Source organism: Anabrus simplex, chromosome 5 (genome assembly GCF_040414725.1).
Source record: "Anabrus simplex isolate iqAnaSimp1 chromosome 5, ASM4041472v1, whole genome shotgun sequence".
NCBI classification, from domain to species: domain Eukaryota; kingdom Metazoa; phylum Arthropoda; class Insecta; order Orthoptera; family Tettigoniidae; genus Anabrus; species Anabrus simplex.
In genome coordinates, this window is record NC_090269.1 from 140,991,134 (window position 1) to 141,135,312 (window position 144,179).

Here is a 144,179-nt window from a genome sequence, read left to right on the forward strand (position 1 = left end):
AATAAAAACTACGGCAATATAAAACCAGATATAAGAAGCTAAATCAAATTATAATTGAGAATTCCGTAGACATATTAGTAGTCTGCCAGACATTAGCTGGATTTAGTTGAAAGAGACATTCTTTGCAATACGTTTATGAATATTAGAAGGCTTTTACTAAGATGACGAAACTGACCATATTCATCAGCATTTTTGTGCTAAATGCGCAAGAGATGGCCAGCATCATGCACTAAGAAGACCAAGACCGACTGTCTGGAGATGGTGACCCGAAGTCGACGGAGAGATCCCGAGATGAACGGAGAAGGATGGATGACTTGCACATATGTTCCCAGAGATCGGCCCAATGTAGGAGACATAGCAGAATAGATGTCCTAAACATCTGGACACAACATCGAGGGAATACATGGAAGAAAATATAAGTCGATTTATATATATTATCATAGTAAATAGCTTGTTTTGAAATGTGTCATTTTCTGATTGCGTGTAATATAATTGTGAAGTGTTGTTAGTGACTTAATTCAAGAAGAATGAATTCATATGTGGAAATAGCATAGATATAACGACGTAGGAGGATAATAGGTAGTCATCTAACTATAAATGACAATCCTTTGGTTAGGATGTATTTGATCAGTGATAATCAAGTTATGCGTTCGTAATGCTGTCTATTATTAATATTATACCGACATTGTGGTTAATGTTATGATTGAGTTAGGGTGTCATATCACAAAATGAAGTTGATACGGTACGATATACAGGTTATAGTTGGATCATCAAAGGACATATGTGCAATATGAAATGAATCTGAAGAAAATTGAGAAGGAACGTATAAGCGGATAAATGATAGTTATGAATTCACATACGACAAGTTAAGATATATAGGGATTATTGACATGAAGGAAGAGGCATGGTGCGAATAATATGAAACAGATGTTATATATATATTTGTCCCCTTCTCCGGGGTCGCTCAGTCGGCGGAGCGAGAGTCCCAAAGGGTGGAACGTTCGCAGGGCCAACTTTACTGTTTTGGGACAGACTTTCAGAATATTTGTATTTACAGGGCCATAGGTGACTGGATAGGTGATATAACATGAAAAAAATCGGAACAAAACAACAATAACATTTATTAAAATATAAAATGGTCTGGACAGTGCATAAGAAAAAGGAACAAAAAATATTTACATACATACAACTCAAATCGACTGCTTCAGGTTTGCAATATGAATATAAGTCCACAGCATGGTCATGGGTTCCATTTGATTCAACCTGTCTTCAATTAAACACCATCCGAAGTCATACTCTAGTTCAAATCCTCCATTCATGGAATTGTAACATTGGACTACTCATAAAGTTAGTGACAATGTCGTTATGACCAATAGTGCTACATTCGATCATGAAATTACAATATTCCCTTGTGGGATAAATTTCTACAAATTATTTCTACCTCCTCATAAAAGTTTGGGTAAACTCCCATCAATTAATTCTCATTAAATTAACATGTCCTTTCTCTCTGAAAATATTAATTATTTATTTTTCTAGAAATTTCCTTTACCTGTTTTTAGAGAATTCAGTAATATTTTTACTTCAAATTATTTTCAATACTCAGAAAATCCACTTAAAAATACTTGGAAAATCCTTTAGAATACCATTGGAAATTATTTGACAAATTTCTTTGGAAATTCTTCGGCAAATATCCCCTCTTAATAGATTACGTTCGACTGTATTCCTTTTATAAACCACATTACACGATTTTTCACCGACTAATATTCTGTGAATGGATAGAGTGTCACGTAGCGAAACGCGTAATCAACGTAAACTAAAATTCCGTTGGACAATAAACCACATAAGAAAAATCATTAAAAGAATTGACACTTATTGAAGCACATGGATAAGCTGTCACACAATAACACAATCACCCCCAATCATTTATCAGCACATTATATTGTATTACCAAGGTTATTATTATTATTATTATTATTATTATTATTATTATTATTATTATAATTATTATTATTATTTTACTATGTCTCCCTCCTGAATTAAGTTGAAGACCCTCGCATTATTTGCAGATAATAGTAATGACTCACCATGACCTGTGATGAATGACAAAAATGGGATGAATAAAAAATCGAAGAAATAATCATCACCTCCATCAGTTAGGGATACATAGAACAATGCACTCATAAACTCAGGGAAAGAGACAATAATTATCGAGTCATACTTTACATAATATAAGTTATTGAGCGAAAGTTTATTATTATTCCCTGAATAATTAACTATATCACCGTAAATCACCATATCTTCACGACTAACATGTACCCTAGCGGTCCCATGTTGTCTAATATCATAATAAAAATTTATCATTTATCATCACAATCGTCGCTCACGTTTAATTGTCAACAACCAGTTTAAATTATTCCGACTCATTATTATTATTATTATTATTATTATTATTATTATTATTCCTAAAAGCATTTTCTTGATGAGCTGCCTACTGTCCACAGCTTTCACCTTCCCTTCTAAGATCAGTCTTACTTCACAAATCATTTCTTTATCAAAGCTTCGATTTAATTATTATTTTAACGTAATCCAATTAATTACATCCTTACCGTCATTATTTTTATGAAGTCACACATTATTCTTATTATTATTATGCTTATTATTAGGCTTCATTCCCCCGTAATACATTTCGAAGACCTTAATTACTCGTAACCTCGTGAAATTCACGAACAACTGTGGTTATCAATCACTGAATCAACACAGCAATATTCCAAGAAAATGCAAAAAATTGTAACTAATGAATCAATGAATCCATGACTACCCTACCATCACCACCACTTAAATATTATACCTCTAACTAATCTACATTTCATTATATAAGAATACAATCCAACTAGCAATCTACTGATTGAGAAGAAAATGTAAAAAGAGTACTTAATATTCCGATGTAAATCTCCGGCGTCTTGAATGTAGCTTCAGATGTCGGTTCCTCCTCTGGATTATGGTGGATTGTAGATGAACAAATGCATCGTGCTGGCTCACACACGTCCGCTTAACACATCAGGATTCTTGTGAAGTCAAATAGCGTAGAGTTCCCCAGGATTTCCTTCTTGGTTGCTCCATGATGATAGTTGGTCTTCGTAGGTGTTGCTGAAACTAAAATTCATTATTAAAATTTGATCCACACTCGTTGTAGATGAACAGTTTGCCCTACAGTACTTAACTGGCGCAATGATGTACACTTTGTTTCAACCCTACAGAAAACTTCAAATCTTGAGCTCATTTCTCAGTTTACGGCACATCGTTGAGTTGTCGGAATCTCGAATAATCTACTGTATTACTGATGAAACTATGTTCCTTGGCCAGGTTTGTTCTCGAATATTCTATTTCGGTGATAATCTTCCCTCGTAATTCATACTAGAACATTCCACAATTTTCTGCGGCAACGCATGGCGTAATGTGTGTACTGACTGTCCGTGGTTTGGAAAGTTCCACCCAGGAAAAATGTGCGGCAATAATATATCGCACTAGGCTGAGTCGTCTACACGGAAAATTAAATTAGCACTCTTAAATATCATAGTCGTCGTGCAGTATTAGATTGTAGTCAGTTAAAACCATACTGTTCGCTTACTCCACTGGAACTGTACTGTTCGTCGTCTCTTCTAGAACTCTACTGTCCACTGCCTCTCTTCTGAAACCAAACTGCTCGACGTCTTTCTAGAATGATTCTCCAACCACCCAACATCTTCAAGTCTCATTGGTCGTCAGCTATTCTGCAACGTGATTCGTTCTTCAAAATTTGGAGCAGATCTTTCTGGAATGTCACTCCCCTTGGCTTCCGGCTCGCTAGGTGACGTAAACCCTGTGACATACGGTGAACTTCATCGCCTGACTCAGTTCTCTCTCGTCCGCAGCGGAACGGCACGGTAATCAGCTGGTGCTTGCTCACGCGTAGACGCGTATTGCATTACGAAATTTAAACCAACGTCTCTAACTCCAATGAAACACCATTTGGACGGGTACATAAATCCCCCTTGATTGATATATGATTTAATTGGAAGGTTAAATCATAACATCTTGGTTTTCCTCCCAGAATATACACGTTCAATATACACTCATATTCTCACATTACGTGTTCAAACGTCGTACTCTGATTACTCTACCTTCTTCATCACCTTATTCTCCAGTAATTCCTGAAGTTGTGTGAGGCCATGTTCACCTGAATAATTTCAAATCTGATCTCTTGCCAATACGTCAGCATTCTCTTTAATTAAAAATTAACATTTTTTCTTCTAACTCCCTGACTCATTTAGAATTTGCGGGCTTTCTCCTCTTCTTCTTTCTGCCTTTTTTCTTTCCTCCTGGAAAGCAAGTGATTCTGCGCGCGTCACATCAGGATCCGTATTCTGATTTAGGATGGCTCGTATCCATCTTTCTAGTTCTTCTGCTTTCCTTCTCAATTCCTTAACGTATTCTTTGTTTTCTTCATCGTTTTCTTGATCTTTCCCCCTTGGTTGATGAAACCGGTAATAATTCCTCCAATTCACGGCGACATATCTCGCTCTTCGTGAATTTCGGTCGAAATAGTGACCTCTTCCTCTTGTTTTGCCGAATATGGCTGGTATCCACGGAAACTTGAGTCTAGGGTATGTCGAGGAGCAGCCATCATCGGCTTTGCTCGTGACTGCTCGAGAAACCTCGGCGTTTAGCACCTCCTACCTATCATGGCGATTTCGCGCCACGTGTGGAGCAGGAGAAGGAGGAGAAGAAGAAGCTTTGTTTTGCTGTCAGGCATTGTCGAGGTACAGCTGATGCACCTTTTCGTGAAGCCAGCACTGTGTCTCGTGAGCGCAGCGCGTGGAGCCGCTCCCACGTTTTAAAATATGAATTTCCAGACGCCGTACATGTTTGTATAACTTTAAAGCCTAGAGTTTTAACTACGGTACTTAACTATATTTTTAAAGCGTTTTCAAGTCCCTAAAAAATAATCAGGCGGCAAGATTGAACAACGAACGTTACCGGTACGTGTTTAAAATTGATAAACTAAATAATGATTTTTGCTTCTTTCTATTATAATAGTTGAATGTTAATACTGATAGTAATACTAATAAAACTCAATAAGGATTTCACTTTGTTCGAATCCTTGGCTGTGACCGTCATTTCAGAAGGTCCCGGATTTGTTTTCCATCCGGATCGAAGATTTTAATCACGCCTAATTACTTCTGGCTCATAGACTGGGTGTTAGTGTTTGTTCCACCACTTTTCTCTTAATATTCCGACAACACACTGAGCCTCCCTGTCACAGACGACAGCGCGTCGGCCTCTCACCGCTGGAAAACGTGGTTCAAATCCCGGTCACCCCATGAGGGATTTGTGCTGGACAAAGCAGAGGCAGGACAGGTTTTTCTCCGGGTACTTACGCTTTTTTCCTGTCATCTTTCATTCCAGCAACACTCTCCATTCTCATTTCGTAGTACCTATTAGTCATTAATAAATCACCTTGGGAGTGGCGATCCCATCGTACTAATAGCCTAAATATGCTTAATTCATTTCATCCTTGATCCGGTCAACGAAAACAGAAGGTAGCTTTTAAAATTTAGACAACACACACTGCACTCCCAACCACAACAGAAACATGCAATAGTGATTACTAGACTTCGGATATTTAGGTGTTAAAAGGTCATTTTAGCTGCCTAAAAGACTGTCAAGTAGTTTCTAAAATACTTTTAGGCAGCTTCAATTGTACGTATTTTGATAGGCATTAAGTTAATTAAAATACCATACTTATTTTGCTAAATTGATAATCAATCACTACTGATCTGCATTTAGAGCAATCATCCAGGTGGCAGATTCCCTACCTGTTGATTTCCTAGCCTTTTCTTAAAGGATTGCAAAGAAATTGGATATTTATTGAACATCTCCCTTGGTAAGTTATTCCAATCCCTAACTCCCCTTCCTATAAACGAATATTTGCCCCAATTTGTCCTTTTGAATTCCAACTTTATCTTCATACTGTGATCCTTCCTTAAACACACTACTCGAACTTATTCGTCTACTGATGTCCTCCCACGCCATCTCTCCCCTGACAGCTCGGGACATACCATTTAGTCGAGCAGCTCGTCCGTCTCCTTTCTCCCAAGTCTTCCCAGCTCAAATTTTGCAACATTCTTGCAACGCTACTCTTTTGTTGGAAATTGCCCAGAACAGATCGAGCTGCTTTTCTTTGGATTCTAGCCAGTTCTTGAATCAAGTAATCCTGTCGAGAGTCCCATACACTGGAACCATACTCTAGTTGCAGCCTTACCAGAGACTTCGTGGGCTGAATGGTCAGCGTAATGGCCTTCGGTTCAGAGGGCCCCGGGTTCGATTCCCGGCCGGGCTGGGGATTTTAACATTCACTGGTTAATTTCAATGGCCCAGGGACTGGGTGTTTGTGCTGTCCCCAACATCCCTGCAAATCACACATAACACTATCCTCCGCCATAACTACACGCAGTCACCTACTGTCCGCACACTTTATCTTGATGCATTTGTGTACGGGGTGAGGAGTAAGGAGGGAGCTGTCCCGGTATCGATAGTGCTGCCTGGTGCTGCCAACTGAATGAAAATGAAATCTGAATTGAATCGAGAAGATGATCGATCGATATGAAATTCTAAACCGTTATCATCTTAAAGCCAACAACTATGTCACATACACATTATATAACATTATACAACATATCTCTCGATGCGAATCTTGTTCCTAGCATGAATTCTATACTTTGACTTTGATGTGTAAACAACAACAGTACCAGTACGTAAAGTTTACGCCAGATGTCGCACAACGATGCTTAAGCGATTCATAGTTTGTGTTTCAGAGGTTGCCAGTATGAATCTCGAAGATCGCCGAGGTCGACCGATTCAGCACTAGGATGTAAATGCACCAAGATAAAGTGTGCGGATAGTACACATGGCAGATGCCGCCCACGCACATCGGAGGGTCTGCCTTTCATGGGCTGCACTCGGCTAGAAATAGCAAACACGAAATTAAAAAAAAACAGAGACTTATATGCCATCTCCTTTTACATCCTTACTACAACCACTAAATACCTTCATAACCAAGTGGAGAGATGGGTACCCTTTAGTTACAATCATATTTATGTGATTACCCCAATGAAGATATTTCCTTAATTTAAGACCTAGGTATTTACAATGATCCCCAATGGGAACTTTCATCCCAACAACCCAGTAATTGAAAAGGAGTACTTTTCCTATTTTTGAAAGTCACAACCTGGCTTTTAACCCCGTTTATCACCATACCATTGCCTACTGTCCATCTCACAACATTATCGAGGTCATTTTGCAGTTGCCCACAATCTTGTAACTTATTTATTACTCTGTACAGAATAACATCACCTGCAAAAAGCCTCATCTTTGATTCCACTTCTTTACACATATCACATAAGAAACCGTAAAAGTCTAATATTACTGCCTTGAGGAATTCCCCTCTTAATTATTACAGACACAGATAAAGCTCCGCCTACTGTAATTCTCTGAGTCCTATTTTCTAGAAACAGAGCCACCCATTCAGTCACTCTTTTCTCAAGTCCAATTGCACTCATTTTTGCCAGTAGTCTCCCATGATCCACCCTATCAAATGCCCACCATAGGTCAATCGTGATACAGTCCAACTGACCGCCTGAATCCAGGATATCTGCTATATTTTGCTGGAATCCTACAAGCTGAGCTTCAGTGGAACAACCTTTCCTAAACCCAAACTGCCTTCTATCAAACCAGTTATTAATTTTTCAAACATGTATTTTATCATTAGAAACATTGCTTTCCCAACCTTTACATGCAATGCATGTCAAACTGAATGGACTGTAATTTTTAGCTTTATGACTATCACCCTATCACCCTTTCCTTTATACACAGGGGCTACTATAGCGACTCTCCATTCATTTGGTATAGCTCCTAAATGCAAACAATAATCAAATAAGTACTTCAGACATGGTACTATATCCAACCCATTGTCTTTAGCATATCCCCTGAAACCTTATGAATTCTAGCTGCTTTTCTAGTTTTCAACTTTTGTATCTTACTGTAAATGTCATTCTTGTCCTAGGTAAATTTTAACACTTCTTTAGTATCACTTACCTCCTCTGTCTGCACATTATCCTTGGAACCAACAATCTTTACATACTGCTGACAGAATACTTCTGCCTTTTGAAGATCCTCGCATACACACTCTCCTTGTTCATTAATGATTCCTGGAACCTGTTTCTGCCTTAAAGTACCTATACATACTCTTCCATTTTTCACTAAAATTGTATGGCTGTCAATTATGCTGACTTCTTTGCTAGATTCAATTTCCTAGTAAGTTCCTTCAATTTCTCCTTACTTCCAGAGCCATTTCTAACTCAATCTCTTTCCAACTTGCATCTCCTTCCTAGTCTCTTTACTTCTTTGTTATACCGTAATATAGTGGATCTTTACCATTCCTTACCACTTTTAAAGGTACTAACCTACTTTCACATTCCTCAACAATTGCTTTAAACCCATCCCAGAGTTTGTTTACATTCTTATTTACCGTTTCCCACCAATCATAGTTACTTATTAAAAACTCCCTCATGCCTGTTTTATCAGCCATATGGTACTGCTTAATAGTCCTAATTTTTATATCTTCCTTTCTTACACATTTATTTTTAACTAGCTGACCCGACAAATGTTGTTCTGTCAAAAATAAATTACAATGGAACGAACTCGAATTCAGTCTGTACTGCACGCAAAAATCAGAATAATGCAAATGATTACGTTATCAACATCGAATGAGTTAATTTTCTACTGCTACCAAAAGTTAATAACAAACTACTGGAAAAATGTATTTTCATTACCTGCAATATGAATATCTTGATTGTGAATAAGGAAATGCTGAAATAGGTCACAGCATATCACTACCTAGAAATTACCCTGATAGACTAACATAGATGTGAACTGTTCAGCAGGTCTATATTTTTTGGATATTTGTAAGGAAATATATGGAATCTGTTCTTGTTCCTGAAACTAATGAGTACAATGGATCTGGTGGTGGAATCAATGGCACTAATTTCATTTTGCCATTTGCGCAACAAATTCCAGTGGCTTCATTTTTGTATTTCATTGCCTTACAATATTGGCACACTGAGTTCATAGATACAATAGCAACGCACTGGTAGGCACTGTAGTCAATCGAAACGTCGTAACTGAAAGCAGCTCGATTAAAACTTGCAAGATTATTAGCTGAACGACGCGCTGCACGGGTTTGTAATATCCCAATCCTTTCAGTTTCATTTCACTCTTCACGTTGTTGTGCAGTTCGATTAAACTGAAAATTAGCTTGGCTTGTAGCATGTGGAGTTCTTCGACCAAAGTTGCTCCGCCCGCGTCTTATAGGCGGCATGAGTCTTGAAATGAGTATACTGTATATGGAAGCACACACAAAATAAACCACTCAACCGAAGAAATAGATGAACTTGTTTGTTGAGAATCAAAGATTTAAAAACAATCAGGATAGACAAAGGTCTCCAACTATAACAAAACACAACACTGCATGCGACTATCTGGAGAGCGTATGTTTGGGAGATCCGTACCAGCAGTCGAGCCAGCCAGCGGATAATATAGTGGATCTTTACCATTCCTTACTACCTTTAAAGGTACAAACCTATTTTTACATTCCTCAACAATTGTTTTATATATATATTATTGGCACCGTTGGCGACGGGGGCCGGGCTCGCTACTGCGGGCACCGCTGACGTTGGCCCGGCTGGCGACGGGCTGCGCTAACGTTAGCCTTGCTCGCAGACGGATTTCAGTTGTACTATAAGGGAGGGGAAATTGGGCAGAGTTAAAAGGTCGCTTCTAGAAAGCTTTCTTGCATAATTTAAAGAGTATTAATACCCCGCGTAGGTATATAAGGACATCAGACTCTCCTCTGCTTCATTATGTCTGCATTAACACCACCTTTGAGCTGGTTCGTTCAAAGTGCCGAGTTGGTGGAGCTGCCGATTGACTGATGTGAAAATGGGAAACTACGGAAAACCATCTTCACGGCTGCTGACAGTGGGGTTCAAACCCACTATCTCTCGGATGCGAGCTCACAGCTGCGCGCTCCTAACCGCATGGCCAACTCGCCCGTTAATAAGTTAATTAATATAGGCTACTACTATACTACTTATTTGTGTGATTTTTTAAATTCCTACAACACCCTAACAGGATGAAAATTGCTGGTTATTACTGCAAACAGAATAACGCACAAGAATTAAACAATTCTTAACTGCAGTTAATAACTCGTTACGGGGAAATAAACAACTTTATTCACCTCTTTGCTGCAAACGTCACAGGAGCAACTCCTGTAACCACTTTTTAATTAAAGACGAGTTGTAACCTAACACTTTCAGCATAATTCATACACTGAACAAACGGGAACACCAAAATATTCTCACAGAATGAAATGCAGTTCTTTTCCCCAGAAGTCAACGGATACTGTGTAATCTTCTGCCTTGTGACAAACTACGGGAGTGTTCACTGCAGGAGGTTCTTAAGGCATTTCGGAGAGAGTGGTTTATAGCTTTCCGATTTTAAAATTTTCGTAAAGACTGAACATAAGCCAGCAAATATTTTATTTTCTCGAAATATACTGAAAGGCATTTTTAACCGATTTAAGGATAAAAATAAGAATTATATAGGTTTTAACGTCAATTCAGACATTTTTAAGCACAATAGGAGTACAGTTTCTAACTTAATAAATACATGAAACGTGTATATACAACTTCATTTTTAGTCATTTCTTCAAGAACAAAATACACACAGCAGCACGATTTAAAAGCAATACTGGCTTCGCGAAAAGCTGCAACCAACAACAAACAAAACAGAGCTTCTTCTCCTTGCCCCACACGTGGCGCGCAATAGCTAGGTAGGCGGTACTAAACGCCGAGGTTTCTCGAGCAGTCACGAGCAAAGCCGATGATGGCTGCTCCTCGACATTCCCTAGACTCAAGTTCCACGGAAGTTCCTCGATACTCTCCGTTCTTCCCTTGTTTCATTCCTTTCTTGTCTTCCTTGGGCCTGGACTTCCTTATTTTGGAATAACCGTTCTTTCCATCTCGGCATATGCCGAATGAACTTCGTGACTTAAAGCTCGAGGACTTGGGGCATGATCTTTGGATGTCATATCCAACTGTCTCAGTACCTTTTCAAGTTCGATAGCTGTCCGAATATTTGACGCTATCAGTATTCTCTGGACGTCTGGAGGTAGTTGACGAATAATAACTCGACATAATTCCTCCTCTGGGAGTGGATCATCTAGCTCTCGGATCTTCCGAAGCTGATTCCAAAAAACTCTGAGAATTTCGTCGGCAGTGACGAAGCATATTTGCGAGCGTACCATTCTGTCTTCAAATTATGCTGAAATTCAGAATTCCAATATTTATCCAGAAATGCGGCTTTAAATCCGTCGAAGTAGTCAAAACTATACCGAAACGCCATAAACCACGTATGAGCTGAAGAATTTAAATATTTCTCCGTTATTCGTAATTGACGTTCTGGTGGTATTTCATTATCCCTGAAATATTCCTGCAGAACTTTTATATATGTTTTAGGGGTCGGTCCGTTCTGATTATTAAACTTCTGAGGTTGATTTTCCTGCAAGCGTATGATGCGTATCTGCTGCCTATTCCCCCTGTTGTCCGCCTGAATTTCAGACACAGTATTGCTTCTGGCTTGACCTTGAACTTCTTTCTCCTCTACGGTTTTAGGAGTAGAACAAACTAATCCTGCATTAGTTTGCTGTTCCAATCTTGATTGTATTTCTATCACGGAAACAGTTACAACTCGTGTATCATCGTTGTGTATCCGTAACGTTTCTATTTCTTTCGTCATGTTCGATATTTCGTCCGACATCTCCTTCATCTTATCTTCCTTTTGTCCTACAAATCCACGGGATGTCAGAAGTTCGTAATCCACCTTGGTCACTAGTTCTTCGATTGATTTCTTATTTTCATTTACAATTGTTTTTAGGTCGTCCATTTCGCTAGTAATGGTTTCCTGACTCATTTGAATTCCTTGCCGGACTCCTTTATCCACCTGAATTATGCTATCGCACATTTCTTTGAATCGTTGTGTCCATCTTAATTGAGCGTCAGTCATGTGATCTTTGTGCGTTCTTATTTAGTCACTAAGTCCCGTAATCTTCGCTTCGACCTCATTCTTATGTTAATCATGTTATCAACGATCGTTTTCTTGAACGTGCCTAGCCTTTCATTAAACTCTTGAGCTATGCTAGCTACTGAATTGGTAATCGTCCTTTCGATTTCCTGTTTAAGCTTAGTCTGATTGTCTTTAAATTCACGAGACATCACTTTCATTTCTTGCGCTAACCTAGACTGTTTTTCCCTGCACCCAGTCCTGAAAGAGTCTATACTGGTTTTACACTCAGCTCCTAGTTTTTCAACACTGGCTCTACTTGAATCCATATTAGCTCTGCACTCAGCTCTCATCTGTGATTGATTATGTTCAAGTCTTTCAATACTGGCCTTATTTTCAGCTCTCACAGAGTCTATACTAGTTTTAGTTTCAGTCCTCATCTCCGTCAACATCGTAGCTATAGTTTCTAAATCCATAACAACTCAAAAATATTGTGCACGCCAGCAATGATGAACCTGTACATCTTTGCCCCATTCGCACGGATGTACATCGGAAATTGCCAAAGAATTTGCCAAAACAAAAATATGAAATCAATAAGCATGCTTTCCTTAACACAACAAACAGACCTATACCATCGCAATGTTCAGCTGTGTTATGTTATCACCAAACATGTTATATCTATCCATTCAATCATCACCAGTGAATTAAGTGCAAATCAAAATCTTCTTGCCTTTGCGCCATGATAATGATCGCCTAAGCAACAAGATCGTAGGTATTAAACGAAAAAGGCCTGAAAATGATTTACCAAAAAGATCAATGCCTAAGCAATGAGGTTGTTGGTATGGCCCTGAAAGCTGGGCGCCACCGAGGTCGTATATCCGTTCCTCCGGTGTAGCTCAGTCGACGGAGCGAGAGCCCCAAAGGGTGGAACGTTCGCAGGGCCAACATTACTGTTTCGGGACAGACTTTCAGAATATTTTTTTTTTGCAGGGCCGTAGGTGACTGGATAGGTGACATAACATCAAAAAATCGGAACAAAATAACAACAACATTTATTAAAATATAAAATGGTCTGGACAGCACATAAAAAAAAGGAACAAAAACTATTTACATAAATATAACTCCAACCAACTGCTTCAGGTTTGCAACATGAATATTAGTCCATAGCATGTTCATGGGTTCCATTTGATTCAACCTGTCTTTAATTAAACACCATCCGAAGTCATACTCTAGGTCAAATCCTCCATTCATGGAACTGTAACATTGCACCAGTCATAATGTTAGCGACATTGTCGTTATGGCCAATAGTGCTACATTAGATCAAGAAATTACAATATTCCCTTGTGGGATAAATTTTTACAAATTATTTCTACCTCCTCATAAAAGTTTGGGTAAATTCCCATCAATTAATACTCATTAAATTAACATGTCCTTTCTCTCTGAAAATATTCATTATTTATTTTTCTAGAAATTTCCTTTACCTGGTTTTAGAGAATTCAGTAATATTTTTAAAAATGTTTTTGCAACACTCTGAAAATCCACTTACAAAATACTTGGACATTCCTTTACAATACCATTGAAAATTCCCTGTCAAATTTCTTTGGAAATTCTTTGGCGTATTTCCCCTCCTTCATAGATTACGTTAGACTGTATTCCTTTTATAAACCACATTACACGATTTTTCACTGACTAATATTCTGTGAATGGATAGAGTGTCACGTAGCGAAACGCGCAATCAACGTAAACTAAAATTCCGTTGGACAATAAACCACGTAAGAAAAATCATTACAAGAATTGACACTTATGGAAACACATGGACAAGCTGTCACACAATAACACAATCACCCCCAATCAATTATCAGCAGATTACATTATACTACCAAGATTATTATTATTATTATTATTATTATTATTATTATTATTATTATTATTATTATTATTATTATTATTATTATGTTGTTGTTGTTGCTTGAGTCATCAGTCCATAGACTGGTTCTATGCAGCTCTCCATGCCACCCTATCCTGTACTAACCTTTTCATTTCTACGTAACTATTGCATCCTACACCTGCTCTAATCTGCTTGTCATATTCATACCTTGGTCTACCCCTACCGTTCTTACCACCTACACTGCCTTCAAAAACCAGCTGAACAAGTCCTGGGTGTCTTAAGATGTGTCCTATCATTCTATCTCTTCTTCTCGTCAAATTTAGCCAAATCAATCTCCTCTCACCAATTCGATTCTGTATCCCTTCATTCGTGATTCGATCTATCCATCTCACCTTCAGCATTCTTCTGTAACACCACATTTCAAAAGCTTCTATTCTCCTTCTTTCTGAGCTAGTTATCGTCCATGTTTCACTACCGTACAATGCCACGCTCCACACGAAATTCTTCAAAAACATCTTTCTAATTCCGATATCAATGTTTGAAGTGAGCAAATTTCTTTTCTTAAGAATGCTCTTCTTTGCTGGTGCTAGTCTGCATTTTATGTCCTCTTCACATCTGCCATCGTTAGTTATTTTACTACCCAAGTAACAATATTCATCTACTTCCTTTAAGACTTCATTTCCTAATCTAATATTTAATATATCACCTGCCTTCGTTCGACTGCACTCCATTACTTTTGTTTTGGACTTATTTATTTTCATCTTGTACTCCTTACCCAAGATTTCATCCATACCATTCAGCAACTTCTCGAGATCTTCTGCAGTCTCAGATAAAATAACAATATCATCGGCAAATCTCAAGGTTTTGATTTCCTCTCCTTGGACTGTGATTCCCTTTCCAAATTCCTCTTTGATTTCCTTTACTGTAAACATTGAAAAGGAGAGGGGACAAACTGCAGCCTTGCCTCACTCCTTTCTGGATTGCTGCTTCCTTTTCAAAGCCCTCGATTCTTATCACTGCGGACTGATTTTTATACAGATTGTAGATAATTCTTCGTTCTCGGTATCTGACACCTATCATCTTCAGAATCATAAATAGCTTGGTCCAATCAACATTATCGAATGCCTTTTCTAGTTCTACGAATGCCATGTACGTGGGCTTGTCCTTCTTGATTCGATCCTCTAAGATCAGACGTAAAGTCAGGATTGCTTCACGTGTTCCTACATTTCTTCTGAAGCCAAATTGATCTTCTCCCAACTCAGCTTAAACTTGTTTTTCCATTCTTCTTAAACAATACGTGTTAAAATTTTGCACGCATGAGACACTAAACTAATGGTGCGGTAGTTTTCACACCTGTCAACACCGGCTTTCTTGGGAATAGGTATAACAACATTCTTCCGAAAATCGGATGGGACTTCTCCTGTCTCATACATCTTGCACACTAAACGAAATAACCTTGCCGTGCTGGTTTCTCCTAAGGCAGTCAGTAATTCAGAGGGATTGTCATCAATTCCAGGTGCCTTGTTCCTATTTAGGTCACTCATAGCTCTGTCAAACTCTGACCTCAAAATTGGGTCTCCCATTTAATCAGCGTCAACAGCCTCTTCATGTTCCAGAACCAAATTATCTATATCTTTGCCTTCATATAACTGTTGGATATGCTCCTGCCATCTTTCTGCTTTGTATTCTTTCCCAAGAAGTGGCTTTCCACCTAAGCTCTTAATATTCATACACCTAGATTTCCTTTACTCCAAAGCTTTCCCTGATTTTCCTGTATGCAGCATCTACATTTCCCAGGACCATACAGCCTTCAACATCCTTGCACTTCTCCTTCAGCCATTCTTCCTTAGCTACCTTGCACTTTCTATCCACTTGATTCTTTAATCGCCTGTATTCTTTTCTGTCCTCTTCATTTCTAGCGTTCTTGTATTTTTGTCGCTCATCAATCAGGTCTAGTATCTCCTGAGGTATCCACTGATTCTTAGTTGATCTTTTCTTCCTTCCTAACATTTCTTCAGCAGCACTACTGACTTCATTTTTCATTACTCTCTACACTTCCTCTATAGTGTTTCCTTCAGCCTTTTCATTTGGTCCTTGTGCAACATGTTCCTTGAAACAATCCCTCACATTCTTTTCTTTCAACTTGTCTACATCCCATCTTTTTGCATTCCTTCCTTTCTTCTATTTCTTCAACTTCAGATGGCATTTCATGACCAACAAGTTGTGGTCAGAGTCCACGACTGCTCCTGGGAAAGTTTTGCAATCCAACACCTGGTTTCTGAATCTCCGCCTAATCATAATGAAGTCTATATGATACCTTCCAGTGTCTCCAGGTCTCGTCCACGTATACAGCCATCGTTTGTGGTGTTTGAACCAAGTATTGGCAAGGACAAAATTATGATCAGTGCAGAATTCAACTAGCCGACTTCCTCTTTCGTTCCTTTGTCCCGATCCAAATTCTCCTCCTGTACTACCTTCTCTTCCTTGGCCTACCACTGCATTCCAGTCTCCCATCACAATTAGATTCTAATCACCTTTTACATATTGTATTAAATCTTCTATCTCCTCATATATTCTTTCGATTTCTTCATCATCCGCTGAACTAGTAGGCATATAGACTTGCACTATTGTAGTGGGCATTGGTTTTGTGTCTGTCTTGACGACAATAATTCTTTCACTATTCTGGTTGTAGTAGCTTACCCGCTGCCCTATTTTCTTATTCATTATTACACCAATTCCTGCATTTCCCCTGTTTGATTTTGTGTTGATAATTCGGTAGTCGCCTGACCAAAAATCTTTTTCTTCCTGCCAACGTACTTCACTTATACCAACTACATCTGACTTTAGCCTATCCATCTCTCTTTTCAGACTCTCTAACCTACCACAACGATTCAAACTTCGGACATTCCACGTTCCGACTCGCAGAATGTCAATATCCATCTTCCTGATGATCGCCCCCTCTCGTGTAGTCCCCACCTGGAGATCCGAATGGGGGACTAGTTTAGCTCTGGAATATTTTACCTGGGAGGAAGCCATCATCAGTACATCATTCATACAGAGAGAGCTGTATGTCCTCGGAAGGTAGTTATGGCTGTAGTTTCCCGTTGCTTTCAGCCGTGTAGCAGTATCAACACAGCTAAGCCATGTTGAGTAGTATTACAAGGCCGTATCAGTCAATCATCTAGACTGCCGCTATTGCAACTACCGAAAGGCTGCTACCCCCCTTTCTATCCCTGATTATTACTCCTAAAAGCATCTTCTCGATTAACTGCCTACTGTCCACAGCTATCACCTTCCCTTCTAAGATCAGTCTTACTTCACAAATCATTTCTTTATCAAAGCTTCGATTTAATTATTATTTTAACGTAATCCAATTAATTACGTCCTTACCGTCATTATTTTTATGAAGTCACACATTATTCTTATTATTATTACGCTTATTATTAGGTTGCATTCACCCGTAATTCATTTCGAAGACCTTAATTACTCGTACCTCGTGAATTTCACTAACAACTGGGGGTATCAATAACTGAATAAACACAGCAATATTCCAAGAAAATCCCAGAAAAATGTAACTAAAGAATCAATGAATTCATGACTACACTACCATCACCTCCACTTAAATACTATATCTCTAATTAATCTACATTCCATTATATAAGAATACAATCCAACTAGCAATCTGTTGAAAGAGAAGAAAATGTAAAAAGAGTACTTAATATTCCGATGTAAATCTCCGGCGTCTTGAATGTAGCTGCAGATGTCGGTTCCTCCTCTGGATTATGGTGGATTGTAGATGAACAAATTCATCGTGCTGGCTCACACACGTCCGCTTAACACATCAGGATTCTTGTGAAGTCAAATAGCGTAGAATCACTCCATCGGTGTTTTAAGGTTTCCCAGGATTTCCTTCTTGGTCGCTCCATGATGACGGCTGGTCTTCGTAGGTGTTGCTGAAACTAAAATTTATTATTAAAATTTGATCCACACTCGTTGTAGATGAACAGTTTGTCCTACAGTACTTAACTGGCGCAATGATGTACACTTTGTTTCAACCCTACAGAAAACTTCATATCTTGACCTCATTTCTCAGTCTACGGCACATCGTTGAGTTGTCGGAATCTCGAATAATCTACTGTATTACTGATGAAACTATGTTCCTTGGCCAGGTTTGTTCTCGAAGATTCTATTTCGGTGATAATCTTCCCTCGTAATTCATACTAGAACATTCCACAAATTTCTGCGGCAACGCTTGCCGTGTGTACTGACTGTCCGTGGTTTGGAAAGTTCCACCAATAATACACTGACTGACAGAGCAAATGCAACACCAAGAAGGAGTGGTTCGAAAGGGATGAAAGTTGGAGAAAAAACAGAGACGGCACGGACGAATAATTCATGTTTATTTCAAACCGATATGCAGGTTACACAATGCGCACGGCATCGACTCAGTAGGATGTAGGACCACCGCGAGCGGCGATGCACGCAGAAACACGTCGAGGTACAGAGTCAATAAGAGTGCGGATGGTGTTCTGAGGGATGGTTCTCCATTCTCTGTCAACCATTTGCCACAGTTGGTCGTCCGTACGAGGCTGGGGCAGAGTTTGCAAACGGCGTCCAATGAGATCCCACACGTGTTCGATTGGTGAGAGATCCGGAGAGTACGCTGGCCACGGAAGCATCTGTACACCTCGTAGAGCCTGTTGGGAGATGCGAGCAGTGTGTGGGCGGGCATTATCCTGCTGAAACAGAGCATTGGGCAGCCCCTGAAGGTACGGGAGTGCCCCCGGCCGCAGCACATGCTGCACGTAGCGGTGGGCATTTAACGTGCCTTGAATACGCTCTAGAGGTGACGTGGAATCATACGCAATAGCGCCCCAAACCATGATGCCGCGTTGTCTAGCGGTAGGGCGCTCCACAGTTACTGCCGGATTTGACCTTTCTCCACGCCGACGCCACACTCGTCTGCGGTGACTATCACTGACAGAACAGAAGCGTGACTCATCGGAGAACACGATGTTCCGCCATTCCCTCATCCAAGTCGCTCTAGCCCGGCACCATGCCAGGCGTGCACGTCTATGCTGTGGAGTCAATGGTAGTCTTCTGAGCGGACGCCGGGAGTGCAGGCCTCCTTCAACCAATCGACGGGAAATTGTTCTGGTCGATATTGGAACAGCCAGGGTGTCTTGCACATGCTGAAGAATGGCGGTTGACGTGGCGTGCGGGGCTACCACCGCTTGGCGGCGGATGCGCCGATCCTCGCGTGCTGACGTCACTCGGGGTGCGCCTGGACCCCTCGCACGTGCCACATGTCCCTGCGCCAACCATCTTCGCCACAGGCGCTGCACCGTGGACACATCCCTATGGGTATCGGCTGCGATTTGACGAAGCGACCAACCTGCCCTTCTCAGCCCGATCACCATACCCCTCGTAAAGTCGTCTGTCTGCTGGAAATGCCTCCGTTGACGGCGGCCTGGCATTCTTAGCTATACACGTGTCCTGTGGCACACGACAACACGTTCTACAATGACTGTCGGCTGAGAAATCACGGTACGAAGTGGGCCATTCGCCAACGCCGTGTCCAATTTATCGTTCGCTACGTGCGCAGCACAGCGGCGCATTTCACATCATGAGCATACCTCAGTGACGTCAGTCTACCCTGCAATTGGCATAAAGTTCTGACCACTCCTTCTTGGTGTTGCATTCGCTCTGTCAGACAGTGTATATCGCACTAGGCTGAGTCGTCTACACGGAAAATTAAATTAGCACTCTTAAATATCATAGTCGTCGTGCAGTATTAGATTGTAGTCAGTTAAAACCACACTGTTCGCTTTCTCCACTGGAACTGTACTAATCGTCGTCTCTTCTAGAACTCTACTGTCCGCTGTCTCTCTTCTGAAACCACACTGTTCGACGTCTTTCTAGAATGATTTTCCGACCATCCAACATCTTCAATAATAGGGATGTATAGAACTAGCACCGATAGAGCGCACTGCTGTTGTACTGGGTAAGCGCAATGCGCTCTTCATTTGTCTCCTCTGTACTCATGCTGCTAAATATCCACGAATTAAGTTGCTTAAATTGTTATTTTTCGTGACTATGCCGAGCTGTTGCAGTGTTCCTCTTTAAAAAATCAGGGAAGCTCATTCTTTTTCGTTTCACAAGTTTCCACAAAATAAAGAAATCAGGACGAAATGATTACATGCTATTAGAAGGAAAAATTTAGGTGAGAAGAATCTGACCGAAAATATTCAAGTGTGTTCCCATTATTTTAAACCCGGTGATTTCACGAAAATTTTGTAGGGTAAGTGCGATTTAAGAAGGGAAATAGTTCCTATTTTCAACCCATAAACTGATTAGGCATTTTGATAACCAGCGAATTTATACGTTTGTATTTAAAGGTGAGAGAGCAAGATTAAAACCGGGCGCTGTTCCATCGCTTTTTCCGTGGACCACGAACACAACAAAAACAAGGAAGAGGTCATACACCAGAAAATTGCCGGATTACCACGATAAACCTACAATATCGGAATATGCACAAATAACCTCCTTTGAAGTACGGGAAGAAATCGTGCATATACCCGAAGAAGTGAATGTTACATTTGTGACTCCCTTTTTTCAAAGACATCAGCAATCAAAAAATACTACAGGTAATTTGTTTTTTGAGCAAACAATGCGTAATCGTGATGCCATATTGCTTTATACAGGGTTTGTAGACGTCCAACATTGTAAGCTGGTGTTGGCTGTTCTGGGAGAAAACAGATACAATTTACAGATATTCCCTCTTGAACCCAGACTTTGTTTCTTCTTGACAGTTATGAAGCTGAGGAGCAACAAATCTGACAAGGAACCAGGCCTTAACTTCGGAATCCGTAAAACTATTACTGGGAGAATATTTAATGTTTGGATTAATTTCATGTACTGCAAATTTAAAGAGTTGCTTTTAGACAGAAATACCCCTCGACTAGAGTTATAACTGGTGCAACTGTGATTATACATAGCAAAACTTGTTCCAAGGGCATACATTCCACTTTCATAGGGCTAACTGGCCTCAACCGTTTGGTAGAGGGATGCTGAAAAGTTTATACATTTTGGCTGCATGTTTCTGAACACTGAATAATACCAGTCTTGGGGAAGTGCTCTAATGCGTAGCTTACAGCAGCAATATGCTTACTACATGCCTTCGGGCCTGCTCCAGCAAAACGTTCACATTCCCCTCCTATAATGTCAACAGGTAATCCTAAAATAAGCTTCACATTATAGGTCTTATGTTTTGTGTACTCGGATTTCACAGCACTGCATTTTAGAATTTCACCCGATTGAAATTAACCTTTTATAAACAAAACACTTTTCACTGAAAAGTCTGTATCTAGCATAACACAATGTTTTTAGTTGGAAACAGGTGCTCCATCAATTTCCGATTTTTTAAATACGAAGTAATCCATCAGATGCAAATTTGTGATAGTGATCTTCACCTTATGGCTGATGGTCAAATATTAAGGTAACCGGCACTGGGAAATTCAAGAATATTCACATGCCTTTGGTGGTAGACAAAGGCTGTATCTGCAGTTTCATGTAAGCCATCAACCTAAAAAAATCGAAGTCTACAAGCAAGAGGAGCAAGTGCGTGTTTAAATCTCTATTTATGATTTGTCTTGTGGAGGTACATTTATATATTTATCAATGTACAATGCTCAAGTAATTGTAATCTTCAGGAAAAGGCATGCTGAAACCTATTCATTATTTGGATAATAAAGCATGTAATAATTTTCTAATTACCGCTGTACTAATTCTTCCTTCCTCCCGCTAGTTTTAGCGTTTCTGGTCCGTAGCTCATTTTGCAGCTGTTTAAGGCTTAAACGCTGAAAATCGTACGTAATATACTAGGGGATATACCTATGCAATTAATTAATATAGTCTTGGAGTAAAATTAGAGAAGATACAATCGGCTTTAGCTCAGAAAACTCGGTCACATTCTATACATTACTCGCAAGTGACTGGGGGAAACATGAGACGATCGCCTTGCGCTTACCCAGTAGTACACGAGCGCTATCTGGTGCGAACTTTCTCTGCCTACATCCCTATTCTCATTGGTCGTCAGCTATTCTGCGACGTGATATGTTCTTCAAAGTTTGGAGCAGATCTTCCTGGAATGTCACTCCCCTTGGCTTCCGGCTCGCTAGGTGACGTAAACCCTGTGATCGCCTGACCAAGTTCTCTCTCGTCCGCAGAGGAACGGCACGGTAATCAGCTGGTGCTTGCTCACGCGTAGACCCGTATTGCATTACGATAATTAAACCTACTTCTCTAAATCCAATAAAAAACCCTTTGGACGGCTAAAATATGATGAATGATTGCGTAATAACAAAAATGATGATGGTGATGGTTACTATTTCGTCGAGAGAGAAAAGATGGATGTATTTTAATGGTAATATTAACTTAATTGACGCGATTTATGGTTAAGAATGCATGTATTTAATTCTATAATATATATTAATCCTTCAGTATTCCACATATAGTATTGAATATGATCCATATAGTTTATAAATGGCGGATAGGTACTGGTAGATCATCAAAAGGAATCCATATAGGGAAGATTGAGTGGAATTAGCCCACATTAACCAGAATTCTTTACCACAGTCATGTTTATTTTAATAAATAGTGTTAGAATGCTTACTTGCTCATTTGATAATATCATTGAAGAGGTTCTCCATAATGAGTTGATAAAGATACAGGTTATTAAAGTCTTCTCAGATGACAGACCACATATTTTCCTGAAAGGATGTTGAATAAGGTGTCGTGAGTCATTGGTAACACGTTATTAGGTCGCACATCATATGAATAATTGGCACTTAACTTGATTTTGAAATTTATTTTATTTTAGTTAAATAATCTACATGAATGATTGATAATGGTAATTTTTGGTTATTCTGAAATGAAACAATGTTAATTGACTTATCGTTTATCTTCTCTTCCTTGTAATTTCGAACATGAAAGCCACTAAATTTGAAATACTCGAAAAATGAATAAGAAGACTAGTGTTTTCCTTGTACTAACGATTAATGATGGTGATATAGAGCCTGATTATAAAATATTGATAGCTACAGGCAGGCATATGGACTGATAATTTCTGAACAGATCTGCAATAAGTTACATAATTATAAGAGAATTTAAGGAATGTTTTTGTGTTCAAGCAGATAAAAATGAATAACGTGAATGTGATTTTAATTTTAAAATACCATAATGATGAACCATCTCTGGACTATTTTCTACTTTTCAACAGAAGCAATGTATATAGTCAAGATTTATCATGTCGAAAATTTTAAACATTTTTCTATATTAATTAACTTAGGTGAGGAAATAATCAAATTTCAACGAACTATTCAACTTTATTGTATTTCAAGATTACTGAATTTAATAAAGTGATATTAGATAAATTTATTCATTCTTTTAATGTTACCCTAGAATGTAATTACTTATAAACATACGTAGATTAAGTATGAGAGATATTTATGGAGCGTTATAGATCAATTCGTGTGATGGCGACGTCCAACGAACTGATTTTATCCTAATTTAGCCGTTTCGCTCACCCGGTGACTTTACTCTCAGAGCCTACGACCCGAAAAATATACTTGAAAGATAATTCATGATTAAATGAGCTAGTCAGGATTTGACCGACCTGGCCGTGGGAACGGCGCAGAGAAAAATTGGCTCCCAACAGTGGGGCAAGGTTGGTGGAGCAAGAAGGAGATAAACATGAGGCAGAGAACAGAGATAAATGATGCCCAACGTTTCAACGAAAAAAAATTGATGCTACAAAGAGGAAAAGAAGAAGACGGTAAGAATGAATGAAAAGTCGGATGGCTAAAGTAGGAAGAAAATTGCTGCTTCAATATGAAAGCAAGAATGAGAAGATAGCCAGAGATAGAAAATCGATGATTAACATCAAAATAAGGTGTTGACATACGAAGAGGAAAACTTAATTTAATAATGGAAAGCAAGGATGATTTAAAATAACTTAGTTATGACACTAATTATAAGTAATATTGTGATTGCTAGAATTAATGTAAATATAAGAATTAGATATTAATAAATCGCAGGATATAAAAATTTTTTAAAAATATTTATATAAAAATTTGGGAACTAGATTAAATTGACATCACGTTAAAAATCGAGTATTTCAGTGATCAGTTGGCAAAATGGGATAAGGTCGTTCGGGAAATCTGATCCGGACAGTCAGGCCAATTCCTAGAGAATACATATATAAAGCAAAAAGTAACTAATAGTTTTATCACAAGAGATATTCCTGTGCATATTAAGCAATTTAGAAAAATTAGGGCATTTTTAGGTCAAATCTATAGTAATCAAAGGAAGTGTTTGTCTTTGTGTCCGTCCGTCGTTGCGCGATGCCCAGCAAAATCTACAGCACGCAGAGATCTGAAATTTTAAACATGGGTAGATGGAAGGGGGTCCGAATGCACCTCGAAGCCGGAATTTTCATTTTCGCTTTCGTTGGAGAGTTTAAGAACGAAGAATCATCAGAAAACGTGTATTGGGATACGACAATCCAACGTGCTGTCACCAAGATTAAATGCATAGAGCCAATGTCGCTAGGCGATGTACATAAGGTAGGTAGAGAACACAATATTCAAGGAACCATTTTACATCCAGGGCGTAGGAAGCTGCTATGGTCTTATATGGTGTGAGGGCATATGACGCTGTTGATGGTGATTCGTCCGTCGGATCGGGACGTAAAGTCTTGAGCTATTCGAGAGGAGTGGGCTATGTGCCGGCGCCGGGTTTCATTCTCTTCATTCTTACTATCATATATCATGTCATTCATTTCATCTCATTAACTCATCTGATTAGGTTGACGTCATGAAATTCATCCGGTCGTAAAATGGTGGTGGTGGTGGTGATTACTGTTTTAAGAGGAAGTACAACTACGCAACCATCCTCTATATAATAGTAACCTGAGGGAAATTACTGAAGGGATTCGACACTTCGAAAAATGAAGGTATCGGCCAAAGGAAAAGAAGGGCCACGAAGAGCGTGAAAATGAAAGGCTCCCTAGGCCTCGAGAACCTAATACCGTCGGGGTCGGAAAAGAATAAGAGTTGACCAAGGGAGGTCGCATAGGATAGATGAAAGTAAGTGGAAGCAATTCCAGGACTCAGCTAAGGGCCTGGTGGTCGCCAACCCACGCTCCAAAGTTCATATACCCTGTGGCCCCTTTTAGTTGCCTCTGACGACAGACAGGAGTTACCATGGGTGTTATTCTATCGCCCCCACCCACAGGGGTACCGGTCGTAAAAGCTCGCTACGAAGATTCATCTCACTTCGTACCCAAACCCCGTAGGTAAAGGGGACAAGGATTGGACACGTATACATTTAGAGGAAACATATATGGCACAAGATAAACGATAATAATAAACAAGGAATAATACATATCAGTCGTCATATTAAGTCCGTGGAATAGGAGGCCATTTTCCTTCAATCCATGATGTCTGGTTTGGCATAGATGGCCAAATATTTTCAGCTAAGACGCATGGCTGTGTCTAAGAGTAATTCTTGCACCAACACATGAAGCTGTTAACGTCATCAACAAGCTACACTCACAAGATTTATCCGGTTTTCTATAAATTGAGAAGTCTATCAACACGACATGTAATACAGATGAGGCTGTCAACTACACGACAGAGATTTTGAAAAATTTGGAGTCACCTGGACTACCCTCGAACATCTTGGGGTGGGCGATTGTGGCACCGATTATCCTTCTCAGGAATATGAATCCTTCCCTCTGCAATGAACACGGCTCTGAAACTGATGACGAAAATTACTGAAGCCACCATCATGACTGAGCATGCCGCGGGCGAAGTAGTATTCCTCGGACTGTAAGTCCATTGAGTAGGAAGCCATTTTCGGCCTGTGACACGAGGAGCCATCAGCCCGTAATATTCGGAAGTGTTTGTGTGTATGTGTGTGAAGCCCAGTCAAATTTACGACACACAGAGACCTCAAATTTTGACATAGGACAATCGCTTAAAATTGTAGGACTCCACCTTCGAAAACGGTGCTTTCGCCATTGTCAACTGTACGTGGATTGTTCAAGAGTTCGAAAGGCAAACACAATACAGTAGACATCTTACCTCCAAATGGAAGGTCAATAATATAGTTTATCCCGAAGTTCTATAGGGGAACAATATGTTTTGCATTATATAACATGGTCTTTTACATTGTTTTAATATTATTTCTACCATCCATCAACCCGGTATCTTAAGCATTGAAAGTAACAATATAATAAAAATAAAATAATGTATTTCATGCAATTTACGTCAAAACGATGTGAGTTAATACATATAATGTTTTGATTTGTTTCGAAATAAATACTTTAGAAACATCTAACAGCTGAATTAATAAACGCGGGCATAGCCGCGGTTACATGCGAGTAAAGAAGGATAGAAACTATAAAAATGACGACTCTAAGCCACATTAAGGTGCAATTCAAGGAATATCAGACAGAGCGAGAAGAATAATCGCAAAGAACAGAAGAAGCAATAAGAATTAACCAAGAAGAGATACAGAAAACGAAAGAAGAGCAAAAGGGGATGTTGGAAATCTTGAGAGTAATGATGGATGAAATAAGTAGGAAACAAGAAGAGAAACAAAGGCAATGACGAAAAATGAATAGGAAACAAGAGGAGAGACAACAAGAGATGAAGGAAGAGATGAAGAGAGAACATCAGAAACAAATGGAAGAAGTAAGTAAGACACGGAAGGAAGAAATAAATAAAAGACAGGAAGAAATGTGCAGAAATATTCAAGGAAGTCAACAAAAATGGAAGAAACCAAAAGCATGAAAAAATACAGAATGAAGTAATGAAAACGGAAAATGGGAAAATAGGGTCAAAAATGATCAAAATCAAGAATAACATAGTCAATTTGAGAGGCGAAATGGTTGAGATAATGGAAATTGAGAACAAGGAAATTCATGAAGAAGTGAATAAACTTAGAGAAGAACGGACAGAAAGCAGAAATTATCTTCAACATTTAAAAGAGGACGAGATCAAAAGATTAACCGAAAACATGAAAGGTCTGAGCGTTGAATATCAGGAGAAATGGGAAGGATGTCAGGAAAAGATCAATAAAATGAATGAAGGAATCGAAATAGCAAACAGAACTATGGAAGTGAATTTCATAATAGCTAGGTATCAAATTGATGATAAATTAGATATCAAGACAGATGACATTGAACGAAATAAGGAAGAAGCCAGCCAAAGAATGAATAAAACTCAAGAAGGGATCAAACAAATTCAAAAAGAAATACAAGAGATCAGAAACGAAACGCAAATGACAAAATCAGCAATGTCCTGCTGCATGGAGAGGCAACGGGCGATATAACTACAGATAATTAAGGGAGAAGCTACGCCCACAATAATAACCCAGTCTAACGAGACTAATGGCAAAGTAATCGTGGAAAATTATAATAACGGAAGTCCTGCTACTATTAACATTATCAAGACATATGATGATAGACCAAAGCATTTTATCTACACAGCTAGTATATCACCTAAGCGATTTTTGAGAGAAATGGAAGACTACTTTAAAGGTAATAAGATTCCTGAAGAGAAAATGTTGAATATAGTAGAGAAACATCTAGATGCAAACCCGAATCTATGGTTTCAAGCATTCAAGTATAGCTTTTATGAGTATGACGACCTCAAAACAGCTTTCCTGAGAAGATTTTGGAATTCAGACGTCCAGCAAAACTTGAGGTTAGTTATACTCAAGATAATATGCGTCGAACAGTCAAACCAGATTTAGCGACTACTTCGCATAACAATTCTATCGTTTTCATGGCTTGGACACAGCTCCTAGCGAGTTCCAGCCAATAAGATAATACAACAACAATTCCCACCTGATGTGCAAAGATTGCTAGCTGCTGCAAATATGGAAACGGCAATACAGATGGAGAATATCCTTAGACAGTTGGACATGACCACTGTGCACCACAACAGTAGACTAATCCGAAACATAAATGGTAAGGAGGCATTAAATGTCTTAACTCAGGAAGATTCGAATAGAAATATGACTACCAAATAAATGAGAACAGATAAAGAGAGAAGAGAATCGAATGACCGGGAAGAGAGAAGAAAGGAGGAAAAGGGATAAAATTGTAGAAGAAATTCATACAGTCATGAAAGATATGCGGGAAATAGAATATTCAGACCGTATAATCAATATAGAAATCAATTCAGAGAAGGAAGAGGCAGATATAATTGCAGAAGAAGACTGGGATATCAGGGAAGAGAGAACGGAAGCAACCAAGACAAGGAATATTATAATCGGAGAAACATTCAAGATTTAAAGGAAGGAAATAAAGACAAAGATGAGTTGGAAATAGCTATCCGAGACCAAGATATAAACGGAGACGTAGAAGGAACCGAGAGTCTCGAATTGCAGAAATATAAACGAAAAGACCAGGAAGAGCAAGGATTGAACCCAAATGTTCGATCATTTGAACATAGGCTAGAAGAAGGTAGAAACATTAACAAGAAAAGAACGCCAATTTCCGTAAAGACGGAAAAGTGGAAAATATCAGAGTTAAAAAGGATGACAAAATTTTAATTTGGTTAATCGCGCAGATGAATTCCTGGCAGATAGAATCAGACGAGTTAGTGAAGGATATAACAGCGAATCAGAAGAAACACGAGTATAATTTGTGTATCATAATCTCGAGGATAATATGTGGGTACATTATCTCATCGACTCAGGCGCAAGTATTAGCGTAATGTCAAGAGAGCTGTTCCAAGAAATAAATAAGTGAATAAAATTATTAACAATACCTGTGTCGAAAATTAATATCAGGGGAATAATACCGGATAAGAAGTGGAATGTAAAATCCAAACTTATTTAGAAATCAGCAAAGGAAGAATGAATTTCGAACATCCATTCATCGTCATGAATAAAATAAAATATATCATAATTCTGGGAATGGACTTTATGATTGCAACAGGCATGACGATAGACATGGAAAGACAAGAAATAAGATTCCTTATTCATGGACAGGATGCAAATAAAATTCAGGAGAGAATTAAACTGAATGAAGACACCCACATGACTGACAATATGGAAATAGGAAGAGAAAGTAGATAGCCAAGTAAAAGAATATCCTAGGTATAGTGGAAGAAGAATAGATAAATATGTTGCAGAGGGAAATACTGGATAGTATCGAGAGAGTCATGAGTGTGGAAGAAGAAAATGAATTACCAAATATAGGAGAAGCTATTGCCAATAATATTTCACCACTAGAAAAATCAAGGTTACACGAAATTCTTCAAAAATATTCAGATATATTTAGAAAGAAACCGGTACATATTCCAAATTTCAGATATACATTATTAATTAACGACTGGACACCATATAGAGGAAAACTGTATGGTATGCCAGAAAAGCATTTCGAAGAAGTTAAGAAATTAATAAAAGAAATGGAAGATGATGGAGTAATAATAAAAACATCCACTCCATATTTGAATCCGCTTGTAATTGTAAAGAGAGGCAATGGAAAATTGAGTATATGCTTGGATGCCAGACAGATAAACCAGAAGCTGGTACCTGAATGTAATCAAGTACCGAAAATTGAAGACATTATCAAGAAATTTAAAGATATGAGATACTTCACAACCATGATTTTACATCATCATTTCACCATATTGTACTAGAAGAGAAGTCAAGATTACTGACTGGATTTATGTTTGACAATCAAACAAACGCACATTGTAGACTTCCATTTGGTCTCAAAACAGTTGTGCAGTGCTGATAAGAGCATTAGGCAGAAATCTGACACTAGAAGTGAAATAATTCCTAATTTATTACGTGGATGACCTGGTCTTGGCGACCGAAACATTTCTGGAGCACAACGATAAACCGGTAAAACTGTTAGAAAATATAAAAGAAACCTCGAAAAATCTAAATTCTGTCAGAAAGAAATTTTATTTGTTGGACACATGATTGATGGCTAAGGAAGACGACCAAATCCTGTTAAGACAAAGGCGATATGTGAGTATCCACGTCCAAAACGAATTAAGATGTGAGGCAATTTCTTGGGACGACTCAATTCTTCGCAGAACATTGCTAAGGTTATATACGAAGTGCAGCACCATTGCAAGACCTATTGAAGTCAAACAATAGATGGAAATAGGATGAGAAGGCGGAGAAAGCATTCCAGGAAATGAAAATCTTAATGGCAAAGAGCACAAAATTGGGTTATCCGGACTATGAAAAGGAATTCATAATAGAGACGGATGCATCGAATATAGGCATAGGCGCGTGTCTGTACCAAGAAGAGAAAGAAATTCGCCAGAAGCAAGAAACTAAGGAGCCACGAAATAAATTGCACAACCACAGAACAGGAATTACTGCCGGTCATCTATGCATTACAGCAGTGGAGAAAAATTATCTACGGTTACCAAACAATAGTAAGATCAGATCATAAGGCGCTGATATTCGGGTTAAAGGCTGCAATGACTAACGGGAGGATCAATAGATGGATGTTGTTTAATCCACCTTTCCAAATTAAAATAGAATACCGTAGTGAGAAGAATAACATATTAGCGGATGCACTCCGCCGAAGTCCTGTCGAAAAGGAGGAAGAAATCCATTGCATAGAATAAATTTCACAGGACAAATAACTTTGGGGAAAATTAAAACATTAAGAAATTTCAGAAAACAGGTGAAAAATTACGGCGAATAATAGATAGATTGGAAAGTAATAATCCTTGTGATGACGAAAAAATGAAAATAACGCAGACATATTCAATCAAGCAGGGAATGTTGATGTACTCAATGGGAAAGGTGAATCATGTTACCTTACGTAATACAGAAAGAATTCATTTGACATGGACATAGAATAACCGAATGCGGTGGCATAGAAAAAGTCACTCAAGTAATACTAGAGAAATTTCCTTGGAAAGGGACAAGAAAGTCATTAAAGAGCGTAGTAAGAACCTGTATGAATGTCAAAGTGTAAAACACGGAAACTGTTTAGTGAAATATCAACCAAGAGCGATATAACCGGAAAAGGCAAAAACAATATATGCAACAGATATCTTCGGAAAGTTACCAACAGTTAAAAGGGGACATAGGTTTATAGTTGCTATCATGGACATATTTTCGAAGTACGTATCGCTACAGCCAATACAACGAGCTAATTCGAAGCAGGTGCTTCAAAGCTTAAGAAAACGGACATTACCAAGTATGGGGAAACCAAGGAAAATACTATCAGATAGAGGAACGCAATTGACATCAGCACAATTCCAAGAAGCGATGCGGGAATTAGGAATTAAGCATATCCTATGCTAAGTGAGACCCCCAGCTGCTAATCCGGTCGAAAGGTGTATGAAGGACATATCAAACTTTTGTCGTATATACTGTTCCAACTGCGGCTGGAAATGGATAAAGGTAATAAAAATAATCGAAGACAGTATTAACCACACAGTCCACGAATCAACTGGAAAAAACCAAGTGTAACACATCACAACATCCTATATAAGACCGTAGGATGCGATTATTAAACAGGAAAATAATGGAAAACCGAATCCGAAGCAAATAAATCAGCTGGTTAAAGAGAGAATGTATAAACAATCTCAGAGAAGACTAAGGATAGTCCAGAATAAGAAATTCTACCCTAAATTGAAGGAAGATGACCTAATACTAACTATTAAACCAACAGTTTCCAATGTCTCAACTAAAATATTTTCCAAGTTCATACATTTATTTGATGGGCCGTTTGTAATAAGAAAATCATTTGGTAACAACGCATAAGAAATCGTGAGCCTGAACGGTACATACAAAGGCATAAGTAATGCAGCAGACAAGAAGCTGTATTCCAAGGTGAATTAAAAAGGAAAATTTGAGTAACATTCCTAATCAAGCAAGAACATAGAATAGTACATTGCAATAAGGAGAGCGTAACATAAATGCTTTAAAAGGCATGTGAAGAAAAGAGTCAGTGAAAAGTCACATTGTAATAAATGAAAATAGATAAAAATAACGCAAGCAATATATTTCAAGTGATGTGGGAGAAATAATGTGCCATTTTACTGTTAGAAGAGAACATCTGGCAACAAAAATGGACGCTATGTCTCCATAAAATTAAACACGAAACGCAAATATAATCGTAAATGTCGACATGATTGTATTCATATCAGGAGTAAGTCGAGAAATAGTATCAAGAAGGCAGTAAAAAAGAAAGGATTCAGGATTGTTAAAAAATCCAGAATGTTTTAAGCTGCACGGTACGAGGTATTGCTACATAAAGAAGACTTTATTGATAGCAAAAGACTAGAAGAATTTTGAATAACATCAAGAGAAAAGAGCTAGGCTGCAGGAGTATTGCTTAGAATCGCATATTTATAAACTGATAAGCTAAAATGACTTGTTGGGGATCGTTACGTAACTGGCTACGTCACAAGACACCAAGAAATAGCAGTAGACATCATTCAAAGTCGCGGGCAAGGAAATAATAGAAACTACGGCAAATGAAAACCAGATATAAAAAGCTAAATCCAATTATAATTGAGAATTCCGCAGACATATTAGTAGTCTGCAAGACATTAGCTGGATTTAGTCGAAAGAGACATTCTTTGCAATACGTTTATGTGTATCAGAAGGGTTTGAATACTAAGATGACGAAACTGACCATGTTTATCTGTATTTTTGTCCTAAATGCGCAAGAGATGGCCAGCATCATGCACTAAGAAGACCAAGGCGGACTGTCTGGAGATGGTGACCCGAAGTCGACGGAGAGATGCCGAGATGACGGAGAAGGATGGATGACTTGCACGTATGTTCCCAGAGACCGGCCCAATGTAGCAGACATACCTGAATAGATTTCTTAAACATCTGGACACACCATCGAGGGAATATGGGGAAGAAACGATAAGTCGATTGATATATGAGGACATAAAATGCAAAACCCGCCCAGTCCAATTTCTGAGACGTTTGAGCTGTATACGCCATTATGTGCGGAATGAAAAATTCTTTGGTTATAGTCTATTAGCCATAAGCAAAACCCGACATTTCGTGTTATAAGTGCATGTAGAAATTTGCAGTTTCAAGCAATAACCGCCAAGTCATTCGGGTCTTGGCAAGCAAGAACCGCCAAGTCCGCAGGAGCCAATGGAACTGCTCATCCGTCTCACCTGACACAGTTCATGTCTTTATTCTGCATACGTTTCATTTCAGAGCAGTTTGTCAGGTCATAAGATCACAAAAATTTGTTCGAATTATCACAAAATATGTTAATAACATGGAATATTTTTCTGTTAAAATAACTCCATGTGATCCAGGGAGAGGTCGGAAGCGAAAAGCGTATTCTAGCAACCAGAAACGTGAGAAAGAAAAGAAGGTAAGATATGTATGTTTAGATGTTTAGCTGTGACATTTCATACCCTCAGTTAGTACTATTTTGAGTCAAAGCTATAAAATGAAACCACCGTTCTGACAATAATGTTTATTATAGTTACAGATAATCTGCAAAGTCATTGCCGCTTTATCCAACTTGCAATCATGCTGGGAAGCCACGTAAAGCATTCAACTAACCACTATTCTTGAGTTTACATTTTTAAAAGCTTTTTATTAATGAAATATGTCATCGTTAACGCAAAATACTTGATTCCAGAGACATAACTTCTCATTCATCTACATGATAGAATTCTGAATTGATGATTACTACCATGTTCCAACCAAAACCCTCCAAGTCCAAAATAAAATCCACATTTACATCGAAAATAATAGCCTTAAATATATCTTTATTTGCTCATACTATTCCCAAACCCCTTACATATCACATGTCCAATACACGCATGATAACTACAAATAGTAAAGCAGAGGCATGTTTTACTCAATTACTGAAAATTTTGCCAATGTGGACTTTGCGGCTTTTGCATATTATGTCCTCATATTATCATTTTAAGTAGCTTAAAAAGCTTGTTTTGAAAAGGGCCATTTTCTGATTGCGTGTAATATAATTGTGAAGTGTTGTTAGTGATTTAATTCAGGAATAGTGAATTCATGTGTGGAAAACGCATAGATATAATGACGTAAGAGGATAATAGGTAGTCATCTAACTATAAATGACAATCCTTTGGTTAGGATGTACTTGATCAGTATGATCAAGTTATGCATTCGTAGGCTGCCTATTATGAAGTAAGAGGTTAATTTACTTCGGTTATGAATATTATACTGACATTGCGGTTAATGTTATGATTGAGTTAGGTGTTATATCACAAAACGAAGTTGATTCGGTACGATATACAGAGTATATTTGGATAATAATAAGGCATATGTGCAATATGAAATCAATCTGAAGAACATTGAGAAAGAAATGATATATATATATATAAGTGGATAAATCATAGTTATGAATTCACATGCGTCAAGTTACGATATATATAGGGGTTATTGAGATGAAGGAAGAGATATGATGCGAATAATATGAAACAGATGTTACATATATGAAGAATGGTTGCGTAATATGAAGAATAGTGATGGTGATGATTACTATTTCGTCGAGAGAGAAAAGATGGATATATTTTAATGGTGATATTTACTTAATTGACGCGATTTACGGTCAGGAATGCATGTATTTAATTCCATAATTTGTATTAATCCTTCAGTATTCCACATCTAGTACTGAATATGATCCATATTGTTTACATATGACGGATAGGAACTGGTAATCATCAAAATGAATCCACATAGGGAAGATTGAGCGGACTTAGCCCCCATTAACCAGAATTCTTGACCACAGTCATTTTCGAATGCTTACTTGCTCATTTCGATAATATCAGTGAAAAGGTTCTCCATAATGAGTTGATAAAGATACTGCTTATTAAAGTTTTCTCAGAAGACAGACTACATATTTTCCAGAAAGGATGTTGAATAAGATGTTATAAGTCATTTGTAACATGCTATTAGGTCGCACGTAATTAGCACTTAACTTGATTTTGAAATTTATTTTATTTTAGGTCGATAATTTACATGAATGATTGATAATGGTAATTTTTGGTTATTCTGAAATGAAACTATGTTAATTGGCTTATCGTTTATCTTCTCTTCCTTGTAATTCCGAACATGAAAGCCACAAAATCTGAAATACTCGAAAAATGAATAACAAGACTAATGTTTCCTTGTACTAACGATTAATGATGGTGATATAGAGCCTGATAATAAAATATTGATAGCTACAGGCAGGCATATGGACTGATAATTTCTGACCAGATCTGCAATAAGTTATATACTTTTTAGAAAGAGAATTTAAGGAATGGCTTTGTGTTCAAGCAGATAAAAATGAATAACATGAATGTGATTTTAATTTTAAAATATAATAATGATGAAACATCTCCGGATTATTTTCTACTTTTCAACAGAAACAATGTATTGTACCCGTCCAAATGGTGTTTTATTGGATTTAGAGAAGTTGGTTTAATTTTCGTATTGCAATATGGGACTACGCGTGAGCAAGCACTAGCTGATAACCGTGCTGTTCCGCTGCGGACGAGAGAGAGCTGGGTCAGCCGGTGAAGGTCACCACGTCAGAGAGTTTACGTCACCTAGCGAGCCGATAGCCAAGGGGGAGTGACATTCCAGAGAGACCTGCTTCAAAGCATGAAGAACGAATAACGTCGCAGGATAGCTGGCGACCAATGAAAATTAGTGAATATGTTGGATGGTCGGAGAATCATTCTAGAAAGACAGCGAACAGTGTGGTTCCAGAAGTGAGAAGTCGAAAGTATATATTTTTCAGAAAGATAGCGAACAGTATAGTTTCAGGAGAGACAGAAAACAGTGTGGTTTTAACTGTCTACAGTCTGGTTCTGCACGACGACTATTATTAAAGAGTGCTAATTTAATTTTCCGAAAATCAATTCAGTCTAGTCCGATATGTTATTGCCGCACATTTTCTGGGTGAAACGTTCCAAATCACAGACGGTCAGTGCACACATTACGCCGAGCGTTGCTGCAGAAATTTGTGGAATGTTCCAGTAAGAACTATGAGGGAAGATTACCACCGAAGGAGAATATTCGAGAATAAACCTGGCCTAAGAACACCGCTTCGCCAGTAATATAATATATTATTCGAGATTCCGACAACTCAACGATGTGCCGTAGACTAGTAAATGTGCTCGAAATTTGAAGCTTTCGGTAGGATTGAACCCAAGTGTACATCATTGCGCCAGTTAAGTACCGTAAGACAAACTATTAATATACAACGAGTGTGGATCAAATTTTAATAATAAATTTTAGCTTCAGCAACCTCCACGCAGACCAGCCGACATCATGGAGCGAACCAGAAGGAAATCCTGGAAAATTCTAAAACTTCGCTAGAGTGATTCAACGCTATTTGACTTCACCAGGGACATGATGTGTTAAGCCGACGTGTGTGAGCCAGCAGGATGAATTTGTTCGTCCACAATCCACCATAGTGAAGAAGAGGAACCGACATCTACAGGTACTCCAAGACGCCGCAGGTTTACATCGGAATAATAAGTACTCTTTTTATATTTTCTTCTCTTTCAGTAGATTGATAGTTGGATTGTATTCTTATTTAGTGAAATGTAGTTTCTTTAGAGATGTATGTATTTAAGTGGTGGTGATGGTGAGTAGTCCTGGATTCATAGATTCATTAGTTACATTTTGTGCATTTTCTTGGAATATTACTGCGTTGATTCAGTGATTGATAACCCCAGTTGTTGGTGAATTTCACGAGGTACGAGTAATTAAGGACATCGAAATGAATTACGGGGGAATGGAGCCTAATAATAAGCATAGTAATAATAATAAGAATAAAATGTGACTTCATAAAAATCATGATGACAAGGATGTAATTAATTGGATAAGATTAAAACTATAATTAAATCGAAGCTTTAATGAATAACTGATTTGTGAAATAAGATTGATCTTAGAAGGGAAGGTGTTTGCTGTGGACAGTAGACAGCTCATCAAGAAGTTGCTTTTAGGAGTGATAATCAGGGAAATAATGATAATAATAATGAGTCGGAATAATTTTAAGTGGTTGTTGAGAATTAAATGAGAGCGATGATTGTGACGATGAATTTTTATGATGATATTAGACGACATGGACCGCTAGGGTACATGTTAGTCGTGAGGAAATTGTGATTTTTGCTGATATAATTAATTGTTCAGGGAATAATAATATACTTTCGCTCAATAACTTATATTATGTGAAGTATGACTCGATAATTATTTTTCTTTTTTCCTGAGGGTTATGTGTTCCTCGAAGTTCCCTAACTAATGGTGGTTATGATTATTTCTTCGATGTTATTTTTTATCCATCCTATTTTTGTCATTTATCACAGGTCATGGTGAGTCTTTACTATTATCTGCCAATAATGCGAGGGTCTTCAAAATAAATCTGAAGGGAGACGTAATAATAAAGAAGAAATAATAAAAATAATATCCTCGACAGTGTGATAAAATCTGCTGATAAATAATAGGGGGAGACAGTGTTATTATGTGACAGCTTATTCCTGTGTTTCCATGAGTATCTATTCTTTTAGTGATTTTCTTGTGTGATTTATTGTCTAATGAAATTGTAGTTTACGTTGATTGCGCGTTTCCCTACGTGATACTGTATCTATTGCACACATAAGCGAATTTACGTAATTAATTTACAAATTAAAAGTTGAATATTTCGCATATTGGGATACTACAGTAGGCTGTGAATCTAGCAGTCACAAAGGAACTTTCTGGCGCCAGTCAGTCGGCAAGGAAAATCCTCGAAACACTTCTTAGAGCACGAGCGACTTGTAAACCGCCCTGAGTACTGCATCCAATAAATTTTATGGTACCGCCTAGGAGTGACAACTTTCTACTTGGTTCTCACGAAAATCACGCGGTGAGGCCTGACCTACTTAGCAGGACAAAGGAGACAACGATAGCACCCACCAACCCTTGGGAGGAAATGGAAGCGTCCATGCTGCGAAGAGCGCGAAAGTCTCAGCCAATCACAAAATTCTAAATTTGAATGAACTGTCATAGCGGGAATCTACAGTCAGTATTTCGCTATTTGAAGCCCGGTGTAGTGGTGAAAAACAGTGTCCTGACTTCTTAATAATATTTGAAAATTTATCAGTGCGAAGGTGTGGTCAATTATTGGCTAATTAATAAAATTTTACCTTCACACGGAAGAGTAGTATCGCCCAGGAAACGAACTGTCATGGCGGGAAGGAACCATTCGCTGGAAGAAAATAACGCCGGTGACGCGCGCCGTCGTGTGGATTATCCTGTGATCGTTTCCCACGGCGCAATATAACAAGTAAGTCAGACCGAAATTAGGAAGATTTTGTACATAAATTTTGAAACTTTAACCTACGGATGTATGATAAAGCGCTCCCGAGTGCTGGATTACTACGCCACATCCCTTCCGCAGAACTATTTTCAAGGTGGGGGGAGAACTCATTACAAAAACCAGCGAGCAGGGTGCTGAATCTTCAGAATGACAGTGTGACAGTGTGTGACGGTGTGACTGTGTGTTTCACTGTGTATCTTGTGTTCGTGGGTTTAGAGTGTGTCAGCTAATTCAGTTAGTCAGCTTTGAAATTTACTTTTGTCTGGTAAGAAAGCGATCAGAGACACTTGTTGGCATCCGAGTGAGCCATGTATTTTTACTTGGGAGAGTAACATTTCAGAAATAAACACTTTAACAAACTTTCCTTTACTTTGAATTTATGCAGTGATAAAAGGCAATAGCTACACTTTCAACACTTGGCTTAAATGAACTCACATTACGAATCGAGAGGGACAAATCCATGTTCAGCGTAGCTGCATAAAACCTTTCTAATCCAAGTGTAGTTTGACATTTGTTGGAAAGCTATTTTATTCTTCATTTTTGGAGGACGATCAGCATAAATTTCTCCGTATCATTGGAAACCGTACTTTAGCTTGCTTTACCACTTACAATAAACTGTTTTCGCAAGCGAGATGTTTGCGGGGAGAAACTAGTTAAAGCAGGCAGGGAGCAGAATGTCTTTTCATTAATGAAAGGCCACTGTGTTAAAGACCTTGACCAAACTGTTATGTTCCGAAGGGGTGAACGATCGGCAAGCCACTAGGTAAACAAAAGCTGAGAGAGCGGTGTGGGGATCAGCAGGTGTTCTTCCAGCCAGGTAGCGGAGAGGAGAACTTCGACTTCACGTCAGGAGTCTATGCAGTGCTATCGTCTAATCTTCACTGGAGTGCGAGAAATGCGAGTGTTTATGTTAATGTAAGCGTGTGTAACGCCATGATAAAAATGTATCAAATTTGCGTGTGTGAAAATTTGGAATACCACATCAGCTTCAAGATGGAATTCTAATTCACCATGACGGAGCCCGGAGAGTGAACCAACATGCCTCCATCACCCAGGTATGAGCATCAATAAATAATGTAAATAAATATGTAGGACCGTGCCTAATCGATGATCAAATATAGCTTAGACTGTTAGGTAGGATTGTAAATAATTCACATTTTAATAACCATAATAATAATAATAATAATAATAACCCCAAACATGAATGAAGATCAGGCCATGAACAGCAGATGCATCAAATTGGAAAATGCCTACCACCTATGTAAGAGTATGTACAAATCCAAATCCCTCTCCCTTAACCTCAAAATCAGGCATTACACTACTGTAGTGAGACCGTCAGTACTATATGCCTCAGAATGCCTAAACATGGTAAGAAAAGGGCAACTTAGAAAACTGGAGCTGAAGGAAAGGAAGATCCTGAGAAAAATCATGGGCCCCATTAAAGAAGAAGGCAAGTACAGAATCAGGCACAACAACGAACTGTACCAACAATTGGAGAGCATTACAACATCTATGAGGAAGAGGAGATTGAACTTCTACGGTCATGTCATGAGAATGGACAATCAGAGGCTCACCTCCAGAATCTTTCACACCATCTCTAGAGGGAAAGCGACTAATGCCAAGTGGGCAAGACTCGTCAGAAAAGACCTTCAAGAATTGGACATTGCTCCCAGTGAAATTTATGACAGGAATAGGTACAGAACGTTGATCAGAACGTCAAACTCTCTCCAGTCACTAACAGAAAAAACAGTACGTCCGGGAGGAGGTGTGAAATGGACTCAGGAGCGAAAAGACATTCACAGTGCAAGAATGAAGGAGTACTGGTCAAAGAAGAAAGCTGCTAGAGATAAGAACCACGTGGTCCATAGCAGGCCCAAACGGAACTAAAAATAATAATAATAATAATAATAATAATAATATTTTTGCGCTTTCAGCTAGGGTTATTTGCGCACTTCCTTTATGTAGATGTGTTTGCGTATTGTTATGGATTATTCTGTAGTATGTCACTTTGACAATTTTGGATGCTATATTATTTGATCTCAATGAGTGTAATGCCGATGTACAATAATTATAATCATCATGTTATTATTAACTTTAGTTTTGAGCGATATTTTCTGCTGGAGTTGTGATCTTGTAGACGCCGCCTTGTTGATTTTAATGCTTATTTTGCTATTTTGCGCATTCAGCTTGTTTTATGTTGTGGAATCATCCTTCAGATGACCGTTTCCGGTAGTTCTTATACCGTGTATTTTGCGACGATTTTTGGTGGACGCGAGTATTTATTTCTGTGTATGTTGCGGTTACACATTCTTCAATAGCTGTGTTTTGAGGGGCAATCTCGTCTTTTAGTAAACAGTTAGTGACAGGAAGCCATTGATGAGTCAGCTCTGATATTTTGTGATATGTGAAGCAGAGAATGATCTAGAGATCGAGCTAAATGAACAATATCCCTGATGATCTACGTTGATAATGGAAGTGTGGTATTTGGGCCATGTCATGAACTGTCGTAAGAAATAGTGATGTGCACGACAGATATTTCGCCCGCCAGATACGAGCGAGGCCGTATTATGAAGTACTACGTCGAGATTAATGAGTAAATAGAATTGAGAGATGAATAATTTAACCAAGAGTGTTAAATATGTTACGACATGGGTTAAGATTGTAGGCAGAAGCCTGTATTTTGTTTCAAATAATTCCAGGGAAAGTAGATGCTCGGCAAATAATACTAGCCGTGGTACATGTGAGCAGGGCGACGAGTCAATGTGTATTTTGATAGTCATGTAGTGTCATGGATGACATGGAATAGCAGTGATTATTGCCCATAAAGGTTAATTAGTGTCATGGCCAGACATTTGTCGTCTGAGGTTAGAGATTGCCGTCAAATTCACAATATTTTGCTACTCGTAGAGGGGTAAAATTCTTTCTGTAGACTCCGATATTTTGCGCATTTCGTCCTTATTAATTTCCAGTAGGCAGCGATGTTGGGATCTAGTTTTGTTTATTTGTTATTCTTTCTGAGTGTACCTTTTAATACCGTTTATTTGTAGGATGTGATCGTATGTGAATTATTTATATTTGGTTTGGTGTAAATAGATAGGTGTAGTTAGGCTAGTTTTGATTTATGTACTTCTTTTTTTGGAGCAGTGTTTCTCCATTAACAGATTTAATTATGTAAATAAGATTTCATGTGTTAGGATAACGGATCATCGATTAGGTCAAGTCAAAACCATAGTAGTGGTATGCTCATACCAGGCATTCAGTAATTACCAAACCTTTTAAAAATCCACTACATTTTATTTAAGAAATGAAGCGATCTTTAATAAACCAGTTGTATATAAAAACTGCCGCAATGAATGAGGTAAATAAGATGGGGTCTGCCATCATCTAGTGGTGGTACCACAAATATGAGTTCATAATGAAATGCAGTCAGCGGCAAATTAAGTAAATTTTAATGTACAAGGATCGCTTTCATTTGTAATGTAAACATGAGGCACTTGGCCTAATCATTATTGAAATTTTAAAGAGGTCCAGGCTATCACAGTCATGCAGGTGAAATTTAAATAATTACATGAGTGGTTGTAACACTCAGGTTCATGTGTCAATAATTTCCTTTTCAACCACGAGTAGTTTGAATGTGATAGTGGTTACGTGGTAAATGAAGTACGATGTCCATGGCTGTTTTCTTTGAATTATTCCTTATTTGTTACACATGGTTAGCGCAATCCACGATTATTTTAAAGCTGGGTGTTTCCCAACTAAGCCACATGTGTTAAAGATTTTATAAACACCTCTGAGTCAGTGTTGATTTGATGACGTAACTAATTAATTAATTAATTATTCGAGTACATTAATTTTATTTTGAGTGACATTTTCTACGTAATACAGTCTGTACTTCAAATGAGATGGTATTTTTCTGACCAGAGTTTTGAATTTATTCACGTTATCAACTTGAAGACAGTGTCAACATAATCTGGAACATAATTATTTTTGATCGACTTTCAGTCGATTTTAGTAGCCAGACATTTGAGTTATTGTAAGGCAGATTCTCAATCTTTAATTTTCTTAGTCTCATTTATTTCACCTTGTTTACATTTTTCACCAGTTTATTTTAATTTTGACACTTTGCACTTTATTCAATAAATCAGTTTGTTATTTAAATTTTAATTCAGTCTTTGGGTACCGTCATTTATAGTTAGTTTACCCCATCTTTTCATTTCCTCACTCCCTGATCGACGGGTGGCCTATCTTTGGGGATAGCATCGGACGGTCCGCGACTGAGGAAGAAGAGTCTACATGCAGCGGTGAGTGTCATTTATTACAGGAGCAGCCGGCGTACAGAAGAAGGAAGTCACCGCAGTTGTTGCCTTGAAAAGGGCACACTATCCACAGTGTATTAGTTAATGAAAAATCGTTTAATGTGGTCTATAAAAGGAATACAGTCGAACGAAATCTATGAAGGAGGGGAAATATGCCAAAGAATTTCCAAGGAAATATGTCAAAGAATTTCCAAAGAAATATGTTAAAGAATCTCCAAATATGTCAAAGAATTTGTAAAGAAATTTGTCAAAGTATTTTCTAACGAAAATGTTTTGAGATTTCCAAGCGTTTTGCAAATGGATTTTCTGAGTAGGGGAAAATAATTGCTTAAGAATAAAAATAGTACTGAATTCTCTAAAGCAAGTTAAAGGAAACTTCTAGAAAGAAAAATAAATAGTTAATATTTTCAGAGAAAAGACATGGTAATTTAGAAAGAAAATTGATGGGAATTTACCCAAACCCTTATGAGGTAAAATAATTGGTAAAAATGTCTCCCACAAGGGAATATCGTAATTTCATGATTTAATGTAGCATTTGTGGTCATAACGACATTATCGCTAATGCTGTGATTGGTCAAATGTTACAGTTCCTTAAATGGAGGATTTGACCTAGAGTATGACTTCGGATGGTGTTTCCTTGAAAACAGGTCGAATCAAATAGAACCCATGAGCATTCTGTGGACTTATATTCATTTTCCAAACCAGAAGCAATCGATTTGAGTTTTTGTAAATAATTTTTTTCTCTTCTGCACTGTCCAGACTGTTCTTTATATTTTAATTAATATTGCTTTTTTTTTGTTCCGATTTTTCTTCCTCCATGTTAAGTCACCTATAGCCCTGAAAATATAAATTTTCTGAGTTCTGTCCCGAAACAGCAAATTTGGCCCTGCGAACGGTCTACCCTTTGGGACTCTCGCTCCGCCGACTGAGCGACCCCGGAGAAGGGGACATACGACCTCGGTGGCGCCCAGCTTTCAGGGCCATACCGAAAACCTCATTGCTTAGGCATTGATATTTTTGGTAAGTAATTTTCAGGGCTTTTTTTCTTTGTTTAATACCTACGATCTTGTTGCTTAGGCGATCACTATCGTGGCGCAAAGGCAAGAAGATTGTGATTTGCAGTTAATTCACTGGTGACGATTGAATGGATAGAGATAACAAGTTTGGTGATAACATAACACAGCTGGACATTGCGATGGTATAGGTCTGTTTGTTGTGTTAAGGAAAGCATGCTTATTGATTTCATGTTTTCTGCTTTGGCAAATTCTTTGCCAATTTCCGATGTAAATCCGAGCGAATATGCTGGCGAGCACAATATTTATGAGTTGTTTTGGATTTAGAAACTCTAGCTAGGATGTTGACGGAGATGAGAGCCGAGAGTTTTTTTTTTTTTTTTTTTTTTTTTTTTGCTAGGGGCTTTACGTCGCACCGACACAGATAGGTCTTATGGCGACGATGGGATAGGAAAGGCCTAGGAGTTGGAAGGAAGCGGCCGTGGCCTTATTTAAGGTACAGCCCCAGCATTTGCCTGGTGTGAAAATGGGAAACCACGGAAAACCATCTTCAGGGCTGCCGATAGTGGGATTCGAACCTACTATCTCCCGGATGCAAGCTCACAGCCGCGCGCCTCTACGCGCACGGCCAACTCGCCCGGTAGAGCCGAGAGTAGGGCCAGTGTTGAAATGATGGGAGCTGAAACTAAAGCTAGTATGGATTCGAGTAGGGCCAGTATAGACTGTATGAGAGCTGAATGTAAAGCAAATATGGATTCAACGAAGGCCAGTGTTGGAAAACTGGGAGCTGAGAGTAGGGCCAGTATCGAAAGACTTGAACATAATCACGGATGTCACGTGAGTTTAAGGAGAATCAGACTAGGTTAGCGCAAGTTATGAAAGTGATGTCTCGTGAATTTAAAGACAATCAGACTAAGCTTAAACAGGAAATCGAAAGGACGGTATCTAGCATAGCTCAAGAGTTTAATTAAAGGCTAGGCACGTTCAGGAAAACGATCGCTGATAACATGAGTAAACATAAGAATGAGGTCGAAGCGAAAATTACGGGACTTAGTGACCAGATAAAAACACACAAAGAGCACATGACTGACGCTCAATTACGATGGACAACGCGATTCAAGGAAATGTGCGACAGTATAATTCAGGGGGATAAAGGAGTCCGGCAAGGAATTCAAATGAGTCAGGAAACCATTACTAGCGAAGTAGACGATCTAAAAAAAATGTATATGAAAATAAGAAATAAATCGAGGAAGTAGTGACCAAGGTGGATCACGAACTTCTTACATCCCGTGGACTTGTGGGACAAATGGAAGATAAGATTAAGGAGATGTCGGACGAAATATCGAACATAACGAAAGAAATAGAAACGTTGCGGATGCATAACGATGGTACACGAGTTGTAACTGCTTCAGTGATAGAAAGACAATCAAGAATGGAACAGCAAATTAATGCAGGGTTAGTTTGTTCTACTCCTAAAACCGTAGAGGAGAGAGAAGTTCAAGTTCAAGCCGAAAGCAACACTGTGTCTCCAATTCAGACGGACAACAGGAGGAACAGGCCGCAGATAGTAAACATCATACGCTTGCAGGAAAATCAACCTCGGAAGTTTAATAATCAGAACGGACCGACCCCTAAAACATTTATAAAAGATCTGCAGGAATATTTCAGGGATAATGAAATACCACCAGAACGTCAATTACGAGTAACGGAGAAATATTTAGACTCTTCAGCTCATACGTGGTTTATGGCGTTCCGGTATAGCTTTGACGATTTTGACGGATTTAAAGCTGCATTTCTGGATAAATGTTGGAATTCTGATATTCAACATCATTTGAAGACAGAATGGTACGCTCGCAAATATGCTTCGTCGCTGCCGACGAAATTCTCAGAGTTTTTTGGAATCAGCTTCGGAAGATCCGAGAGCTAGATGATCCACTCCCAGAGGAGGAATTATGTCGAGTTATTATTCGTCAACTACCTCCAGACGTCCAGAGAATACTGATAGCGTCAAATATTCGGACAGCTATCGAACTTGAAAAGGTATTGAGACAGTTGGATATGACATCCAAAGATCATGCCCCAAGTCCTCGAGCTTTAAGTCACGAAGTTCATTCGGCATATGCCGAGATGGAAAGAACGGTTATTCCACAGAAAAATAAGGAAGTCCAGGCCCAAGGAAGACAAGAAAGGAATGAAACAAGGGAAGAACGGATAGTATCGAGGAACTTCCGTGGATACCAGCCGTATTCGATGAGAACAAGAGGAAAAGGTCGCTATTGCGACCGAAATTCTCGAGGAGCGAGATATTCCGCCGAGAACTGGAGGAATTATTACCGGTTTCATCAACCAAGGGGGACAGATCAAGAAAACGATGAAGAAAACAAAGGATACGTTAAGGAATTGAGAAGGAAAGCAGAAGAACGAGAGAGATGGATACGAGCCATCTTAAATCAGAATACAGATCCTGATGTGATGGGCGCGGAATCACTTGCTTTCCAGGAAGAAAGAAGAAGGCAGAAAGAAGAGGAGGAGAAAGCCCGCAAATTCGAAATGAGTCAGGGTGTGAAAAAAACGTCAATTTTTTATTCAAGATAAGACCAATGTATTGGCAAGAATTGAACAAGGGAACAGTTTTGAAATTATTCTGGTGGACACATGCCTCACACAACCTCAGGATTTACTGGAGGAAAGATGTCAAGACAACATTCCGGATAAAGGAAAATTACCCGTCATTACAGCGCGAATATTAGACAGAACGATATCCTGCTTGATTGACACAGGAACTACTGTGAGCATTATCTCTAAAACTTTATTAAAGGAGCTACAAGAGAAAGGTGAAATCCCGTCAATTCCGGTGTCCTACACGAAGATTAAGGGTATCATACCGGATAAGTCCGTTGAATGTAAAATGCAGGTTTTCCTTACCCTACGGATAGGAACTTCAGATTTTCCCCATATTTTCATGGTAATGTCACGGATCCAGCATAATATGATTCTAGGAGTCGATTTCTTGGAGTACTACCAGGCTCAAATTAAGTTTGAAACAAATCAGGTCATTTTTCCTGAAATAGGACCGCTCCGACTCCAACCTTTGAAGCGTCCGTTTTGACGATGAAAGGTCGTTCGTAATCAGGATAACTGAGTTCAACGTTGTTTCTCAGCATTTCTTTGGTTTGGATTAAAGCCTGTTCTTCTGTCGCTTCGGAGAAATTTTATCGCCTTTGTGAGCAGAAAGTTGCGATCTAACGAGAGAGGATACACAATAAATGAGCTTGAAATGTTAGCAATAGTCTACGCACTAACACAATGGAAAAAATAATTTATGTTTTTCCCATAATAATCCGGACGGATCATCATGCTCTGACGATTATGACGCGCACAACCATGAGCAGGGAGAGAGTGATGAGATGGACACTTTTCGTCCAACAGTTTGATATTAAAGTCGAGCATTGTCCTGGCAAATTGAATGTGTTAGCGGACTATTTAAGTCGAAATCAATCAGATCGAGCTAATTCCGGACGACTTGGAACTCCCACGTAAGTATTTCCCTCAGATGCAGAACAGATACTCAGCTTTAAGACCTCTAATAGATTATCTGTCTGGGAAGGTCGAACCAGGTGATCCCGGTTACAAGTCGCTGAAAAGAAAGGCTAGACGGCACCTCAATCAAGGGGGCATTTTATATAAATTTGTGGATCCCATGAGAATCAGATTAAGAGCAGTGGTACCCATAAAAATTCGGGAAGATTTAGTATGGCATGTACACAGAATTACGGGTCATGCAGGACTCGATAAGACGGTAGCAACTATTAAGGAAACCTTTACTTGGGATAAACTCCGTCAGTCCGTAAGGGATGTTCCTCGCTCCTGTGACACGTGCCAGAGGACTAAAACCAGTCCGCATCTTGCTAAGCAGAAACCTATTCCTATTATTCCTGAAGAACCACTAAGGTTATTCGCCATGGATCTATTCGGACCAATCCCAGCCAGTAGATTCAAGCGCAGGTTCGTAGTTGTGACTATGGATGTATTTTCGAAATTCCTTACTCTATTTCCGATACAGAAGGCGAATGCGAAATCGATTCTATGGAGATTAAGAAAGTGCATAATACCTATGATAGGAAAACCCAAGGTCCTACTAATTGATCGTGGATCGCAATTTACTGCTGAAGAGTCCAAACGAGGCCTGTCGGAGCTGGAAATCAAGCACACCATGAATTCGATCCGGAATCAAGCAAGCAATCCCGCTGAGCGAGTAATGCAGGAAATTTCGAAATTCTGTAGAATCTATTGTAAAGATCGACATGACTTACGGATCACCGTGCTGCCGATAATGATGGAAATAGTAAATAATACAGTACACGAAGCAACGAAACTGATCCCGTCGGTAGTCCACTTTAATAGATATCCAGCCCGACCTTGGGATGGTTTAATCCCACATCTATATCAGGGACGTCCTACTCACGCTGAGGCTATTCTACAGGCGAGAGAAAATCTTGTTGAACATGCCAAAAGGAGACAGAGAAGGGTCCGATGAAGAGGTTTCATCGTCCTTTGAATGTCGGCGAATATGTGTTAATTCGGAAACCAGCGATCTCAAATCCCGTTGAGAAGTTCTATGCAAAGTTCGCGCCCTTATATATTGGACCATACAGAGTGATCGAGAATCTGGGCAATAATGCATACACGGTGGAGAGCCTAGACGGATGTTTTAAGGCGACCTATAACGCTGGAAATTTACGTGTCTATCACAAACACTGAAGTGCTACTAGAAATCGACCTAGAGAATAAGGTGATGATGAAGGTAGAGTAATCAGCGTACGACGTGTGAACACGTAATGTGACAATATGAGTGTATATTGAACATGTACATTTTGAGAGGTAAACCAAGGTGTTATGATTTAACCTTCCAATTAAATCATAAATCAACCAATGGGGATTTATGTACCCGTCCAAATGGTGTTTTATTGGATTTAGAGAAGTTGGTTTAATTTTCGTAATGCAATATGGGTGTACGCGTGAGCAAGCACCGGCTGATTACCGTGCTGTTCTGCTGCGGACGAGAGAGAACTGGGTCAGCCGGTGAAGGTCAACACGTCACAGAGTTTACGTCACCTAGCGAGCTGATAGCCAAGGGGGAGTGACATTCCAGAGAGACCTGCTTCAAAGCATGAAGAACGAATCACGTCGCAGGATAGCTGACGACCAAAGAAAATTAGTGAATATGTTGGATGGTCGGAGAATCATTCTAGAAAGACAGCGAACAGTGTGGTTCCAGAAGTGAGAAGTCGAAAGTATTTTTTTTTCAGAAAGATAGCGAACGGTATGGTTTCAGGAGAGACAGCGAACAGTGTGGTTTTAACTGTCTACAATCTGGTTCTGCACGACGACTATTATTAAAGAGTGCTAATATAATTTTCCGTAAAATCAATTCAGTATAGTGCGATGTATTATTGCCGCACATTTCCCTGGGTGGAACTTTCCAAACCACGGACAGTCAGTGCACACATTACGCTGAGCGTTGCTGCAGAAATTTGTGGAATGTTCCAGTAAGAAACACGAGGGAAGATTACCACCGAAGGAGAATATTCGAGAATAAACCTGGCCTAAGAACACCGTTTCGCCAGTAATATAATATATTATTCGAGATTCCGACAACTCAACGATGTGCCGTAGACTGGTAAATGTGTTCGAAATTTGAAGCTTTCGGTAGGATGGAACCCAAGTGTACATCATTGCGCCAGTTAAGTACCGTAAGACAAACTATTAATATACAACGAGTGTGGATCAAATTTTAATAATAAATTTTAGTTTCAGCAACCTCCACGCAGACTAGCCGTCATCACGGAGCGAAACAGAAGGAAATCCTGGAAAATTCTAAAACTTCGCTAGAGTGATTCAACGCTATTTGACTTCACCAGGGACATGATGTGTTAAGCCGACGTGTGTGAGCCAGCAGGATGAATTTGTTCGTCCACAATCCACCATAGTGAAGAAGAGGAACCGACATCTACAGGTACTCCAAGACGCCGCAGGTTTACATCGGAATAATAAGTACTCTTTTTATATTTTCTTCTCTTTCAGTAGATTGATAGTTGGATTGTATTCTTATTTAGTGAAATGTAGTTTCTTTAGAGATGTATGTAATTAAGTGGTGGTGATGGTGAGTAGTCCTGGATTCATAGATTCATTAGTTACATTTTGTGCATTTTCTTGGAATATTACTGCTTTGATTCAGTGATTGATAACCGCAGTTGTTGGTGAATTTCACGAGGTACGAGTAATTAAGGTCATCGAAATGAATTACGGGGTAATGGAGCCTAATAATAAGCATAGTAATAATAATAAGAATAAAATGTGACTTCATAAAAAATCATGACGACAAGGATGTAATTAATTGGACAAGATTAAAACTATAATTAAATCGAAGCTTTAATGAATAACTGATTTGTGAAATAAGATTGATCTTAGAAGGGAAGGTGATTGCTGTGGACAGTAGGCAGCTCATCAAGAAGATGCTTTTAGGAGTGATAATCAGGGAAATAATTGTTATAATAATAATGAGTCGGAATAATTTTAAATGGTTGTTGAGAATTAAATGTGAGCGATGATTGTGACGATGAATTTTTGATAATATTAGATGACATGGGACCGCTAGGGTACATGTTAGTCGTGAGGATATTGTGATTTTTGGTGATTGCACAGGGAATAAAAATAGACTTTCACTCAACAACTTGTATTATAGAGTATGACTCGATAATTATTTTTCTTTTTTCCTGAGGGTTATGAGTGCATTCCTCGAAGTTCCCTAACTGATGGTGGTTATGATTATTTCTTCGATGTTATTTTTTATCCATCCTATTTTCGTCACTTATCACAGGTCATTGTGGGTCTTTACTATTATCTGCCAATAATGCGAGGGTCTTCAACCTAATTCTGAAGGGAGACGTAATAATAAAAATAATATCCTCGACAGTGTGATAAAATCTGCTGATAAATAATTGGGGGAGATAGTGTTATTGTGCCCATGCGTTTCCATGAGTGTCTATTCTTTTAGTGATTTTCTTGTGTGATTTATTGTCCAATGAAATTGTAGTTTACGTTGATTGCGCGTTTCGCTACGTGATACTCTATCTATCCACAGTGTATTAGTTAATGAAAAATCGTTTAATGTGGTCTATAAAAGGAATACAGTCGAACGAAATCTATGAAGGAGGGGAAATATGCCAAAGAAATATGTCAAAGAATTTCCAAAGAAATATGTTAAAGAATCTTCAAATGTGTCAAAGAATTCGTAAAGAAAGTTGTCAAAGTATTTTCTAACGATAATGTTTTGAGATTTCCAAGTGTTTTGCAAGTTGATTTTCTGAGTAGGGGAAAATATTTCTTTAAGAATAAAAATAGTACTGAATTCTCTAAAGCAAGATAAAGGAAACTTCTAGAAAGAAAAATAAATAGTTAATATTTTCAGAGAAAAGATAAGGTAATTTAGAAAGAAAATTGATGAGAATTCACCCAAACTCTTACGAGGAGGTAAAATAATTGGTAAAAATGTCTCCCACAAGGAAATATCGTAATTTCATGATTTAATGTAGCATTTGTGGTCATAACGACATAATCGCTAACTGTGATTGGTCAAATGTTACAGTTCCTTAAATGGAGGATTTGACCTAGAGTATGACTTCGGATTGTGTTTCATTGAAGGCAGGTCGAGTCAAATGGAACCCATGAGCATGCTGTGGACTTATATTCATTTCCCAAACCAGAAGTAATCGATTTGAGTTATGTTTATATAAATATGTTTTTCTCTTCTGCACTGTCCTGACTGTTTTTTATATTTTAATAAATATTGTTTTTTTCCGATTTTTCTTCCTCCATGTTAAGTCATCTATCCAGTCACCTATGGCCCTGCAAATATAAATATTCTGAGGTCTGTCTCGAAACAGCAAAGTTAGCCCTGCGAACGGTTCACCCTTTGGGAGTCTCGCTCCGCCGACTGAGCGACCTCGGAGAAGGGGACAGTATATAGTCAAGATTTATTCATGTCGAAGATTTTAAATATTTTTCTATATTAATTAACTTAGGTGAGGAAATATTCAAATTTCAACTAACTATTCAACTTCATTGTATTTCAAGATTATTAAATTTAACAAAGTGATATTAGATAAATTTATTCATTCTTTTAATGTTATCCTAGACTAAGTAAGTACTTATAAACATACGTAGATTAAGTATGAAATATATTTATGGAGCGTTCTGGATCAATTCGTGAGATGGAGACGTCCAACGAACTGATTCTATCCGAATTCAGCCGTTTAGCTCACCCCGTGACCTTACTCTCAGAACCTACGAGCCGAAAAAGATACTTGAAGGATAATTAGTGATTAAATGAGCTAGTCAGGAATTCTTTGCGGCCCGACCTGGACGCGGGAACGGTGCAATAAGAATACAAAATATATCCTTCAAACTAAAAATGAATGAACCCATTAATATTTCTTCGTAGAAGATGAAAATATTTCCGATTAATACAGGCTGGAAGGACTTGTCACACGATGTTTCCATGTAGTAAGTTGCTTACATTTCAGTTCACAGGAAAATGTTAGAGATGGTGTAAGACATCGGTGGTTGACCATCGACTCAATTAGGATAGAAATCCGCAGTTGAGGGAACAAAAAAGACCAAATATTATAGCCACACAGAGATTGTTTCATTAGTAATTTATTCAAATATCGAGAATTGACAGGAGAAAATGCTGAATTGTAAACCAGACACCAAATTTGTAAATACATAATAATAATAATAATAATAATAATAATAATAATAATAATAATACAGGAATATGGAGTATTAACAAAAGACATAGGTTCAGGTATTTATAAAGAAATCGTTCGAGAACGATAGTGTTACTAATCATCGTTTAAATAATATTGAGCGAGAAATAGTACGTATGCCGTATTCAGCGAGATATTTAAAGAATGAAGCTTCTGGTTTTGTTACTATATTCAGAGCGATTTTAAACCCCAACTTGTATTATCGATTATCATAATCCCATGAAAGGTATATATAATTTAAAAACATTCCATTTTTTATATTTGTACTCTCAAATCGAACCCACAAGACAGTTAATACCGGATGAACAATCTAAACCGTGTACATCTAAAAAGTGAACGATACGTGAAACGTTTTACATGTGGCCATTTTACTGGAAAAGACATTGTGACCGCATGCAGTGGTTGAACAAACTACTTAGATAAACCCGAATTAATGCCTATCAATTTTCGTAAGTTAGCTGGATATGATCCTCGCCTGTTTGAAACATTTGATTCCAAATAATGAGCAGAAATACTTCAGGTTTGAAAAACAAACAATAATATAAAACATCGATTTATACGTACATTCGAATATATTGCATCGGTTTCATAAATCTATGAACAAATAACTTGAAAGGTGAAGGAATTAACTTTCAAAAATTCCTACCAGAAGATAAAGGGGTCGGATTATACGAAAAGGTGTGAAGATTGTTAAGAGTATGTGGACATTTGGAATAAATTTGAAGAAACCCAGATGACATCCCAGAAGGAATTCCACAGCAGATTAAATGTAAAAAATATAAGCGATGACAATTATGAATATGCAGGGTGAATACTGAACGCATTCGATATTAACAGTGTACGTAATTATCACAATTCACACCTGAATAATAATGATCTACTTCGAGCTGATATATTGGAGAATTATCTTGAAACATAAATCAAGGCATATTATATAGATCCGGCATGACATTTCTCTGTTTTAGGATTAGCTTGGTATGTCGTGCTAAAGATGAGCAAATCAGAGTTAGACCTACTATGAAGTCACAATATGATTTTGATCATTGTGAAAAGCATTCCGGTTGGAATATCTCAATGCTGTAAAGGCATGTAGAGGAGAATTTTACACCTAAAGCACTATAATCCAAATAAGGAATCTAGCTATCTCATGTACTTTAATGAAAATAACATCCATGGTTAGACAGGTTTCAATATCTACCTTCTTGAATCAGAGAATTATGACAAGACCGTGAACAGCATTCCCGATATTTCTACTAACAGCTACGCCTTAGAAGTTGACTTGGCAGATCAGAAAGAATGAGATGAGCTACAAAAATATGTTCTACTACCACCAGTGATTATGCTCAAACCAAGAACTAAAGAATCTAAATTACTAACAATGCTGTGTGATAAGCTCAAGCATGTGATTTCTTACAGGAACCTGAAACATTACGAAATATCGAGTTCAACTAATCCTATTGGCTAAAGGAATATAACATATTGTTTTTGAGGCCTGTCCGAGAGCCAAAGCAACTGCCGATTTTGAAAAGAACTTATACAAGTTGGTTGATAAGAGTATATTTGGGAAATGTATGGAGAATATTAACCTAGTATCTCACGCGATAAAATGACAATTTAAAACAAAAAATGTACAGACTATGGCATAGATGCAATGATAGAATTAAAATAAAAACTGTATATCACTAATTACTCATGAACTTTAGAATTCACACATATGCAATATGGTAAAATGTATCACTCACCTGGAACTGTTAATTTACAACATCCGCCTAACTAAACAAATCCGAAAACATAAAATGCATGTAAATTCACGGTTGATCCGCCTTTACGATACCAATATAGTAAGAACACTACAAATTCCTGAAAAACTCTTACCACTCACTGGACTCATAGAATTACTCAGTAGATCATGATTGATCTGAAGCGAGCAGTATCGAAACAATCGATGTACATCGCAACTCCACTTACAACTCTCTCCCATTCCATTATACTCAATAGTCTTTAAATATATTCTGAATAATTCTGGTTGCATATAAAATAATAGTGTAAGGTTCTGTGATGAATGTTCAGAAGTCCTTAATAATTTTCTGTTCTAGAATCACCTCTCCAGTTTACTTGCTAAGGATAGCAAGAATCACCCAGAAAACTATAAAGATGTCCTTGGTACAATACGATTCGAGAGTTTACACATACAACTGGAAATTTCCCGATCTCTTGGAACACACAAAATATTACTTACAACTGAAAAGCATGACATATGCTCAATCTACGTCTTTCGACTTAAAACACATCTTACTAGAATTTTCCTGTGAAACTTAGAACACATGGAAGATTATTTACAAGTAGTTAACCTAACCTGTAAAAACATGGTTATACCTAAAGACATATCCTGGCCTATAACATAAACATTACTTTCAGCTACAAACACACACATGACCTAAATTTCGTCAAGTAGAGCAATATAAAACGATAACCTAGCAGGAATTCACATGCTTTCAGGGAGATGGGATTGACATGTTACCACCATGTGGGACTAATGACATAAACCATTAACTTAGTATTTACCAGTATAAATAGAAAAAAGGGGGAACGACCTTGGTTCAATACAGTAGGATGTGAACAGAACGAATTAAAAGCCTGGAATATGTCAACAGTATCCGTAAAAAAGAGTTATAACGAAACTTGATGTACAACATCAGGAATTCAGATTATCGAAACTGTTCACGAGTCAAAAGTTATGGTAATTCTTGACGTGCATAAATTCACAGATGTGTGAGGACATTTTTATGAGAATGTAGTTGCAGGCCCTTACTAGTACAAAAAAGTATAAACAAATGATTTCGCTAAACTAAGGGGATGGCACAAGAAACCTAAGTGCCACAAAATGTTTAAATCTGTTCAGATTTAGCTGAGATATACGCAATAGTTACGGACAAGAAGTTTGGAACCAACTTGCACAGTGTAATTTGAACTGAGTTCTCTGCTCAGATTCGAAACAGGGGCTTCTTGTAAAAAAGAACCCGTCCCCGCTGCTAGTGACAAAAGAGCGTGATCTCTCTTGTAGTATTACATGCAGCAGAAAACAACATAAATGGCATAAAGAAGAATAATGCAAAGTTATCTTCTACAACTAATTCTCCACCACCAAACCTACACATTGCACTTTGGACGTTTAAGAACCGGGGATATCATTCGGGCTTGACCTGACCCATCAGACTCAATTACAGAGAACTATGATGCTTTCTTCGTGGGTTTTTCAGAAGATTAAAGATGGCGGACCGTCATGCTACTCCGCTCTACATTAATTAATCATTTGAAAGAATACTATGTTATGTGTTGATCCATTATTTCTGGCCAATTGTTTTCTGTTTTATTACAACAAATTATTTATTTTGGCCCCTTTCCATACGACTAATAACAGACGTCAATATATCATATGTACTGTTATTAATTTTGCCAGTTAGTAATTTGCTACTTTAGGTTCCCATGATCTGCTAATATGTTATCACCGGCTTCATCTGATATTATCTCTCTGCTGCTGCTATTTTAATTTATCTCTTTTCTATTTTGTCTCCTATTCACAGCTGTAATCTGTCAATAAGCACGATGTGAAGCCAGCAATTCCCCCAAAATAATTATAACAATCACGCTTATTCATTTATCTACAACATGAGTGTTGTTCTCTCTTACGTTTGTTATGCTTCCAGGCCGTCCTCATTACATTCGTATAACAAACTGATTATTAAAAAAACGTGTGGCCCGAAAAATCATAATGCAGGTTTTTCAAGCTGTTGCCGTATAGGCGCAACTTGCACGTCTCAGAATGATGCCTTATCTATGGTGAATTTTAATACGGAATACGGCACTAACACCCTAACTTCTGCTCTCTATGGTATTTTGTACCAATACGATTACCTATTTAATATTTTCGTAACGAATGATTTGTGCCTTATTGATAATGAAATTAAATTGAAAATAAAGAAGTATTCAGAATTACAATTAAATCTCCTGTTTGCCCAGATTCTTACATCTGCCATGTTTTGTGCCTCACTCAGATGTTTTAGGTTATGGCGTTACTCTCCATTGTGTAATGACGGTCATTAATGTGCCATGATAATTTTTTGCTGATTTGTCGATTTTGCTCCAGATAGCAGCTGACACATTTTATCCTGACGTCCTCACGTTGTTGTCCAGTTAATTATTTCATGTTTATTCTGTACAGTGATTTTCGGGTTCGATTAATTTCTTTGAGTCCCCTTTCCCTTTATGAGGATACAAAAAGTTTGTTGAATCAAAAGTGGGCTCGATTTGTATTTATCACTGGAATTAATCTCTTATCATACCAATAATTACATTGTTTCCAAATAAATTATCCTTATTATTGAAAATTACGTTTTCTGAAATTCTTTATAAACATTATCATTTTTCCTTACGTGCTTAGAAATATGGATTCAGTATTTGCTCTGATATGCTATGCTAGAATTAAATATAATTTAATTTAGACACTATATAAATTTTAATTTGGTAATAGATTCAATGTCTTAACGTAAATAATCCACGTATTAAATATTACACTGATATTTCTAGAAAGGGTCGTCTTATTCAGATTTATTTATGCTTGGTGATATTTATTCAACAATCAATAACATGTATTATTATCACTATACTTCCTATTTATGATGATAAATTTTGCCTCGAAAGAGGCTGGTGAAATATTTTGAAGTGATATCGTACAGGCAACCCGGCCGCCTCCGAGGATAGGGTAGTGTTTATGATGAACTCAAATGTTGACGATGGAATTAGCGAATAAATGTTAAAATCCCCGACACAGATCGGAACTGAACCAGGGACCCCTCAGTACATATACCAGCACGCTAACCACTTGAACATCAGCCGGAGGAGAGAGGGTTGACTTGTGTGTTCGCAGATAACCCGGACAGGCAAATGTACACATGCAAACTTTGTCGAGTTTGATTTTGGACGTGCGTTAGGACATCACTACAACCTCCTAAGTCTTTCTGTATTGCCTCCATCGCGTATGCGCTACCATATGCTTGCGTAAAGTAGTTCGGTGACTGAACGTAACATTGCATTCTGTGCATTCGTAAGATTTCTCCCGAGTGTGAACAACCATGTGAGATCGAAGATATTTCTTGAGGGTAAAAGTCTTACTGCATTCATGACATTCAAATGGCTTTATGCCGCCGTGTGTAGCCATGTGGTCGCGAAGATTATTTTCGTGATTAAACTTCTTTTCGCATAGTCCACATTGAAAAGGCCTCTCACCAGTATGAGTTCTGGTGTGGATTAAGAGGCTACTTTTACGAGCAAAGGTACGATTGCATTCAACACAGGAGTGAAGTTTTTGTGAGGCATGAACTTCTATGTGCCTTCGAAGGTTACTTCGTTCAGTAAATGTATTACCGCATTCCTCACACCGGTACGGCCGTATTCCTATATGAAACTTTTTATGAGCTCGGAGCGCACTTCGGTCCACGAATGTCCTTTTGCATTCTTCACAAGAGAATGGTCGTACTACACTATGAATTGTGAGATGTGCTAGCAGCGTACTTCGGGACGTAAATGTCTTACTGCATTCTGCGCACCGGAAAGGCATGTGTTCTATGTGCTTCTCCAAATGCCTTTGTAAGTTACTCTTACAGGGAAAGCTGACATTGCATTGTGTGCTAAGGAATGGACTATCTTTAATGTGAAGTAACATGTGGGTTCGGAGGTCGTCTTTTCGTCTGAAGGTGCTTTTGCATTCCTTGCACCAGTACAGGTCCATACTTGGCTCATGTACTTTGAGAGAGGATTTCCCAGAAAACAAAGAATTGTCATCAGTACCAAATTTTTGTGGCTTTTCTTCAGAGTGAGTTAAATGTTCTGCTAGCTGAAACCTGTGAACAAATACCATAGTGCAAACTGTACATTGATGAGCCCCTTCTCCAGTCTGCACAGTACATACCGCATTCTCCACTGAAATACAGAAGAAAAAAATCCCACAATTTCAGAGAAACACCCACATTCAGAAAGGACTTTAAGAACAGAAGAAGACTGTGATCTGTCATATCAAATGCTCTAAATAAATAAATAAATCAATGTAAGTCCTGAAGGGGCAAACATCAGACTCATTGAAGATGATCGACTCGTAACACAGGTGAGATTATTAACCAATATCCCCATGAGTGTGTGGTTGACCAAAAATTATGAACGCCATTTTGAACATCCTTTGTCATCCATAAATGGCCAGCCCCATTTCACGAACCCCATTGTACAAGCACTACATTCTGTGAATTTTAATAAAGCTGGAGAACTCTGTGCCATTGCCTTCTTCTGACAATTCAGCACTAATGATCTTATCAATTTTGGCAGTTAGTAGCTAAACGTTGGGGCATAACAGTACAGGAAAACCGCATATCTGCCACTCATCCGAGGATATAGAATGAAGAGATTGTCCAAATATTTGATGTTTGTTCAGTATGTCCATGACATCTTTCAGTTTCAAGTGAAATACATGTCACCGTATGTTGCAACTATCATTGGGTAACTTACCACTTCACATTCATTGTAATTGCAATGTAAATGTCAGAAAAGGCATGTTTATTCATGTAACATACTGAGTTCATTCATGTGCTTGTACACATCACGTTCCTCAGATGAGAATACTTGAAAAGGAAGCTCTCCTATCCTGCCTCATGATGTCATTAAGGTGGAGATGTCTCTCAGCCATTTCAGTAAGTTCCTATGTTGTATTTTTGAAAACATGTTTTCCCAGAACAAATCAGACAGCTGATGAAATAACTGCCAACAGTTTATGTCACCTCTCCTTAACATTATTTGATAAGGACGAAAAGAGTGAGATGTCTCCTTTTGAGAGGCCTCAATTGCCACATTTCTTCCATGACAGAAACACGATTACCTCGTTCTTTGGACTGGTTTGAGTGGCCTCAATGACAACCTTGTGGATCCAGCATTGCTTATAGATACCTTCAGATCCATCACTTACAGGACACCAGAGATTTGGTATGTACAATTATAGGGCCTCACAGAGTGAAGGAAATGCTCAAAGTTGGCATGTGTCCATTTTAGAAGATCAAATTTGGAATTCTGGTGAATGACTCTTTTGATCTAATTTATTTTGCCAAAGGAACAAGACAATCCCTTCTGATTCGTGATTCCACTTGAGATCAATTTTCAGGTGCAGAATGTAATCAGTCAATTAGAGATATATTCACATGCAAATAATTACTTTTCACTTCATGGAATCATAGTAAGGTATCTACGTTCCAGTTGAGGTTCAAGTTTTGCTCTATGTGCTCTGAAGTGTTTATGATATTAATCATTGTTCTCTGATCTGCATTGATGAGCTAGCCATTCTTCCTGATTTTATTGAGCATTCTGCATTTTGTCTGACAACATACAGCTGATTAACCACTCTGTTACCTCCTTCAAATATTCCTCACCAGTTGTGTTTCATCATCTCGGTGAAAGGGCTTTTCAACTAAGTTTTCTCAATCCATGTTTAACTTAAATGATACAATTTAATACCCTGAGAGCAGAACCTTTCCACATGATAAGCATGGCACACTGAATACTGGGCAGTGCTCTTCTGAAGTATGTCAGCAGAGAACCTAGGCTCGCACTCTGGTGCATTCTTGCTGTGCTAAATAAGGTTAGATTGTAGACATTGGCTTGCTGTCTTCAAGGTAGTGGATTTTATCCTGTCTCAAATTGGTGGTATGTATGGAGGCCTTCATGCACCAACCTCAGAGATGGTAGATTTCTCTGTGCATAAATGAACATTTGCATCAGAAGATTTCCAGCTCCTTGGCATCTTCAGAAAACTCATATCAGTTAGTGGGGCGTAGAACAACATTATTTAAAGCAGTCTCAGATGCCAGACTTACGAAGGCATTCACTCCACGACCAGAAACTGGCCTGATGTCAGCAATGCTATCCACATCCAAGCATGCCTCACATAGAGAAGCATACCGGTACTCAGAATGCTAAACCTGGACTGGAGATTTTAAGCTATTAAGGGTAGCTTCTTTTTAGTGGACATAACTTTCAAAAGTGTCACAACCCATCCACTGACTAAAATTTCTACTTAACAGTATGTCATGCAACATAATCGGCAAAATGATAAGACTACGAAGGAAGAATTCTCAAAAGAAATAATGCAAAATAACACTCAAAGAAAGGAACGTCTGGGTTTTGGGATTATCACTCCCATACTCATGGAGAAATTAAGATATGGACCTGGAAAGTTGAAAATATAAAGTTAGGATAATATCTGAGGACGGTCAGACAGGATAAATATATGTAAATATCATATGGATGTATTGGAAACCTAGGCCAGGGTTATAAGCACTACCAAGTGGCAATTCCCTCAATACACTTGTATGATATGCGTTATGGGTTTTCAAAAGCAGCAACAGAGGAGAAATGTAAGCATAGGGCTTGTTAAATATTCAGATAAGATGACTGGTTGGGTTAAATTACTTAAGCCTAAAGATGCAATGCAGAGGCAAGAAATTAAGGCAGTAAACTGAAGTAGAAGAGAAGAACCTGAAACAAATTAGAGCAAATCATGAAGACATTATTAATAGAACCTACCGCCACCACCAGGTCGATAACTTCAAAGGCATTTGTAAAGAAGAACAGCAGAACAGCGAATGGACAGCAGAAAGGAGACAGGCTGCCAGAGAGAGAATGCAACAATACTGAGCTGCAAAGAAGAATTCTATACATGTCCAATGTTGGTCTCTAATGAAAAATAAATGTCTAAATAAATTGCTAGTAAACACCTTACAATGTTAGATAATTGGATACACTCCCCAGTGCTGTTCAAATATTAACAACACACTGTTCGATAGACAAGCTACAGGTTGCCTGCCATGTGGTGACTAACAAGATAGGAGCTGTCATTTCTACTTGCTTATTTAACATAGAACATATGGAAGCATTAGCAGGAAGTTAGTCAATATATAACATAACATGTGTCTTATGTTCAAGCCGTATTCTAAAACACTGACTAGAGATTCCTGTACTTGTTTGATACCATACAGTTTGTGAATTGATGGTTGGTAGTGAGTTTGATTCTTTACTTCATGTGAATGAGGTGCGATTCTGATGGTGCTCATTTTTAGTTATTAACATGAAGGAATTATTAATTGCTCTCTCCTCTGTAAGACATGGGATGATCTAGAAAAATGGACTTAGCACCACACACATTTCTCAGTTATACATAAAAATAAAATTATAGGGGGTTTGCTGTCTGTAATTTTGTGTATTTTGCCACATTTTGGGATATTTATCCAGTTTAGGTCAACCTAAGACCGCGTTGTTGCCTTCCAGCTTTTGTGTCCGTTTCACCATCACAGGGAAATGCCTGGAATGATTTCGATCAATTTAATATTTGTGGACGAGTGATACAGGAGCAGATGTTCATTTGCATATGATTTAAAAATCACTGAATAGACCACATGTTTATAGGAATATGTGCAAATACTGCAAATGAAACGCAGATATCAAGGCAGATGAGATCCCTCCAAAATGAGAGACTATTGTTGGTTTACACAACAGGAACATTCATCTTCGCATAAAAGAAAATCCCATAGAAAAAGCTTCCCAACTGCTTCAGGATCCCGAGTCTAAAGGTAATGTACTAGTAAATTCTTCATGTAATGTTTATTTTTTGTATGATAGATGAATGAGAACTTCAAATTTTAAATTTCTGTAATTTGTTCGAATCCTGTGAGGTACATCCAACTAAACACATGATATAATAAAATTAGGGAATGTGTCAAGTCCTACCCGACTAAGGAGCCATTATTTAAGAATATATGAGATACAGAGATCTGATATTTTTACAGGATATTTAATCACGTCACTTTGCTTTGATGTTACAAATTTTATTTTAAAAAATATGTAATTTGTATTGAAGCTCTATAAATTTTAAAAATATTTTGACATTTATAGTAATATGAATAAGCATGATGAAAAAGAAAGGATGACTAATTTTAAATCAGCATGTCTAAGTTACAATAAATCAGGCACTTTCAATCAGTTCCTTAAACTTTTTAAAAAAAATTGTAGAGTTGTGTTACTGTCATCCATTCTTACTGTGAATTCTAAAATGCCATGCATATTCCTTTCAGGGCGTGATTTTGTACAGTATATTTAGCCTTCATTACAGCAAATACCTCTTTTCACCTGAAGTGATTATTCTTTTAGTGTGAGATGCATGGGACATTTGTAATGTCGTAATGTGACACACAGGATACTTCCTCCTTTCAAGAATATTCTGGATGCACATGACTAAATTCCTTGACAAACTTAGTACAAATTTATATGACATTTATGTGGATTTACATGTGATACTCCTAGACCATAGAATTTAGACAATATAGGCCTATACACACAAGTGGTTAAGTACAGTATGTGCCAAAGTACACAGTACTGGAGCAATATACAGTAATGGAGCTGTTATTTATTAAAATGTAAATGTTTAAAATGTATGCCATCGCACTGTGGGCAGTGTCCATAACGGTCACACAGATTTTGAAACATAGCCTGGAACATAGGTTGTTGCAGACTACAGAAAAATGTGGCAATCTTCTCACGTAATGCAGACACAGATCTGGGTGAATCTGTACAGCGGAACACTTTCTTCTTTAACATCTGGCCTCTTGAAACCAAGAAAGTGAGTTGTTTGGCGATTGATGAAACTGTCCACGAATGTGATTTTCGTCAATGAACGACACATTGAGCAAGAAATATGGAACTTCATACACTGTGGAAAAAATCTTGCAAAATACGCAATCCTGGCACTCATATATTGTTCCATCAATCGTTGTCCAACCTGTATTCGGAATGGAAATACACCTATGTCTTTAAACAATTGCCAAGGTGACGTATTGCTTATATTAAATTTCAAGGACATTCGTTTTGGTGACTCCAACACTTGAATGAGAACACGTCTATGATTCTCATTTGTGGACACAGTTACTGGCCTACCAGACCTTCCCTTCAGTTGACACTATACACTACCAGTACGGCAAACTTTCATAACAAGAGACAGCATAACTGCGGTGCTTGGCGCCGCCTTATTAAATTGTTCACGATATTGTTCTGCCACCAACTTCAAACTTAGTCTGCCTTGATAACCATTTCCATACAAGCGAAAATAATACTCCACTATGAAAATTTTTTCCTCCATCATGAGACCCACTTTCAACTCCAAACTCTCAATACAATGTTCTTTGCACTACTGGGAACACATAATACTGATTCAGTGTTACGCCAACGAATGGATATGCGCATGAGAGCTCAGCGAAATTCAGAAATGTTTATTTTGGTGCATGCTGTATTCAGTATTTAAGTATTTGGTTTAATATGGTATAGTAAATTGCCTAAAATGCCCATATGTGATGTCAGAAATTATTTTTAAGTTGTTACAATATATAATATTCACATCTGTCAACTATTTTTCTCAACAGTCAGTTCTGCTTATATTCCTAGATGGATAACTACCTGTTGCCTTTCCAACCTTTGAAAAGACCAGCAATTAGTGAAACAGTAATTAATTATCTAAAGCCCACCCTTTTAATTCACTCCTAGAATTCAAGCCTTCACCAAAATAGCAATGACACATCTCCTCTACAAGAAAAAATAGAAGTTCATCATTTGACTTAAAGGTATTCACAATCAACTGTGAACATAGAACACAATATAAGATCATCAAAAGCCTGGTTAATTCAAAAGTACAATAGCTTACTGAATTTCAATGTTATTCTATGTATGGTAAGATTTTTTCACAATGTGAGTATAACATACACTCTCTTTCAAACTGAATATGTGAAAATTAGTCCAGTTTCTCACAACTGACCAAATTCACATCATATTTACATCATATTTCTAAAATAATAAAAGTCACAAAATGGTAGAGTTAATTAGAACATTTTCAGGTGACTTGTGAAGAAATGAGGCACGGCACACAAGATCCCCATGATGTTGCTCATAAAGCAAATTCAAACCAGAAACAGAGTGAAGCAGAGAGTTTATTTGCTATTTGCTTTACGTCGCACCGACACAGATAGGTCTTATGGCGACGATGGGACGGGAAAGGCCTAGGAGTGGGAAGGGAGCGGCCATGGCCTTAATTAAGGTACAGCCCCAGCATTTGCCTGGTGTGAAAATGGGAAACCACGGAAAACCATTTTCAGGGCTGCTGACAGTGGGGTTCGAACTTACTGTCTCCCGAATACTGGATACTGGCCACACTTAAGCAACTGCAGCTATCGAGCTCGGTAAGCAGACAGTTAGCGTACACTTTGGAAGCTTCATCAGTAAAAGATAGTTTAAAGCTGACTTATGTCACAACATAAAAAAAAAAAAAGAAAGCATTCCATTTAAAACCCAGCAACACAGCTGTCACAACTCAGTCCTATCAGGATATTAAATATTGAGATAGTAGGTTCGAACCCCACTGTTGGCATCACGGAAGACCATTTCCGTTGGTTTCCAACTGCCACAGCAGGCACCCTAATTAAAGACCACTTTGTGTTGGTGCAATGTACAGCAAATTTCAAAAAAAAAAAAGAAGCACATCTCAAAAATGAAATTATGACCCATCAGACTAATAGTAAATCTCAAAAACTTACTAAGTTTTAATGCAAATAAACTTCTCAACAAAATGTTATTCCTGATTAAAATAGCAACAGGATGATTTAAACAGATTAGAAGTGACAAACGAACTAAATAAACAAAAATAACAGGAAGGAAAGGAATATCATCTGAAATCTCCAAAATGCACTAATTTAGTAATAGAAGAACTATTTGAAATTTCAGAAAAAAACTTCTAAAAACAAAACAATTCCATACAAGAAACAGAAGAAAAATAATCAAGCTGTTAAAAACTACCATTAATGTGAACAATAACGAACATATCCATAAACTGCATTGAGAACAATTCCTAACCAACCAATGCTCCAAAGGAATATTTCACTGGAACAGATATGTTGATGATGTAATATGTGTTTAGGATAAAGATGTCACAAATGCACAACATTTACTTGACATACTAAATTCTTTACAGAATGCAATCAAGTCCAAAATGGTACCAGAAACAAGTGGACAACACAATCTGTAGATATGAAGGAAATCCACTGAAACATCACACATGAGAGACAAAAAACCATTCACTAATTAGCAAGAATGAACACAGAGCTATAAACATACCGATAAGCAAAACGTATTTCAACAACGAATAATGAATAATAGTACAAATCCGACTATATGAGAAACAGCAATTAGAACAGGTCGATTAGGATTTCCAGGAAAACAATTCCAGTGACTTCTATCAAACATTCAAGCCCCAGTCCTTGTATAGAGATGAAAATGGAAAGGTGGGCTTCACCAACAAAGAAAACTGTACGATCATGTCTCGGTACTTTGAAAACCTTGTTAATTGTGATGAACTGAAAGAAAGATTCTCTGTGTGTGATCCGATCCACAAACTACCCAACTCACCCTCTCCTTGTAAAGAGGAGATCGAACAGATTATAAATTGCTTAAGAAATAATAAGGCAACTGGTGAAGATTCGATAGTGGCAGAACTACTGAAGCTGGCGAATGATGAAACTCTAAATGTACTAGTCAAGTTTTTTGAAGATATCTGGAAAACTGGGATGATACCAACTGAATGGCTGTCAGCACTAATCCATCTCATGCATATGAAAGGTGATAAAAATCACGTCAACCGCAATAGGGCACATCTCATTAATATCTGTTATCTATAAGATTCTCTCCAAAGCAGTTCAGAACAGAATAGAAGCTCACCTTGACCAACAGGTTGGGGAATGCCAGGCTGGCTTCAGAAAAAGACGTTCGTGCCCAGAACAGATCTTTAACCTGAAGAGCATCATCAGGTACAAGAAAACAGGAGGGCACAGTTACGTGGTTGTGTTTGTTGACTTTCAGAATGCATTTGACTCCACTGACTGAGTCATTAATGAATATTTTGGAAGAGTTTGGAGTAGATGATACGTCAAGAAATTTGACCAAACAAACTCTAACCAACACAGTGTCGAAAGTAAAATTTATGGGTGAGATCTCAGAACTGTTTACAATCAGAACAGGTGTCAGACAGGGAGATGGACTATCTCCACTCCTCTTCAACTGTGTTTTGGAAAAAGTCATTCGAGAGTGGAGGAAGTTGTTAGACCAAGAAGAAACAAAGGAAGATCAGTTCAGACTTGATCCTAAGCACAAAGGGGTGTACGTTGACTTCCTGGCCTTTACGGATGATCTGGCCATTTTTGCTAACAACATAGATTCAGCAGTCAACAAGATCAACAGGCTGTCAGAAGTTGCTGAAAAGGTAGGACTCCAGATTTCTATTCCGAAGACAAATCATATGACAAACATCTGTGATTGACCTGAATGGATGATCACTAATCTTGGAAAAATCGGTTGAATCAAGAATTTCAGATATCTTGACGAAGTCATCCAGTGGAATGGATTAGAAGAGGAAGCAATCAATGTCAGGATGAGGAAGTTAGACCAGGCATAGCAAATGACAAAGAATGTCTATAATAAAAAGTCTATGAGGATAAGGGCCAAGTTCCGACACTATAACACAGTTGTAAAACCTGAGGGATTACATGCGTCTGAAACTTTGACCAAATAAGAAGAGATGGCTACTATTTTATGGTCATCTCTTGAGGATGACCGATGATGGAATTAACAAAAAGAATATAAAATTTTATTCAATCTAAGGCAAAAAGACCGAGATGGTTCCAGGAATGTGAAAAAGATCTAAGGCAGATTGGTATTTCAGAAAAAGAAATTCCTGACAGGAAAGCATTCAGAAGATTGGTGAACAACTATCAAGGTTTCAAAATGGCATCAACTTCCAGAAGACGGAGAGGACTTTTGTCTGAAGAGCATAAACAGGCACTCGTTGCTGGGCTCAGAAGATACTGGCAGGAAGTCAAACCCGGAACAAGACCTAGACGCTAAAGTGAAGCTGGTTGTTTCCACACAGTCATAGAGGCTCAACTCGATGTCTATTAAAAAATAATAATACAAATCGCAATAGAAAACAACCAATCACCCAGCATTATAGACTGGCTATAAACACACATATCTAAATTTAGTGAATAAAAACATGTATAAAATGGTTACTGTACTCAAAAAGAAAGCTTTAAGAATAGTATTCAGAACAAACATTACATTAGTTTAGATCAGATTTCATTAAGTTAGGGTCGGTAATATTAAGTAACAATTATTTGTAATTTCACTGTGTATCACAAAGTATGCTACTATAAGTGGGATGGAAATCCAGTAGCAAGCAATATATTTAATTAAATTACATAAAAATAGTAATTACAATCTAAATGAAAAATACCACTTCTCTAATAAGAAATTTATGAACTCAAATGCCCAAAACCAAATTGTAATGACTCAGGCATAGGCCAAGCGAAATGTAATTTTCATACCAGGAACAAAGAACACTAAAATACATTTAGACACAACAGAAACTCACCCTTTGAAGAAGACATATATGAGAATGCCTACCACTAAAATGCTAAAATATTACACACTGAAAATAAATGTAAAATAATCAATAGAAATTCACTTGTGAAAAAAGCCAACCAGAATAACCTCAACATACACACACACCTAAAAGATTCCCCACATTTTACCCTATTTAATAAAAATCACAGACCATATCTGTAAAGCACATTTCAAACTCTATTAAAAGAATATACAATTTATTAATTCAATAATAATCAGTAAACAGCCTCTAACATAGTTCAGAAACAGCTTAAATATGATGATGATAACAATAACAATAGACTAGTACAAATCTATGAAGATCACTGATGTCACCAGTAAAAGCTGTAAAGGAAAGCAATGGTAAACAAACCAACTGGCACAACAAGGGTATAGTGCAACATTGCACTCCTTGGTGGACCAATCAGGAGAGAAGAACTATATGAGGAGTATTTCATTAATTAAGTTATGACAAATATTAAAAGAATGGAAACAGGTTTTAAGAAAAATGGTCTTACACTTCTTAATAATATTAATCAGTACATGAAAAAGTGTGATCTGATACAATCTGATGATGGTATTTTAGGAACGGAATACACATGGAAATTAACTGCCTCAATTTGTCCTCTTCATTCCAACCCTATCTTCAAATTGTGATCTTTCTTACTTTTGAAACTGCCTCTCAGACTTATTCTTCTACTAATGTAATTATATCTGAATTAAGTTGTTTCATTATCAGGTATAATTTAATCACAAATTAGAGTGAAGAACCTGAGTCAAAACTGAAGGGAGGTAGTTTCCACTATAACACATTAACTGAGAAACTTGAAGCTGACATGAAATTTGAATATTGCCACTATGTTTGATGCAAGATTTGTCGAGTTTGTTCTTTAAGCTACACGAACTTATTACTGAAAATATCGTGACATGAAAAGATGTTGAAGGATGTTCTAATCTCTGATGCATTGCCCTTGATAAATCAAAGAAGAAATAAAGAGCAACTGAAAGCAAATAAACACAATCTACTATGCAGATGACAGATCAGAGCAAAATGTAGTTTCCACCACAGTCCTAGTCTCATCCATGGCTTTCACAATCAGGGAGCTGTTGGGGTAAGGCTAGTGCTGCAGCACCTCTAGTGCATCTGAGTGTAATGAAAGGTGTTTCTCATACCATTAGTCATGCTGCAATACCACTTTATGCCCCAATGAGAAAAGCAATGGTAAACTACCTCATTTCTCATCTTACCTAGCAAACCTAATGTTGCCGTCACTTTCAGTTTTTGCAGGTTTCCTACAACCCCATACTGTCTGAGGATCCACCCAGCCTCTGAGCTGATGACTTAAAGGAGAACACAACACAAAAATCAAGTTGCCTCAGAATCAAAGAGTGTATCGGACAGTGTTCAAAACTATATATCTGTTTTTGCTGTGTGCCGCTCCGTAGGCCAGTGAACTAAGGAAACACGAGTAGCTGTGACGTCACTGCGCTGTAAGCGCTGAGCGAGTCATCCAGTTGATTATTGCAGTACGCACTCAGCCGCTCTTCCGTTTACTTGAAGTGTTGTTTATTATAACAGTGCGGTGACTGTTTGTCGAAATGCCTTCCTGTAGTGTGTACAGCTGTAACAACACAATGAGTAGAAACTGAAAGTGTAGAGAGAAAGAAATACATTTCCATAGGTTTCCAAATCGGAGTAAGTTGCCTCGAAGGTTTAGCAGTTGGGTACAATTTTGCAGGAGGAAACACTTTTCTCCTGGTAAGGGAGCTACTGTGTGCTCAGTGCATTTCAAAAATACAGACTATGATGAAACGCAACTTTTGAAAATGAAGATGATGCCTACGGAAAGGCTGCAAGGTCCAAAATTGAAGCCAGGGTATGTTCCTTCAATAAGATGACTGACGTCGACAGATGGAGATACTTTTCAGGCAGGAATGCTAATTCATATGGAAGCCGCTTCATAAAATACACTGTGGGAGTACTTGTCAGAAACTAAAAAGAGCAGGACAGAAAGGTATGAGGCTAAAAGACGAAGGGAGTTTGTTGACACAGTTTTAAACGGAAGTGATAATGATAATGATGTACACGATGTTCAGAATGATATGCGAGAAAATATTTCACCAGACAGACACGAATGTAGTGTAGAAATACAGTGTGAGTTAGGAAGTGAAATAGCTAGAAAATACTTCGAAGTTGCAACTTCCGGCACAGCCATGAACAATGACATAATGGGAGAACAGTTGAATGACAGTTTCTATGAACCAGATAAAAGTGACAGTGAAAGTTATATTAGTGATACTGATAACGAACACACTCAGGATGATGTACATATTACAGGTTCATATTTCTTTGTAGCGGGGACAAGTTTGCTCACACTCCTTCAAATTTGTTACATTTGTAAAAGTAAAGTGAAAAACATTTCACATTACATTAAAGGGACTATGTTGTGCGTAAAATCACTTCGCGATTGTGGAAATAAAGTCCATTGGTATTCTCAACCTACGGAAGGAAAGAAACCGGAAGCAAATGTCCTAATATCATCAGCATTATTATTGTCAGGCATTCTGTTTGAACCATTTAGGTCATTCTGCAAGTCCATTAACTTACATATGATGTCGAGAACTGTATATGATAGAATTATTCATAAAGTAACTGGTCCAATAGTGGAGGGTGCTTGGGATCAAGAACGGACTAATGTTAATGATTGTTTGAAAAGCAGTGCCAAACCCATTTGGTTAGCCAGAGATGGCCAGTATGATACTCCCGGGTTTTCAGCCAAATATTTAGTGTATTCACTAATGGATATATATACAGGCCACATAGCTCATTTGGAACTTGTTCAGAGAGTGATGGTGAAAGGTGATCTTGAAAGGGCTGCATGTGAAATCGCGGTAAGGAAGATTGTACAGGAAGAAAATTGTAATATAAAACTGTTCCTTTCCGATAGACACAAAGGAGTAAGGTATTTACTGAGAACGCAATATCCTGATATTGAACATGAATTTGATGTTTGGCACATATCAACAAGTCTAATAAAAAATATGAAAGCTCTTGGTAAAAATCATCCAGAAGTTCACGCGTGGAAGGCCAGTATAAATAATCATTTATGGTTCGCAGCACAAGCATGTAATGGAAACAGTTCTGTGTTAATTGATAAATTTTCGTCAATTTTGCACCATGTAAAAAATGAGCATAAGTGGTTAGAAAACGGTGAATGGAACTCCTGTGAGCACGATACATTAACGGAGGAGGAACAGAGAAAGAAAATGTGGATTAAAGGATATTCAAGTTCATATGAAGCCTTGAAGAAAATAGTTTATCTTTTTTAAAAGATGTGGAACATATAAAACACTACGTTCACACCGGAAGCCTAGAAAGTTATCCCAACCTTCGTTTGAAATACGCTCCTAAAAGAGTTCATTTCTCGTACAGAGGCTTAAAGCTCAGGTCAGTGACTGCTGCATTGGACTATAATTGGAACATCACTAAATTGAAAGCTGGTATCAAAACTCAGTACTCAAAATCAACAGGAGCCTGGGTGATAAAACAGAAACAGGAAGCATCAAGTGATGGATGGAAGAAGGCAATAATGAACAAAATAAATCTCTTGCTAACTAACTATAGTAGAGCCTCACCTGAAGATCAAACAATGGATCTGTCACTGCCTAAAAACATCGCTCCAATACCTCGATCTTCCAATGACGACCTGATCAAGAAGCACTTATCACGATTTCACTCGCAGCAATAAATGAGGTACCGTACTTCATGTCAAAATAATACATTACCTATATTTATCATACAAACAAGCTTAGGAAACTCTTACATAATTCCACTGTTTTAATTTCATTTTTTCATTTACAGCTTGAAGCCCACAGAGGTGCCATTGGGTTCTGGAAATCTGTTCCTTATGGTGTTGACAACAAATGATGGTATGACAACTCTGTTCTTTTTACCAATTGCAGTCCATGAATTTACCCACGAAGTGAACTGTTTGTAACAAATAAAACGCCAAGTTCTATTTGATGGATTTAAAGCTGTCAGTAAATGTTTCCTTGCAATGTTCTTTGTTTTTAAGCTCATGTTATGCCTTGTCATTGTCAATACTTCACGGTCTAAAATAAGCCTTGTAAACAAGGGATTTCTTGTTATACACATAAATTTCTCAGATTTCACTGCTTTTACATTGTCTAATTCACAACAGCATACACTTTCTTCATCCGTATCCATGACGGTACACTCATTACGTTTACACCAAATTCACGTGCCGGCACGGCCTGTAGTGTTTAGCATAGCCATGTCAAGATCGCTATCTGAATGGACATCAGTAAACGTCGTTCGTTCTGGCTCGTACTGATATGGACGAATGATACTTACATGCATTATAAATAAAAATAAGCCCACTAACACTGGCAACAGAAGAACACGACAGTAGCAGATGGAGTGCGGGAAAAGACTGCGCGAGTTTACTCCCAGCGTCAAGGCTGCCAGGTAGACTCTACAGTGCAGTGACGTCACGACCAGTTACTACTTCCGCACATAACTTGAGAATGGTTGGACATAGAGGCATCGGATTAACGACAGTGTTATTACATTCCCTTAATACATCTTTAGCAATGAATAACGAAATATGTGTTTTTGTGTTGTGTTCTCCTTTAATAGACAACTACTTTCATGGAAAACAGCAAGCTTGAGTCACATCCACAGGCTGATACAACGGATCAAAGGAAGGAAACAGCACAATTCCTTAACTTCATGGATATTACCTTATTTTCTCGTGTATTAGACCACCTCACATTTTAGAACACGCCCCCTGGCTTTTTGAGACAAAGAAAATGAAAAAAAAAAAAACTCCGCCAGCGTAATGGTTAGCACAATTATTTGCTGTTCTCGGGAGTCTGACTTTGATTCCCGGTACCATACTACCAGAGATTTACGAATGGCAGGAAGGTTGATATGCGGTAAAAGCGGTACATATAACTCCCCTACACTGGGGGTGTGTCTAAAAAGAGCTGTACCACCTCGGGATCAGGAAAGCAGTTTCCTTTAGTTGAGAAATATTCATGGTTGTTGCTATTTATACACCAGGCGAGATCATTAACAAAGTGGTCATTTACTATCTCGCAACTCGGGCCAATATAGGTATATATTTGGAGAGAAGTAAGTTTAAAATGTGATAAAAGCCACCCAATTAAAACGATTGTTTTACTCACCAACGTACTTAACAAATAATAATTTTATGTCCCCATGTACTTTAAACGATTTTCGGAGACGCCAAACAAAACATACTAGGGTATGTGTTAATAAAAAAAGAGACAACGATCATACGAAATTGAACATTATGATAATAAAACAAATTACTGCCACACCTGTAGATATCCATAAATGGGGTATATTTTCCTGTTATTTATTTTTATTCTTTCCGTCGAGGAACTTTTGACAATATCAGGGCGATAATATACTTAACCTAAACAAAGTGGTCTGTTTTATCTCATGGACAGCTGTTTACATAAATCCTGATGTGATAAATGTAGGTTTCCAGTTACTATGTATTACATTCGGAAGTACAACTCTTAAGATATGCTAGTTATCAGCTAATAGTTTGGCATGCCTTCTACACCATGGCTTTATTCAGAAGGAGTGGCTTCTGCTACATATACACCAACTGGAAATATCAGAGACCATCTACAGAAAACATTTGGGAATAGATTCACACTGGTTAGACTCTACAGTCGGGAACGAAATTATTTTTAAAAGGTTCAAAAAGACGGAACCTCGTATGCTCTCAATTGCAGTACATAGCTCAAAGGGAATGAAGCATGGCTGACGTGACTGACGAGATGGTAGTGAAGATGATGTCACTTGGAATGCTGACACGCCGGTAGCAAGGCAATAATTCAAACGAAAACAGTGATCGTGTTTACTGTGTGGTAGGCCTACTGCTGAACTGACAGAGACAAATGACTGGCCATTAAGTTCTTTTGTATCAATATTTAATTTTATGATAAGACAATACCCTTATCCATTTCTTTACGCGGACGAGTATGAAGTGAGACGAATCTTCGAAGCGAGTTTTTACGGCCATATGCCCTTCCTGACGTCAGCCTCACCAGAGGAATTAATGAAACATAACAAATGACGTGATATGAGTAACTAAATTGGACTTTTATATGTACCATTGGCCTAAAAGTCTTGTTCACCATTTATTGTCGTTTTATGTTTAGAAATACTGCCTACCGATGAAAATAGCAAATATAACTTAAATACATTCTATGTTTGTTAAATAATAGTATAGAATGTTTAGATGTACAATTTATAGCATAGAAGTCATGTGTTCGCTGCACAAAATTTTAAGGTTATCGCATATTGGACACCAATTTACTATTTCTGGCTGTAAAAGTGGGTTAAAAAGGGGTCTCATACGAGAGAAAATACTGTATATAAAATAGCACTGCATGTTACACACATTAGATTGAAATAACTGCAAATAAATGCTGACCATTTTACAGTAGTCAAAGGATTGTGGAAACAATGTAACATTGACCCTCCTTTATCACTATGGTATACGCGGGGCACTAACTATAAATCAACCAAAGGATGTCTCATAAACATCAAGGGTTTATGTAGGAAAACAAGAAGCCTAGTGATGTTACCTTTAACCTCCAACTTTGCCAATGACTTTGATTTTCACTTCATAGCTGAGGTACTTATTCAAAATATTTTTTCCTCATCACTAAAAGAAACATGAAAATGTGAAGTTACCCTTGAGGAGTTACCTCATATAGCTCGGAGGATTTCTGTCAGAAAGTCATCACCAACATGAGAAACTGTCAGGCAAACAGAACTTGTTGTTATCCACTGGGGACCTATTTCAATGCAGTTCTGATTACTTTTATATTAGTACGGCAATAATCTTGTCCAAAATAAGTATTACATACAACAAATAACGTGGCATTTTACGCTCCAACCAGTATATGAATATCCCTCAAATTTCAAAGTAAAAGTGCAATCAGAATATTCTATTATAAAATAATCACACCTCAGATAGCACACAATTGCATACAAGTAGGATTTTCACACAAAATTGCATTTTCTCATAACATGATTCTTGTGTTTTGGGACTTTACAGTTCCGAGTAACCCAGGCATTTCCCATCCCAAGCCCATGTTGACTAAGAAGTGAGTTCATATCTTTCACTCCCCCAGCCATGGGTTCAGCTAAATTCGAAATGTCATGATCTCCTCCAACCTCAAGTTTGATATGGCATTTCATCATTTCACTTATTCAACAGGAAGAGGTCTCACTAGTAAATAAACTGTGCAGACAACATTTGAGTAGGAATACCACTGTACATGGTACTATAATTTAGTGCCTTGCATTTAGTTACAACAGCTGTTGTCCTTCTTCGAGCATCGTTGGACGAAAGCGTGAAAAAACGGCATGACAGAAGATGACGGATAACATGTTTTAAGGAATGATCACATATATGAATTTTATGAGGATAGTGAAGATGAGTTTTCACGGAGTGAATCTGTAAAAAATAATCACAGTGTTGCTAAGTTCCATCAAAACAGTAGTTCATACATTTATTTACACAAAGTTAGTTTCGGCAGTCCGAAGAGCCTAACAGTTAAAAAATTAACTGAGTTGAAACTGAAAAGAAATGGCTTCAGATATTACAAAAATAAAAATATGTCAATATGTTGGAGTCTAGAAAGAAAAGGAAAGGAAATACCTAATGTTGGTGGAAAATGAGAAAAGGAGGCTAAAGGAAACAAACTGAGTAAATGATGTACTCCTCGCTGTCCTTCAGCATCCTTCAGCGGCCTCTGTCCTGTCCACACTGTTATGTCATGTTGACATCTGACTGAACAGAAGCGAGCAGCAGTTGAGAGCTGCTGTTATTGGGAGAAGGCAGCTGAGAAGAGGAAGGGAGGGGAAAGGTACGGGAAGGGCGGCTAACTGGAGAGGAAGTAATAGCTTGCCTGTGACATGCTTTGATTATTCTTTCAGTTTTTGATTCTGACATAATATTTATTAAATCATCACAAAGGATGTTGGTTTTTACCAGAGATTTCATTACAACTGAAGTCAGGGTTAAATCTTAGATCAAGATATCTGTGGATATTCTCATGAATACTGAGTTTAATCGCTTTATTGGCTACATGTAAAATGTCCACATCTTGGTTTATGGAAGTAAAGGAGTGATTAAAATCACTCATTTGGACACTCACAGCTGAAAATTAACTGTATTCCTTGGCATTCGCATGTTCTTTATTCTGAGATGAAAAACTCCTCGCTTTTTGAACAATGTAACTGGTGCCACATTGGAAACATTCTAGCTTGTGAACACAAGAAATTGAAAATGTAGTTTTTTTTTACAAGCTGCTTTACGTTGCACCAACACAGATAGGTCTTATGGCGACGATGGGACAGAAGTGGGAAGCTGCCATGGCCTTAATTAAGGTAAAGCCCCATCATTTGCCTGGTAAGAAAATGGGAAACCACCAAAACCATCTTCAGGGCTTCCAGCAGTGGGGTTCGAACCCACTGCCTCCCAAATACTGGATATTGGTCACACTTAAGCGAATACAGCTATCAAGCTTGGCTGAATATTTAGTAATATGGTTGAAGATATGTATATTATAGAAAAGCTTACCACTTGTATTGATAGTTCTGACTGCAATGTTATGACCACGTCTTTAAAAATATTTGTTATCAGTGAATGATAACTATTGTTGAAGAAGGTCTCTTTTTCTTTAGGTCTTTTTTGAGCATGGTGGACAGCTTATTTTCTTTACACTGTTGATGATTTTGTCGATAAAATTTCTGTTGTAGCCATTGTTAGATGCAGTGGTGTTTATGGTGTTTATTTACTTTTTGTAATATTTTAGAAATGTGGGATATTATGAGCTCTGTAGATCATACTATAGAACACGTCTTTCTTATGTGTGCCTCGATGAAGGGTTTCATGTCTGATGTCTGAGACCACTTCCTGAAGATGTATTTTAAATATTTTGAGAGAAATTACACCTTTTCAATACCTTGTTTATTGTATTAAAAAGTTGGAATTTCTCTCAAAAGATTTTAAATCACTGTCAATACAGGCCTTTAAACACAAAATTTGTATCATTCCTGAAGATAACAGAAGTGAGACTGTTATTATTTCTAATGGTTTTGAGATCAAAAATATTAAGGATTTCTTGACTTTGGATTATATGATAAATTTTGTATGGGGATTTAAAGACTTAAGCTTGTCTAATAAAGTTTGGCCGTCAATGATACACTGATCATCTTGCCCAAAGAAAGATCTCATTTATATTGTACATGATGTTTGATTGTTCCAAATTATCGATATAGATCTCAGCTAAAATGTCTAAAGCCAATGAACTCATGGTGAGACTCCTTTGCTGATTAATGATGTCATTGAAAGAGAAATAATTGTTATTCAAAACAAACTTTACAATATGAAAAAATACTTCACTTTCTAATTTACTAAGATTATTATGTCTGTTTGAATGATTGTTGATTAAAATTATGGTTTCATTTATTAGAATATATATTACAAATGTCAAAAGAATGTGTGCTGTGGAGGAGTTGAAACAAGGGTTTTTGTAAGAAATATTGCACGATTTTATTGAATTCTATCTTAGGTAATTAATATATCGGCAGGTAACAGTCATAAAATGAGGTTACATGTAAGAAAATAAGCCATTATAAATATATCAAAGAAATATATCGATCAATTAAGTTTTGGTTTACCATGTCCTGTTCTTAATTATCATTGTTTCAAATAGTTAAATCATTTTAAATATATTCTAAAAAAATCAATGCTGAATTTGTAGATTTACTTGAAATTTATCTCTGTGTATTATTGTACGTACAAAACTCTTTATTTCTGAAAAAACTGAGAATGCTTTGGAAGAAATAGCTGCAGATCAAATTTCAGATGATAAAAATATGATTACAAATACTGCACTGACAGTAAATTAATAAGAAAATTTTGACAGTTGCTCAAAAGTATTAAAAATGAACACAATTACCTTGACTTGCATCAAATACGTTTTGTAAACTGTTTTAAATAAAACTATATGCAGAAATAAATTAAACATGTTCTTAAAGTTCATGACCATTTCACATAATTCTAATCACTAGCTTGTAACATATTAGGGATGAATTGTAACCATGTAAAGAAATAATTACAATGATGAAAATTATCAGCTAACAGAGATAAAAAAACACCCACTACTGAGCATGACAGTGAATAGTTAAACAAGATATTTAATATTGTGTATGTTTAGTTGTGTACTTACTTGTTTTCTTCTGTGATGTTTGGAAACAGTTGATGTTGCTCTACAAACACTTCCTCCTTAATGTCTGCAGAAGGCTATAAATAAGAAATTATAAAAGCAGTATAATGAGATGAAGTAACAAAATGTATAAAAAAACAGCTGGCAGAATACGCTTCATACTGATGCAATAAAATATCATGAATTTATCTTTAATGTACAAATATAAGAAATGGAAAGGAAAAGAAGCAAGTATTAAATTAAGGAAGTTTTAAATCAAGTCATAATTATACAGTGGAATGGACACAAGGAAAGGAACACACAATGATAGGATAGTAGCACAAGTAGCAACAGGAAAGGAGAAGCCTGAATGGATGAGGACAAACTACACATCCTTACACAATTCTCCTACCACAATGGCTAGCTAAATTGGTTGGCTCCCTCATTCATTCTTTCTAGACATGTAACTTTCTTTGTTCCTTTCCATTGCAAAGAAGATTCTAACTGTCAAGCGGACATGTAATGGTCCTCTCCTTGTTATTCAAATCAAAAATCAAAATCTCTTTATTTGCAAATGAGGTGTTTACCTCGGTGGCAAATGGTACACTAAAATACATTATTGTCAAGCACTAAATATTAAATTAACAAGAGAATAAAATTTTCCTATAATACAATATTATATCATTTATGCTAACAATTTTTTCTATTAAACACACAGCTCATCCTTAATAAATTTACATTGTTTACAAAATTCTACTTATAATATCTCCTGTACTACTTACAAATATAGTCATCTGATATACAGTATGTGGAATTACTTCAAATGATACTGTACAACTGGTATAAGATTAAAATTTACATTGCATTTATTTACTTTTTCTTTTCTTTACCCATTCTGGAACCTAAGTAGCATAACGACCTGCTGCGTTTTAACCAGAGCCCCTTTTACCACCACTTTTCAGAGTTCCTGAAGGGCCTTCACAGCTACCGTAGCGGTCCCAGGGCCCTCAAAGCACCACTGTACTTCACCTCTACAGGCAGTCCCCTACTTTGGCTGTCCAAACTCCTTAGACCAGGCGATGGAATTAATTTATTCACACACATTAATTATTTACAAAAACCTGTACTGGTCGAATGCCCTCTAACATTTCATTTATTTTCTCTGTTGCTGTTTATTCTCTTCTTGAATATCTGTACAGATTTTGGAAAAGGATCAAACACTACCCCTGGTAAACTGTTCCACTCCTTCACACCCTTCCCAATGAATGAAAATTTACCCCAATCGCTTCTGCTAAAATTCCTTCTAATTTTATATTTGTGGTCAGTCCTGCCGATATAATTATTTTCCAACTGAAGCCTCTCACGGATATCTCCCCATGCTGCTTCTCCTATATAGGCTCTATATAAACCTCTAAGTCTAGTTTTCTCCCTTCCCATCTCACGTCCCACCCTAGTTTCTGACACACTACTCTTTCTCCTGAAATCCCCTGTTACAAATCTTGCTGCTTTCCACTGCACACTATCTATTTCTTTTATTAGGTATTCTTGGTGAGGATCCCAAACACTGTTTGCATATTCCAATAATGGACGAACCATACTCAAGTAACTTTTTTATTTTAATTCTTTGTTGCATCCTTTAAGTAGCCTCATCATGACATGTAACGATCTGTATGCTTTCCCAACAATGTCATCCACATGACCCTTCCAGTGCAAATTACTTTCAAATCTTACACCTAAGTATTTGCACTTGCCATCTTTTGGGATAACTACCCCCTCCAAAGTATATTCGAATTCAGTTTTAAAACTCCTGTTTGTAAATGTTGTAACAGTTGATTTGCCTCCATTAACCTTCATGTTATTCTCTTTAACCCATTGTTGGATACTCCCAAGGTCCCTTTGTAATTTTGAACAATCCTCAATGGTATTTATTTCCCTATAAACAATTATGTCATCTGCATACAATCTTATTTTTGATGTTATATTGTTCCCTAAATCATTTACGTATATTAAGAAAAGTAACGGACCAATTATACTACCCTGTGCAATTCCCTTCCAAACTTTCTCTTCCTGCGATACGTTAATTCCTACTTTGACTTTCCGAACCCTTGAATTTAGAAATCTTTTTACCCAATGTGTAACCCTTACGTCCAATCCTATTCCCTCCAATTTCTTTAATAATATTCCATTTTCCACTCTATCAAAGGCTTTGTAAAGATCAATGGCTATGCAATCTAACTGGCCTCCTGAATCCAATTGATCTGATATGTCCTGCTGAAATCCCACCAGTTGTGCCTCACAAGAAAATTTCTTTCTAAATCCATACTGGCTCCTCATGAACCAATTTTTATCATCACATATCCCTCTGATGTACTTTGATATTAAACTCTCCAGTATTTTACAAACTTTACTGGTCAGACTGATTGGTCTGTAGTTCTCTGGTTTCCTTTTATCACCCTTTCCTTTATAAATTGGTATTATTATAGATTCCTTCCATTCCTTTGGTATTACACTATTATTTATGACATAGTTAAAGAGAAATCTTAAATAAGGCACTATGTACCACCCCATTGTCTTTATCACCTCCCCAGTAATTTGATCACTTCCTGCTGCTTTTCCTTGCTGAACCAGTTGGATTTCTCTGAAAACATCTTCATTTGTGAACAAGAAGCTTCTTGTTTCCCTCTGTGTCTGTCCCACTGTAACTTCTGTTTTGGTTTCCAACTCCTGACAGTCATCTACTGAATCTCTAAATTCCCTGCTAAAGAGGATTGCTTTCTCAGTATCTGTTAAATAGTGTTCATCCCCTTCTCCCACCATTGTAGGAATTTGGATTCCTTTTACTTTTTGATTCCTGATATATGAATACAGCTTTTTCCATTTCCCTTTGTGGTCATTACGCTCTTGAAGAATGCCATTCATATAATTCTCTTTTGCTTCCTTTTTCACTCTATTCTGTTCCCTCATTAGCTGTTTTCTACTTTCTCTACTCTCCCTACCTTCTTTGATTTTCCTGTTTACTACTCTATATTTTCTTTTTAATTTTCTTATTTGCCTAAACAGGGTCTGAGGTCATTTTACCCTTCTTAACAGGTACAAATCTCTTCTCTCCTTCCCAAACGATTCCTTTGAATTTAGCCCAAAGTGTATCCACATTACTCCCTTCACTTATCCAACAACTGAATTGTGATTTAAGGTAAGTCCCAAATTCATCAACTTTAGTTTTTCTGTACAATTTCTTGTCTTGTGTGACCCTCCTATTAAGCCTTTTTGGTACCAGTCCTACATCCATTATTACAGCCTTATGGTCACCTATTCCTTCAATTACCTCAGTTTTATCAACAATTTCCCATGGTTTAACCAAGAATACATCTAGTAAGTTATTCAGACCAGTCGGTTCTTGTACTACTTGTGTAAATCCTCCCTCCCAAATTAACTTATTTGCCAATTTCTGTTCATGGGCTTCACTTGCAGCTCCATTCCATTCAACCTCAGGCAAGTTTAGATCTCGCCCAATTATTGCCACATCATTATTGTTGTTTTTATGAGTATAATCTATTATTTTCTCAAATATTTCCATGTCTCTTTCCTCTCTTCCAGGCCTGTATGTTCCTATAATTCCCACCTCCTTCATATCATCACAAATTAATTTTATCCCTAATATTTCATCCCTATCATCGGTAAACCATTCATGTGAACAATAAGTTTCCTTCACCAGAATAAACACCCCCCCTCCCTTTTTATCTCCTCGGTCTCTACGATAGACTGTGTACCCTTCTGGAAATACTTGTCTATTACCCACCCCTTCTCTCAACCACGATTCCACTCCTATCACCACATCAGTCTCATAAGATTCCATCAATGTACCGAATTTTAATTCTTTATTTACAACACTCTGACACTTTACCAAGAGCAATCTCAGACCCCCTTCCTCCCTAAAAACTGACTGTTGCAATTGGGTAACTTGAAATTCCTTAATTTCCTGAGTTTCATTTACTAGTTGGCTGAGCCAGCTTGAAGTACAGCTGGCTCTTTCTACTAGTTCTCCTGGTCAGTATTATAACTCAAGGGAGTTGCCTTTTTTACAGTACATATCTTATGATTAATAAAATCTAGAACAATATCTGCTATCTTTCGTTTACCTGAATTGTTTAGATGAAGGCCATGCTTTGTGTAACAGTGTCCCTCGAAACTGCTGCTATCAATTACCTGTGTATTACGAAAATGTTTACAAATTTTAACCATATCTGTATTATCTTTGTCCACTTCAATGTTCACACATGAGTCTCTAATCAAATCATGCCTGTGGGGCACGTTCACTACAAAGATGTTAGTGTGAGTCAGCTTACCTGGTGTACATTTAAGTTCAGAAATAACATTCTTAGCGTCGTCGTGAGCTACGTCGTTCGTCCCGCCGATGATCACTACTGCATCACGACTTCCGAGATTTCTTGCCGCCTGCTCCGTGTTTTCCAATACCTTCTTCATTGGGGCCCCAGGATAGATGACTGCCGATGCTGCAATATCTTCATTGACCATTTTCTCCACAATTCCCCTCGCCTGGCTATCACCAAATATAAGAATGTTCGACACTTTCGCCGGTGCACTGTGTGGGATTTTAGGCCTAACTTTGCCGCTTCTCGTAACGGATTTTGCGCTATACGTTTGACTGCTTCCTATACGGATACCTTGCGTATCACTTACTTCCCTCAGGGCTGAAAATCTATTTTTGGTGTCAATTACAAAGTTGTCCTTATTAAACTGTACACTTTTCCTCCTAGAATCTGAAGCAACTTGACACCATGCGCTAGAATTCTCAGAGCCACCTGTGTTCTGAGTGTTTACTGGTACCGGTACTTTCGATTCCAGTAAATGTACCTTTTCCTTTAAAATCTCATTCTCTGCTTTTAATGCTTGTAAATCCTGTTGCAATAAAGAGAGAATTACAAGTACATTATCATTACCTCTATCCTCCAAGTAATGAGATGCCAGCGATTCGTTGACCGTTGTAGGCCTAGGTTTGCTACCGCTATTCAAATTGCTCTCGCCACAGCTAACACAAGTTCAAGTATCTTCATTTTTAGCAAAACCAGCACTACATATACACTCAAAATGGTACCAAATTAAACACTTTTCACACTGGATACCATTCTTCACTCGCTTCTTGTTTACACCACATTTATTCCCGATTATTTCACAAGAGAACCGGGTGCTATCTTCACTTATATCCTTTGCTGACGCCATCCTGAATTGCCTACCATTACTCCCAGGCAGTATTGCAATCATTTTTTCCAAAGACAATTTTTCCGTTGTGTTTCTTTTCAATGACAAATATTCCCATAGATTTGATTTCCCAATGTCAACAGCCACAGCCGTGTTGAAACACCGGATCCCCTGAGATCTCTGAAGTTAAGCAATATTGGGCGTGGTCAAGATTTGGATGGGTTGCCACATGCTGTTGGTGGGGTGTAAGGGAATGGAGGAGCGGATAGGAACAGGCCACCCTACCGCATGTGAACTCCGGCTCAGGCACACCTCTGCGGAGGTTCGGACCTGTCTTCAGGCAGAATACACCCTTACCTTACCTTATTTCCCAAGACACATTATCATACTACCACTTAATCCCACAGTATTCTTATCCTATCATACCTCTTTCCCAACAAGTTAACAGTGCTTAAATCATAACCACAGAAGTATCACTGAGTGTAATTGGCAGGCATCATCCCTCTCTGTACACCACATTAAAAGAATGCCAAAAGGAATAAAGTGATACTCAGACAGATCTTATGCAATTATCCGTTATACAGCCTATGAAATTTCAACCTCAAACGAAGTGGATTTAATTTCGGGGCAGGATAAAGATAGTTTTGCTGGAATAAAATATACCATACATTCTTGGACCAGAAGTCACTCTGGACCATAGACCGTATGTTGATTTCAGGATGGAAATTTAAAGAAAATACATTTGTATGCATGTATCACCAAAAATGAATGGTCCAGGTGAAGAACATGCTAAGTCACATTTTCCAGAAGAGCATTATTAAAATTCTGTAAAACAATGCTCTTCCCCTGTGCATGGATTTTTTAAAATCGCTCATATCTAGGAACTTAACAGGTTCATTTCCTTCATTGGGCAGAGAACTGAAACTACATTCTTAGAGCCACAATGTGGCAGTAATATCAGAAAAAAAAAAAATGACTTAGCATGTTCTTTTCATGGACCCTTCAAATGTATCAGGGAATGTTAAACTTGAAGCATGGACACAAAATTATACACTGTAAAATGAAACCAGAGGAACTCATTTTACTCCAAAATATATTCATTTTCACAGCCCACATTTTTTTTTACAATTGGTTTTAAATCGCACCGACACAAATAGGTCTTATGGTGACGATGGGACAGTAAATGGCTAAGAGTGGAAGGGAAGTGGTCATGGCCTTAATTAAGGTACAGTCTTCAGTCATCTTCAGGACTGCCGACAGTGGGGTTCAAACCCACTATCTCCCAAATACTGGATACTGGGCGCACTTAAGCGACTGCAGCTATCGAGCTTGGTGCCCACATTTTTACTCCCTTAGACTTAACAGACAACTGTCATCTTTCTGCCACAGAAAAATCAACGTTTTCCTAAATGGTGGTCCAGAGTGTCTTTCTGCTGCCTTATTACCTTGTTGTTTTGTGTATTCCATCACTTCTAATTGAAATGCTCACAATACAAAAAGCTTTTAAAAGGTGGCAATCTATAACTTTTCAAAACACTGATAGTGCTGTTTCCATCTGATTAGATTATTTATGAAGTACAATTTTGTGTGTGTGATATTCTTTATGCATTTGTGCCCATACATTACAATTTAAAATTTCAATGTTATGTTTTCTAATAATCATAAATCGTACCTTCCTCTTTATTTATTATATTTTTAAACCATAAGATGCTCTTTTGTACCCAGGAAATACAGCACAAATTTTCCCTGCATTTTATGGTCTGAATGTCTATGGATATATGTCACTGACATCTAGAAATACAATTGTTATTATACCACTGTTTTGGGTAAGTACCTAGCATTAAATTGCAGTAGGGAAAGTGGCCAGCAAAGAGGGTGGGAGAGAACAGAGTGCTTGTTGTCTTAACTGTGTTTCAGGGTAGAGATGAAAACAGTGCTATCCTTTGTATTGTTTTGAAAAGTTACAGATTGCTTTCCAAGTTTAGATTCACAAAATTAACTGGCCATCCTTCCCACGACTTCCCACCATTATTATAAGAGTGTGATACACTTCTAATGAAAGTTTACTTTCATGAACCAAGGAGGTATCATCAATCTAAATTTTACTAACAAATACAATTCATTGTTTGCTCAGATTCACTGAACTTAGATGCGGTATTTGATTCAGTGAAATTTTCCCCTAAACAATTCTCCCTTAGTTGAATTTTTGCCCATTGAAAATATTCCCATTAAACATTTTCCCAATACCTTTCCTCTTCCCAATACCTTTCCTCCACTATTTTTTCTTACAATGTATTTATTTTTGCAGCAGGTTGATTCTAATGATGTCAGATTAATTATTAACCAGCTTACTAAAACAAAAACTGGAAGAAATATAATGGGGAAATCTACATAGGGTTTAATTTTGAAGTCATACAGAGCAAATTATATCAAAAATGATATTTTGACACCACAAATGTGATTTCTAAAAACTTACTTACCTAATTTATAATCTATTACTGATATATCATACTATCAGAGTTTAATAATAATAATAATAATAATAATAATAATAATAATAATAACAAATACAAATGGTATTAGGCTAATCAGTTTGTGTCAAAGCTATCACCTGAAACTAATGTCAACCTTCTTTAGAAAACTCCCCAGAAAAGCTAAAACATGGATATCTCCAAACCCCATGTTAGGAGAATTTCAGTTAGATCATGTGGTTGTTTCAAAAAAAAAGTACAAAAGATATTATGAATGTGAAAGTAGTAAGGAATGGTGAATTTGATTCTGACCATTATCTCCCTAAAATTAAAGCCAAATTCCTACCTAATAAAGAACAAAGAAAGCCACAGAGGTTAATAAAATATATTGTAGACAGACTTACTATAACAAAAGAATCAATTAAAAACTACCAAGACGAAATTAAAGTGGCTAAACAAGGCAACTGGCAAGAAATATCCAAAGCAATTAATTATGCAGCACAGAAAACATTTGGGCCAATAAAAAATAAAAGTTAAATATGGTAGAATGAAATATGTGAAGAAGCTTTAGCAGAGAGGGCTAAAACATGGAAAAAATGGAAATGCTCAAAGAAAATTGAAGATTTTGATCAGTTTAAACAACAAAGGAAGGAAACAGCAAGGATAATCAGAAGTACTAAACGAGCCTTTCAAAAGGAGAAACTTATAGAAATGGACAAAAACTTTATAAAAAATAACACCCGTGACTTTTATCAGACTTTTAAGAATGAATTAAAGGGGTACCAAACTACAAATGTTAGTTTCAAGGATGAAAATGGCAGAATTGGACTAAGCAATACTGAAAATTGTGAGATATTAGCAAAATATTTTGATCAACTTTTGAACTGTCCTGAACCAAGTCATAAATTAGAATTTCAAGATATTGATGAAAATTTGGAAGAAGATATACCACCAACTATAAAAGAAATTGAAGAAGTAATTAAAACCCTCAAAAACAACAAAGCTAGCGGAGAAGATTCTATTACAGCGGAACTTTTGTAGTGGTCCTTGCCAAATATAGCAAATGAGCTACAATTACTCTTTGAAGAAATCTGGAAAACTGAAAAAATTCCTGAGGAATGGAAAGTAGCCTTAATACATCCACTCCAAAAAAAAGGTAATAAACAGGACGTTAATAACTACAGAGGAATATCTTTATTAGCAGTGGCATATAAAATATTTTCCAAGATTTTATTAAACAGAGTAGAAACAACACTAGACAATCATTTAGGTGAATATCAAGGTGGTTTCAGGAAAGGAAGATCATGCTCAGAACAAATATTTAATCTTAAGTCAATAATTCGCCACAGGTTACTTAATTCAAAGGACATTGTAGTCATGTTTGTAGATTGCAAAAAGGCTTTTGATTCTGTTGACAGAGAAACTATATATAAAATAATTTGAGAATTTGGCATAAAGTCTAAACTGGCAAATCTAATCCGTGAAACACTTACAGACACAGTCTCTAAAGTGAAATTTCTGGGAGAGATATCACAGCCTTTCAAAATAAAAACTGGTGTACGACAAGGCGACGGACTATCCCCAATTCTTTTTAATTGTGTCCTAGAGAAAATAGTGAGAATTTGGAACGAAAAACTTATTGAACTCAACATTTCACCGATAAGGGTAGGAAGAGGAAACAAAAGGATCGAAATAAATTGTCTTGCATTTGCAGATGACTTTGCAATACTTTCTGAAAATGTGACATCTGCTATAACCTAAGTAAATGTCTTGGAAAGAATCGCTAGCAGAACTGGCTTAAGAATTTCTGCAGAAAAAACAAAATTTTTTACAAATATTTGGGATGCACCAAAATTTCAGAAAACAGATATTGGCCAAATAGAGAGGGTAAAAATATTCAAATATCTAGGGGAAATAATCCAAGAAAATGGTTTAGAAAAATCTGCTGTAGAGGAGAAGGTACATAAAATGGAGAGAGCTTATGGTGTGACCAAAGATATCTACAATAAAAGATGCCTATCCAAAAATGCAAAAATAAGGCATTACAACACAGTAGTGAAGCCAGAATGCCTATATGCAAGCGAATGTCTGGCATTAAACTATAATTTAGATAAACTAGAAATACTAGAAAGGCGAATCATGAGGAAAATATTAGGCCCACAAAACACAGCAGAAGGTTGGAAATTACGAAGTAATGCTGAAATATATCAAAAAATAGAAAATATATCAGATGTAATGAGGAAAAGGAGACTTATGTTTTTTGGACATTTATATCGAATGCAAGATAGTAGATTAACCAGTAAGATTTTCAGATATTTGTGGGGTAAGAAATCAACGACAAGCTGGGTCAATGAATTAAGAAAGGATTTAGAAAAAAACAATATAACAACAGAAGAAATAAATAATAGAGAAGGCTTTCGGGAAAAAGTATAGAAAATAGAAGGATTCCAAGGTAGAAAAGTAAAAAAGAATGGTTCAAAGTGGTCTGAAGACAGAAAGAAGAAGCATAGTGAACAGATGAAAGCGTACTGGAAGAAAAGGAAAGAACAAAGAAGAAGGAATTGAAATTGGCACGTGGTCCTCTGGTGGCCCATTCGAAAGAAGAAGAAAAATAATAATATTTATTCCTCCTCAAATAACAGAGGTTGCCAAACCGACAAATATATTGTACAATATAAATTTAGTATCTAATCTAATTACAATACAGAATTAAAAAATTCTATATACTGTAATGTACAGAAAACAATAGTTACTAGCAAAGAAGCAGCAGATAAATTACTTTAATTGATTTAATTAAGTGTGTGGCGTGTACAGGTGATGACTCAAGATCGATATCAAGGCTTCCAATGTATGTAAGCCACAGCTCACAATGGTCTCATTTGGCACACGAAAGTGCCATAAGTAGGTGACCAGTGACGCCATCACCCAACATGAGCTGTCATCAAGTTTGTACTTATTAAGGTAATATGGAATGGTTTGTGAATATATCCTCTTTTTTCTCCATCAACTTCAAAAGGCCGTTATGCATGTACTTCAAATCTGAGTGTCAGGTCAAGAATGAAACCTTTTTTGCTCCTGGGTTCGAAGGCGATCTGGCGATTGGCCTTGTCCCACCATCAACTGCGAGGCCATTGACCTCTCCATGTATTGGATACCCTTTTCCATATAGCGCATTGGCAAAGGAAGACCGGATGTGGTGGTATCTGGTGTTCCGTAGGCATTAGCCAAATGGGAAAGATCGAACTTTGTGGGCCAACATTTAAATCTCATCGCATCATCTGCAGTGATTATCATCTTTGGATCTGCCTGGTATAACCTGCACATGAGCTATATTCACTGTCATTTTGAGAGCATCATTCCACTCGGTGCTTGTGAGTCCGTCCTGTTTACTTATCCACCAGTTGGATGGAATAAACTCTTAGCCTTTGCCTTTCTGGTTTAATATGCACAACTTTTTATATTCTTGGTCTATGAAAGATCTCCAGAGTTTCATGATGGCCAACAGGCCATCAAGTGTCTGCAATTTAGCAGCATTTTCAGTGAGACATTCAATGTTAAGGGTAGATGCAAAATGAGCAGTTTCAACTTTGAGGTTTCTCGTTGCTTCACTGTCCTTATTGCCAGTTTTGTGGAGGATGTGACAGCTACTGATCTGTTGTAGAGTTGCTTGCCACCTTACCCAAAAAGGACCCAGACCTTTAACCGCTTTGGCAGAATAGATTACTGCATCTGGTGTGTCAGCTTGAAGTGACAAGATCTCCTTGAGAGTACTCTTAATCATATTGTCGGCATCATGTAAAAACCGTCGAGGAATTTTTTCCCGTGGGGCAGAAAGGAACTGATATATCAATGTGGGACACAAGGAAGAATTTATCATGTTAAAATTTTATCAGGATGTAGCCAAGAAGAAGTTGCCAGGGCATTTAGTTTCTCTTGCAGTGATGTGATAGATTGGTTAGGATCAAATACAATAGCATCAGCAAAGTTAACTCTCAAGTATTTAATGCACTCAGATCCAGAAATGCACCGTATAGATGTTCCATTTGATATGCAGAGGTTCCCACTGTGATTTTTTCCTTTATTAATGTTGACAGCTATTGATTTGTTTGCAGTGATTTTGAAGCCTAATTCCTGAAATCTCTGAACTGCTAAGTTTCTGATTTCGAGAGTTGATTGCTTGTTTCTTCCAATTATTACAGTGTCATCAGCAAAGCCCAAAATTGTCAGAGGAGTTAACCCATCAAACATAGTGTATCCATATTCATTAGATTATAATGGAAGACAAAATAGTATAAAATGTTGTATCAAATATGTCAAAATATAAAGCATATATAAACATGCATGCTATTAATATAACCTTTATTAGCACAAAGAAGGCACTTTTTTCATGCAGTGGAGAACAATGAAAGGAGTTAGGTGATGTTCTAAAATTCCCATTGATCATCTCACAAAGTTCCATTGCAATTGATATCTTTGATACAGAATATTACATTTAAAATTGCAGCAAAAAGTTACTAGTTTCAAGTACTTATATATCATATTACAGCAGGATTTTTACTATTATAATCAAGTTTACTGTAATCATCGATCATTCTACCAGGTCTAATTACAACCAATCAGGTCCAACCTAAAACAGTTTCTTGTCAGATAAATCTCTGCAGGATTTATAGCAAGGATGGTGAAGTCTGCTAACACATGTACTTAAACCAATTTGTACAGGAAATTTTACAAAGTACATAGTGAAGACAATTACATCAATTCATGACATCAAAACTTCAAGCAACAAGATATACAGAATTCACACTACTGTCATAAAAGTAAGACAACATATCACTCCCTGAAATAAGCAATCCCTGCAATATACAGCTAGTGCCAGTGATACCAGTTACCACATGATATGCAGGGGACTTTGGAAATATACTGACAGCCACATGACACCTTGTGCAGGATCTTGAAACCAATTGAAACAAAAATCAAAATTAGGTTATAAGAGATACATATTTTCCCTAGGACATTCAATTGTATCCATTGAAATGAAGGGTACCGGTACCGAATGATATCTGTCTGGCCTCACTGCTTCCATTATTAGACAATGGCTTATCAAATTATGTACATTACCTTGAATTTGTTTTCCTGTGTTGGCCCTGGCACTGTTAACTCTGATTTGATTTCTTGCTCCATGGGTATCACTTCTGATACAAATTCCAAATTTTCCTGCAGAAAAGTACATATATTAGGCATGCTCTATGCAGAAGTCTACCAAAATAGTCAACAACAAATCAGCATGATAATTCATTACATGCCACTATCTAAGTTAATTTCTTAATTTCACAAATGTTTAGGTAAAATTTCTACACATAGAGGATCCCTAAAATCAAAGGTTGCAGTTAAGGAGAAAAAAAGCAACCTATTTGAATGATCAGGGATACTTTCTATAGTGGAGATATTATGTCAAACAAAAAAAACATTTAAATATCACTGACATCAGAAACAATGCACAGAAATACTGATAATTATTCTATTCATCCTAAACAAAATCACTTTTATGAATTCAGACGACTAATAATTAATTTATACTAGCAAGAGCAGCTCAACATGAAATATGTCTCTTCCATCTAACATTTTGTAGTTAAGTCCTCATCTATAAAACTGTTTGGATTCTCAACAGATCTACAATCAACTGTCATAGAGGGCCTCGGTGTCACCAAGCAGGCACATTAAAGAAATACAGAATAAGTCAGTGTCCCATTAATTTCCTTTCCTGCCCAGGCAGTGCAATAATACATCAGTCTGCAAAGACTACTGAAAGGTACTTTCATACTGTTTGTTTCACAACACACCAACACAGACATGTCTGATGGTAATGGTGGGATTAGAAAGAGCTGGAACAGACACGATGTCACCATAGCCTTAATTAAGGTATTGAAATGGGAAATAACAGAAAACCAAATTCAAGACTGCAGACAAGACGGGTTCAAACCCACTATCTCCTGAATTAAATCTGACAGCTATGTGACCCGAAACACATAACCAACCACTTGATCCCTACGAAATCTACACAAAAGCCTTAACAGTAAAACACAATGACCCAAGTATAATGTGGTGATGGTGATATCCAAAATTAACAACAAACAAATGCTGCTGCTAATATCTGTCACCAAAATAATGAACTCCATCCCCTCCCACCGCCTTTCAATACCGTAGCACACCCTATTCTCCCTCTACCTTCTAATACTGCAGTCTTAAGATATTTGATGCCCTATGTTCCCTCCCCACCTTACTATTCCCCTTCTACACACTGAGCTCTATGAGATTCCCACATTTTAGTGTAAGATGAAATGCCAACAGTTGGCTTCTCCAACTGATCCACGTGTCCTCAGACTTCAAACCTGAAGGGGACAAGAGCTAATGATACTGGTAATACTTTTGCCATACAGGGGGATGATCCAGTGGGAGAGCCAGTTCCTCCCAAACTCGATCATTAACCTGACCAAGACAGCTCCTCCAGGAGAGCCTGTTAGGTTAGGTTATGTTGTGTTGTCATTGCCTTAATGAAGACAGATGCTGATGATGTACCAATCAAAAATGCTGATTCAGCAAAACTGAAGTCACTTTCCATTGTCCAGAACCATGCTAGCACATACTACTGATATCAAAGCAATATAAGCGCATTAATACCTGTTCCCTCACCAATGATTGTTGTTGTTATTATTATTATCATTACTATTATTATTATTATTATTATTATTATTATTATTATATTCATTTACGGTCATTTGAGACCATGTTGAACAACAATCACACGTTAAAAGGAAGCCTTCTTTCCAGCCCAAAGTCTTTGGATTCTCTCTCTGACAGCTGTCTTCTTTCCTCTGTCCATCCCCTATTGACATTCTGTTCACCACTGAAGCCTCTGAAGATGTTGATCATTGATCTATACTTCTTTTCAGGTTACAATGTCTTCGCGATGTAATCCAGACTGCTCAAGATACTTCCTTACCTCCCTGAACCAGTTGTTGGAAACTTTAGGCCAGCTGCTAAGTGCTGTGCCGCAACATTGTCAAACACCACAACAACAACCATAACAGCCAGCCCAAAGTATGAACTAGCAGTTACACTACTGCCACAGTTCATAAGAAATAAGTGGAAGTCCAATCAGACACAATACACTCCACACAAACAACAAGAAAGAAAGAAAAACTTACCTTAACAAGTGGAGAAGCGTCACAATAAGCCGTGGATAATTAAATTAACCACTGTACTGGACATCAGAAACACGAAAGAAGCGAAAGAAAGAACACCTCTACTTTAAGAAAAATAAAAATTTTAATTCATAAAACCAAAGATAAATCAATAACATAGTCCTCGTAACAAAGTAAACCTTAAATAAACAATCAATCTTTAAAAAGGGGGAAATCAGATATCAACTAATTGTGAGCCGCTCACTTAAAAGTTACAAATAAAATGAACAAATGCTACTTTTCTGATAACATGACGATCGTAGAGGAATAGCAGATTAGCTTACCTTGGTCACTTAGAAATAACACAATTCAACCTTTTCAAGTTACTTCGGTGTAACCCGGTGAGTTTTCCCAAAAGTCCGACGCCAAATACATACGTTAACGTAAAATTAAATCCTAACTGTCCCAAGGACAGAATTAGCAACCCCGAGAAAGAGGGAAAATGAATTAAATAACTTAAAAGAGTTGAACCAAACTAACTGAAATACAACGGAAGTAAGGGCCATATTCATAAAGGCACAAATCAACCCCAAGTAAACACAGGAAACGACCATAGAATAATTAACACCAGTCCACTGGTGTAGTCAGGACAACATAAACAAACTAGGAATGCCACATACGACAAATTCACATAATACAAACTCAGGTCGTTACCAAAAGGCACAAGCCGCTAAACCAAAATTAATAAAGGGAAAATACAACCACCAAGATAAATTAAAAGCTCAAATGTAACTTCGGACTTCTTGGTAAAAACACACATAGGCCTAAAACCAACACTTCCTTATTCCTTTGAAACTGAAGGTAGGATACATTTAACTTCTTACCAAATTAATGATGATAATAATAATATAATTATAAATTGATTTTACCAAGGTAGAAATAATTTTCTAAAGTTCAGTACATTTAGTATGAAACAAACACAATATAACAATTGAAACCCGAGAATGTTGATAGGTAAAACCAACTAAAGAAAATGCTGAGAAACCCTGAAGTCGAAACTTGAGAGAATTAGGTTGCACCGATATCCGTAATGATTTGATTTCCAAAGTCAACAGTCCAGATTTTGAAGGTCACTTCCAAAGTAAATGGTAATGAACTTACATTTTCCAGCAGGCTGATGGGGACGCGTTAGCTCCCGGATACAATACTCACGACGTTAGTTATCAAAAGGATGCAAATAAAATCCAAATTAGGAGGACGATTACAGAAGATGTAAGGGTGAGAATGCCCCCTTTTCAATGGGAATTTAACCTACATCCATGGTTTGGGCTAAAATCCAGCCCCAGAGAAGACACCAAGCACGCCTTCGTTGCATCATCATCAAGCGACCCAACGTTAATGGCGGGCGACAATAGACTTACCCTCTGCCAACAAGCAACGCGAAGTACGGCGGGGAGGAAAGTCAGCGAGCCACGGAAGAAACTCGCCCAACACCTGGCCCAACACCAGACTAAAAGATAACGATGGAATATAACTCCAGAGTCGGGGAAGATCCAATTTCAGTTAGGGACATAAGTCGCACCGGAAATAAAATTAAAATCAAGTTGGAATAAAATTCCAAAGTGAAACTAATTTCAATGGCAGTCTGGCCAAGCCAAAAAGGTGGTGGAGAGGGACGTAAAAAAACTTGTCCCCACTGGGACAGCATCCCCCGGGAAAACACAAGATAATCTCCTTCCACACACAGTGATCAAGAAACAAACTAAATTTCAAAATAATAAGTCCATAAAGGAAATTAATCACTGCACTCAAGACCATCATGAACACCCAGATTCAATTCATTTTCAATTACTAATATCAATCACAACACTCAAGTGCAGTTCAATGTCCAGTGTACATCACATCCACCGCAGAAACTCATGACCAAAACCGTGCAATAGAATTGTTATACATTGAACTTCCTATCCGTTCACTGAGGCAACTCCACATCACATTTACACTTGTTTACAACAACGAGAAGGTAATTATCTTAGTATAATTTGAATCAAGTCAGTGGTTATCAGATAATTTTCACCTTTCATTAGTTACGGAAGTTCATTTACAACCAGAGATACACTTCTCTCATCAGTAAATGCAACATCATAGAGTACACTTAATTCCAAAATTAGCCTTTACAATTTGGTTACTGTATGACACGTTAAGGGTTATTTTAGCTTACAAAATTTTTGAAACTAGATCCACAATGCATCTTCAACAGTTCTTTCCTCAAATGCTTTCTATCTTTAAATACACTCGGCAGTACATTAAAATCAAATATGAGCTCAGGTATTATTTATCGGGTTTCAAGTAGCAAGAAATGCAGCCTCTTGTTTCATCTCCAAAATCAAAATTGTCATAACAGCAATATCAGGACGCAAAGACCACGAAGGAAAGCAAAGGGAAAAATAGTCAAAATTGGTGAATGCATTAAATGGATAACTAAGATCCAATTACCAGATTTAAATTTAAAATTTCAAACTACAATCGACTGAGCCAGAGCCAAAGCATACCACATAAGAGCATAGGTTTGCCTACGGAGTAGTACAAGAGTAAACTGCACAAACATAAGTAACTCTCCAAATTCCACCAAAACAGAATGAACGACACTTAAATAAGTGCACACGTCCTAGTTTTAGAAAATAGAAATTTCTACACCAATTTCAATCAGCAGTGCAATAATCAATTTCCGATTCACCACACGGCGGAAGTCCGTTACCAGTTAACATCACCACAATATCAAAAATCCACAACGCCAAGTTAAATAACAGTATACCACAGAACCCTAAATTTGGCAACACACAAAGTTAAAGCATACATCACATGTACTTACCAAACCAGGTCCGGACACATCACAGTGAATATAACATAACCCCCCATATATCCAGAGATACACTTTCCTAACCATGACACATTACAGTTGCCGACATTCCAAAGGTACACTTAATTCCAAACCATAAGAACATAACCATCCTCATACTACGGCTCGGTGAGCAAGGAATGCATGTTCAAATTTCCCAAAACTTTATCAGAGACATCAAGTAAATTTTGCAACAATTACTGGTTCAACATTCCCAATCACAACACATTACGTGATTGAACAAGAGAACTGAGAGGAAACAGTACTTCAATTCAACATATATCACACACCTACTGCAAGTTTAGGAAAATGAAAATATCCTAGGGTTAGAGGTAAAAATCTTCGAGACAAGATAACGTTGGCAGTACGGAAGGAGACTTCAGATTCTATGAGATGGTGAGGTGCGCTAAATGTTTGTCATCAACAACTGAACTAGCAACAACAATACCAAGCTAAGAATAATATTCGGATGGAAAATAATAAACACATAATGGTTCCTTCGTTAACACCATAGGAACAACGGAATAGAAAATGGATGAAAGAAATTCAGGAGGGAAATCCAATCCGAAGCCACATAACCTCCAACTTCATTGAATTCACAACAACATGCTTTCACACAGGACACCTGATTAAATAAGAAAAGGCGATAAAATCCACCTCAAACCAAGTGACCATCAGGAAATTAGAGCGATGACCTATGCAACATAATCTACCGGTTGCCTTTTACAAGGCCTCGGTGATAACCGGACTAGAAATATATGACATCCGCAGATTCACACCGCCGCATTACCGCTAAGCAGGTACCTTTCCATACAACCAGGAAACAAGGTAAAATAAAATATAAATGGCAGAAAAGATGGCAGGACATTGGAAAAATGCTCACAGATAATGAAGAATAAAGGAACACAACAGATAGACCCCTTAATCTAACAGTTGGGCGACTTCGGTACTGCCTAAAGACCACTAACGAGTCCCATACTAAGTTAATGACTCCACAGAACGATAAGATGACCAAACAACCTTGTCAAAAGACAAATAAGATCCACTGAAGACCATAAAATGTCATAGCCTGACAGGTGAACATTAACTGAGCATTACAAGAGGTAGCAACAGAACACAAGATAGCGTCAGATCAATAGGTAATGCAGTGAGACCAAAAGCAAAGAAACCAGGACACACAAAACCAACAAGTTACATAACACAAGTTAAAATCATTCCATCAGAGCAATAGACCCACATCGAAGGGTATTTCCTAATCTACGAAGACATAAGGTACAATTAAAAGACCACAACTCGTCCAAACCTGACATGTCTAAATAAACCAACTACACAACACAGAAACCATAAAATAACCATGACTAGCTCCAACATGCATGCGCCAGCCCCAATAGGGAAAAAGGACACTTACAACCCTCAACAACATGCTGCGAAACTATCATGCCCACCCCTAAATATAAACCCCAAACAACAAATACTTGGTACCAATATCATCATCCAACACCGATATGCACCCAATCCTATTAGGTTAAGAGGCTTTTCCATCCTCAGGCTACAGACCACACTTGTTCAACAGCAACGCAATACAGTAGAAATGGTAGGGAGGCCGATGGAATTCACAACTCAAAATGGAATGCAATTAAATACAAATAGGTTAGAAATGTTCATGACATAGGAATTCCATGAACACAATGACCACGGCAGAGTACCACACAAACTACACAAGAAAACCACTAGTCACCTAAGAACATCCACACATGAACCAGAACTAACGCAAGAGGTTTAACAGGCAGAATTTCACAGATGCAACAGGTTAGGTTTCAAAAGCACGACAGGAAATACATGAGCTGGAAACTCGAGGAAGACCACACATCAGGCGACTACACCATAACCAGGAAACAGGTTAAATTAATTAGAGGGCACAGGATCCATCAGAAAATAGAAAACTACCAGCAACCAATAACCAGCACGGATGAACTAGTAAAGACCTGAATAGGTCCAGACACAGGGTCAACAAGGCATCCACACTGTTACCGCCTGACAGAATTCAACAACAACGAATGCCTACCCAGTAATCCCACACAAACAGAATCCTTGGTGAAATAACTCAGGTGACCGCTCACCAACTCACTAGCCCACACCAACAGCAAGACAGGGTAAGAATAGTACATATTCACGCCATAGGCGAACACCAGTCTCACAATCAGCATAGGTCAGCAATTGCCCAGCAGGGACACGAATACAACACCAATGACACCCCCAGATTACCAGAGTAAAACATACAGGAGAAATAATTCCAAACACCAAGTTAAGATATCACCACCAGTAAGCATGACCGAACCCCAAATTACCACCGAAGGATACACAATTTAAACCATTTCAGAAATAATTATAACTCAAAAGCTACTAATACTGTCAGCTCACATCAAAACTGTAACCCAGTTAAATAGTTTTCAACAGTTAGATTTCAATAAACTTTAAAAGAAGCAAAGGGCGCATGAGAACGATATCAGTTAGGCCAAGGGCAAGTACCAGCTGCACATATAGATCTACAACCCAGGTAAAAAGCTCACAGGTTAACCATACACAATCGTAGCCTATGCTTTCCCCATAACACACAATATTAAGGATGAGATGGGTGAATGACTCAAACTTCTTCCCAGCAATTCGCCAACTAAAAAGTCAGTACGAAAACAGAGTGATATAAAGACAAGCTCTTTCTTGCAGAATACTGATGGTTGCTGCAGTATCTTTTTTTTGCTAGGGGCTTTACGTCGCACCGACACAGATAGGTCTTATGGCGACGATGGGATAGGAAAGGCCTAGGAGTTGGAAGGAAGCGGCCGTGGCCTTAATTAAGGTACAGCCCCAGCATTTGCCTGGTGTGAAAATGGGAAACCACGGAAAACCATCTTCAGGGCTGCCGATAGTGGGATTCGAACCTACTATCTCCCGGATGCAAGCTCACAGCCGCGCGCCTCTACGCACACGGCCAACTCGCCCGGTGCTGCAGTATCTATGCTACATCGTAATTCAATTTCACAACACATATTACCATCCTGGAAAAATACAATTAAAATGATCCACTCCTTTCAATTTAATACTCCCTAAAGGACATTCAATCTCCTCCTTTTTTTTTTTTTTTTTTTTACAAACAGACATCCTTCAGTATTGGAAATGCCAATTTCCATTCCATACTCACCACACCTCCCTTCCAGATACAAGATATTATACTGGAGACCTCCAGCACCATCTGCCATTACAATATAGGCAGGAATCCTTACTATATTTCCACTCACTTCAATAACTCCCTCCTATTTAATATTCCCAGGAAATGAGCCACATAAACCCTTAGTCTAAACCCAGTAACTTTTGTGGGCCAAGAACTCATTTTATCATCCATACTCACTGTAGCAATTTGCCTTTGATTGCCTGTAATAATCTACCCTACCAACCAACACTTTTCTTGGTACCAGTACTCTATCATAGGCACTCTAGATCTACAAGAGATGAAAATGACTTTCAAATTCCTCTCATGGAATTTTACAATTAGTTTATACATACTAAAAATCTGGCCCGATAGCCCCTCTGTGGTCTGAAAAACTGCACTGGCTTTTACCTAATTGACTCTCCATCACATTCTCAATTATTAGATAGTATTTTTGATAGTCCACTTACAGCGTTTGAAGGTTCTTCTGTATCTGAAGACCATGCTGGCTCACATTTGACAAACACTGGTTCCTCCATAATTTTTAGCTTAAATAACCTGCAAAATACAAGCACTACAGCTCTTGAAATAGGCTAAGTTCAATACACATAAAATTTGGGAATCATTTTAGTTCAATGTCTTGGATATTGGCAATCCCAATATCACCCCCAGATATATGTCATTGTGCCAAAAGTGGAACAAAATGAAGGAAGAGGAATGGTGTAAGGAGAAAGGAAGGGGCAGAAGTGCCATAACACAGCAGGAACTGGATAAATGGAAAGTAGGATGATGATGATGATGATGATGATGATGATATGGCCTTAGTTTCTGTCACATGGAAAGATTTAGTTTTAAGAGAGAAGTAACCCTACAGTAAATAAACTTCTTCTGTTAACTCTAGCAAGAAGAACTAGTTCCCAAAAGAGAGACTATGATTTCAACATGTCTCCATCACAGGTCACAGCATGCTTAACAATATTGCCAACTTTGGAACTATTGTCCCGCTGGCTAGTGACAAGAACATGACAGAATATGAGACACGTCTGCCTGGCAACAAGACCATTAATTCCCAGGCTTCCACTATCCCTTGTGACAGTACTGGCTAGTGACAAGCACAATGGACAGTTAAGTCATGGAAACTGCCATGACACATCACTTTCAAACTCTTGAGGTTTCATTATGCTTGGTCTGAGGTTTACGGGCAGCTGTTTTTCTTGATACCGCCTGTTATTCCAGATGAAATTTCCAACACAGGATGTTCAAGTATTCGACGTACAGCTATTCTGGTATACACCCAGGAGCTAATAATGCCCTCCCTCCTGACTAAAACAACACTTTACTCTGTCAGAAATAATGAATAACTAGCATCACAAAGTGACAGGTAATTTTATTGACCAGAACTTAATTTCAGTCAACTTGTATCACTGCTAGACCATAAGTGCATTAACAAAAATGGGGCAGGCAAAAACAGCATTCGTCACATAAAAGTCATACATTTATACACTGACTGACAGAGCAAATGCAACACCAAGAAGGAGTGGTCAGAACTTTATGCCAATTGCAGGGTAGACTGACGTCACTGAGGTATGCTCATGATGTGAAATGCGCCGCTGTGCTGCGCACGTAGCGAACGATAAATGGGACACGGCGTTGGCGAATGGCCCACTTCGTACCGTGATTTCTCAGCCGACAGTCATTGTAGAACGTGTTGTCGTGTGCCACAGGACACGTGTATAGCTAAGAATGCCAGGCCGCCGTCAACGGAGGCATTTCCAGCAGACAGACGACTTTACGAGGGGTATGGTGATCGGGCTGAGAAGGGCAGGTTGGTTGCTTCGTCAAATCGCAGCCGATACCCATAGGGATGTGTCCACGGTGCAGCGCCTGTGGTGAAGATGGTTGGCGCAGGGACATGTGGCACGTGCGAGGGGTCCAGGCGCAGCCCGAGTGACGTCAGCACGAGAGGATCGGCGCATCCGCCGCCAAGCGGTGGCAGCCCCGCACGCCACGTCAACCGCCATTCTTCAGCATGTGCAAGACACCCTGGCTGTTCCAATATCGACCAGAACAATTTCCCGTCGATTGGTTGAAGGAGGCCTGCACTCCCGGCGTCCGCTCAGAAGACTACCATTGACTCCACAGCATAGACGTGCACGCCTGGCATGGTGCCGGGCTAGAGCGACTTGAATGAGGGAATGGTGGAACGTCGTGTTCTCCGATGAGTCACGCTTCTGTTCTGTCAGTGATAGTCACTGCAGACGAGTGTGGCGTCGGCGTGGAGAAAGGTCAAATCCGGCAGTAACTGTGGAGCGCCCTACCGCTAGACAACGTGGCATCATGGTTTGGGGCGCTATTGCGTATGATTCCACGTCACCTCTAGTGCGTATTCAAGGCACGTTAAATGCCCACCGCTACGTGCAGCATGTGCTGCGGCCGGTGGCACTCCCGTACCTTCAGGGGCTGCCCAATGCTCTGTTTCAGCAGGATAATGCCCGCCCACACACTGCTCGCATCTCCCAACAGGCTCTACGAGGTGTACAGATGCTTCCGTGGCCAGCGTACTCTCCGGATCTCTCACCAATCGAACACGTGTGGGATCTCATTGGACGCCAATGTTTCTATGTTTCACGTCTCTGCACAATATTTAAAATGAAATTTACCGTTGGTCTTTATAGCTATTGTTGAGAGTGAAGGAGAATTTCCTGCTGTGTATGTTTATCAGGAACTCAAGGGAGAGTTCATTAGTTAGTCGGAACATAGAAAAATGATGAACTCTTCTCAGAAGAACTCTTAAGGTTTCACCTTACTTTTTCCTGCCTGCTGGCTCTTTAGAAGTTGTGTGCGCGTGCGTTTTGTATTCAGGAATCATTCAAGGCATATATTTTCGCACTGCAAGTTGTGTGGTTAAGCTTGTTTTTAATATGTATAACTTTTGCTTTCTCAACGATGCATGTGTTTCTGCATTCGTCCCTGTTTTTATCTCCTCGTAAGATGTGTATTATTTAATGTAACACCTTGTGTAAAATATTGGGTTATATGAAGGAGTTATATCATGTTCAAGATCATGCTTTCACGTCTCTGCACAATATTTAAAATGAAATTTTACCGTTGGCCTTTATAGCTATTGTTGAGAGTGAAGGAGAATTTCCTGTTGTGTATGTTTATCAGGAACTCACGGGAGACTTCATTAGTTAGTCGGAACATAGAAAATATGATGATCTCTTCTCAGAATAACTGTTAAGGTTTCACTTTACTTTGTCCTGCCTGCTGGCTCTTCAGAAATGTGTGCGCGGGTGTTTTATATTCAGGAATCATTCAAGAAGAACACTTTCGCACTGCAAGATGTGTGGTTAAGGTTATTTTTGTTATGTATAACTTTTGCTTTCTCAACGATTCATTTGTTTCTATATTCGCCCCTGTTTTTATCTCCTTGTAAGATGTGTATTGTTTAATGTAATGCCTCATGTAATATAAATGCCTACATGCTGGCCTATTTCCCACATTTTGGCTGATGATGACGCAAAACAGCGTTGAAACTAGTTCCAAGTGCAAATACATGTTATAAATAAACTATAAGATTTTTGTATTGAAAAGGTGGACCGTTTTAAGTTTTCCTATTCCATTCTCAGTTCAATACGGACAAAAATGAAATTCCTAGGTTTAAATCAGACCCTTGAAGTAAAATATATTTCTTTTACATACTTTTTTTAAGTTTTCAATAGAAAACACCATTATCTGCAGATACGATATCTGCAACTGTTGCGTTTTAGAACGAGAATTGTTTGGAATCTTCATGAAACATCACACCCCAAGATTTTTGCCTTCCACTGGCACAGGGATTTATTAGAAACTAACACAAACGTCGACATCTTATGGTTAGGAACATGATGCTGTTGCCTGACATGTCCTGTACCAGTCTCCGGCGAGATCTAAACAGCATGACGACCAGTTCGAGTTGGAAACTTTTCCTTCGTACTGAACATCATCGTAGATACATAAAGAAGAAGTAGAAAACTGTGATACTGATAGTTTCAAACTAAATCACAGTACCCCAATATCTTATTACAGGTCTAAGTCGGCGGCAAGCACTATTAGGCTGATTCTCCACGAGCAGGTAAAACGCAGCTATTCGCCCGTCTAACTGCTCAAACTTTCCGCCTATTCTACACGAGCGGTTGAATTGACACCTGTACTTGCTTGCTTACTTGCTGATGCTTATGGGCTGTGTCTACGACATTTCACCCAGTCAATACTCCCGTACTCATGTAATAGCACTAGTATAAAATAAAAGTTCAGTTCAACAATTTATGTTTAATCTTGCAAGTAAATTACACAAACACTATTCTTCACGATATCACTTCATAACCCTAGATTGCTACAGCACACTGTTCTCATACGAGAAACCTCCATTCTTGCAATCACACTTCTTCTAAAGTATCCACTGCCTGCTCGATCTGCATCCGACGGTTGCTTATACTGCCTGCTCATTGCAACATTTTAACATGGCACTAAATGAAACACTTCGTTTACAAATACTCGCAGCAGGTGGCAGCACCAACCGGCTCCTGAACTGTCGGAATGAAATAGCGGGAAATAGGGTAGTACTGTATTTGTTTACAGTGAAAATGGTCTACTGCTGCGTGCCTTTCTGCAAATCAAAGAAAGGGAAACCAGAATGCCGTGGTATTTCATTCCATGACACCGGCTTTTTCAGGAGATCCAGTTGAAGCCATGTTTAGTTCTATAAGAATGGGCGGAGGGTGCAATGACATGACTGACTCCCGGGCTACTCAGAATTCTGTGAATAGAATTCTGAAATCCGGTATGTTAATATCCACCGATGGTGCTAACGTTATCCATAAGCAAAATTCAAAATTTTCTGGCTCAGTATCCTCTCCCGGACTTGACGATCCAGAGCCAGTGATGCCCGCTGTGTATGTACTTGATTTACTGGAATATGTTCGTGAGCCCCCTGAGTCGGTGTGTGTCACTTTGGAAACTGCTTCCCATGCATTAGTGTGTGGTTATTTAGTGCATGTAATCGAAAAAAAAAAAAACAATGCAGCACGAGCTTGAGTAACGTTTCCCCCTCAGTTAATGCATCCCCATTGATGATCTTAATCAGACAGTCTGTCAGAGGAGGCCTGCGCTATCCCCAGCAAGGATTTATTGGCCTAATTATGGGGCTACAGAATTTGTTGAGGCAGCTCTACCGTACTGCAAGAAATCTGCAAGTCTGCTCCAGACTATAAAAAACTATGTTCTACCCTCTTTAAATAATAATAATGTTATTTGTTTTACGTCCCACTAACTACTTTTACGGTCTTCGGAGACGCCGAGGTGCTGGAATTTAGTCCCGCAGGAGTTCTTTTACGTGTCAGTAAATCTACCGACACGAGACTGTCGTATTTGAGCACCTTCAAATACCACCGGACTGAGCCAGGATCGAACCTGCCAAGTTGGGGTTAGAAGGCCAGCGCCTTAACCGTCTGAGCCACTCAGCCCGGCTCTACCCTCTTTGTGCTACTGTAAGATTTTAAAGTGTATTAGTAACAATAAGCACCAGGAACTTGTGTCAGAAACTGTGGTGGCCAAATTCGTGAAACCTCTACTTAGTAATGTAGGGAAGTAGGCCTACCATACAGACAAAGTTTACAGGTTTTCTTATTCGTCGAAATCTCTTTCTCGAAAAGTCCTGAAGCTATCACTCTCTAGAGCACCACTTTATGCATACAATTCTTTAATTTTTCTGTTACTTTCAGATTTAAAATTTTGCTTGTATGCTTATCTAGCTGTATTCACGCGATAACTGGGTACGTCTGGTGCTGCGATCTAGCGGCAGTTTGTTTGTAAGTCGTGTTACACGTTTGAATATGGAATGAGCAGGCAGTATAAGCAGCCATCGGATGCAGATCGAGCAGGCAGTGAAAGTATCACACACTCTGATAATCCGAAATAGCACTCTCAAGGAATACACTCATGCTATGAGGAATCACTCAAGTGGAACCATTACAACCATCAAAAACATGACAAAGTCTCACATTATATTGCGGACAGAATTATAACACGATATTGGCTTCATCCAGAAACAAATTTAGAACTCTAAGAATCTCGACGGTAGGATTACAGAGCAAACAAGAAACACTGGTTGGAAATACCTGCTTGAGTCGCTTCGGATTAGTCATAAGCTTTTTACGGGGTTTGTCATATAAAGAACATTCAAATAAGATGTGGTTGGAGTCGCCTTTAATAATATTTGTACCACACGAACAGTTTGTATCCTGCGTTAAATGGAAACGAGATCTATATTGTGGGGTAAGGGCATGATTAAACCGTAACCGAATGATGTTAATAATGTGTCGTCTAGAATAGGATCCTCTTATACACCACGGTTTAACCGGAATTGTTGGTTGTAAATGATAATAAAAGTTACCTTTGACTTGTGCAGTCTGTCGCCAGTCATTCTGCCATTCTTGACGACCAGCCTGTCGGATAACAACTACATAATCAGAAGCAGGAACAATATTGTTTGTATTCGGAACAGGGAGCCGAGCAGCTTGTTTTGCAAGACAATATACTTTTTCATTTCCTAAGATACCCACATGGCCTGGTACCCATACTAATGTTATGTAAATACCGAAATTATCAAGTATATAAAGGAGACTCTTGACATTGTATACATACCAATTATAGGATAACTCGTACGAGACTAAAGACTGTAATGCACTCAGCGAATCCGTATAGATCGTAACTCGCGTATAGCCCTGACGCTGAACAAAAAGTAAAGGCTGCTGTATAGCGAATAGCTCCGCAGTAAAAATTGAACAATCACTAGGTAAACCATATTGTTTTTTAACATTTAGCGAAGGTATATAATAAGCGGACCCAACTCCAGTAATGTTCTTGGCCCCATCTGTAAAAATGTTTATGCTTTGTAGAATACTGGAAAGTTTCACTCTTTTAACAGGACGAATCTCAGTCTCCTGCAAACAAAGAACATTAGTAGAGCCATTACGTATAGGCCATATTATGTGAGGCTTGTAATAAGAAACCGGATATGGTAAGGTATAGGGCATTAAGTTAACACTGTGTGTTAATGTATACTGTTTCGACTTGAAGGTGGTAAAAGCATGAAACAGAATTGGCAATCGTCGTAAACCCTGACGCCGTAAGGAACAATATTCGAGAGTAACTGTAACTTCGGAATTAAAGGATGACTTGTCAGAGAAAATTTTTTGAGTAAATATTGTGTAGAAAGTATTTTTCTACGCACATGTAAGGGGGTTTCGTAGGATTCGACCAAGAGTGCATTTGTAGGTGTGGACTTTAAAGCTCCAATACAGGAGCGTATTGCTTTATATTGACAGATGTTACGAGTATTCAAGTTCGTATACGATGCCAAGTCAAAAATATGTGATCCGTAGTCCAATATCGCCCTAATAGTGGTTTTATACAATGATAGCACCACAACTGGATCTGCTCCCCATTGCCTACGGGTAACAGCTTGTATTACCTGAATATACCGTTCACTTTTCGAACGCAAATATAAAAAATGTTGTTTCCATGTAAGTTTCTGATCGATAACTAACCCAAGATATTTATGGTGACTAACCACGGGGATTTCATACTGATCAAAGGAAAGTGGTGATCGGTCATAGGTTCGGTGATGTGTAAATATCATCGCTCGACATTTCGCTATGGAAAGATTTAACCCATGGGCTTCTAACCATGTTCTAGCTTCGTGAAGCGTGTAACTAATTTGTTGCCTACAGAGCTGTAAATTCTCATGAGTATAATAGAGCAAAAAATCGTCAGCATACGCCTGTATGCGAGCATAACGGAAAAGGACCGTTTCGAAATCCTTCATAAAAAGAGCGAAAAGAATGCCACTCAAAATATCGCCTTGCGGCAACCCATTACTTACCTGCCGGGGTTGGATTGTATAATGTGTCGATTTAAATCATAGTGTTCGATATGTAAGAAGTTGTCTGAGAATGATAACTAATCCCTCAGGAATCTTAAGAGTTGCAAGCTTTTCCCATAATATGTTCAAAGGTACGGAATCATAAGCCCGTTGAATATCAAGATAAACCGCTATGGTACTATATTTTCTGTGACGAGCTAACAGCAAATCGATAACAGTAGTATAATTGGATGGTTCTGCCGCACCTCCGCCGCCGCACGCCTCCTCCTCCGCCGCCTCCGCCGCCGCCCGCGGGAAATTTGAATTTTGGCGGGAAATTTGAATTTTGGCGGGAGATTTGAATTTGTAAACAAAGCCACGTGCTTTTTGACAGCTGTCATCGACAACAACGCACCGCTAACCTCACTGCTGCCATCTTGACGGGCCTAAACCTCACTAGTGCCAACTTAACCTAACTAGCATGAGGTAAACAAAGCCACGTGTTTTTTGACAGCCACGTGCTTTTTGACAGACAACAACGCATCGCTAACCTCAGTACTGCCATCTTGACGGGCCTAAACCTCAGTAGTGCCAACTTAACCTAACTAGCTCGAGGTAAACAAAGCCACGTGCTTTTTGACAGCCACGTGCTTTTTGACAGATTTGTAAACAAAGCCACGTGCTTTTTGACAGACAACAACGCATCGCTAACCTCAGTACTGCCATCTTGACGGGCCTAAACCTTAGTGGTACCAACTTAAACTAACTAGCATGAGGTAAACAAAGCCACGTGCTTTTTGACAGCCACGTGCTTTTCGACAGATTTGTAAACAAAGCCACGTGCTTTTTGACAGCTGTCATCAACAACAACGCATCGCTAACCTCAGTACTGCCATCTTAACGGACTTAAACCTTAGTGGTACCAACTTAACCTAACTAGCGCGAGGTAAACAAAGCCACGTGCTTTTGACAGCCACGTGCTATTTTGACAGCTGTCATCCGCCATCTTTAAACTACAGAGCACCGTGCTGCCCTCTTTCATCACCTGTCATCGGCAGTGCTGCCATCTTGACGGACCTAAACCTTAGTGCTACCAACTTAACCTCACTAGCTCGAGATAAACAAATCCACGTGCTTTTTGACAGCCACGTGCTTTTTTGATAGCTGTCATCCGCCATCTTTAATCTATAGAGCAAAGTGCTGCCCTCTTTAGCTACTTACCTTTGAAATGTGGTGGCGGATAATTTGAAAAATGCTTTTCGACAAGCAGCCATCTTTAATCCAGAGAGAACAGTGCTACCCTCTATGTGGTGGCGGCAAATTGAAAAATTCCACGTGCTCTTGTTTGAAAACAAACTCACGTGCTTTTTTGACAGCTGTCATCTGCCATATTTAATCAACAGAGCACAGTGCTGCCCTCTTTAGTTTGAAATGTGGTGGCGGTAAATTCCACGTGCTCTTGTTTGGAAACAAAGCCATGTGCTTTTTTTTGACAGCTGTCATCCGCCATCTTTAATCAACAGAGCACCGTGCTGCGGGCAATTTCATCACCTATCATCCGCCATCTTTAATCTACAGAACACCGTGCTGCCCTCTTTATGGCTACTACCTTAAGCATGTAGTAGCGGGCAATTTGAAAATTTCTGTTAGCTATCATCCACCATCTTTAATCAAGAGAGCACCGTGCTGCCATCTTTAGCTAGATACCTTTGAAATGTGGTGGCGGCAAATTGAAAAATTTCACGTGCTCTTGTTTGGAAACAAACTCACGTGCTTTTTTGACAGCTACCATCCGCCATCTTTAATCAACAGAGCATAGTGCTGCCCTCTTTAGTTTGAAATGTAGTGGCGGCAAATTGAAAAATTTCACGTGCTCTTGTTTGGAAACAAACTCACGTGCTTTTTTGACAGCTACCATCCGCCATCTTTAATCAACAGAGCATAGTGCTGCCCTCTTTAGTTTGAAATGTGGTGGCGGCAAATTCCACGTGCTCTTGTTTGGAAACAAAGCCATGTGCTTTTTTTACAGCTGTCATCCGCCATCTTTGAGCACCGTGCTGCCCTCTTTAGATGTAAATTCGTCACCTGTCATCCGCAGTGCTGCCATCTTTAGCTAGATACCTTTGAAATGTGGTGGTAGATAATTTAAAAAGAGAAATTCTACAGCAGCCCTCTCTCGACGCTAATTGCATAAGATGGCGGCTATACATGACTCCTTAAGGGTGCTTACGCAAGATGGCTGCTATACACAGGTTCTTATGAGATGCCCTTGGGATGCTTGCGCAAGATGGCGGTTATACAAGGCTCCTTATGAGATGCCCTAGAGATGCTTGCGCAAGATGGCGGTTGCTCTTATGAGGCGGCTTAAGGGTCCTTGCACAAGATGGCTAGAGATGCCCTAAGGATGCTTGCGCAAGATGGCGGACGCAAGATGGCGGCTATACACGATTCCTTATGAGACGCCTTAAGGGTGCTTGCGCAAGATAGCTGCTGTTCTTAGCTTAGAGGCTAACGTGTCATGCTAGTTCGATTCATTAAATTTGGGAGCTTAAATGCAAAATGTTAAATATCTCGAAAACGGTGCATCGTAGAGCAAAACGGACAAAATTTTTCCGCCTAATAGGTAGGTTCGTGGTATTAGGAACAAGAAAAAACATAGTCTAATGATGAGATCAACGGTTCGATTCCTACTTAAGCCCTTTGGCATTGGCAGCTATCTATTTCTACAAGATGGTGGCTGCTCTTATGAGACACAAGATGGCTTGAGACATCCTAGGGATGCTTACGCAAGATGGCGGACACAAAATGGTGACTATACATAGCTCCTGCATGTGGTGGAGGGCAATTTGAAATTCTATGTGCTTAATCAACAGAGCACCCTGCTGCCCTCTTTAGCTGAAATGCGATGGTGGATAATTTGAAAAATTCTTTTGACAGCTATCATCTTTAAACAAAGGCGACTATACATAGGCTGTTAAGGCCTTATCATTCTCCTCCTCCTCTTCCTCCTCCTCCTCCCCCTCCTCCTCATCCTTCTCTACCTCCTCCTCCGCCTCTTATGTCAAGGCATAGCTTTATATCGAACAAGTTTAAACCTGCATCGCGAAGGCAAGCGTGTGCAGCGATAACATTATTGTGCATGCTTAGACTTTCGAAACATAAGAAGAGTAGAATCAAACGCTGTACTCGATACGACATGTGATCAGAACATTGATTGGTGCGTTCAGAGAACAAAATAAGTGATCAAGACTAGAATCGAACAATGTACTCAATACATCATGTGTTTAGAATATGTCAGGGGATACGCTTGTTCTAAGAAGATCAGATTGAAACATAACAAGACTAGAATAGAACACTGTAATCGATGTTGTTAACTTCAACATGTGATCAGAACATTGATTGATGTGTTCAGAACACAAAATAAGTGATCATGACTAGAATCGAACACTGTACTCGATACAACATGTGATCAGAACATTGATCGATGTGTTCAGAACACGAAATAAGTGATCAAGACTAGAATCGAACACTGTACTCAATACAACATGTGTTTAGAACATGTTAGGGGGTACCATTGTTCTAAGAAGATCAGAATGAAACATAACAAGACTAGAATCGAACACTGTAATCGATGTTGTTAACCTCAACATATGATCAGAACATTGCTTGATTTGTTCAGAGCAAAAGTACAATTTTGATGACTTGCGCAGCTAACTCGCTCGGTAAACGATATAGCCAAAGTATAACTTCAAATTATTTACCTTCCATCATTCGTCTTGTGTGTAAAAATCAGTCGAACAAGTTATCGCATAAACATGGCTGAAAAAAAATCGTGTTAGGGTATGGAACCCAGGGGTTACATCTTATCAGAAGGGCAAAAAGGATGAAAGGACTCTTCCTCCTCCTTACCGCACATTCCTTGTAGGGCTAATTGGCTGAAGGGCTAATGGGCAAAAGGGCTAAAGGGCTAAAGGGCTAATGGGCTAAAGAGCTAATGGGCTAAAGGGCTTAAGGAGCAACAACCTCGTCGATCGCTATCAGCAAGAACGCTTGTACTTTGTTAAGTGTAGAAAATTAATCTTTATTTGTAAATGGTTTTATGTTCAGAACAAGGAATGGAACCTAGGGGTTACGTCTTACCTAAAAAATCCCCGAGGTGCGATGAGTTACGTCTTTCGAACTAGTGTTTGGAACACTGAACTTTTCAAGATGATAGCAGAGAGTTTAGCAATGTTCTGTTGTTGGATTTTAAATTCCGCGCTACAACATGCATAAGGTGGTAGCCTTGAGGTTTACCGCCGTAAAGATGGCAAGAGTGAGGTTAGCAATGTTCCGTTGTTGGATTTTAAATTCCCCGCTATAACATGCAAAAGGTGGCAGCCTTGAGGTTTACCGCCGTAAAGATGGCAGCAGTGAGGTTAGCGACGCTCTATTGTCCTTCAAAGTGAGGTTAGGGTTCATCAAGAAGACAGCTGTCAAAAAAAGCACGTGGCTATGTTTACCAAACAAGAGCACGTGGTCGTGACGTCACGGTCACGTAATCAATCCTTAGCTCGACGTCGCTAAGAGCAGCATTAGGATTAGCTATTCTTAAAAGTCTTGGGAACAGAGCAGCAGTATGAATTGCTATGTTTCAAAGCGTGTACACATCACCTATCGATTTTACATACATCGACCATCGAACTAAACTTCATCCGCTAGATCGTGCTGCTATCTTAGCATGACTTTAAAGTACAAAGAATAGCCATGTTTCAAAGCGTGTACACATCACCTATCGACTTTGCATGTATCGACTCTCGTATTAAACTTCTGCAGGTAGATTGTGCTGCTATCTTAGCATAACTTATACGCATGAACTTAAAGTACAAAGAATAGCTATGTCTCAAAGCGTGTACACATTACTTATTGATTTTGCATGCAACAAATATCGTACTAAACTTCTTCCTCTAGATTGTACTGCTATCTTAGCATAACTTATACACATGAACTTAAAAGTAGAAAGAATAGCCATGTTTCAAAGCGTGTAGACATTACTTATTGATTTTGCATGCATCAAATATCGTATTAAACTCCTTCCGCTAGATTGTGCTGCTATCTTAACATAACCTATACGCATGACCTTAAAGTAAAAAGGTGTGTACACATCACCTATCGATTTTGCATGCATCGAATCTCGTACTGAACTTCGTCCGCTAGATTGTGCTGGTATCTTAGCATAACTTATACACATGAACTTAAAAGTACAAAGAATAACCATGTTTCAAAGCGTGTACACATCAACTATCGAATTTGCATGTATTGACTCTCGTACTAAACTCCTTCCGCTAGATTGTGCTGCTATCTTAGCATAACCAATACGCATGACCTTAAAGTAAAAAGAATAGCCTTGTTTCAAAGCGTTTACACATTACCTAATGATTTTGCACGAAACGACTATCATGCTAAACTTTTTCCACTAGATTGTGCTAAAATCATGTGAGTGCGCTGCTATCTTAGCATAACTTATCGATTTTACATGCATCGACTATCGTACTAGACTTCTTCCGCTAGAGCATGTAGCAATCGCTTTTGTATATGCCTAACCTATGTGCACGAACTTAAAGCATAAAGATGAGCTATGTTCTAAAGCGTGTACACATCACCTATCGATAATGTATGTATCGAATATCGTACTAAACTTCTCCTGCTAGAGCGTACGAGTATCGCTTGTGCGTGCACGAACTTAAAGCATAAAGAATAGCAATGTATAAAAATCTTGTAAACAAAGCAGCAGCATTACGTATAGTCAAGATTAAATGCGTGCACACATCATGTATCCATGATGCACACAGTACTAAACTTATTCCATTAGAATGTGTAAAGATCGCATGTGTTTGTACTGCTATCTTAGCATAGCCTATGTGCATGAACTTAAAGCATAAAGAATAGTTATGTGTAAAAACTCTTGTGAACATAGCAGAGTGTTAACTACGTAGGTGTAGACATTTAACTTTACATGCTGAGGCAACATACTACGTGACCGTGACGTCACGACCACGTGCTCTTGTTTGGTAAACATAGCCACGTGCTTTTTTTGACAGCTGTCTTCTTGACGAACCCTAACCTCACTTTGAAGGACAATAGAGCGTCGCTAACCTCACTGCTGCCATCTTTACGGCGGTAAACCTCAAGGCTGCCACCTTTTGCATGTTATAGCGGGGAATTTAAAATCCAACAACGGAACATTGCTAAACTCTCTGCTATCATCTTGAAAAGTTCAGTGTTCCAAACACTAGTTCGAAAAACGTAACTCATCGCACCTCGGGGATTTTATTAGGTAAGACGTAACCCCTAGGTTCCATTCCTTGTTCTGAACATAAAACCATTTACAAATAAAGATTAATTTTCTACACTTAACAAAGTACAAGCGTTCTTGCTGATAGCGATCGACGAGGTTGTTGCTCCTTAAGCCCTTTAGCCCATTAGCCCTTTAGCCCATTAGCCCTTTAGCCCTTTAGCCCTTTTGCCTATTAGCCCTTCAGCCAATTAGCCCTACAAGGAATGTGCGGTAAGGAGGAGGAAGAGTCCTTTCATCCTTTTTGCCCTTCTGATAAGATGTAACCCCTGGGTTCCATACCTATCACGATTTTTTTTCAGCCATGTTTATGCGATAACTTGTTCGACTGATTTTTACACACAAGACGAATGATGGAAGGTAAATAATTTGAAGTTATACTTTGGCTATATCGTTTACCGAGCGAGTTAGCTGCGCAAATCATCAAAATTGTACTTTTGCTCTGAACAAATCAAACAATGTTCTGATCATATGTTGAGGTTAACAACATCGATTACAGTGTTCGATTCTAGTCTTGTTATGTTTCATTCTGATCTTCTTAGAACAACGGTACCCCCTAACATGTTCTAAACACATGTTGTATTGAGTACAGTGTTCGATTCTAGTCTTGATCACTTATTTCGTGTTCTGAACACATCGATCAATGTTCTGATCACATGTTGTATCGAGTACAGTGTTCGATTCTAGTCATGATCACTTATTTTGTGTTCTGAACACATCAATCAATGTTCTGATCACATGTTGAAGTTAACAACATCGATTACAGTGTTCTATTCTAGTCTTGTTATGTTTCAATCTGATCTTCTTAGAACAAGCGTATCCCCTGACATATTCTAAACACATGATGTATTGAGTACATTGTTCGATTCTAGTCTTGATCACTTATTTTGTTTTCTGAACGCACCAATCAATGTTCTGATCACATGTCGTATCGAGTACAGCGTTTGATTCTACTCTTCTTATGTTTCGAAAGTCTAAACATGCACAATAATGTTATCGCTGCACACGCTTGCCTTCGCGATGCAGGTTTAAACTTGTTCGATATAAAGCTATGCCTTGACATAAGAGGCGGAGGAGGAGGTAGAGAAGGATGAGGAGGAGGGGGAGGAGGAGGAGGAGGAGGAGGAGGAGGAGGAGGAGAATGATAAGGCCTTAACAGCCTATGTATAGTCGCCTTTGTTTAAAGATGATAGCTGTCAAAAGAATTTTTCAAATTATCCACCACCGCATTTCAGCTAAAGAGGGCAGCAGGGTGCTCTGTTGATTAAGCACATAGAATTTCAAATTGCCCTCCACCACATGCAGGAGCTATGTATAGTCACCATTTTGTGTCCGCCATCTTGCGTAAGCATCCCTAGGATGTCTCAAGCCATCTTGTGTCTCATAAGAGCAGCCACCATCTTGTAGAAATAGATAGCTGCCAATGCCAAAGGGCTTAAGTAGGAATCGAACCGTTGATCTCATCATTAGACTATGTTTTTTCTTGTTCCTAATACCACGAACCTACCTATTAGGCGGAAAAATTTTGTCCGTTTTGCTCTACGATGCACCGTTTTCGAGATATTTAACATTTTGCATTTAAGCTCCCAAATTTAATGAATCGAACTAGCATGACACGTTAGCCTCTAAGCTAAGAACAGCAGCTATCTTGCGCAAGCGCCCTTAAGGCGTCTCATAAGGAATCGTGTATAGCCGCCATCTTGCGTCCGCCATCTTGCGCAAGCATCCTTAGGGCATCTCTAGCCATCTTGTGCAAGGACCCTTAAGCCGCCTCATAAGAGCAACCGCCATCTTCCGCAAGCATCTCTAGGGCATCTCATAAGGAGCCTTGTATAACCGCCATCTTGCGCAAGCATCCCAAGGGCATCTCATAAGAACCTGTGTATAGCAGCCATCTTGCGTAAGCACCCTTAAGGAGTCATGTATAGCCGCCATCTTATGCAATTAGCGTCGAGAGAGGGCTGCTGTAGAATTTCTCTTTTTAAATTATCTACCACCACATTTCAAAGGTATCTAGCTAAAGATGGCAGCACTGCGGATGACAGGTGACGAATTTACATCTAAAGAGGGCAGCACGGTGCTCAAAGATGGCGGATGACAGCTGTAAAAAAAGCACATGGCTTTGTTTCCAAACAAGAGCACGTGGAATTTGCCGCCACCACATTTCAAACTAAAGAGGGCAGCACTATGCTCTGTTGATTAAAGATGGCGGATGGTAGCTGTCAAAAAAGCACGTGAGTTTGTTTCCAAACAAGAGCACGTGAAATTTTTCAATTTGCCGCCACTACATTTCAAACTAAAGAGGGCAGCACTATGCTCTGTTGATTAAAGATGGCGGATGGTAGCTGTCAAAAAAGCACGTGAGTTTGTTTCCAAACTAGAGCACGTGAAATTTTTCAATTTGCCGCCACCACATTTCAAAGGTATCTAGCTAAAGATGGCAGCACGGTGCTCTCTTGATTAAAGATGGTGGATGATAGCTAACAGAAATTTTCAAATTGCCCGCTACTACATGCTTAAGGTAGTAGCCATAAAGAGGGCAGCACGGTGTTCTGTAGATTAAAGATGGCGGATGATAGGTGATGAAATTGCCCGCAGCACGGTGCTCTGTTGATTAAAGATGGCGGATGACAGCTGTCAAAAAAAAGCACATGGCTTTGTTTCCAAACAAGAGCACGTGGAATTTACCGCCACCACATTTCAAACTAAAGAGGGCAGCACTGTGCTCTGTTGATTAAAGATGGCAGATGACAGCTGTCAAAAAAGCACGTGAGTTTGTTTTCAAACAAGAGCACGTGGAATTTTTCAATTTGCCGCCACCACATAGAGGGTAGCACTGTTCTCTCTGGATTAAAGATGGCTGCTTGTCGAAAAGCATTTTTCAAATTATCCGCCACCACATTTCAAAGGTAAGTAGCTAAAGAGGGCAGCACTATGCTCTATAGATTAAAGATGGCGGATGACAGCTATCAAAAAAGCACGTGGCTGTCAAAAAGCACGTGGATTTGTTTATCTCGAGCTAGTGAGGTTAAGTTGGTAGCACTAAGGTTTAGGTCCGTCAAGATGGCAGCACTGCCGATGACAGGTGATGAAAGAGGGCAGCACGGTGCTCTGTAGTTTAAAGATGGCGGATGACAGCTGTCAAAAAAGCACGTGGCTGTCAAAAGCACGTGGCTTTGTTTACCTCGCGCTAGTTAGGTTAAGTTGGTACCACTAAGGTTTAAGTCCGTTAAGATGTCAGTACTGAGGTTAGCGATGCGTTGTTGTTGATGACAGCTGTCAAAAAGCACGTGGCTTTGTTTACAAATCTGTCGAAAAGCACGTGGCTGTCAAAAAGCACGTGGCTTTGTTTACCTCATGCTAGTTAGTTTAAGTTGGTACCACTAAGGTTTAGGCCCGTCAAGATGGCAGTACTGAGGTTAGCGATGCGTTGTTGTCTGTCAAAAAGCACGTGGCTTTGTTTACAAATCTGTCAAAAAGCACGTGGCTGTCAAAAAGCACGTGGCTTTGTTTACCTCGAGCTAGTTAGGTTAAGTTGGCACTACTGAGGTTTAGGCCCGTCAAGATGGCAGTACTGAGGTTAGCGATGCGTTGTTGTCTGTCAAAAAGCACGTGGCTGTCAAAAAACACGTGGCTTTGTTTACCTCATGCTAGTTAGGTTAAGTTGGCACTAGTGAGGTTTAGGCCCGTCAAGATGGCAGCAGTGAGGTTAGCGATGCGTTGTTGTCGATGACAGCTGTCAAAAAGCACGTGGCTTTGTTTACAAATTCAAATCTCCCGCCAAAATTCAAATTTCCCGCCAAAATTCAAATTTCCCGCGGGCGGAGGCGGCGGAGGAGGAGGCGTGCGTCAGCGGAGGTGCGGCAGAACCATCCAATTATACTACTGATAACAAAACTATTAAATGCGTCATATGTACTACGTCCCTTAAAAAAGGCATATTGATATCGAGGCGTCATGTTATAATATTCTAATACCCATATGATTCGTCGAAGTAAGATCTTTAAAAAGACTTTACGGAGGCACGAACCTAGTACTATACCGCGATAATTATTAACCTCAGTGGGTAACTGCTGATTTTTAAGAATAGGAATCAGAAAAAATTCTTTCCAACTAACTGGAGTACTGTAAGTGCGAAGAATATCATTGTACATATTGTACATATGCCTTCTTTGCTCTGAGAGGTAATAATTTAATCATCTGATATGATACATTATCTGGACCGGGGGATGAATTCGAACATGATTGTAGAACTGCCTCTAATTCCTGATAATCGCAGGGTTGTAACAATACGAAAAAACGTGCATCTTGTGGGTCTTGTGAAGGGACATACTGGGATACGACATAATCTGGCGTCTCTCGAACAGGAACATCGGATAAGACCTGCACTGGGATGGTCTTGGCAGGGGAATGTTGCGAAACTCTTCTGATTGCCCTAATGACATTCCACAAGTCTGTAATTGGAACCTGACGTGTGAAGGACGATATAAAATCCTTCCAAGCGACACGACGTTTTTTATGGAAAATTCTGCGAGTTTGTGCTATGTGTCGTTTGAGCCGGAAATAATTTTCAGGTGTGGCGTGTTGCCTATATTGTCGGAAAAGCACCTTGCGGGTTTGAATCAGTAAATGACATTCCTCATCCCACCATTTAACATTCATAGGTTTCCTAGAAGATAAAGGAGGTGTGGCGATGATGGGGTGGTGAAGATTAATATAATCTGTTAAAATCTGTAGTAAAGTTTGATATGAAAAATTATTGTCCGGTATTTTTCGTAACTCATCCTCAATATAAGAGGTATATATTTGCGGTATAAATCTCCTCAAAGATCGAATCATGTTATTATGAACTGTATGCTGCGGTGGCGAAATAGGTCGTCCAACACCATAAGAAATAGCAATGGGGAAATGATCACTTCAATAATTATCACTCAACGTATGCCATGTAGTGATAAACACCATACTTCGCTTACACAATGTTATTGACGCCTGTAAACAGCGCCAAAAACGCCGGCGACCCGCACCGTTACCTACAAGATATACAAGACCGGGACATAGCTACTAATTTGTCGCTGAAAAAGCGGCCCGACCGTGTTCACGGTTTGACCTCTAGATGTCAGGTTTCTGTTCTGTTCTTGGCGGACTTTTAACATTGTGATTTGGGGAGTAATTGGGATGCCGTGTTGATTTTGTGCAATTTATTGTGAATATTGTTTCTGTCGGTGAGTGTCTGTGAGGTTGAGAAGTAGGTGCACTGTTGTGTACCTCTCTGTATTTCGGATGACACTAAAAAGCATGAAAATTGACGTTCCATATTTTCCCTTCCGAGTGCGGTTTAAGGGAGAAATGGAAGCAAACAATTTCTACGCCAGGTGATATAGTAGGATCTCCTTAGGTACCTACATACCAATTCTTCTCATAAAACAGATTTCAGTGTAAGCACATCAATTAAACTTCCTTCTGAAAGCAACGGGAAACTACAGCCGTAACTACCTCCCGAGGACATGCAGCTCTCTCTGTATGAATGATGTACTGATGATGGCTTCCTCCCGGGTAAAATATTCCGGAGGTAAACTAGTCCCCCATTCGGATCACCGGGTGGGGACTACACGAGAGGGGGCGATCATGAGGAAGATGGATACTGACATTTTGCGAGTAGGAGCGTAGAATGTCTGACCGTCACCACCCTCTAGGACCCCGGTACGACCTAGGGATGATGAGGTCAATAACCTTACCCACCAGGGTGAGAGTAGAAGAGAGAGGAAAAAGGACAGAGAGAGAGAGAGAAAGAGAGAGAGAGATAGAGATAGATAGATATAAAGAGAGAGGTAGGTAGAGACGCTGGTGAGAAGGTTGCTAGCGTGTCCGCCCCAAAATAGGAGTCATAGCGAACACGAGGGAGAAAGATGGGCACAAGAAAAACGACAACAAATGTCCAAGCACAATTAAACAACAAGAAACAATAGAAATTACCAAAGGATGAAGTTACCACACTTACCGGAAACAGCGGAGGAAGACGACTTAAGGCCGTGGAAGCATATACACAAGAAAATCGGTGACAGTGCTCCACCGAACGTGGCGAATGAAAACCAACACTTAAATGAAATTAAAGAACTTTAATTGAAGGGCAAATTGGAGGTAACAAATCAAATCTTTAAGTTGATAAAACCTGTGTTTATTTTAAAAAGTAAAACCAAAATCAGTAATTAAATTCAACATAAGGTTGAAAAGGGGAAAAAGAAAATACCAATTAATAAAATGAATCAGAAAAATACCAGGTATAGTTTAAAAGAAAAATTAATTCATTAGTATTTAACAATTAAGGTAAATAGATATTCTTTAACAGATACAAAATTATTATTATTATGAAAACAACAAAGAAAAGAAAAGGATGACCTCCGTACCTAATAAAATGTGATCTGAAAACAACGGAAAACCAATTGACTTCCTTACATAAATACTACCTTGAATAAAAATGTGATCGATCACGGATAGTTAATTAATTAAAAATACCATACTCAGTTAACAAGGTTTTCAATTAAATGGATTTTCAACGCGGCCGCTTCTCATGATTACCAAAATTAAAACGTTCAGTTTCCACCAAGGACAGTTTCCAAGACATATAGAATTTTACGTAGAAATACACAATCACCCGGGGCAAGAAAAGGTAACACAAATTTAAAGGGTCGTCAAAATTAATTAATTAATTAATTAACTTTTAAAACAGTAAACGATACACTCAACTCAGTAATATATAATTCAAGATCCACACAGGCTCCATGCGCCAGACAACATCAAAACCCGACAACAAACACCACACACAACCGTTGCCAAGGTAACCACAAAACAAAAGCAACGCCTCCAAAAACAAGGAGGTAAACAGGCTAGATAAAAATTTTTAATTCATAGAAAACCCCAGAAGGGGGAGGGGAGAAGAAAACATACCTAACGAATGGGAAAACAAAACACAGGAAAGCAAACAGAAACCCGAAGAAAGTTAAGCCCGCAATCTTGGAGACTGTACCTTGGTTCACAAGGAAAGTTACAATTTAAAGTGCCAAAAAAAACTCATTTTAATTTTAAATTACATATCCAAATTCAGTTCACTGCGGACCTTCCACATTACTGTGATTAGTTGCCGAAACTGTTTTTCAGTTTTTCATAACCGCACACGCCAATAGGTACCAATTTAACGACGAAGTTTAAATCATTATTATTATTATTATTATTATTATTATTATTATTATTATTATTCCCATGTTTCCTGAAATCTTCGAAAATATCAAAATCCTCTTCTGGACGACGCTTAAAATGTTTCAAACACTGGTACATACCTTTGGTGGTGAAGAAATAGTGAGAAATCCAAACCTGGCCATTGTTAACGAAGAATGCGGTCATGAAGCCAGCACACAAGACCTTGTTAGCAAGAATCCAGGAGAAATATAGTTGCACAAATATAATCAGAGGAAATGGCAGGAGGTCTCCAACTAGTTCTACCGGGGAATATCCCCGTTAATGGAGTTATTACGGCGGTTTAAAGGTAATCCACCACCGCATAGCGCAGCACACAATCACACGCACGCTCATGATGGCTGCCTCAAGCGAACTGGCTCTCGCGTCAGAAGCGAGGAGGAAGCAAGTCTCTTGGTAGCCGGCGGGCGCATGCGCAGTTACGCGCAACCACACGGAGCCAGGACAATGGCGCGCAGCATACATTAGCTTAAAACGGTATATTGGCGAACAGCCGATTGATACAGATATTCCAGGGCACGAGGACAGTCCAAAAAGGTTATAAACGGAGGCTCACACTATTTAATATTGTCTCAAATGTTAGAAGTTTGAATCGTGGTGGTAGGTTAGAGAATCTGAAAAAGGGAGATGGATACGCTAAAGTTAGATGTAGTTGGCATAAGTGAAGTACGTTGGCAGGAAGAACAAGATTTTTGGGCAGGCGACTACCGAATTATCAACACAAAATCAAACAGGGGAAATACAGGAGTTGGCGTAATAATGAATAAGAAAATAGGGCAGCGGGTAAGCTACTACAACCAGCATAGTGAAAGAATTATTGTCGTCAAGATAGACACCAAACCAATGCCCACCACAATAGTGCAAGTCTATATGCCTACTAGTTCAGCGGATGATGAAGAAATCGAAAGAATATATGAGGATACAGAAGATTTAATACAATATGTAAAAGGGTGACGAGAATCTAATTGTGATGGGAGACTGGAATGCAGTAGTAGACCAAGGAAGAGAAGGTAATACAGTAGGAGAATTTGGATTGGGACAAAGGAACGAAAGAGGAAGTCGGCTGGTTGAATTCTGCACTGATCATAATTTAGTCCTTGCCAATACTTGGTTCAAAAACCACAAACGACGGCTGTATACGTGGACGAGACCTGGAGACACTGGAAGGTATCAAATAGACTTCATTATGATTAGGCAGAGATTCAGTAACCAGGTGTTGGATTGCAAAACTTTCCCAGGAGCAGACGTGGACTCTGACCACAACTTGTTGGTCATGAAATGCCATCTGAAGTTGAAGAAATTGAAGAAAGGAAAGAATGCAAAAAGATGGGATCTAGACAAGTTGAAAGAAAAGAAGTGTGAGGGATTGTTCCAAGGAACATGTTGCACATGGGCTAAATGAAAAGGCTGAAGGAAACACTATAGATGAAGAGTGGAGAGTAATGAAAAATGAAGTCAGTAGGGCTGCTGAAGAAATGTTAGGAAGGAAGAAAAGATCAACTAAGAATCAGTGGGTAACTCAGGAGATACTAGACCTGATTGATGAACGACTAAAATACAAGAATGCTAGAAATGAAGAGGGCAGAAAAGAATACAGGCGATTAAAGAATCAAGTGGATAGAAAGTGCAAGGTAGCTAAGGAAGAATGGCTGAAGGAGAAGTGCAAGGATGTCGAAGGATGTATGGTCCTGGGAAAGGTAGATGCTGCATACAGGAAAATCAAGGAAACCTTTGGAGAAAGGAAGTCTAGGTGTATGAATATTAAGAGCTCAGATGGAAAGCCACCTCTAGGGAAAGAAGACAAAGCAGAAAGATGGCAGGAGCATATTCAACAGTTGTATCAAGGTAAAGATTTAGATAATTTGGTTCTGGAACATGAAGAGGCTATTGACGCTCATGAAATGGAGACCCAATTTTGAGGTCAGAGTTTGACAGAGCTATGAGTGACCTGAATAGGAACAAGGCACCTGGAATTGATGACATTCCCTCTGACTTACTGACTGCTTTAGGAGAAACCAGCAAGGCAAGGTTATTTCATTTAGTGTGCAAGATGTATGAGACAGGAGAAGTCCCATCCGATTTTCGGCTGAATGTTGTTATACCTATTCCCAAGAAAGCCAGTGCTGACAGGTGTGAAAACTACCGCACCATTAGTTTAGTATCTCATGCCTGAAAAATTTTAACAAGTATTATTTACAGAAGAATGGAAAAACAAGTTGAAGCTGAGTTGGGAGAAGATCAATTTGGCTTCAGAAGAAATGTAGGAACACGTGAAGCAATCCTGACTTTACGTCTGATCTTAGAGGATCGAATCAAGAAGGACAAGCCCACGTACATGGCATTTGTAGATCTAGAAAAGGCATTCGATAATGTTGATTGGCGCAAGCTATTTATGATTCTGAAGATGATAGGGATCAGATTCCGAGAACGAAGAATTATCTACAATCTATAAAAATCAGTCTGCAGTGATAAGAATTGAGGGCTTGGAAAAGAAGCAGCAATCCGGAAAGGAGTGAGGCAAGGCTGCAGTTTGTCCCCTCTCCTTCTCAATGTTTACATAGAACAGGCAGTATAGGAAATCAAAGAGGAATTTGGAAAGGGAATCAAAGTCCAAGGAGAGGAAATCAAAACCTTGAGATTTGCCGATGATATCGTTATTTTATCTGAGACTGCAGAAGATCTCGAGAATTTGCTGAATGGTATGGATGAAGTCTTGGGTAAGGAGTACAAGATGAAAATAAATAAGTCCAAAACAAAAGTAATGGAGTGCAGTTGAAAGAAGGCGGGTGATGTAGGAAATATTAGATTAGGAAATGAAGTCTTAAAGGAAGTAGATGAATATTGTTACTTGGGTAGTAAAATAACTAACGATGGCAGAAGTAAGGAGGACATAAAATGCAGACTAGCACAAGCAAGGAAGAGCTTTCTTAAGAAAAGAAATTTGCTCACTTCAAACATTGATATCGGAATTAGAAAGATGTTTTTGAAGACTTTCGTGTGGAGCGTGGCATTGCGTGGAAGTGAAACGTGGACGATAACTAGCTCAGAAAGAAAGAGAATAGAAGCTTTTGAAATGTGGTGTTACAGAAGAATGCTGAAGGTGAGATGGATAGATCGAATCTCGAATGAAGAGATACTGAATCGAATTGGTGAGAGGAGATCGATTTGGCTAAATTTGACGAAAAGAAGAGATAGAATGATAGGACACATCTTAAAACACCCAGGACTTCTTCAGTTGGTTTTTGAAGGAAGTGTAGTTGGTATGAACGGTAGGGGTAGACCATGGTATGAATATGACAAGCAGATTAGAGCGGATGTAGGATGCAATAGTTAGCACAGGATAGGGTGACATGGATAGCTGCATCAAACCAGTCTATGGACTGATGACTCAAACACAACACACATGCTGTTCACAAACCGGAAAATGTCAAAGGCAGGAAGCGTCCAGCTCCCAAAAATGATGTGTTGTCATCGAAATCTAGTAAAAGTTCCGATTCAGATAACGATGAACATACCATATATTCATACGTTAGCCACAAGCGAAAAAGGAGTAAAAGTCTCGTTTCTATATCAAGGAAAGTCTACGAGTACCCTTGTTAAATCTAAAAAATATCGGATGAGAAAATTAAATACCAGATTACAAAAAATAACCTGTAAATTGAGAAGTAGGAAACGGGTAATGAAATCAGAAGAAAAAGGTTTACGGTATCTGAACTTGACCAAAAAGCAAACCAAATTGAAAAGCATACTAAAATTGTTTATTTAGGAGCCTTATTCCTGTTAGAACGAATTTAATTTTCTCCTTCTTTCTTCATCTGTTTACCCTCCAGGGTCGGTTTTTCCCTCGGACTCAGCGAGGGATCCCACCTCTACCGCCTCAAGGCTAATGTCCTGTAGCACCAGACTTTGGGTCCGGGAATACAGCTGGGGAGGATGACAAGTACCTGCTATGCTGAACAGGGACCTTGTGGAGGGATGGAATGATTGGAAAGGACAGGCAGGGGAGAGGTAAAGAAGCGGCCGTGGCCTTAATTTAGGTACTATTCTGGCATTTGCCTGGAGGAGAAGTGGGAAACCACGGAAAACCACTTCGAGGATGGCTGAGGTGGGAATCGAACTCACCTCTACTCAGTTGACCTCCCGAGGCTGAGTGGACCCCGTTCCAGTCCTCGTACCACTTTTTAAATTTCGTGGCAGGGCCTGGAATTGTACCCGGACCTCCGGGAGTGACAGCTAATCACACTAACCACTACACCATAGAGGCGAACACAAATTTAATTTTACGGGAAGAAAAAAAAGAGAGATACAGTGAAATGACGCTAAACGTTTGCGTAACAGGCATATCATCGCTCACCAAACAGCGGCATCAATACGAATGTCAAAATATCAGATGTGCAGAGGAAAAGTTTGGATCGCTTATAATTGGTGAAAGGACGATTAAACCCAATGTTATTTATGACCGCAATCTCGATCCGCTTATCGGATACTCTGAGGCACAATTAAAGTAATTGTTAAGAATGGACAAACTCGCTATTATATTTCTCTGCTTCTTTCGTTAATTACTTATTTCGTTTAAGCATATTGTAAGAAATACGTTGTAGAAAATAAGTTAAACAATTGCTCTTGGTCTATCTTTGATCTCATATCTGTTTGCTGCCTTCTGAAATTACTAGTTTTAATGAATTGTTATAGTTTTTCATGTTTCATCTCGTAGGCAACGCCCGCACACAGCCATTCTCCACCAGCGATAAACCTGCTGCACTATAATGATGGATGTCGTACAAATAGGTTGTGTTGTCGAAGCTGTTCAACTACAGTTATTAGCAATATTGAAAAAGAGATCTGGTAAGAAAAGACGTTCGTGGACTCAGCCTGCGTTATCAAATCGGCTCACCACTGGACAATTTTATTTAACGTTTTGTGAACACAGGAGCTATCCGGATGCAGCCACTTATATACAAAATGTACAATACCAAAACATGAAATGAATTAATATTGTTGACCATATGGGAAATATCACAAATGAAGTTATTACGTAAATACGAGTTATTGTAATACATTACGATTTTGTTATATAGGGCCTATTCAATTAATTAAATATATTGTAACAATCACTGGTGTGGGTATTGTAACTCGTTTGGGGTGGTCGGAGGTACACTACATACATATTAAGGGCTCCTTTTGCTACTTTCTCCAAACTGTTCAAAGTAGTTTGAAAAACTTGCGAAATTTGACCTCGTACGTGCATTGCTGCATATAGGGGCATGCTGTCAAGTAGGCCGTACGGGGACGAATGATGAAAGAAAAGCCTTTTGTCCGTTTTTACCCGAATATCTTTCATTTTTTTGTAACTCCAAGCTTGCAAGCAATATACTTGTTAGGTCCTTGGTGGAAGAGACAACATAATTATCTTTCCAGAGCAGTTCGCTTGCCAGTAACTACATTGGGATTGTCACGTGTTCGTTTGTTTCCACACCTTTCAGCTAGAGCAGAATTACTAGTTATTGCTGACTAGTAGGGGGAGTTTGCAGCTGGTTCTTCAACATGATTTCCTTCGGTTCTAGGTGGAGCATTGTTAGACGATGTTGTTTGGTTACCTTTCACATGACGACAAAGGAATTGTAGTTGATCATATTACAAGTACTATTTTTCCTTTCATGGCCATGACGCACCTGTGGTCTTTTACGAAGTAGCCTCTTAGAGCCTTCCATTTTTTCATGAGGTCTTTAACTAAAAAAGCCCACGTTTTTAAAATCCTTTAAGATACATTCAAAGTATTTTTAAAGGTATTTAGCTTCGGGAATGACTTTTGGAGGTTTGGAGTATGAGTTTCAAATATCAAGGAAAACGATTCCAAAAATTATCAAAGAAACATGCATTGCTATATGGAGCGTTTATCAACCACAAGAGATGACATCCCCTACTAAGGAAATTTGGTTGCAGATAGCTGAAAATTTTCAGACAATCACGCAGTATCCTAACTGTATTGGAAGTGTTGATGTCAAACATATTGGAATTATTTGTCCGTCCAACGCAGGTTCAGAGTATTTCAAGTTCAAGAAGATTTTTATTGTCTTGATGGCCGTACCAGATACTTTATCGCCATAGATAATGGATCTTATGGACATGAGGGTGTTTTAAGTATATTCACGAAGTCAAATTTGGGAGCAAGACTGAAGAACAATGATTAAGATTTTCCTCCTAGTAAGCCACTACCAGTACCAGACAACTGTACGAAAGGATCCAATATGCCCTATGTATTACTGGGGGATGAGTCTTTTGGATTATCTAAGCATATGATGCGGCCTTATCCAAAAAAGAGTCTTACGCATGAAAAACGGGTCTATAATTACAGGCATTGCAGAGGACGGCGTGTGGTAGAATGTGCCTTTGGGATTCTCAGTAACAAATGGCGAGTACTGCATTCATGCATGTTAATACACCCGGAGTTCGTTAGTATTGTGGTGCAGGCTTCTTGTATTCTGAACAACTTTGTTCGACGAGGAGATGGGTACCTTTTCGAGGATACTCTAACATGTACTTTAGCAGAAATTGATGAAGTACCTGTTATCCCAGCACTCGTCTTTTATAGCCTTCGATGGCTTGCGTGTACAGGGAGAAGCACGGGGCGCAGCCCGTAAGTCAGCGAAGGATAAAGAGGCGGCAACCAAGTGAAGCTGGGAAGCCAGTACTACTTTATTGTTATTATATATACATACAAAGTATTCAGTGAGGCCAAAAGGCATACAAAAGCATCATAAAGGAAATTACAATACATAGTAAGAAAAACATTAAGAAACAAGAATGCATCACACCCGATACCGTGTCCTGGCCGGTGCTGGATCACGGCGTTTTGGTGATATCTTGAAGGTCTGCGATGTTGGGTTGTGTTGGGCCTCCTGGGTGGTCCGGGTCAGGTCGATCTCCAAGGGGGGTAAACCTGTTAGAGATCGGTGAAGAATACCCGCAGGTGAAGGGGACGGGCTGCTGGTTTCGTTGGGGTAGTCTCGTTCCCTGGCCACTGGACTCATGTTGCTGTGGTTGCGGCCTTCGCCCCCCGTGCGCCGCGGTCCCGTCCTCTTCCCCCTCTGCGGCTGACCGGTGTTGTGTGAGGCTGTGGCTGAAATATAAAGCCGTCCGGAACCCAGGCGAGCGTCTCCGAGAATCATTTTTGCCAATATTTCAACGGTCCTGGAGCACTTCCGTGGCAGAATAAACGTTTATAAATATGAAAGATTCACGGATTTGTTGTGACTACAGTATGATCAACAATATGGAAAATGTATAATGTAAAAAGTGTAAACTACGTAAACCTACCGTTCGTAGACAATATTTTATTTCTTAAGTATATTTCTTTATTTACTTCTTAATCATCGTAACAAAATATATTAGCCCCTAATGTATTAATACATTATTTGTGACAACACATCACATATAATCATTTTAAATGTTGATGAATTAAGCTAGCGCGGAGTAGCGACAGGGTCCGCCTTCATTTCAATTTTGAGACAGCTCACGAAGAAAGTCTCGTTGATAATATAAACTTACAATTTGTTCACATAGGCAGGCTCGAAATGAATGAATTTCTAGTAGATTGCTTGAAAGGAGCCAAACAGGTGTCGGTACAAATAGAAAAAAATGCCTTAGATTATTGACTTGTGTCAATCCCAAAAGATTCCCCAAACTATTAAACGTCTAAAGTGGAATGTATAAGCTAGGTGGTAGAAAATTAGTTGATGAGATAATTTTGCATTACCTATTTTCTTTTATATCATTTATGTTTTATGATGCAAGCAACAGTAGAAGGGAGATCGGGCGCTTTTGTCACTAGTAGTGTGGACGGACACTTCCTTACAAGAAGCTCGTGGTACGCATCTGAGCAGAGACCTCAATTCTACTTACATCATGAGTGTTGGTTCCAATCTCCTTGACGGTAACTATTGCGTATATCTCAGCTAAATCTGTACAGATTTAAACATTTTAAGGCACATAGATTTCTTATGCCATCCACTAGATAAAGTGAAATCATTTGTATGTAACTTTTTTGTACTAGTAAGACCTTGCAGTTAAATACTTCTCCTAAAAATGTCTTCACACATCGGTGACAAAGTTTTCTGTCAAGAGTTACCAAACTTTTGAGCCGTGAATAGTTTTGATAATATCCAAATTTTTGATGTACACCTCGTTTCGTTTTAATGAAATCAAATTTACGGATAGAGTAGACATATTACAGGCTTTTAGTTCATTCTGTTCACATCTTAGGTTATTGATACAAGGTTGTTCAGTCTTTTCCATTTATACAGGCACAAATTGATTAGTCAGTTTTTATCAATATCGAATGATTTCTTTACAAGTATCTGAATCAACGTCTTCTGTTAGTACTGCACATTTTTGTATTATTATTAATTTATAGACTTGTTGTCTGGTTTACAACTCAACATTTTCTACAATCAAATCTCGATAAATAACTAACGAAACTTTCGCGATGTGGCTATGATTTGAACTTTATTTTGTTCCCTCGACTGTGGATTTCCTTCCTAATTCCGTCGATGGTCCAGCAGCGATGTCCTTCATTAACTCTCAGATTATCCTGAGAACTGAAATGTTGCAAGCAATATATCACAAGGAAACATCGTGTTAGTCCTTCTAACCTATAGTAATGTGAGTTATTTTCATCTTCTACGAAGAAAAATTAATGTATTCATTAAATTTTAGTTTTCAAGGATATATCTTTTATTCATAATCTACATCAAATGTGTGTACATTCACAGATTGTGCAACTTTGTGTTCAATATTCGGGACATCTACTTTAACTATATAGTTGGTTCGATACCTAGTAGTTTATTTTCTGGTTATCCGTAAGTCCTTACATTATTGTATACCCTATCTTGGTGTTTACACTTGTTATGTAAGACGCATTTTGGAGCTATAAACCATTCGTTACTTTTGACAATGATGTATGCTATTTTACATTCCATATTATCAGATACTTTTATATAAACTAATTCCAGACCAATAACTCCATCCAGAACCCAGTTAGAACGTTCATGCAGTTATGTTTTGTGCTAATACCTGTCTATATCCAACGTATAATAGTCTTAAAGCTCTGTAATTTATTACCACCGTGCAATCTAAACCTGCATTTCACATGTTGGGTGACAAGGTTTTGCGCAGGTCATAAAGTGCCTCATTTAAATACATTCAGGTTATTCTCAATATTAATAATGTAACTTCAAAAGCACCCTGAATATCACAACTTCTTTGTGTTCTCCATTAGCATTTTCTTTCGATTAATGCAATGGAATACGGAAGCAAGTCTTTTAATTCCGTTGGTTCTGGCGTATAAAATTAACTAGTTTCTACCTCAGTAAGGGGCAATCTCCTAATAATATGGCGTCTTTGTTCACCCTCTTTTTCAATAAGTGTAATAAGCTGCACTTTTCTAAGTTTTTAATAACCTTTGGGGACCGTAGACCTGAAAATAACTCGAGGTTCTTTGACAGTAGGCGTGTTAAATATCTTCATTTGTTAGAAGAAAATTGGGATTTACGATGACGTTGATGGTCTTTACTCATTTAAGTGCAGCGAAGCTCTATAACCTGAGCTTAATTTAACTTTGAATACCTTTTAATAACTATAGTTTTGTAAATGGCTGGAAGTTCTTTTGCTGTCAGCATCTAAAACTTCTATTAGAGAAAATGCAAAATTAATGATGAAGTTCCCCATATCAGCAAACTCACTGGGTTTGAACCTCTGGATATCTAGATTATCCTCCATTTATTAAGACGTCATTGCCAGTTAAATGTAAGTACGTAGGATGAATAGGATAATGCAGAGCTATTTTCCACTTAATGTAACATTCTTCGTGTATTATTATTTAAATATTTCCTTACAAACACTTTTGAACACACATTTTAATTTCATTCTCCTAAAATGATCAAGTTTTTATTATAATATTTACTTGTGCTCCATTTACACTTCGAGAGCATTCTTCAAATGGTTTCTCTTCCTTATCCAGCGTTACTTACTCTTGTTCTATTACAATCTCTTATTTTTGTGGGTAGGTAAATTTTCTTAGTTGCTACTGTACAACACTCGCATTCAAATTTCTCTATTTATTAGGCGAAAGGTAATTGAGAATATAAAAACGGATTGTGTCATCAGGCTGATTTCGCTAATCGGCCGTTATGAATAGGCAATAGCATACGATTTATTACTGCTCAAAAAATTAAGACGGCCAAGATTCTGAACATACACACTGTTGTACTAGTTAGGTTTATAATGACATATCTTAAATACAGTTTCCACAGCTATGAGGAATTTAAGGCAGCATTTTTAAGAAAGTTTTGGAATCCAGAAATACAACAACAACTAAGGCTTGAATTATACGCGAAAAACTTTGCATTAACAGGCAAGACGCGGTGTAGTGATTATTTCTCCTACCAGTTCCACCGATTTCAAGACTTAGACTCAACACCAAACGAATTATAGGGCATAAAACTATCCAGAGACAGTTTCTACCTGAGGTGCAAAGATTGTTGGCGGCCTCAAATGTAGAAACTGCAGTCGGCATGGAAACACGTTAAGGCAGATTGTCATGACATCAACATATTCGATCAATATGAATCCACGGAATACTAGCCAAGAGGAGACAACAAACGCTATTATTCCCCAGGACATAAATCATAGAAAGAATAGGAAGTCGGAAAATAGATCAGAAAATTACAACAGAGAGAAAGAATGAGGACAGAAGAGGTGCAGTTGTCAATGTAGTGGAAGCCCAAGTGGAGGATATGGGCAGGATGTTAATAGATTTAATCCACATTATAGAATTAATCCACGGTACAGAGGAAAGAGAAACCAACAATACTACAGAAATAAAACACGGTTCAGCGACAGACGAGGACGAAATAATTATAGAAGGAATGAAGGTATATCCAACAGTTACGAGAAGAGAGACGAAATAAAAATCGTTGGGAAGAAGCTATCAGAGATAAAGATATAAATGGAGATATTGAGGGAGTAGAAAGCCTGGAACTGTAGAGTTATAAACGTAGAAAGGCAGAAGAGGGAATGTTAAACCTAGATACTCCAGAATTTACAAACAGTTCAGAGTTACCTGAGAAAAAAACGCCGATTTCTTATCCCACAGATAGATCATTCGGATATTCAATCGGATGATCTAGTTGCAGATAACATTCATGGCAAAGAAAGAACAAAATTCAGGTTACCAGTAATAATAGTAACAGTGGCTGATGTTAAGTTACATTGCTTGGTAGATTCTTGAGCTGGCATCAGTGTAATGGCGTATGTACTATTTCTAGAGATGAGTAAGACAATTTGTGTACCGACGATACCTGTATCTGGAGTGAAAATTAGGGGAATAATGCCAGATAAATCGGTAGAATGCAAAATGCAAGCATGTATGACTATCATGATCGGAAAGCATAAATTTCAGAATCCTTTCATGATTATAAAAAAAAATGCAATATCATCTTCGTAATAGATTGCATGCTACCAACACGGATGACTATAGACATGAAGAAACGAGAAGTTCGATTTCCTGTGATAGAGAGTAATGGAATACAATCAATAGAAACAATCCAACTCAATAACACCGTAGATGAGAATGAACACCTAATGATAGAGGGAAAGGAAGTTGATACTATGACCAAAGAAAGTCAGGAGCCGGATAGAGTTGGAGATGGATTTAGAGATGGATTTAAAATTAATCGAAAGAATCGAGAAAATAATTACTCTCGAGGAGGAGGAAGAAGAAAATTCTGAAGTTTGGAAGAGTATTGCTGAGGCTGAAGTATCATCTGTGGAAAACGAAAACTATATGGGATTCTAGAGAAATATATGGAGGTATTTAAGAATAAACCAGGACAAATACCCAATTTTAAGTATAAACTGTTAGTCAACGATTGGACCCCTTATAAAGCAGAGATATACGACGTCCCAGAAAAATAATCTTCGGAAGTGAAGAAAATTATCGATGAAATGTTAGCGGATGGGATAATTACAAAGACAACCACTCCATATTTAAACCCACTCGTCATAGTAGAGCAAAGTAATGGGAGCCTGAGGCTGTACCTTGATGCGAGAAGATTCAACGAGAAGCTCATCCCAGAATACAACCAGGTACCAAGAATTAAAGACATAGTCAAGAGATTTAGAGGCATGCAATACTTCTCAATCATCGATTGTACCTCATCATTTCATCACATCTTATTGGAGGAAAAGTCAAGGTTATTAACAGGATTTATGTTTAATAACCAGACATATGCGTACTGTAGATTACCATTCGATTTAAAGAATAGTTGCGCTGTATTAATAAGAGCCTTAGACTGAAATTTACCGACTGAAGGGATTCGTGAACTATTATGTCGATGACTTGGTATTTGGTAGTACGACATTCGAAGAACACTGTGAGAAATTGGAAAAACTACTATGTAATTTACAGAGAACCGGATTTAAGATTAATTTGGTAATGTCTAAATTCTTTCAAAATCAAGTACTTTTCGTTGGGCATGTAATAGACGGCGGGAGAATAAAGCCTAACCCTGTAAAGTTAAAAAGGAATTGGTGAATTCCCACGTCCTTCAAAGGTAAAACATGTTAGGCAATTTCTGGGAATGACCGAATTATTTACTGACCATTGTGAAGGTTATACCAAAGTAGCCACACCGCTGCAGAATCTGTTAAACTATAGGTGGAAATGGAACGAAAAGACTGAACAAACCTTTATCAACATGAAAGAGCTAATGAGGCAAAGCATCAAACTAGGATACTATGAGAAAGAATTCGTTATCCAGGCAGACGCATCGAACGTTGGTGTTGGAGCATGTTTATATCAGGAAGCAAAGGAAGATCAAAAGCGGACGTATCAAGCATATACTAGTAGAAAGTTACGAAAACATGAGCAGCATTACACAACAACAGAGTTAGAACTTCTTGCTATCGTACATGCGCTGCAGCAATGGAGACGAATCATTTACGGATATCCTGTGATCATCAGAACAGAACTTTCGAATTGGATGCAGTAATGGTAAGCGAAAGGGTAACCCGATGGATGTTGTTCACGCAGCAATTTAACCTCAAAATTGAGCATTGCAGTGGCAAAGAGAACGTCATGGCAGTTGCATTAAGCAGAAATCCGACAGACCTAGAAGAAAATGTTTTACAAATTGTGTTAGATAATCAAAATGAGAAATTGTTAAAGGAGTTAGAAAATCTGGAAGCATTTCAAAAGTCGGATGAAAAATTAAAGTACATTGTTAATAAATTAACAGATGGTGAAGTGGAATCGTTACTGAAAAATAGGTACGAAATGGTGGGTGGCATACTGACAAAATATATGAATAACACCATGGATAAGAAAAGGATAGTTTTACCAAAAGAGCTGCAACGAGAATTGATATGGCATGCACATAAAGTAACAGGTCATGCGGGAATTGATAAGGTAATAGGTACTTTAACAGAAAAATTCACCTGGACTGGACTGAGAAAATTGGTCAGGAACACAGTAAAAACGTGTGACATATGCCAGCGTGTTAAACATAACAATTTCATTAATAGCCACCAGCCTATTGCCATTTTACCATCAAAGGTCAGAGAAATCTATGCGATTTATATTTTTGGAAAGTTACCAACAGCGAAGAAAGGTAGAAGATATATATTGGTGGTAATCGATGTCTTCTCAAAATACATTCCTCTGCAGCCTATACAATGGGCCAATACAAGGCAGGTTCTACGATGCTTAATAAATGAAGTTATACTTGAAATGGGAAAACCCGACAAAATATTAACAGGTAGGGGAACGCAATTTACATCTGTAATGTTCCGTGAGCAGATGAGAAGTATGGACATAAAGCATATACTATGTTCAGTACGACATCCCTCAGCTAATCCAGTGGAGAGATATATGAAAGAGATCGCAAAATTCTGTAGAATTTATCATAGTCAATGTCACTGGAGATGGATTGACGTACTAGAAACCATAGAGGAAAGCTTAAATAACACAGTTAACGAATCAATCGCTCAGATTCCAAATGTGGTACACAATAATAAATATCCACACAGAACATGGGGTAATATACTCAGTATACCACTAGAAAAGAGGCCAAATGTTCAGGAAGTCACCAGAATGGTCCAGGAAAGGTGAAAATATCAATCAGAGAAGAGACTTAAAAGGGTTCGAAATAAAATATTCCGCGCACCATTTAAGAACGACTTGGTATTGATTAGGAAAGCACCAATATCAAACGCACCAGGAAAGATATGAGCAAAATTCATTCATATATACGATGGACCATATAGAATTAAACAAACCTTTGGATATAATGCATATCAGGTAGTGAGTATGAACGGCAGATACAGAAATATTCATAATTCAAGTAATATGAAGCCGCATTTCCAAGAAAGCAAGACCGGTGAGACGGAAAATAAGTTGGAAATAACCATAGAATAAGTACGGAGCAAATACAATGACAAATCAGCTGAAATGCATACAGACATCCTCAGAGAAACCAAATAACATCAGTTATGATATAATAATAATCGATATTATTCCATAGAGGAATAAGGATCTAACATTCAATGAAAGAAAGACAAAGAATTTACAGAAAATGCAAAGTCATATTTGTTAATCAACTTTCGAAAGAGTAAATATATTGCAATATATTTAATCCGTGGAAGGGAATAAAATGTGCCCGTTGCATTTTTGAACGTGTTCCAAGATGGCGCCTAGGAAAGGTATAGACCACTCAGACCCAAGAGAGTATACAAGAAAGTCTTGACATGTGGATACATTAGGAGGCCATGATTAACTTGGAACGAATTCATTTCAAAGGGGGTGCAGAACAAAGCAATGTCAGGGGAATTGTTTAAAAACAAGTTAAAATAATAGAAATTATTGAAAAACTTACTTGAAAGTCTGTACTCAAGAAGACAAGAAGGAAATTGCTGTTGCTCTGTAGAAGAAAGGAAATTGTAAAAATTAGGATAGAAATTCTTAAGAAAAGCTTTTATAATTTAAAAGAAGACGGCAAAACAACCTGCAGAAACACTGTGGAGGATATAAATTCAGCGAGATATACGAGAAATAATTTAAAGACGTACACTGATAGACCAGAGGCGCTAGATCAGCGATACTTCGGAAATCATAAATTGGAAGCCGTAACAAAAGAGGAGAATAGGAGAGAATTAATCCATCAGAAGGGAAGTCGAGCGAGGACTAATATTTTTGAATATAAATAATTTAAAATTGAAGATTTTCGTAAGACAAGACGAAAGATCTTACGCAGACTTAGAAGACTGGTTAATTAGAACACGAGAGAAGACTAAGAGAACAGTTTAAAAGAAATATTAATCTAGGAAGAATTTAAAATGAACATTTACTTCTCGATATTATTTGATTTTATCGTAGTTATTCCGATAAGAAGATGACTTGCTAAGCATCCAATGGACCAACCTGGAGGGAGATATCATCCGAACAGCTGAACCTACCTAAAATGAGATGAGGAATCCAACCGAATCCCGAACCATGGCCAATGGACCAGCGATGTGACGAGCAGGTGGAGAGCAACTGGCGGCTGATATGATGAAAGTGTTTACCATAAGTAATATAATTCTTAATTTAGCTAGGCATATGCATTGGAATAGAGTATTTTAAGTGTGAAGTATTTAAGAGTGCAAGTGAAACAGTGAAGTGAAGTGCGTTACATTTAAGCTGCTAATACTATGTTAAGTTAGTGTATAATTAGATGGATATCTCATGGAGTATGACTATGTACGAAATAAGTGGATCACCGAGGTAGATGAGAATACGAGTAGGAAGAAAAGTTATCCAACGGCTGAATGCAAAGATTGTCATATAGTGAATAACATCTATGAATCTCGCGAAACCATTCAGTCAAAGATTACGTCACAGGTGGATCGCATGTGAGAAGTGAAAGATATAGTCGAGTTATTCCTTGTAAAGTGATGTTGTTAAATGCACGAACGCAGTATTTAAGGTTAAGCATCGTAATTTTGGAAGAGAATTGGTAAATGTAAAGGAGTATTTACGTACAGAAGAATGTTATGCCTCAGTAATTGCTATTGGTATGAAAGAGGTTATGAATGATGAGAAATGGAATTTAGAAAGATGAAATGGAATTAATTGAAGGTTTTATAAGGTATTAAGAAGATATATGAATTGATTTATGATAATATGGGTTGTGGTAATTATGAGACGTATATGTGGATGGTAAATGCTAATTATGAATATATTGGATCAGTTAGACGATGCAAGCACAAGGAAAGAAATTCACCGCGGGAGTGACATAAAATAAGGTATGAATGGTGAATATTACATATAGTTGAGATCTGAGAGGTGGTCTAGTGTCAAATACAACTGTAAATATTAAAATATATGATTCTTGTGACGTATTCTCGTAACATACGTGAAGTGTAAGGTGTAGCAAACCAATATAAATAGTAGAAGTGACGCATATATTATCCGCACACTTTATCTTGGCGTATTTGTGTGAGGGGGTGAGGAGTAAGGAGGGAGCTGTCCCGGTATCGACAGTGCTGCCTGGTGCTGCCAACCGAATGAAAATGAAATCTGAATTGAATCGAGAATATGATCGATCGATATGAAATTTCTAAACCGTTATCATCTTAAGCCAACAACTATGTCACATACACATTATATAACATTATGAAACATTCCTCGATGCGAATCTTGTTTCTAGCATGAATTCTATACTTTGGCTTTGTTATGTAAACAACAACAGTACTAGTACGTAAAGTGTACGCCAGATGTCGCACAACGATGCTTAAGCGATTCATAGTTTGTGTTTCAAAGGTTTCCAGTACGAATCTCGAAGATCGCCGAGGTCGACCGATTCAGCACTAGGGTGTAAATGCACCAAGATAAAGTGTGCGGATAATACATAGTACCGAGATGTCATAACGTAGATACTTATTGAATTACTTGCACATATGATATATTAGAGATAAATTTAACGAATGAATGCATATTGAGCCATATAGCAGTAAATTAAGAATTATTTGTACAGAATAGTGAGATAGATTATTTTATATTTTGAGTGTTGATTTACAATTCATGTTATAATTTTAAATGAGAAGATATTAATTAGGAGTCGTGTTTTAAGAGGCATGGCTGTGTCGTACCTGGACGCGGGAAGGGCTCATAATTATTTTGGGGGAATTGCTGTCTTCACATCGCGTTGACAGAATACTGCTATGAATAGGAGGCAAAATAGAGAGGAGATGAAGTAAAATGTCAGCGGCAGACGAATAAAACCAGATAAGGCGTGTGATAAAATATTAGCAGATCTTGGGAACTTCAAGTAGGGAATTATTAACCGGCAAAGTTGGGTCGAGGCCCCGAACCTAGTGTCTGTAAAATATACGGTACCCTAAGAATAGATATTTACATTATAGAAAATCAAATAGGCTTAAACTAGTGTGAAATCACATAACAATGTTTGTTATGGCTAAGAGAAAAACACACAATCGTGCTGATAGAGGTTGAAAATATAGAGTACAACACATAGCTGGTGATGCTTACGACAGTTAAGTGAAACATGTCCCAACTTACAACACCAGTTATAAAGTTTATATCCTAAATATAAGGAAAGATAAGTATTGGAAAGGTGTTGTAGTTTATTATTATTATTTTAATGTTCATAATTATTCAGTTTTACCATACAGACTATAATAATATTATTTTGAAGATGATTATAAGAATCAGAACGGAGTCATTAAGGAACGATCGCTTGAATATAAACACACGAGGGAGTCATAAAAGAAAGGAGGACTCATTTTACGTTAGATACTCTAATATCACAGAGTCGGAAGGAAACTAACTATGAAGGCTTGCAATATAGACAGCTCATAAAATTGATCAAAAATAACATTACAATGACCATTGTCTGTTGTGATGTTCTTTGTGTATTCAGCTGACATTTATCTCCGATAGATGGGAATTCTGCTGCGTACCTAGTATAACAGCCTGCCTAAATATTGGCGGGAAGTAGTTGGGGAGTTAGATCTCTCTCTTCTTTAGCATGCCCTTCCTCTGGTTCATACATTTCCTGACACTACTGGTACGTAACACACTGGATCACAATAGTATTCCAGCTATTCGATCCCTACGCTGAGGCAGTGATTGGAATGAGCAATGTGCACACTTAAATGGAATAACCCCGAACCTACTACGCTGGCGTAGCAGGGGGAGAGGTGATACTCCCACATGGCGCGTTCCAGGTGGCGGATAGGGTGTTTCTAACCGGCTTACCGGCGGACTGGAGCGAAATAAAATAGCTCTCGCGGACTAAACATACACCTCGCTGTGGGTGGGGGACGTAGGCGAAGAATATGTCCACGGTATCCCCTGTCTGTTGTAAGAGGCGACTAAAAGAGGCGACCTAGGGATCATTGAATTAGAACCATGATACTACTTATAATTAGTACCACTATGCGGAGAACACTATGGGTCTCTTTTTACCTTGTGGGTAGTACCACTATGTTAGGTACACAATAGGTTTGTGATTGGTAGCGACAGTGTGTGAATCAGGGTGAGTTTTACAGTACCTGTGATTAATATCACTCTATGAGCGACGCCATGATTAGTACCCAGTATGTGAGGAACACCATGGGATAGTACGAGTCCCTGTGATTAGTACACCTATGTCAGGAAGACCATAGGTTTGCATTGCCTGTAAATGGCGCCGCAATGTGAGTAACACCATAGGTCTGTGTTACATGTGCGCATTACATTACCTGTGAGTGGTACCATAATGTGTGGAGTACCGCGAGTCTACGCTACTTTTGATTAGTACCCCAGCATGACAAATACCATGGCTCTACTTTCCTAGCAGTAAGTACCATTATGGGGGCCGATGACCTGGATTTGTGACCCCTTTAGACTACAACCATCATCATTTCAGGGCGTTTAAATTCTCATTATATTTCATCTCATTTTGTACCATTAGGGGCCGATGACCTAGATGTTAGGTCCCTTTAAACAACAAGCATCTTTTTAAATGGAATAATGACACAGGAGTGTTCGCGGCTTCAGCGGCCTGGTTATTCTAGCTCTGGAACTTTGAACTGTTAGATCGACACTGTAGTACTTTTCTTTCAAAGTGAGAAAATGTGCTATTTTTCATTTTATCCAATATTTCATATGACCGCATTACTTTTATTCGTGACATTCATACTGACGTCATTGTAATGACCTATCTTGACTTCAGTTGGGAAAACTATAAGGACAGTCTTTCTGAGAATTCCGTAGCGAAGCACGGGTACAACAGCTAGTTAGCATTGCGCTTCGCATAATCGCGCGGGCGTTTGATGCAAGATATTAATCTATGCATTTACTAAGTAATGGCATCTAAGTGCATGACCAATTCACGCGTGTGGAGCATGAGTTCATACTATTTTTGGAAGGTTTATCAGAGACCGATCATCTCACTGGCATACTTTTTGTGAGGTAATAGAGATGTGTATTTTTTTGCCTGGCAGCCTCGTTATAGCAACAGTCGGGCTTTAAGACAATAAGTGTTATTGATATATCATAGTACTGTATTGTGCAATACGTCTAGAATAAGCAGTTTTAACCAATTGTCTCTCTTGATTTTTCCTGATTTCATATCAAAATCTCCAGATTTTTGGTTTTGTAAAGTTGGCAGGTATGCAGTCCATAGGCACACGTGCCGTGTGTAGACGTGCATTATCTTGTTGGAACACTCTCCCAGGGTGCTGTGCCATAAGGGGTAGAACGCGCGGACGCAGAATATGTGTCTCGTAGCAATGTGATGTCAAGTCTGTCGAAGCATTGTTAGAGGTGACCTGAACGCAGATCCTATGGCTTTCCACACCATTATACTAGTGATTACGCCTGTCTGTCTTCCACAATAAGGGAAAGATCTCCCGTCTGCCCTCGACGTCCCCAAACCCGCACACTACGGTCATCGGAGGTTAAGGAGAAGCGAGACTCATCACTGAACATGATACGACACCAGTTGACCTCCGTCCATGCCTCCCGGGCAGGGCACCACTCCAAACGCAGGTGTTGGTGTTTTGGTATCATTCGCAACCGACACGTGGGGCGATAGGGCCCCAATCGGTTGGATGCGAGTCGTCGATACATTGTGCCAGAACTCAAAGGATGTTGTAGATTCTCCAGTACATGTTCATGGAGGTCGGTTGCCGCACCATACTAAGGTCCTCCCTCGGGATGGTGTTTCTTCGTCGACACGAACCTGTACGACTTGACTGGGTGCCCTCATGTACCCACTGAGTCCAACATCGGGCCGCTGTGACATCTGAATGGCCTGCATGCCTCGTAATTGTACGATAAGACCAAACAGCCTCATGTAGTCCTACAGTGTGGCCTCTGTCAAATGCTGTCAGTTGGTGGATAGGCATCGTGGGTGCTTCGTACTGTACGTAGCCCTCTCTGCACGTCTTCATTAACTGCCTGACTCACAGCAGGTGATTGGTAACAACTTATCAACAACAGGACTGTGCTAACACGTATGCACTCTGGTGGGCGTTCTACACATTACAGATTCCTTTAAATCTGATCATTTACTCACACATCAGTGGTATGCATGTATACCGAATTGGGATGATAGTGGACCACTTCTTCTGTTTTGTCTGGCGGTGTATAAATTCCTTATCAGGATATCTAAGACTTCGGAAAAATAAAAATAGGTTTGGACGAAAGTGGGATCGAACCCTCACTCTTCCCAGACGTTAGGTACATCTACCGCGCAGCTACTTCAAGCGACCATTATAACTCTTTATTCACTATTCACTAGTAGAGCGAAAGTTCTTGCTTCAAAAGATTAAGACTCTGTTAGATGCTCTAGCGGTAGTAATACTACATGGCCTTGCTGTGCAGAATTAAAATAATGTAATAAACTCTATTCTATCAATGTCGTTTTGACGATGATGTACAAAAGGCAGTGAATGGACATGCTGTAATTGTTCCTAATCTACGGCATATTCTACGACACTTCGACGCCTTCTCTATCAGATAAGATTGGCGTCATGGACAAGTCAGGTTTGTAAATGCTCCAACGACAGGTCTACTGGCGGACATAGTACATACAATACAACATCATATCATAAAAATGATTAGAGAATTGGAATTAACTCGAATAAAAGGGTACAGTGTTTTTAAGAGCGCCTCCCTTACTCCCTCTTGCATGGGGAAGACTACATTAGGCTATCTGTACATGAAATTTCTGTACGGTGTTGCGTGAAATATGAGTGACATTTAATTCCTAGCAGGTTGCTTATGTTAAAGAAAAATTAGGCCAAACTGACCCACCTCTTATTACAAATTAACTTGTAATAACGCAGTCTGATATTCTTTGTTCTCATCATCAAATATATAAATTAATGGAAAAAGAAAATTTTAGTATTCAAACTCTGATAATGCATACCGAATGGTATATTGTATTTAACTGCCTTTTGTCTATAAATGTAATAAAACTGGTGATCCTCTTTTTACTGAAGTAGTAAACAAATATTAAAAATATTAAAATCTCTTATATTGACGTCGTCTTTCCTGCAATCATTAAGTACATAGGTAGCCGATCACAGTAAAAGTTTGTACCAAGCCATGATCTTGTAAGCACCAGATTAAATTACAAACCCGCAGATTTGGCAACATTGAGTCGGTGAAAACAGATTAATGTACATCTTATTCGTTATAATCTTAAAGCACTCTGGCGTCATCTCTGATTAATGGGGAAAATTTCCTGCACTTGTTTTGATAAATTGCACAAATGAATTGTGTTCACATCGTAAGTAAAGTTTTCTGGTACAAAACAGAATTTAGAAAAATCCGCTACATATCACTATTTCTTTTCTCATTTCGCTAATAGGCCGAGCACGGTATAGCGTAATTCTGGTATAGTTGTGCACACTGCATAAGAAGAAGACGAACCAACAGCCATCATTGAGGGCGCACGAGATACAAATGAATTAATCAGCATTTGTGACAAATGCATGTGATGTGAATATCAGTAAATATGTCGCGTTCTTTGAACCTTTATATTTATTATATGGCTAGTCTCTCCATGAGCATAGATATCCTGTTAAAATGTAGTAAAAGGTTAAATTAATTTATTATTATTAATGGTTCATGTTTTGGGTTACTCTAGCCACATCCTAGTTTTTGAACCATGGGACACGGCCGAGTTTAATAATAAGATTCCTCGGAATCGGAATACCATTTGTTATGGAATGGGAGTGGGTATCTCAGACATATTAATTATCATTATCATATATCATTAAGTAAATAGGTAGCCGCTCACAGTAAAAGTTTATACCGAGCCATGATCTTGCAAACACCAGATTAAACTACAACCCGCTGATTTGGCAACATTGAGTCGGTGAAAACAGATCAACGTATATCTTACCCGCTATAATCGTAAAGCACTCTGGCGTCATCTCTGATCAATGGGGAAAATTTCCTGCAATGTTGTTTTGACGATACTGTACAAAAGGCAGTGAATTGACATGCCGCTCAGAGGAGAGATCCTCACTTGGACTATGTGTAAGTAATGGTAGCACCCTGCTTCACAGAATTTTCACTGAACACGTCAGAAAGTTTTAAGCAAGCCTCAGATCTACGGGAGTAACGGAGTCCCACTCCCATTTGACAGGCGAGAGACTCCTTGGATACAACTTGGCGAACGAAATGGAATTCGATGCGGAGCTATCAATATTAATATAACTTATGGAAGAGAAACGTAGAACTGGCCGAATCGACAAAGAATATGCATCTGGATATGTTAGGAGCAAATTATTATTATTATTATTATTATTATTATTATTATTATTATTATTATTATTATTATTATTATTATTATTATTATTTAGCGTATGATGCTACAGTTGACAATCGACTATGCACAAGTTCTCCACTGACTCTATATACTTACAAAATATATATACAAACTCCACATTAAAAACGTTAATGCGGGGGTTTTTCAGTCTGTTAGAGACGAATGCCCAGCTCTTCCAGCCAGGAGAGTGCCTCAGGGGTCACTCGGTGAATGTCCTCGATGGAACCAGAAAACGTTCGCTGAGGGCAGTCCTTCAGAATGTGGAAGATAGTTTACACTTCAGCACCACAGTCACAAGCTGGAGAATCTTTCCAGCCCCACTTATGCAGAGCAGAAGCACTTCTTCCTACTCCGCAGCGTATCCTGTTGAGTGTGGTCCAGGAGGAGCGAGGAAGGTTGAACCCAGGCAA

At 38.4% G+C, this 144,179-nt stretch overlaps 1 protein-coding gene across 1 annotated transcript; it reads right to left on the reverse strand.

Moving 5' to 3' along the window:
• Positions 1–13,263: 13,263 nt before the first annotated feature.
• Positions 13,264–103,517, reverse strand: LOC136874409 (uncharacterized). Its single transcript, XM_067148042.2, has 5 exons — positions 103,101–103,517; positions 99,869–99,956; positions 91,235–91,330; positions 78,450–78,523; positions 13,264–13,411 (listed from the first exon to the last, which is right to left on the reverse strand). Exons 2-5 carry the CDS (start codon positions 99,935–99,937, stop codon positions 13,264–13,266), a joined length of 387 nt encoding a protein of 128 aa, XP_067004143.2. The 5' UTR covers positions 99,938–99,956; positions 103,101–103,517.
• Positions 103,518–144,179: the final 40,662 nt, after the last annotated feature.

Bases quoted from the DNA above. Each gene is read 5' to 3' on its own strand.
- LOC136874409 (XM_067148042.2), bottom strand. From the start codon at position 99,937: ATGGAGGAACCAGTGTTTGTCAAATGTGAGCCAGCATGGTCTTCAGAT. The intron at 91,331-99,868 runs GTAAGTGGACTA...ACTTTTCTGCAG, and splicing joins CAGAAGAACCTTCAAACGCT to GAAAATTTGGAATTTGTATC. The intron at 78,524-91,234 runs GTAATGTACATA...TCTTATTTATAG, and splicing joins CACAGGAAAACAAATTCAAG to CCTTCTGCAGACATTAAGGA.